This window comes from Miniopterus natalensis, chromosome 16, assembly GCF_054644295.1.
Source record: "Miniopterus natalensis isolate mMinNat1 chromosome 16, mMinNat1.hap1, whole genome shotgun sequence".
Taxonomy (NCBI): domain Eukaryota; kingdom Metazoa; phylum Chordata; class Mammalia; order Chiroptera; family Miniopteridae; genus Miniopterus; species Miniopterus natalensis.
This window is the reverse complement of record NC_142096.1, coordinates 15,293,599-15,415,494: the sequence shown is the minus strand read 5'-3', so window position 1 is coordinate 15,415,494 and position 121,896 is coordinate 15,293,599. Positions and strand designations below refer to the sequence as shown.

At 40.8% G+C, this 121,896-nt stretch overlaps 2 protein-coding genes across 4 annotated transcripts in view; one reads left to right on the top strand and one right to left on the bottom strand.

Moving 5' to 3' along the window:
- Positions 1–1,715: 1,715 nt before the first annotated feature.
- Positions 1,716–73,022, top strand: ENPP2 (ectonucleotide pyrophosphatase/phosphodiesterase 2). 3 transcript variants are annotated; one of them, XM_016207765.2, is made up of 26 exons: positions 1,716–1,820; positions 2,040–2,142; positions 11,022–11,177; positions 14,927–15,052; positions 17,474–17,534; positions 19,325–19,422; positions 19,612–19,691; positions 20,437–20,556; positions 27,359–27,414; positions 32,512–32,577; positions 33,266–33,338; positions 37,775–37,930; positions 39,944–40,052; positions 42,886–43,011; positions 46,212–46,243; positions 46,937–47,064; positions 48,557–48,644; positions 48,791–48,878; positions 49,938–50,122; positions 52,860–52,911; positions 60,113–60,249; positions 61,463–61,598; positions 62,272–62,349; positions 65,125–65,257; positions 67,492–67,648; positions 72,422–73,022. In XM_016207765.2, the coding sequence occupies exons 1-26, from the start codon at positions 1,788–1,790 to the stop codon at positions 72,590–72,592; spliced, it is 2,748 nt and encodes a 915-aa protein (XP_016063251.1). In that variant the 5' UTR covers positions 1,716–1,787; the 3' UTR covers positions 72,593–73,022. The 3 variants fall into 3 exon arrangements, with proteins under 3 accessions (XP_016063251.1, XP_016063250.1, XP_016063249.1); XM_016207764.2 differs by lacking the exon at positions 37,775–37,930 and having other exon boundaries at positions 49,938–50,110; XM_016207763.2 differs by lacking the exon at positions 37,775–37,930.
- A 48,525-nt stretch (positions 73,023–121,547) lies between these two features.
- CCN3 (cellular communication network factor 3) overlaps positions 121,548–121,896 on the bottom strand; it is a 7,784-nt gene continuing 7,435 nt past the window's right edge. Inside the window, exon 5 of the mRNA XM_087825163.1 lies at positions 121,548–121,896. This exon is cut by the window's right edge and continues 1,161 nt beyond it. The gene's annotated coding sequence lies outside the window, so the exon portion shown is untranslated.

Sequence of the window (121,896 nt, the reverse complement as noted above, 5' to 3'; positions counted from 1 at the left end):
TTCTGAGTCTAATTTTATTTTCAAGGGGAGCCTTCATTATCCTCAAACTGAGTTTCCACAATCAAATGTCAGACAGAATCTGAAGTTGTCAGACTCCTGCAAGGGCTGGGGAGACTGGAGAGAGACAGAGGCAGGTTTTTAAGAACCTTGGTAACACCCTGGCATCGATGCCATCACAAGACTGCCTCGATATTTCCCTTTTTGGTTTATAGCGTGTCTCTGTAAAAACAAGCCTGCATCTTGAAATGGAATATAAATGGGAGGAAAAACCTTACACGGGGTTAACGTTTTTTCATAAGTCTTGCTGAATGCCCAACTCCAAATCATTTCAGTATGGCACACAGACGAAAGCAAGAGATTTCTACAGAAAAATTCATGAGCCTGCCATCTCGCTAGAGCGCACAACCAAAGGGATTTTAAAAAGGCAACTTAAAGTTTGCCAGTGTTTTCTTTTGCTCAATGAGCTGTTACTAAATCCTAGAATATATAAAGTAGCTCGGGCCTACTGTGCAACCCACTATAATAAACAAGTTCTTGCTCTTGTGCTCTGCTGTTTTATTTGAGCAGAGCCACTGCTCCGTTGCATGGGGAGTGGTGTATTTGTTTATATACATGCATGTGCTCTGTGCAAGGATGATGGTTGCCTGGCCTGGCGAGAGAAATCCGAGGGCAAGCTTTCTCCCCTCATCTGAACCCTAAAAGCATACGAAATTTAAATAACTTTCCGATTTAGAGGCCTTGATTTCTTTTAGACATCTGCTGGTTGCCAAATAGCTTAGTAAAGAAACGTTAAGTAAAGGCTCACAATAGCCTCAAAGGACACAGGTTTTTTTGGGGGGGGAAGGGGCCTGGATGATAATTTAACCGGGAAATAAACAGAAAAATAGTTCTTCAAAGCTAAATTCTTGCACCATTGAGATTTCCTTCCCAAATTCAATCATTAATAAAGCTTCCCTATCTCTCCCCCCAAAGAAAAAAACCACCAAGCTGACAGTTTTTTCGGGAAGAAGAGGCAGAAACTGAAAATATTCTCTCCCTCCTGGCAGGGCAGAGGACCTTCTGCTGCTTAGCTGGCATTCCCAGGGCTGTGATAAAAGTTACTTCTCTAAACTCTCACAACAAGGGGGGAAATAATGCTGCCTCTTGTGTTAGTTACAATCTTGGGAGATTTCGTTGTGAGAAATGCTTGAGGAGTCAGGAGTAGCTGCGAATGTGGCAATAGGAACAGGTCGTTTAAACAGCCAGAAAAATAAATACACGAGAAAGACAGGGGAAGCTATTAGGTTTATAAATTATAAAACTGTCCTTGTTTGTTTGTTTTTTTTAAAAAATATAATGCCTCGAGGTTGAAGAGCCTTGAATGACTACATTGTAAACCTTCGAAGCTTGAAGTTCTGTTTCACTTTTATCGGCTAAAACACACTTGGCTTCTTTTTGAAAAAGCATGTTTTTGTGAGGGAAGGAAAATGAACATGAGCTGTTATTGGCCCCAGCAACACAAGAAAGCCTCATGTTAGCAGAGGAAACCACATGAAAGCCTGTGTGTCAGGGGAGGACCGATAAGGGGGTGGAGAAAAGGAGGGTGATGTTTCCAGCCTCTTCGGCTCAGCGCTGCGATTTGTGAACAAACTGTGATGAAATCCAGCTCTGGGCAAATCAGAGCAGCCTGTCAACCTCCCAGGTGGGATTACTTGTAGTTAATAGACTGAGCTCAGAGCCCCAAAAAGCAGTGCATTCAGTGTGGGCAAAGAGAGCACACTGCAGAAGGCTTTCTAGAACCCTCTGCCATGGCAGGGAGCTGCGTGCCCCGCGCCCGTCAGGTAGGAGGAAGGTGGCATGACTGGGGACAGGCTTGGTCTTCAGAATCGGCTCCGGATTTTGTTTTTCTTTGTGTCCTGAGAGATGAAGACAGCACTTTCTGGTGCATTTTGGAAGTCGTGGGGTTGGTGGTGACGTTGAAGTCATCTGGATTGCCTTCCTATAATTCGATTTAGTCCTGTCTAGCTGTGTTTGACAACTGGGTCTCTTTATTTCCTTAGGTGATATCCCTGTTCACTTTTGCTATTGGAGCCAATATCTGCTTGGGATTCACAGCAGACCGAGTTAAGAGGGCAGAAGGGTGGGATGAAGGCCCTCCTACAGGTAAGTGTAGCAACTTTTTGCATTTTCAATCTTATCGATAGAAAAGCTCAGTAAGTCATCTTTAAATAATTTTGCAGTAGAACTAATTCAGCCCTTGATTTTTCCAGAATAAAACCAGCTCTGTGTATCATTCAGGTGAGAGAACATGGTTTTAATTACAGAACATTTATGGTGGCTTCATATAACTAGCTGTTTAATTCTTTCTACACTGAAATTCATAAATGTTAAGAGAAAACTAAAACTCTTGCTAATAGGCAAGGCAGAAATAGAAGTGGTGGGAGCGGGTGCCGGCTTAATGTTGGGGATACACGACTCTGGTTTGTTGTCCTGTGGTATTGGATATCGTGTACATCTCCAGAAAGTTCTGACCTGGGGAAAAAGACGAAAGGGAGTAAAAAAGGCAGTGAGCTGACTTTAAGAAAATTCAGAAATTTAGGACTATGAGATGAAGATTGAGCTAAAATAGGAAAAAGGTAAAAGAAAGGAGGTGCTTAAAATTTGAATTCATTGTTTTCCCTTTTGGCATAAAGAAAGGTAAGTTTTAGCAGCGTGCCTTGACTTAACTAATAGGACCGAAGTGAAAGAGTTTCCTTTTACAATACACTGCGCCCGAAGCAGCGTGGGGATTCTTATAAAGGAGCTCCTTGTGCGCACCGAGGGGGCTTAACTGACCAGGTCTTAAGTAATGAGTTGGTTAATTTCCTGGAAATTGGAGCTGCTGATGGTTTTATAAATAAAAATTACATATTAAGTAATGGGTACTCTAGGGGGCAATATTTTCTTGACTTTCCCTGACATCTCAGCATGTTTGCCTGCCTTCCTGTGCATTTTGTATTTCTCTGTATTCCTTGACCTGGCTACTGTAAAAGACCATCACCTGTCTCTCTTTAGCCAGCATGAGCTTGTCGTAGCCAAGTTATGATGCATATATTGTTGGAATACTAACTCCTCCTCACGTCTAGTAAGTTACTTTTGTGCGTTTGGCCAGAAGTATATGAGAAGTAGTTTAGTGAGTCGAAGTGGGATGTAGTTGGGGTGAACAGTGAGAAAAAAAATCATAAAAATTGCACCCCCGGGGAACCAAATGGACACAATGAGTTGTCTTCTGTTGGGGTGGGGGAGGGGAGTGGATCACTGGGCTGGAGAATCCCGTTTTTATTGGTAACAAATGCTCTCTTCAAAGACCTCTTTCTCTTGTTCCAGACAAGTATAACTCTCAACACCGACTGTAACTGCCCAGACTGGAAGGGGGATCCAGCCGATCCTTTGTATGGTCATGTGGGCAAGCTAGCAGCTGGGCAGCCCACTGCTGGTTCTTTCCAATGCACCCTCAAGGGAACTTTCTGCTGTTTTGTAGTAATACATCACTTTGGCTAAAACTGATATTAAAAGCTGTTTCCTTAATGAATGTGTAAAATCCAGCTGCTCGTTATTTTTGGAAAACAGTCATGAAAATTCTGGACTTGGCACCCTGAATTCATATAACTTGCTGTGTGGTCTTGGGCAAGTCACTTGTGAAATCTGTTTCCTTAGCTTTACAATGAGGAGCAGGTCTAGATGGTTTCTAAATTTTCTACTAGGTTAAAACAAAAGTCCATGGTTCTATGTATTCTGTTTCATTGCCTCTGAATGTATGTGCTCTCTACTGGAGAACTTGAAAAGTGTAGATGACATTTATTAATCCTTGAACATACTTTGTGAATAACAAGTTATTTCCATACATTATAAGCAACAGCTATAAGAACTAATGAAGTAATGCTACTTCTGGGAAAATAACACAATCTATATTATAATAAATAAATCTAAGTGATCTTAAAAGTATACTACAAAATATTTGCTTCTTGAATTATTTGGTTAAATCATCTGTTATTTTAAGCCTCTATGTATCTTCTAAAATAATTTATTAGTGAAAAGTCTATCTATAGGAAGTTTAGTTTTGGGATATAATGCCATTTACATCTGAGCTTTAGGATTTTGGTATGCTGGCACACTTTTTTATTTTTTATTTTTCTATTGATGTAACTTGCCTGCCGTTCAGGCAAGACCAGAGATGTACTTTGGAAATTGAGTGAAAGCATAGTGCAGAAACTTTAAGCATTTTAATCCTATTAAATGTACTCTGTGTCTAGAAAGGGCCTCCCTCAAATAACACATGTGGCTGGTTATTCTGTCAGCAAAGATTTCACATCAGAAAACACTGTGTGAACTTTTATATACACATTAGAACAGGATACTGGAAAGAAAGGCAGCCATGCCTGTGTTCAGCAACATTTTTATGTTCAGACAAATCCTGGGAAGCTCAGTGCTTCTAGATTGTTTCTCAAAATAGAAGGAACACAAAGGATATTAACATATGGGCAGCTTCAGACGGATCAGGGCAAGATCTCCCATTCAGAAGCATGAAGTCTCTTGCTTGGCAAATGTAGTTCCTCAGAGTTCTCAGCGATGGCCGAGAACATTCTACACACATACAGCCCCTCGCTGCTGTACTATGGACTGAGCTGTTAGTTTCAAGGCTGTTGCAGTGCAAACAAACTGTTATAATTAATTAACTAGCACATTTGTTAGCTGGATTTATTGTTAGGACCTAGTGATCTATTGGAAGCAATGGTGGAATAAGGTGTTTTCTACCAGATCATAAAAGATCTATAGATTTATTAGACGATGTGAAATGAGCAGAGCTAGTTATAATTCTATTGGGTAAATATAATGGGCAATCAGGTAAATGAGATGGCTGAGATAAATTTAAATAAATTTACATTTAAAGAAAATGTAAGTAATAAGTGCAATTGAGTTTGACATATTTGTCCCACACCTACATCTGATGCAGCCAGATTGATTCCCCTTTAAGACTAGGAGAATTTACGCGTATACAGGGGTGTGTGCACTCATGTGCATGTGCATACATGTGTGTTTATGGTGTTGTGGAGTCTATTTTATCAAAGTTTGTGATAGATACTCTTTCAGTCTCCAGGTGAAAATGGGATATCCTCTGAAATATAAGCAACTTAATACTTGAAAGACAAAGGGAAATTTGTAAGCTTGTGACTAGCTGGCTAATAAACTTGAAAGCTCAGTTCAATTTATTATTATTTTAGTGGCTTGAAAGTTTCAGAGTATGTGAGTGTGAGTGAAATTCACAGGTGTAAATGCGAAATGAATTTCTCTGACAGCTTTATGATAAAGCTTTTCTTTGTGAATCATAGAGAAACCAGAGAATAATAAGAGGAATGAGATGGTTCATGTTCATTTGATAACTTTAAGAATCTCATTTTACTATGAAAATGAAAAGCTATTTGAAAGATGGGCCAGGTGCATATGGGAAACTGCAAAGCTGACAGATCCATCAGTCCTGCTCTGCAAGGAAAAACGATCTCATGATGTCATGGGGCTTTATGTTAATTAAACCTAGTGTAGAAATCAGGGTGTTCAGTCAATGGGCTGAAATGACCTGAATTCAAATCTAAGGAGGGCACAGATTTTTTTCAGTTCTTTGTTACAGGGAGCTTTGGTGCAGTGATTTTTCATTTATCTTAAAACTGCCTGGCCAGGCGTGGCTCAGCGGTTGAGCATCGACCTAGGATCCAGGTGATCAGGGTTCGATTCCCGGTCAGGGCACATGCCCGGGTTGCGGGCTCAATCCCCAGTCGGGGGCGTGCAGGAGGCAGCCGATCAATGACTCTCTTCATTGATGTTTCTGTCTCTCTCTCTCCCTCTCCTTTCCTCTCTCTGAGATCAATAAAGATATATTAAAAAACAAACAAACAAAACTGTACAGAATTCTCTATCTTGTTTGCATAAACAGAAATTTCAGTCTTCAATCAAGTTCAATATAGAACCTTAAATCAACACAAAAGCAACAATTCTTTTAAAATTATGTCTTAAAAAGAACATCTAGAATAATTTGAAGCCTATGTATAAAATTGGAAAAACCCTTTGTTAATGAAAACAGTACCATAGTTATTATATTCAGATGATCTAAAATGTTAGCAGGCCTTTGCTAGTTTAAATTCGGCCTCGAGATCGGATTTTCCAACCAGAAAAATGGGGATAATGTTGCCCCTCTATCAGAAAAGATTTTTTTGAAAACAAAATACCATATTAATGCTGATGACAGTATACAAGGTGTTAAGTATATGATGATATGTTTAATTTGTCTCCAATTATGTGTGAAGGCCAGTGTTAAATTTTTATCGTATTGATTTGACAAGGCCTGTGATTTAAGAAGATAGTGTTTCACAGTCTTGCAGCAGATTTGCAGATCATTAAGAATCACGCTACCAGCTACCATCACAAATGTGATCTGAGTGGTTAGAAGTTAGATTCATGTTGTTAATTTTTAAAATTGAATTGATAGAAATCTGTTTTGTCGCAGTTTATGAGGCCTTTCTACATGAGGACATTGTATTTATCAATATATTGAAAGTACAGGTGTTTGAAAACTTCCCAGGTCGACCTAATTATTTAAAAAATTGTCTATGAAATCTGGCCCAGCTGCCTGTGAAGAGGGGAAAACAGTGGTGCTGGCAGGAATGAGTATCTATAGAAAGTGGTGCATTTAGGAGCAGGCCTATCTGTGGGTGCTGCTTACTAAGGTAGGAAGGAAAAAACATCAAGAGTAAATGACAACTTCAATACAAGAAAGTGTGGCCAGGAAGAATGCGTGACTTACTCCAGGAGAGGCACAAGACTGTTAAATCCCGGAGCTGGGTAGCATCCTGAATGTCATCCAAGTTCTCTGCCTCCTCTCTCTGCCTTTAATACCTCAGACAGGGTTGGCGGACACAGGGAAACCCATTCTGCTTCAATGCTCTTTAAAATGAGCCAGCATGACACCGTCTGTAACCCATTTCAAAGCTTATTTGCTCTCGCTTTCAGGAAACACTCCAGCTGAGATCCATGGAAAATGGGAGGAATAGATAGGCTCCTGAACACAGGACCAGACAAAACTTAGAAGGAAGAATCATCCAGCTTTGGGCTGAGCTGTTTTCAAACTTAAATAAATATTGCCTCTCTCATTGGCCCTCATCCAAATCTGAAAATATCTGTTTTGCAGGGAGATTTGGAGGGAAATGTGGTTGGGAGTCCAGGATAAAGTAATGTTTAGGTCACAACTCTTGTCATGAATTAGGTTCTTTCCAATGGTCTAATTAAATTATCAATAGTATTTTTTCCTATATAGATAGCACTGGAATTCTACAGCACCACCTCTGTATGTGCACTGTAAGATGGAGCGTTTTAGATACTTAAGTAAAAATGTTATTTAACTAACAAAAAAGAATTTCATGTGGTTCTAACAGAATTATGAATTTGAAGGAAATAAATCCTGTTTCACCTTGGTGATTTTCAAAATCATGCTACTGTGAAAAATAAGGAAGGCAGAACATTGTTTTTATTCATAACATATATGTACATACAGGCAGGTTTGAAAATTTGAAGTCCCTATTTAAAAAAAAAAAGTGTCACTATAGACCTGTCACCTTTATGTTTGAAGACTCTGGAACTGACTTGTATCTTTGAAGTAGAGTAACGTCATTTAAATATGTCATTTAGGAGACGGCAGTAGACTTTCAGTCTCATAAATGTATTGACAAATGCCTCATACAAAATCCCAAACCTCTGTCATGCCTATCACACCATCTGACTTGACCCTTTTGAGGATTTTTTATTTTAGGGCTTTTTGTTGTTGTTGTTTTCTTTAAGTTATTTGTTAGTTCTGAGCTTTTATGGGCATCTCAGTAATAATCTAAGATGACTTCAAGTTTATCGATCCTTCAGTTTTCCTCACACTTTTCAATATATTATGGAACCAAAGTGCTCATGTCAATATTCTCTTGATTTTAGGTTAGATAAAAGACTGCTTTACAGATTTTAGAATTCGGATTTGTAATAAGGTAGGGGATCTTTCCATATTTGGCCACTGAATCAGGTACAAGAAGAAAAGTCCTAAAACCTGTCGTTAGCCTGGAGTGGGGAGGACATGGGACCTGGGCACGGCATGAGAAGGTCAGACCATGCGGGATGACTTACAGAACTACAAAGAACCTAGGGGCTGGAGCTTGTTATGAAAAGATGCAGGCACAAGGTAGGCCCTGGAAAGGTAAAGTTCATATTGTTCTACTCTAGCACTTTATTTTATTAAAAAAGGTGCAGCCATTCAAATTCTTGGGGTTATTAGGTTCAAAGTACTACATGGCTCAATTCATCTTCCCACTTCTCTTCCTGCCTTTGTCACCTGAATCTGCGTCAGCCACAAATGAATTTTTGACATCAGTGTCCCTAATCCACACACACCCAGGCATTTACTCTGATCCGAAAGCTGTTGGTAACCCAGTCTAGGGTATAATACTTTTTGGGAGCTAGATCTTGGCATTATGAGTGTAAGGACAACTCTTTCTTAACAAAGCTGTCTTCAGCTTAAGGGTTGGTAAGGAGGATTGTGATTGGTAGGAGCCAGCTATTGAGTGAGATTCAATGATTTTCAAAAACAAAGTACGGGATAAATTTAGAGAGTGATTAAGAAAATAGAAAAAGGCACATTGATAGAATGAAGAAAGGTTAAAAACTGGCTAAAAACTCATTAGGTAGTTTGGAAGTAAAGAGATAGTGAAAAGATTAGGTGAGGGAAAAGCAAAGGACATGGATAGAGGAAAATTTCAAACGCATGCTGGGACACCATACAGAAGAGGGGACAGGACAAGTAAACAACAGGAACCTGTATTTTGAGATCTCTTCTCATGATCTCAGCTATAAGCATAGCGAGGCATGTTTATGTGTGTGGCTCAGGGGGATGAATGCCGCTCAGAATTTATTTGACGGCTGTTGGAGTGATTCTGTCTAAGCAGAACCCTTAAAAATAGATAATTCATCATAAGCATTTTCCTTATCTTTATTTTTTCTATAAGACTCCCTCTATTTTTCCTTTTTTCACATCTCACCGCCCCCCCCCCCCACTAGTTTCTTATGGTCTAGCATGCCCTGTTGATAGATTGGCCAAAGTCAATAGAAGAATGTGGTTTATGAACCAGAGGGAAGGCATCGCTTTGGAAACCGGGCATTATTTCCTAAACTGAACTGGCCTGGTTTGTATGTATTTCAACATCCCAGAGTCAACCATGCAAAAGCGTTTCACATCTCACGGTCTAGTGAATCTGTTTGCTTTAGTTGAACTGATCTGATGCCATAAAGGCTCAAATGGGTGATCCTGACTTCAAAGAGGACAGAGGAGTAAGGGATGGACAGGATGTTCAGATAAATGGCTTCGATGAACCTGGAAATGTCATTTAGCATCTGTTCTCCCCTGTGCCTCTGTGTTTTCTTGACTTTAAAAGTAATGCATACTGATTATAAAAAAATAAAAAATAATTATAGACATGTAAATAAGGAAATAAAATTACAAATGGTGTGACACAAATAATATTAGGATATTTATATGTAATATATATTATACAATAAATATTTTATATACATATATACACAGGCATACATGAGAGACAGAAGTCAATAAACAAATAAAAAGACATATGTAAAATGTCCTAGAAGTTTCAAACTAGAGAAAAGTAAAAAGTCTCTTTGCCTCCCTCTTTCTCAGTCATTTTCCCCAAGTGTAATTTCCATAAAGATTTTATTATAGAAAACAGAAAGTTAATTATACCTGCACTTCAAAAAAGTTATGCACATCTACAGTTTTTCTCAGTGCCTCTGCCCCCCTCTCCCTCTCCCTCTCATCTCTAGCTCTTGCTCTGTTTTTATTTTTATCTTTTTCCTCATTGGTCTTTTTATCTCTGTTATATATACTACTTAATGTTATAACACTGTTCTGTACTTTGATCTTAAAAAAACCCCACTTGTTCAGATATTCTGTAGAGCTTTCCATATTAGCCTACACAGATCTGCTCATTCTTTGAAGGGCTGGGCAATATTCCATTTGTGGCTAGAGTGATTCTTTCTTGTAAATACATTGAATCGTTGGGTTTCTTTAGGAAGAACTGATATTTTTATAGTGTGGATATTTTTACCTCTAAGATGGTGTGTCTTTCCATTTAATTAAGTGTTTTAAAAGATCTTTGTGTAGAATTTTGCTGTGTTCTTCATGTAGGTTCTACGCAGGTCCTCTTACATTTTATCTTTCAGGTACTATGATAAATGGAACTTCCCCTTAATTTTTGAACTTACATTGCCTGTATATTACAAACAAGTGGAATTTTTATCTCAGTTCTTTCCCCCCACAATTTTTAGTTGATTCTTGAGATTTCTAGCTATACAACGATCATATGAAAATAATGAATGAGAATTTATTTTTGACAAGCTGAGATAGTGGAATTTGTGTTTGTGCAACTCTAGTTACAGGTATAGATTGTGTGGCTGGAAGAGATCTTAAAATCTCTATTCCAATGCCGTATGGTCAGACTGTTCTCAGAACATTTAGGTCCAATTTTCCTTACAAAAAATGCTATGGATTTTCAAATAAGGAATGAACTCTTGTCTCTCAGTTCATAGATCGAAGTTCCCGTCTGTCCTGACATCGTTAGCATCCACAGAGACACTAACCCTCACAGATCTGTAGTCATAATACTTGTAAAAAGTAATAAACCCAATAGCCAACACTTGTTCTATATGTCTGACCACCTGCTAAGTGCTTTGCGTGGATTGTTTCATTTAATTCTCATTATAACTTTGAGTTACTTGTATTAATCACCTCACTTTACAGATGGAGAAACTGGCACAAGAAAGTCCCACAACCCGCTGAGGGGCCAGAGCCAGGCTGCAGAGCCAGAGCCTGACTGCATCGCGGCACAGCGCCGCTCCCCGGGGCCACCCCTCCACGGTGACCTGACCCACTTCCCCGTCCCATTGCCTTTGTCTCCTGTGTCTTGCAGTGTTATCAGACTCCCCCTGGACCAACACCTCCGGCTCCTGTAAGGGCAGATGCTTTGAACTTCAAGAAGTCGGACCTCCCGACTGTCGGTGTGACAACCTGTGTAAGAGCTACAGCAGCTGCTGCCACGACTTCGATGAGCTCTGCTTGAAGACAGGTACGCCGCTTTGGAGCCCCCGAGCCTCCGGCGGCGGTTCACCCCCCGCTGCTGTGCACCCTGGCAGGGCCACCCTGCTTTGCCAAACCAAGTCGTACGCTTTAGTTTTGTTTCTTGAATGATGGTCAGCTGTGTGATGAATACACCCAGCATGACGGTTGTTTCCATACGAGAAGGTTCTTTGCAGCTGCAGTCATTTCCTGGTTTGGGAAATATCTGTGGCCAGGCTATTTTCTTTTTCTTTTAAAAAAAACCTTCATCATTTCCATCTCTTGCTGTCAATTCCCTCATTCACTGCATGGGCACATGGGCTGAAATTGTGTATGTTCATAAAGTGCTGGGTTTTTCATCTGTATCTGTCTGTCTGTCTTGCACAGTTTCTAGCAGTTGTTTATTTCATCATATGATATAGTGACTATTGGTCTACGCTGATTTTATTCCCTGTTCTCTGCTGCAAGTGAAAATTGCTCTGGAATTCTACTTGGGGTCCCATACCCAAGGTAGCTGTAAAATCTCTTTGTGACATATTTCTTCTATACTAGAACAGTCAGTAGAATATACAGGCTTCTGAAGCACCTTTGGAGACTTTTGCCATCCCACCTGCTCTGTTTCTAAAGCCTGGTACTTCACGTAGGACTTCCATGATCCCTTGTTGGCTTGCCCACCTTGCCTCCGGGCAGCGTCACAGTCAAACCCTCTGAGAAAGATGACACTCGACCCTGTGCTTCAGGCCACTGGATGCAGAGATCCACAGCTCCATGTTCAAGTTATTACTTGCTTTTGAACTTTTATGATGAGCTGATTCTTTAAAAAACTTAACTTCTATTATCATTGATTTTGCTCTGATCTTTCTAATGATGTCATTAGAAACAGAGACATTAGCCTTCTCTACCAAGGAAATTGCCCTTAATTTATATGAAAACTGACATCAACTCCTTTACTAGTTCTGACTTGTTTGTTTCCCCCCAAATAAGAGAAGTTTTATTAGGTTGTTTTTTGCATAATACATTTTCCAAACATTTGGTCATTTTTTGGGAGGTGGGCAGTTACTTTCCTTTGGAACTCCTCCCAGTTTCCTTGGTTGTGAGTCTGCAAACTTAAATGCTGAGAACCTTGTAAACTGAATGTATGGATGGAACAGATGTTCCAGCAGAGTCCTTTGGCTCTAAAACATGTTTTCAAGCCAGCAGCCTGTGTTTGCTTGGCAGCAAGAAACTAACTAACATTTTATGTTTCCTTTCAACCTTGAGTATCTTGTCCCCGACATGTCATCTCAGCCCTCTGGATTCCTGAGCTCAGAGCTCCTTGCAAAATTTAATGGATCTCCCAACTCTAGCTTAGCTTTCTCTGAATGTAGCTCATGCCTTTCTTTCCAGGTTTAATAAATATGGACTACAATAACATTTTTAGAGTCATTTTTTCCCTCTGCACAAAGATAACATATGCCAAATGTGGAAGAGTCAAATATCAAATAATCCCAGAAAGCTAAAGAAAACAGTCTTTGAGGCTTTGCTTGGCTGACACAAGCTCTCTCTGGAGATAAGCGCAATCAATGTTTCAGTGTAAATTCTGACTTTTTTGTGTGTGTGCTTAGAATGTGCACGTGTATGTATATTTATACGAGTGTGTATATATCTGCCTTGTGATATATTTTTACGCACATCACCCTTTGAATGTCTACATCGTAAGTAGTCCATTGAAGAGATACAAGCTACTTCATTGAGTAACTGATCAGCATTTATATTTTCCCCCATTTTTGCTATTATTAATGTATCAATGAGCATTACTCATGCATAATCATATTTTTGTCTATTTTCCTTAAGATAAATTCCCATGAGTGGGATTTGGGAATTAAAATGTATATGCATTTAAAAAAATTAAATATATATTACAAAATTTCACTCTCAAAGTTTGTATTTCTCTTCAAGGACACAAGAGCCTTTCACTACTCTCTTTTCAGCAATTCTCATTTTTACAATTGATGTTCTCATTTCTAAAGTCTTTTTTTCAGATCTGATAGGTAAACTTTATCACCCAATAAGGTTAAATGCTTTTTATGTCTATTCCCATGTTTGCTTTGAAAATTATGCGGCTGATTGACTCATACCTTGCATTAGAGTTTACTCTGAACCTGAAGTTTTAGAAATGTCATTATTACATGAAGTCAGTAGTTCCTAATAAATCTAACTTGTTAACAGTGATGCTCTTCTGTAAGCAAATGGATTTCCTATGGAATTTGGGGAGGAATAAAAGTATGTTGGAGGGTAGAATTATCCTGGAATTGGGGGGAAAACCCTCATGATCTCTATCAGTCTGAGCAACCTTGGAAAATGGCTAGTCCTTGGGAATAGAAGGTCTGGATAAAGGAATTCCAAGCTCTTAATATACTTGGGAAAAGAAGGCAGTGGAGATAGGGGATGGAATCAGAGAATGGAGTCAGGATGCAAAGGTAACTCTGAAATAATGGGAATTAAACAGTAGTGGCATCATTTTCTAGAATGGCCGCTAATATCACTTTACCTATTTATTCACTTAACAGTGGTGTTGCTTAGTAGAATATTAATAAGGAGCAGCATTGCTTTCTAAAATCATTGCCTTCCACTTAGGGCACACTTTAGGAGATGAAGACGTGAAGTGTCCTATAGCTCAGAGAAGGCTGCCTTGACCATTCCACCTCAAGTAGCAGCCCCACCCTCTCCCCACCCGTGACTGTCAGTGCCACCCTGTTATTTCCTTCACAGTGCTCAGCACCAGCTGAAGTTATCTTTTTTACTGGTTTACTTGCTTATGGTCTGTCTGTCTGTCCCAATTGGCACGTAAGCCCCACACAGACAGAATCATGTCTTTTTTGTTCTTCACACCTCGATCGTGGAAAACAGTAGAAAGATTTATTGAAGAAATGAATTAACTCTGAAGCTGCTCAATATGGCAATCCTGAATTCAAAGAGTCACATTGTATTTTCGTGGTAATTTTCCATGAGACGTAATAAATGTTCATGGAATACGGAGCGTGTGCCAGGCACAGGCTCAGGCACTGAAGATAGAATGGTGACAGGGGGTGTGCGTTTTCCTGCACTGGGAACTTAACAGTCTAATGGGCAAAAAAGCCAAACATAAAATAAAACACCCACTTTGAAATGAAAACATTCCTTTTCTGCAAATATCCTTGGGGGAGAGCTGAGCCTTGAGCTGTCAATCAAGTACGCTGCGACAGAAACCTGTAACCAGTCTCCTGGCCTCTTGAATGTAGGGACTCAACCTCTCTTATTGTAGGGACGGCTCTATTTTGGTCAGTGATTGGAACCATGAGTGTTTTTAACATCCCTCTTAATCTTTGTCTCTTTTTAGGACTTTAATCTCCAGTGTGTCTTGTAGTAGGCAGAGGCCATATAGTTACACTATCACTTGTATTTAAATCAAGCTGATTAAAGTTAAGTAGAGCTACTTCGGAATTACAAACCTCAGGTGCCGTGCATTTTATTGGGCCTTTTGGAACAGTTCTCAGTCCCTAAGGGTTCCATTTCTCCCAAATCGTGTTTGGCTTTGTACTCTGATTTAAAAGTCAGGCCTCCATTCTATTTGTAAGTTCTCCAGATATCATCTGGGCCTCAGGCCAACTCTAATTTCACAAGCAGATGAAATGATGTGGGATTTTCAGCTCTTTTCGTTGGCAACCCTTGGAAGCAATTGTGGCCTCTTTCATTTGGTTTGCGTGGAGCAGCGAAAGTGTTTTCTTGTGCCGATTGCAGCTGGCGGCTGGGAGTGTACCAAGGACAGATGCGGAGAAGTAAGAAATGAAGACCATGCTTGTCACTGCTCGGAGGACTGCTTGGCCAGGGGGGACTGCTGTACCAACTACCAAGTGGTTTGCAAAGGTACATGTTTCCTTGGCTTGGCTTGAGCTTTAAAAGAATAAAACCTGGAGATGCTCCAAGCCATCCTGGCTCTTGGGTGTATAATGCCTTGGATGTGGGCTCAGGCCCGGGGGTGCGGTGGGGGAGGAAGTGAGATGTGCCTTTACATTGCGCATGCTTCCCTGCATTTCACTGATCTGAAATAACAAGGAAATTACCCCAAATTTTGTACTTAGATAGAACCATGGCAATCAAGAGATTTCTACAGTTCCTGTCTTGGGCTTAGGTCTGGTTCCCTAGAAGCAGAGCCTGAGAAAGGAATTCCATGCATGGATTTTACTGAGGGAAAACTGCAGAAAAGCAGTGTGAGAGACCAAGGGGAGCGGGGGCAGGGGAGGCGAGCAAGGGTGCGGCCTCAGGTCAAGTTTCACCTTGGGCTGCTCTACTGCAGGCTCTGGAGAGGAAATCCGTGTTCTTACGGAGGCCAGGGGTCTCCACAGTTGGACAGTTGTAAGGCAAGACACTAGCAGCGGCCCGAGGAGGGGTAACTAGCTGGTAAAGAAGGTCAGGGCACCAGCAGCTCCTGCATGCATGTGCGCTGACTTTGGATGCTTGATTGTAGGATAGGATGGTTTTGTTCCAATAACAAATACTAGTCAGTGGACTACCAAAAATAGAAAAGATGCAGTTTCTGTCTTCAAGGAGTTTCAGTTGCCATGGCACCCACTTATAGAAGTTCCTGGAAGGATCCAAGAATCTTTATGTAAAGTTTGCAAGTCATTTTTTTAAAAAATATATATTTTTATTGATTTCAGAGAGAGAGGAAGAGAGGGAGAGAAGATAGAAACATCAATGATGAGAGTCATTGATTAGCTGCCTCCTGCATGCTCCCTACTGGGGCATTGAGCCCGCAACCCGGGCATGTGCTCTGACCGAGAATCGAACCTCAATTCTCCTGGATTCTAGGTCGACGCTCAACCACTGAGCCACACTGGCCGGGTGCAGGTCATTTTTTAGTGTCCACCTTAAGTCCTTCCTCCTAGCTATGGTGTGGAGCATGCAAAAAGAGTGCCGTTAAGCGTAGGGAATAACATATAGTCAATAACACTGTAATAATTATATGGTGTCAGATGGGTACTGGAATTATCGGGGTGATCAGTTCATAAATTCTATAAATGTCTGATCACTATGGTGTACACCTGAAACAAATATAATATCGTATGTCAACCATAATTGAAAATTTAAAAATTAAAAAAATAAAAGTTTAAAAAAAAATTTGGGGGAAAGAGCAAATTGGTCCTGAATCACCTGTGGTACTCGGTTGTGGCAAGAGGGTCTGACATGGATCTTAGGTTTGGCGAATTCCCCTCTCCCAACAGTCATTGTAACTGCTGACAAAGCACAGCTGCGAGAACTTGTGCCCTCTTCCCTTTATTTCCCCGTGTAGGAAATGTACCAATAAACCACAAAGGCTAGTAGACGAGACAATAAAGAAAAAGTCCTAGGTGTCACTGGCCATTGAATCACTAAACACTGGCTTTTGCTGGTTTACAATTCTAGTTTCAGTCCTTTTGTGAGGCCCAAGTGTGCACCCTGGGTTATTGCATGCAGGGTGAAGCTTCCCCATTTTAAGGAGCATGGCACTTACTCACCCCATTGTTAGTAGTTACAGTCTTGTTGACCAGGGAGATTTCTAATGCTATTTACATGGGAGCAATTTCTCCAAAGTCTTAGTCGCAAATTTTACTTACGTGTAAGGCTCGTGATTTTTGTTTGTTTTACCCTAATTTAAGGTAAATTATTTTGATAATTTTTATTTTCTCTAAAGGAAACCACATTTTTAAATCAGAGTTCTTTCTCTTCTCTGTTCCTAGAGGATGTAGGTTTGTGCTCTCAGGTCTTGGTGGAAAATAAAATAAAAGTGAAAGATAGCATTGGTCTTTACTCCTAAATTCAAGGCCTGTACACAGATTTATTGGCAAGTAATCTATTGCAGTCTTGCAGCTGTCATCCCTGCATATTCTAAGCCCTTTCCCACAACCCAAGGGAAGTTGTGCCAGGCTTTCTACATCTTTGAGATGTTTGGTGGCAGAGAAAAGAATATTCCATCTAATGACTAAATAGTTTGTTTCTGGAGGGAAACAAACATGAAATTTTATTCACTGATGCCACTGGTGTTTATATCTAAAAACCATTTAGACTCCGGAGGTTCACATAAACACCACTTGGCATTATTAAATCTTAGCTCTCCCATCGTGTATGGTTGGTTGTACATTAGGAAGCCAAACCAGACACTAGACTTTATTTCTGAATTTCTTTTTAGATGATGTCCCCTAAGCAACAAGTGTCAACCAGGACACAGGTCCTGGAATTGTACTCTTCAAGGCTCTGGATGGCATTTATAATTTGATTCACCAACAAATTTACCCATTTTCCTTATAGGAGAGTCACATTGGGTAGATGATGACTGTGAGGAAATAAAGACGCCAGAATGCCCTGCAGGGTAAGTGTATTTTATGAGTAGTATGAAATTTTATGTATTAATTGATGAAACATCACAGGATATAGATGGGCAAGTAGTTAAAAAGGGTATAAAATGGAAATCCACTTATTCAGGCAAGTTTATGAGTAATGTCAAAAGCTAGAATGTGCATCTTAAAGTAGTGAAATTAAAAAAAAAAATTCCTAACACTTCTGCACATAGCAGAGACTAAATAGTCTCTATTCCCCACTTTAGCTGGAGATTTTACAAACTGCATCTAAATATCACTGAAGAAGGAAAAAAATTTTTGGCAGTGACTTGTGTTTTCCGTGATTTCCCCCCCTAAAGTGCTGCTTTTGCCTCTTTTTTTGGGGGGCGGGGAAGGGAGATTCTAGAACTTCTCCAAAATATCATCCTAGATGGTAACTCCTACAAGAAACTGCAGAAACTTGACCAGTCACCGCAGCAGTGACACCCTACAGCTCAAGTGAGACCAGCATCAGGCACTTACTACACCTTTCAGGAAACTGTTGAAAATTCACGGACCCTCAAAATGCCTGGCAGAAAATAAATTTTCAACAAATGTGTTTTCATTAATGTATTTGTTGGAGTGTGGTTTTTGTTTTAAGCATAGCTTGGGACACCACATCCAAGTTTTAGATATTGTCCTGATTCTGGTCTCTGTAATGGGTCACCTGGACTTCTTTGAACTTTTAGAATGGGATGGCACTGGTTTCTGACTGTTTAATATGTGTTTGGTTATTTTTGAGGAATAAACAACAACAGTCTTAAGTGGTAGAAGCCTTGTTAAGTGTTAATAGTAATGTTAATAATGAACTCTTATATAGTATTGCTCTAAATGCTTTATATGTGACTCATTTAAAATATATCTTATTTATTATGTGGCTTCAAACAAACTCAAGCTTATACTTGCTGAATTATCCTTAAATTATCACAAACAGTTTGGTACATAGTTTAGTAATCTCAAGTATGATTAAATAACTGTATAATTAGAATATAACAAAAAGCCTATTTCATAAGACCTTGCCCTAGTTAGATGGATAGTCTAGTCCTTTACTGATTAACTTTTAGAGATCTTCAATAATTTTAATTATTTTTGCAATTATTTTATAGTTAAACCTAAAATAATTTTTTATTAGTGCTTAGTTCCTTCCTCCCTTCCTCCCTTCCTCCCTTCCTCCCTTCCTCCCTTCCTCCCTTCCTTCATTCGTATATGTGATAAATATTTATTGAAGCCCTACTATGGGTCCAGAAAATAGAAAGATAACTAAGACACAAACAGTGCTTTGAAACTGGCGAAGAAGGTAAACATGTTAGCAGATCATTACACTATAACATAATATATGTAAGTGGTAAAAGAGGTGTGAATTAATGTCTTAAAGGAACTCACAAATGTGAGCAACTAATACTATAGAAGAGGAAACCTTGAGCTGGCTTTTGAAGAGTGAATAGAAGTTTTCCAGGTGGCAAATGACAGAATACATATTCTAGGCAAATACAACAGCTTTTTACATTGTGAAAAAGCTTGTTTGCCATGTGAGAGGCAGGCATGTGAGAGGAAGTACATGAGGGGAAATCAGTCCCTTCCCTGGCTATTTTATGACTTTGGCCATTTAAGTCTGGATTTCAGGCGCCACAAACGCTGCGTGGCTGGAAGCCCGGGCGTGCACAGGCATCCTCACTTGAGGTTTCATCTTGGAAATCCTTGGTCCCAGTTACTGAGAATGACTCCGCATAATGGAAACTCTGTGGCAATCGTTTCACTAAAGCTTAACGCGTTACCGTTCAAGGTTTGTTCGCCCCCCGTTGGTCATCTTCTCGGTGGACGGTTTCCGTGCGTCATACATGAAGAAAGGCAGCAAGGTCATGCCTAACATTGAAAAACTAAGTAAGTCATTTTCATACTGTGTTCTCATCTGCATGCTCAGCTATGAGCTCTGAGATCTAGGGACACATGGCTTGAAATGTATTTTGTTATTTGAAATATAAAAGCGAAGGTTCACGCGTTCCTCTGATGGTTTGTAAAATGGGTGACCCTTGTCGGTTCTCTTGTTCTGATCTGAACTTCTGTTCCCAGGGTCCTGCGGCACACATTCGCCCTACATGAGGCCTGTGTACCCGACCAAAACATTCCCTAACTTATACACTTTGGCCACTGTAAGTATCTTTTCAAATGATATAGATTCAAAGGGCTGATTTCATCCTGAAGTGACTTAAAGGGAGATTTTAAAAACAGGTTCCTTAGTGTTCAGAGAAAATCTTTCTGTTTTCTATCTTACCTGCCTCAGGGGTTCACAGTAAATGCCTTTTACAACGTTGTAGGTAACTCAGCGTCAATGCACCTTTAAAACAAACTGTTTTTCAAGTACAGTTCTGTCTGAACACACACATTAAACCTCTGAATTTTCAAATAGAAATGTTGACTTCAGGGCGGCTATGTTTTAATTTTCAGATACTTCCAATTCTACCTTGCTTCTTTAAAAACGCCTTTAATTTACTTAATTATTATTATTATTATTTTGGTTTGGGGTAGAAATAGAACTTAGAAAAAGGAAAAATGTACTTAGAAATAGAAACCTTCTTGGTGGTACATAAGTAAATTTCAATTAAAGGTTAATTTGCTATAATTAAAGTTGTTGTCATCTTTTTAAATTTCAACAGTTAAAAAGACTCACATATTAAATTTTTTTATAATAATGTCAGCTTTCTCAGATGGCTTAAAACCAGTCCATAGATAATATTTATGCTTGCTCAGATACATATACAGATTACATTTATCTTATATAATTTTGGAAATTAATTATTGCTCTAAAACCTTCTATGATAAGAAAATTTATAATAGAACTAATGTGGATGGATTATTATAGTGTTATTTTAGTGATAAATTTCCTTTTACTCAAAGGGGCTATATCCAGAATCACATGGAATTGTTGGCAATTCAATGTATGATCCTGTATTCGATGCCACTTTCCATCTTCGGGGGCGAGAGAAATTTAATCACCGATGGTGGGGAGGTCAACCGGTAAGTTTTGCATCTTTTTGTGTATGTCTGTGCATTGAAACATTTCATCCTAAAACTGTTTACCTGCAAAAGAGGTGCATGTAATTTTCCTATACTTAGCAGTGTTTCCTTTGTTATTGTTTATATACATATGTGGATATATGTGTGCCCATTATATACAGGGTGGAGCAAAAGCAGGTTTACAGTTGTGAGTACTCGTAACACAATTTATTCTTGTATTATTATTTATTATTCTTATTTTCCATACAAACAGCTGTAAACCTACTTTTGTCCCACCCTGTATATATGTGAATATGACATGTATGTGTATCTGTATATGTACATATAAAATATGTGTGTATATATATGCATGTGCGTCTATAATGTATAGGTATATATGTTTATGTGAGGTTATGATTATAAAAGTGTGAGATGATAAGTTTCTTCATTAGGGTGATACTGGTGGAAATGCTGACAAAGGGATGAATTTCAGAAACATTTTGAAGAAGGAATAGGTAGATCTTATTGATTTACTAGATTTTGGGGTATAATAAAAAAGAAGTGAATGACTATAACTACCCCAAAATTTTGGCCCAGGTGACATATGAGCAAAAATAGGGAAACTTGCTGAAAAAAGGGAACTCAGTGGAACCCACAGGACCTTCATTAATTCTTTTGTTTAACCCATTTTTTTCCAAAGTCTTGGAAGTTTCATATAATATGTGGAATCTTACGTTGATTCTGGACCAGTAAATTAATACTTGAAAGAAATCACCCTGTTTACTTCAGATTAGATGGTTGGGCAGAAAGTAAAACGGGGTGTAGGTGGCTTTCCACTAACATTTTTCCTGTGACTGTGTGTATGGTTAGGGGACTTGCTTTGGTCAGACATGAGCAAAGCAGCAACCTAGGGCCCTCTGTGCAATCGCCGTGGCAGGAAGAGTGGGCAGAGCCTGCACACATCTGTGCGTGTACCATCCCAAAATGATCTCATGCCTGGAAATGTTTGCTGCTATCTGTGGGCAAAATAGAGAATATAAAGTAGGGAAAAAAATGGCATTGCTCTATGAGAAAAGGTCATTTGTGAAAAAAATATTCAGATTGCATAATAAACCAGCATACAAGGTTAAATATGGACTTTTCATTTAAAACCCCACATTGGAAAACTTCTTGTATGTTTGTAGAAGAGTTTCTCTATGGTAGAGGTCCTGATCCTGCTGTCTGTTCAGGCCGGGCTCCCAGGAGTCTGTGATGACCTAGGTTGTGAGCACCGTGAAATTTGTTTACAGGGCGGATTTCACAAACAGAGTCTATGGTAGAAGCACAGTGTATGTGTAAATAAAATGATTGAAATTAGAACTCCATCAAGCTGTTGCCAGTTGGTCTTTTATAATAATTCTGTCCTGGAAGCAGACTTGCCTGGAACCACAGAAGATAAAGAGATAAACAGTAATTTTATCAAATTGGATCACCTTACACCGACTGTTGACGTTAGGTTTCCTCTGGGTTGGCATGACTCAGAAGATGAGTCCACACATTCATTACCTTCTGCAGAAGCAGAGCACAGGGATCCCTGTTAACCGGCCCAATGAAGTGAAGTCTCTGTTTCCACTCTGTTTGCCTGTTTCCTTAATGACTCCCAAAGTTGACACATTTGACCAAGTTTAGTACTTTCCTAGTGCTCAACGGGACTGGTGGCAAAACGGATTTGTGCTTCTGTCTATCTTCTTGAACAGGACGCCTTCCATAAGAATGCCAAGGAACATAGGAGCTATAATTTAAAAACATATTTTATTGAAATTTGGCATATAGGAAAAACATATGGACAGAAACTATAAGAAACAACAGGATGAGAGTATGAGATACTATAAATAGGATAAGAAAAGTTATGCCTTCATAAATATTTCTTAAACATTCATATCATCCTATCAGAGGCTTGTACAGTTCACAAATTCATTGGTGGAAAAATAATTGGAGTAAAGAAAATGTTTATAAAAATATTTATAAAAAATAAAAATCTCAGCCCGGCCGGGCGTGGCTCAGTGGTTAAGCGTCGACCTAGGATCCAGGTGATCGCGGTTCGATTCCCGGTCAGGGCACATGCCCAGGTTGCGGGCTGCAGCCGATCAGTGACTCTCTCATCATTGATGTTTCTGTCTCTCTCTCTCCCTCTCCTTTCCTCTCTCTGAAATCAATAAAAGATATATTTAAAAAAAAAAAATCTCAGATAATTAAGTTAAACTCAAATTATTTTTACTGAGTGATTAAACCATGAAAGACATTTGGCTAAATAATATAGGGGTCAGATTAAATGGTGACTAAGAACCACTCTTACCCTAGTTTAAAAATCTAATAGATGGGATGAGGCGCCTGTACAGTGTCCACCTGAAAATTTGAATCTCACCATTAAGCTCCCCAAAACAATTTCTATAATTTAATTTTATCTTTTTTTTTTTTTTTTAAATCCTGGTACAGCCACTTCAGCAAAGTTGAGTATGCTTTTGAGTTGTCAATCTTTAGGATGTGCTTTTAAAAGTTGGCCTTCATTGTATGATCTTACATTTCTCATACATGTTTTACTGGAATTCCTTTTGTTGTTGCTGTTTTGAGATTGTATTTACTTTTTTCTCATTACAAATGTTTGATACTCTTAAGGGAGTTTTTAAAATGTGTTTGTTTCTTTGAAAAAATCTCTCTGCTTTAACCCTGCAATTTCTCACACTAAGATATCTCAGTGGGGCAGCTCCCTGTTCAGCTTAAACCTCGACTCAGCAAGGTAGCGAATGAGCAAGACTCCCAGGGGCCCGCTACCTGTGGGGACCTGAGAAACAAGTCTAACACCCACCAGGTGCACAGTCCCCTAAACCCCAGCTTCCCGAGCAAGGCATTTCTAAGAGGAGCCGATACAGTCTCATCACTTCTCCATTTGCTGGGCCTGTTATTTTCTGCCAGATGCAATGAGCTGGTCCCGAGGCTATCCTCTCGAGTTACTGTAGTATAAAAATGAAAGAAAGATGGGGTGTTCAAGAAAGAGCCAGCAAAGAAAAGAATGACATTGGCTTAGGAGTGAACTTCCAGGCCCAAGGGATTGGCTTGTTGGAAAGTGCGAGTCACCTGCGCACCTCCTTTTGTTGATTTTGTTATCCTGCCAGTGGGAGGCTTTGATTTCTTGTTAGGAAAATTTTTATCTTTCTCTTGTGACTATATCTTAACATGCTTAGGATGGACTCTGCACACCTGACCCCTTTGCTACAGACTCTAATTTACCTTTCAAATTTCAGTTGAAACATCTGTCCCCAAGTAGCCCCTACTAAGCTCTCCCAGCCCTGGCTAAGGTCAGGGGCCCTCCTTTGAGTTCTCATATTATTTCATCACAAACCTGACCGTATCATTTTGAAATAACTCACATGTCTGCTTTACACTGTGGGCCCCGTGGGGGTAGGGCCTTGATTTATTTATTTCATTATTCTCGTGACCTAACCCACAGCCTGGCGCGAGCAGGTGTCCCACTCCTGCGTTTCGGCTTGAAGTGTTCCGCACCCCCACTGAGGCCTGTTTGCCTGTACTTCCTTCCTGTTACTGGTCACTCACCTTCTGACCACCTGGGAAGAGTCACGCTGGTCCACAGTTTCTTCTGCTGGGTCATCCAACAACCCTCACAGGCTTACTTTGTTCTGACCCTCAAAAGCCATTGACTGATGTACTCTGGCTGGTACTAGGGCCCCACCCATCCCTCAGGCCTCCCGGAATTCTCTTTATCCCAGCTCTTCGCCTTCAAATGCAAAGGAATCGTTTCTCTGCAAAGAGCTGCTAGAAAGACTACAACAGTGATTCATGTTTTTGAGAAATGTTTTCTGTTTATTTTCTTTTTCAAGACTTCTCCCCTTCTCACACAGCTGCATCCTTTACTTAATATGAGCACGTGGTTGATTGCACGTTTAAATCCTTCTGGTTGCAGTGGGAAAGCTGTTTTCTTCTTCTTGATAACAGATCAAGAAGGTACAATATTATTCCCATTTGTCCCCTTTTCAGACTATGACATCTAGGACACAAATGTTGAAAACTGTGCCTCTAGATTAAGTAGGGAAATGGAAGAAATAAACCCAGTGTCTCCTCAGCTTATTTTTTTTTTTCAGCTGTGTGGTTTTACCAATCACTGAGGAAATTTATATTACATTCAAATTCAGAGAAATCATAATTCCATTTCTCTGAATTAACAAGGAACTAGGAACCTCTCTCTCTCTCTCTCTCTCTCTCTCTCTCTCTCTCTCTCTTTCTCTTTTATAGCCCCAGAGGCTCTTCACTTTTCTGCTTTTGCACCAATGGTTTAGTGCCTTTTTTCCTCTGCAATTACTAGATTTAACTTCTGAAATATAATAAATACATATGAGTTGCAAAGGAACTTTTACAGCTGCTTATGATCTGATTTAACTTAACTCTCTTTATGCTTCAGTCTAGTACCATTTGCTGAACCTTGACAGGTCGGCTTCATTACTGCTAGAATCCTTTTTGAGATTTTTAAATGTGTTTTTAAAATTTCAAGTATTCTCTCTTATTTGTTCTCTTTTTGCACTCTTCTGACCATGCTCCCCATTTCCTTTTAGAAAATAAGGTCAATGTGACTTACCAAGAAGCAGGGAGAAATTTTTTGCTTCTTTTTATTTTTAGAAGAGATAAAAATTTTGAACTTTTACATTGCCTTCATTGCTCACATTGCTCTTTATACAACTGGCTAATTTTTTTCTGATTTCAAAGATGTTAACTGTCACTGTAAAAACTTGGGGAAGTAGAGGAAAATATAAAGAAAGAACGATCCTGATTTTGCCATTGGGATACTTTTAGCACCCACTTCTGTCTTCTCTCCCAATGCTCTCTCCTTACACCCCCACAAAGCCCGCTTCTGGTGATCTTTTCCCTTGAGTGCTACTGAGCTAAAAGTTATTTATAGGGCTTCCTGTTGCCCAGATAGTGCCAACATCAGCATGAGTTCCACAATACAACGTTTAAAAGTGTAGGATCATCATTAGAAAACCCCAGGTCAATCTTACATTTCATATCTGCCAAATATTGCCTAGTACAACTTTCTTGGAAATAGCAAGCCACTCAATTTTTGAGGAAGTTGTGTGGATATGAACACTCTAACCCTGAAATTAAAATAAATATGAAACTAGATCACTTAACATGAGAAACTGGTCTTTCTAGGACCTAGTGTGGTTTTGAGGCACCTGGGGCTGGGTGGGTGTCCAGCACTTAGTTTAAGTGCATCTGCTCGCTAGTGGAGGTGCTGGAATATGAACGAATGAACTCCGGGGCGCAATTTGGATCCTGGTTGAGCTGGGGGACCCAGGCATGCCAGAGTTTGTACATAGGTTGAAATATACTCTGGACCAAACCCTGGAACGCTGCTTGGAGCAACCTGAGATCCTTCTCTCTCTGATCCATCCCAGTGGGAAGCCACCTGTGCCATGCTGATGACATCTAAGATCCGAGAGGGTGCATATGCTCTCCTGCCCCATCCCTCACTTGCCAGCTGCAACAGCTGCAATTCGGGGGGCTGGGGATTTTCAGTCCCCCCCAAGGAACTGGGAATCTTTGCAATATTCTCCCAGGCCAGGTGTCTCAGACCCTTCTGAAACCATGGCCAACCTCCTCCATGCCTTACGCCTCCCAGTTACCGCTTTGATCACAGAAAACAAAAGTTTTCACTGGAGCCAGTAAGACACTTCCAAAGGCTGGATGAAATGAAACCAGAAAAGGGAGTGGCTGCAATTCCTAAACCATTTTTGCTTTGGTCTTATAACAAGCCACACTTCTCCTTACTGTTTGTCTCCTAAAGTAAGTGGGTTTCTTTTCACAGACTGCTCTTCAGTGGGACACTGGCCATCCTAAGCTGTTTTTAATGTTACTAGAATAACTGGATTATATTTCTGTCCATTATTGCATAATAATTAAGATTAAAATTGATCAAGTGTTTACCAAATACTAAGACACTGCTTGGAGGACTTTAAATATAATAAGTCCTTAAAGCCTTGAATAATCCTATGTGCTAAGGAATACTATCAATATTTTAAAGGAAACTGAAGCACAGGAAGCTTAAGTAACTTGCTGGAGGACCACAGGGCTGACTGGTAAATGACAGAGACAAGCTTAAAATCCAGCTATCTAGTTGCAGAGTCAGGTTCTTAACTGCCCTATCTTCTGCCTCTCAACCGCATGTCCTGGAAAGATTTTAGAAACCTTAATGAAATGCTTGGTTCACCTAACTTATTCCAAGAACTTATTCCTAAAATTCCATTTACTAACAGGCTAAAAGAGATTCAAGGGAAAGTCCAGAATTAAAAAAAAAATGACACCTTTTTCTTCCTTTTCACTCACCTAGTTTAAAACAAAACAAGACAAAGCTAGGTTTCAAGATCCTGACATCTGTGTGCCAAATTGGGATTCTCCTCTGTAGGCTTCCAATAGTAAAGGAAACATATGGTCCACTCCAGGGTCCTTTGATGATCAGAATTCTGCCTAATCTGTGATGTTCAAAACAATGATCCGAAAAGAAAGGTACAGAAGAGACTTTTGAGATGAAATAAGAATTTCAAAAAAATGCCACTAGAATCATAGCAGAGCTTTTGAAAGCTTTTGTAGCAAACATATCAAATAACATTTATGGAAATAATGATTCTGACTTCCAGATGTGAAAAAATAAAAGGTTGCAAATAATGTGAAATTTATGGTGTGGGTAAAGTATCAGATAGCTGATCTAATGTATTTTAAAACTTTTTGACCAAAACTCAGAACATGTGATAATCCTCTTATTTTTCCTTATTAGCTATGGATTACAGCCACCAAGCAAGGGGTGAAAGCTGGGACATTCTTCTGGTCTGTGTAAGTGACGTTTCTTTTGTCAATGTTTGTAAAATGACAGCGATGATTCAGTTCATGAAACATTGATTCAATTTTATTTCATTTCAGTGAAATGTCAAAGTACCTGAACTTATGAATAGTTTCTGATTCAAAATAACCTTCCAGTTATTTTTCCCAGAGACCCTCTCTCCCCGTCTCCCTTCTTCTTCTATCTCTCTTACCCCATCTTCTCTTAATCGAATGTGAGGAAGATTTTCTCTCCCTCTTCACGCCATTCTTTAGCTTCCTCTGGCCCCTTTTGTAGGTTTTTGGTCACTTGCCACCCAGGGAATGTATATTTCTCTAGGACTGTTTATTGCCGTGGTTTGTATTATCATTTTCTATAAATATATAATACCCTACTATGTTTATTTTGGCTCACTTTAAAAAGCTAGTATGGGCTCAGGCTGATGTAGTGGTCTAGAGAGTGGATATTCCAGACAGAACAAGGGGAAGCCTCTATTTTCCCCAGATTTCCCTAATTAGGAAAATAGGACCACATCTCCCCCCCCACAAACAGAGGTGATGGAGAGATTAGTAGTTAATGTTCATAAAATGGAAGAAACTTACCTAATAAATGTGTCAACATGATTATTTTTAAGGCCCTTGGTAAGAAAAGAAATCTGTTTCAACTCTCATGGGGATTTTGTCCCCCCTGAGATGTTCTTTCCATTTTTTTTTAAACCACCTAAAGCTGTTTTTATGTTTGCCTCATACTCCTTAACAAAAATCTGACTATTCTATAATAGCAGTGTGCTGACAGCAATCACAGGCTTCAGTTAATCCAGAGCGGTACTGACTATACTCTCCAAACTCAGGGAGAAAAGTGGCTTTTTCAGATTCGAACGGCTAAGTCGAAATTGGGCTTGGTGATTTGAAGCGAAGACAGAGTACCCCTTCAAAAGTCTCGTTTCCCTTCTTTTTAAAAGGGGTTTTCTGAGTTGAGAAATACACGTGGGCACGTCAGACAGGACACGGCTTAGCGTAAACGGCATGTTGACTTACCAGTTTAATCCTATGCGTTTCTCTTTTTTTTTTGACCCTTGACTGTCATAGATGCTTACAGCAGTGATTTCTTCTGTTGGACAACATATTTGCCTGCCAAATGGAGAGGAGCCAACAACATAATTAATACTTAGTCCCACCCTTACCCCCGAAACTGCTGCAGAGCTTCATTGAAAAGGCCCAGTGTTCTGGTCCTGAATGGCCATTTTCTCCACCCATTTCCAACCACTTACAAGAAGGTGGCTTTTGAGCGCTCCAAAGATGTCTGTCATTTTGCTTGGCTTCTCAGGCCATTCTTCTTGTATCCCCATATCTTGGAAGTGACTTGGATTCAGTTTTTCTTTCTTTTTAAAAAATCTTTTTGTAACTTAATAAGAACATGGTCGTACTTCCAATTATTTAATGGAATATGTGCCAAGTAAATCTATGCATAGTACATTTGGGGGGAAAATTTAATTTAAAACCAGATTCAAACCATAGACTTGGAAGGCCATCTTTTTAACATGGTTTTGTACTGCAACCTGAATAATTCTTGCTTTTTAAGTGATAATATTTCATTTCAAAATCATCCTCAGCTGATACTGTTACATTTTTTTTAATGTCAATTCCTGTCCAAGGTCAGTAATTCTTTTTATATATGACTGTTTAGAGTGATTCTAGTCACAGCTCTGCCACTTAATAGATTGGTGACCTTGGACAAGTGATTTAATCTCTCAATGGGAATGGTAGTGCCTTCCTCATAGGGTATGGTGAAAGCAGAGTGGGTTAACTTACTTAAAGTGCTTAGTAGGATGTTTGGCACATAGAGAACAACCAATAAATGCAATTTTTCTTATTCACATTATCTCTTTTAACATTGACCAGACAATGGCTATGTATGTCTTAAGGTAATTTGTTTTCCTTTATCACTAAATACCTCATCTAGTCCTTCATTTTGCATTCCTCTTTTTCTTTTTTTTTTTACCATGTCTAATGTATGAGGTCTCATGACAAATTCTATATCAATCAGTGATGGTCGAGATGACAACATGAACCCCATTTTCATTTCTGTGTGGACATACCCATTCTTCCTTTGTCGGATATGTTTGTGTTGACTCTGAATTGTATTTTAAACACTAATGGGTGAGGGGCATGTTGTTTTGGTCTGTGGTTATTTCACAAAGATAATCTAGAATTCCTAGGATATTTAGAGAGCACTTTGTCCAATGCCTCATTTTTTCAAGATTGGAGCACTAAGGGTTAGAGAGGTAAAATGTTGTGCCCAAGGTCACACTTAGGATGGACACTCAGGCCTCCAATGTTGTACTCTTACCCCCCCCCCCCACACACACACACACACTCAGTCCCACCCAGAAAATGATAGTGACCTGTTTATCTTTCCAAGCAGAGAGTGGTAACTCCCTTGTAATAGTGTTTTGGTAGGAGTATATTGTATCTTTAATTTTATTCCTACAAATGCCTTGAACATAATAAGCTTTTAACAAATATTTCATGAATGAATGTATCATCTCTTGGGACCTGTGAATCCAGTACATAATTGTAAAATTGAACATTTTTCTATGCTCTTTCTACGTGCCAGGCACTAGTCTATGGGCTTTATATATATTATGTCTTTTGTCCTTACAACAATCTTATGAGATAGGTAATATTATTGTCATCATTTTATAGAAGCACAGAAGGGTTAGGTAATTTGTCGAAGTCTCATCACCAACACATGTGGAGTCAGGCAGTATTCAAACCCAGACACTCTGGTCTCTGAGCTGGTTCTTTTACTCTCTGCCCCTACTGGCCAAGCACCCCATCCAATGAAAACTTTAAAGGGTGAGAGCATTCTGAACTTGACACAAATTCTAACAGCTTGTATTTTTCTGTTAGCATCAAATGAGTTCATCAGAGTCCAGTTTTGTGACTTAACACCGATTACATAAAATAAAGCAGCTTGTAGGTAGGTAGTGAAGTAAGATAAAATGAAAAGGCATTCACTTTTTTTTTTTTTGAGTTAGGAAAGAATTCAAAATATGTAATTATTTTGTTCAGATACAGGGGATTTCTAAGGCTGAAGAATTAAATATCTTAAGCGATTAACCTGACGTTGCTATGCCTATTTCTAATTCAATCATAGAATGTCATAAACAGGGTCACATTTATTTAACAGCATTGGCATTTGTTTAAATTAGGACTCATTTTATGGTAAACATGATTTTCTGGGTAGGACGGTGTTAGACAGGGAGAGACGCAGAGGAGTGACAAATGCCTGGTCTATCAGAGAAGGCTGGATGGAGCTGGTGGGGGTGGAGACGGGGGAGGCTGCTTGATTAGAGATCCTGCCAAATCCAGCCTCTTGCCATGGCTCTGAAAATTTGTCTTCTCCGTGCTCTCTCTTGCTCACACCCACAGAGTAAATGTTTAAATGGCTCACCCAACATTCCATGATACATTTTTAAGAGTTTTTAAGAGCAGCTTTAGATTCACAGCAAAATTGAGCAGTAGGTACAGAGATTTCCTATATACCCTCTGCCCCCACGGACGCAGAGCCTTCCCCATGATCAGCATCCTTCACCAGAGCAGCACATTTATCACTAGTGATGAATCTGCACGGACGCATCGCTGTCGCCCAGAGGCTGTAATTCACACTAGGGTCACTCTTGGCTACAGTGACTTTTACTAACCACAGTTAAACTTGGGCTTTAGCTTGAATTCATCATGAACATGCTCTAAGGCCTAGCGCTGGATGGAGGAGCAGGAAGGCATGTTGTGCTCCTTGTTAGGAAAGAGGAAGCAGATTTCCCTATAAATAAAGACATCACTCAGCTGGTGAGCATCTTAAGGAAACCCAGCCAAGGATACAGTGCTGTCCTGTTAGCCAAGAGCTCTTAAAGTGAGTGCCAGATTTAGGGTAATTATATTTCAACAGAGAGTGAGACTTAAACACAAAAGTCATTGTGGATGAAGATTATACCCTTTTTGTCAGTTTCATAATTACATGTGCCCATTCCTGATAGATTTTTATAGAGCTAGAGGAGAATTTCAAGAATGCCTTTCTAAACCCCTTATTTATAGAGGAGGGACTTAAAGTTTCAGATTAAATCTTGTTTCTAAAGGCATCTATCTGTTTAGAGATAGAACGATAACTGACTCTGATCATTAATAAAAATAAGCTTTTTTTTTTTTTAGCACTTACTATGGGCTAGAAACTGTACATGCCCTTTGCCTGTCTTGTCTCATTGCATTTTCACAGCCAGCTAGTGTGGTGCATTTTGTTATTTTCTTTATTTTACTGAAAAGTAAACCGAAGCCAAAGAGGTCCAAGAGGCCTAGCAGTCAAGAAAGGTCACACTACCTTCAAGAGGCAGATTGGACCCGGCCAGGCAGCTCAGTTAGTTAGAGCCTCCTCCCGATACCCCAAGGCTGTGGGTTCAATGCCCTGTCAGGGCACATAGAAGAATCAGCCAATGAGTGCGTAAATGAGTGGAATAACAAATTGATGTTTCTCTCTCTAAAATCAATCGGGGGGAAAAAAGAGGCAGTTCGAGGATGTATATCCTGGTCCCTCTGTGGCCACAGCTAACAGCGTTACTCATTAAATGGCAATGATTCTGAGCCCCGGGTCCTTTCTGATCAGAAAGGCAGGCTTCTCATTTGACTGTGAGTCAGTTCCCAGCCTCCTCCTCTGTGGCTGAGCGATGTGCTATGTCGCAAATGGAAATGGAAGCTCAAACCCTGATTTGAACGAGGCCCTTTTATGACAACGAAGGGAAAGCAGATGGTGGTAATTAGAGAGCCCTTGGCTTGGGTGCAAGAGCAAGTGCTCAGCAGGCTTGAGTCTGTGGACATGCAACCTCCCATCGTGCTTCGCTTGTTAGTACCCCACAAAATTCCCATGTGCTTCGCTTATTACTGTACAAAACTCCCATCATGCTTTGCTGATTACCCTACAAAAGTCCCATCAATCTTCGCTGGTTACCCTACAAAACTCCCATCATGCTTTGCTTGTCAGTACCCTACAAAACTCCCATGTGCTTTGCTTATTACTGTAAAAAACTTCCATCATGCTTTGCTTGTCTCACCCTCCAGGGTCATCCCTCATGAGCGGAGGATATTAACCATCCTGCAGTGGCTCACCCTGCCAGACAACGAAAGGTATTTGTTTCCCTCTCCCTGACTTTTCCTCCTTTCTTCAGTATATTTTAATCTTAGGTTAGAACTGGGTAAAGAACTAAATAGGCTGTGAAACAGCATAGCCCAGGTTCGGTATTATTAAGTTTTGTGGTTCTTAGCTTTAAGCCTTACTTCCCTAAGAAAGATACCATAGGCGTAGGCCCTTGGGGAGCATTTAATTACAGGGATTACTACAGAGTTAATCCTGGCCACTGCCGCAGATCTTAAGGGAGTTCCTTGGATAAATGAACCACAGCATCGCAGGGATTGGGGAAGCATTAAGACTGGCTTTTCGCTTTAATGGAGCTGTTCTTTCAGGCTGCGGATTGCATGGCCCATGTGAATTGTCACTGGGCTGTATTATCTTGAGGATCAAAGGCCTGAGTGTGTGTTCAGATTTTCCTTTGTGACTTTTGATTCCTGGAGGTGGTACCAGGCAGTTACCACAGTGAGGGTGGTGTCGGGAGTGGTGGATGTGGAAGCAATAGAAAACAAAACAAAACAAAATAAAACAAAAAAACAAGAATGTGATGTTTTCCATGGTAAGACTAATAGTGGTTGGGAGATTAATTAACTTGATATGAGAATATTTTTTTAATGTGTAGGAATATTGGGTATTCTTTGTTATGTGTGTTTGGGAGAGATTCTGAAGCTTCCTGTTTTCCCCTAGGCCTTCGGTCTATGCCTTCTATTCTGAGCAACCTGATTTCTCTGGACACAAATATGGCCCTTTTGGCCCTGAGGTTAGTAGCTTATCACCTACCCGAGGAGAAACTGCATTCCTAGGCTACCTGATCTATTGACCTTACTTCATGATTTGTACAAAGTTTCTCTGGGTGTACATATCTGAAAGGTTTATTCATAGTCAAAGATTTACAAGACTAAAAACATTTTTAAAAATCTGCAACTTGTTTCTCTTGCAGGGATTTCATTTAAGATTGATCTGATATTCAAATATATTTTCAACTTGGAGTTGATGGGAGGGGTATAGTCCAGCCTTGCAAGCATCAGTTAAAGGGGACAGGATGGAGAAGGGCTGGCATTTTCCATCACTGCGACAGGAATGAAAAGGAATCGGGAGATTATAAAGCATTGCAACTGACTTCCAGCTCCCTTAAAATGATTATGCAGTTCAGACAGGATAGGTCAGCTAAGTAGCTCTACTAGCCTTAGCAGGTACAACAGCTGGGCATATGTAATAGCTTTGGACACTTTTTATTGATAAATTTTCACATCAGCATATACCTGTGAAACCATCACCACAGTCGAGAGTATGAACCTCCAAAAGTGAAAGAAATTCTTAATTGAGAGAAATACTGTTGAATGAATCTAGTTAGCAGAGCAATGCGACACCCTTTATCAAACACTAAGGAATCTTAGTAGCAGACATTCCATTTGTAAGGTAGTAGCCAGTATAACTTCAAATTCAGGAGGGGAAAGGGATGGTGATGCTTTATTACACTCCTCTTTCATCTAGAGATGGAAATCTGCCAACATTTCAGCATAGATCATTTAAAAATACCATGACATTTGCAAATCTAAACCTCTTAATATTTTCAATATTTCCCACTACTCATTCTTACTAGGGTGGTGAGATCTACACCAACATAATAAAACCTGATTCTGGGTGAGAAATAATTCCACAAACTTTGTTGATGGAAATTGCCTTCAATTCCCTGTTAGGCCATGACAACACTGTGCTCAGCATAAGGATGAATAGGATGACTATAACACGGGTAATATTTGGTTTAAGTATTTCTGAGCAAAATGCAGCATGTTTAAGCAAAGACAGTAAATACCAAGGAGCCACAAGTATTTCTGAATGTTTTCATATTAATTCAGTGGTGATGTTTTGAAGCACTGGAAACAAATGGCTATTTAAAACCATTCTTAGTTTGCCTTAAATCACTGAAGTCATATAAGTCTGATGCTCTTTTTCTGATGCCTTTGATGTTCAACCAGTGTTGCATGATTATGAAACACAAATGATAAAACGAGATAAACATCTGCATGTATGAAACACAAATCTTATTCCTGCCAGAGCAAGCCTGGCCGTTTTATCTTTAGGATGACTTTCTTTGAGATTAAAGTGAACAAAAGGAACCACATTTTATTAAAATGTTAAAAACACACAACAGCCTCTAAGCAGTTCCATGTGCCCCACTTAAAGGTTTGACTTTAAATAGATAATAATATCCCCTAAAAGACCCTGTGGCATAAGCAGAATAGGGATTTGGGAGCGACTTGGTATAGCCATACTTTTAAAAGAGGAGGCTGATACTTAAAGAGGCTTGGGGCTGCTCAAGTTGTACAAATGATAAGTGAACTAAGAGATAGAACCTCAGAACCTCTGACTGCCAGGCCAGAGTTCTTCCTGTGAAACCCTTTAACCCTCCCTCCTTCAGTCCAGGAGATAAGCAGAGTGGTCAGTTAATAACTATGTTCAAATTATACAGGGCATTTTATGTCAGAAGTTGGCTTTTTACAGTAAGCTCTTGTAATCCTCATTTCCTTAAAAGTTGTTTGGCCTAGTAATAAACATTCTTTATCAATGGATCTCTCTGGTTTTCTAATATGTGTAGTTCAGTTATGGGTACTTACTTGGGAGTGTATGTCTGTGTGTTTTAATTAAGAAATAAACTAAAAGTTTTTTTAAGTACTGAGCAACAATAAATGAAACATAATATAGGATGCTTTAATTTGCTGTAATGAAGGCTCTATGCTCAGTTTGCTCATAAATATACAAACAGAGGTTTTTCTTGTGCTATTTTTTGAATTAAGAGTTGGAAGTATTCAGGCATGCTATGTTCTTTTTAGTATTAATGCTTCTTGTAACTAGGATATTCTCATGTATCTACTGGGTAAAACAGTCTGGATTAGATATTTTGGAATATATCTTTAATTATGATAACCTGGTAGCCTGGTCACTTTCTTCTCCTAATACAAAGGATATTTTCAGATGTCACTATTTTTTATTTGGTTCTAGGAATCTTATTTTTACTGAAAGAAAACAAAACAGTTTATGCTTTTAAAACACAAAACCAAAGCAGACCAGCTAAACCTCTCTTCTGTTGTAGACTAATCGGCTTATATACCTATCATCCATCATACACATTTATAGTGCACGTAAAGATTATACTAGCTGAAATATTATTTTAAAAATCAGTTACATGCTATATTTTCCATCAGTGAGAAACTATCTTGCATCTGAAATTTCACTGAAATGATTCCATCTAGCAAAATGTTGTGTGCTACAACAAGTTGAAGTTTGTACTTTCTTGCTTAATTGAGTATACTTTTTTTCAGGACAATTCTCAAAGGCTATGCAATTAGATGACCAAACATTGGGCTGATAGTTTCGAGAAATGGTGTATTGCTCCTGGTTTCATAGTGTAATGGTGAATGTTCAGAGACATGCTTGCTTTTGATTATTGGCGCAATCTTCTTCCCTTTGACCTCTGTGCTTTCTTTCTCTGTGACCCCTCGATCGGCTGCTCTTCTTGGCCTAGAGGCAGAGCTTTGGCTGGCTAGTGACTACCTTCCGAGGGCAGAGTATCCTGAAAAGCAGGGAAATTTGCCCCTCTCCCTCCCATCCTCTTAATAACCTCAGGCTAAGTCTTCCAAAGTCAGACTAAAGTGTGGCTGGTCAGTGAAAACTTAGCTTTTGTCTACCTCTAACACAGAAGAAGGAAAGGCGTGCAATGTAATTGCTGGATGAGAGCTCATTCTGACTAAATCCTGCCCCGCTGCTCCTCTAACCTGCTGCGATCGGAGGGCCGGCCTTCGGCCTTCGGAATGTTGAGTCCCTTGGAAATGGCCTGGTGTCTCATGGGCAGACTTGAGCTCTAGATGAATGTACTCGGGGACCAGGAGATGGGAAACCCTCTTTCCTTTTGCTTGTCTTCTCGTGGAGAATTGCCTAAAACTAGAAGCATTTTTTAAAAACACCCAACCCAACCAGAACCTGTGGGGCTGTGTCTTTCAATCGCTATGCCGGAGAGAGAGGATGAGACAGAAATGGAAGTGCCTTTGCAGTCGCTTGCTCTGGAAACAGTGACATCGCATGGCAGATGGCCTCCTCTGCGGATACACTAACATTGTTCCTCCTTCTGCCCCTTCTTGCATCTGAATGATTCTCCGGATAGTCCCACCGAGAGAAAGCAGCTAGGTAGACAGCAGAGCTTGCTGCTTTAATTCACCTTTGCACCATCAGCAAATCAGGGGCCTGGTTTTCTCCAGCATTTAAAAAATCCCAAAAGGTTATCTTCTTGACTCAGTTTATGTGTTGGCCTTAATTGCGCTCTAGATTTTCAAAACAAGATGCACAGCACTGCCACTCCCCCTGAAACAGGGTTTCTGATAGCAGGAGTGTCAGTAGACTCTTTCTTGATATGTGTACTAAGATGAAGAGATATTGATAACTTTGTACATTTTATCTAGTTATACAAGAGACTTTTTAAAAAGACAGCTGTATTTATGGTTCTCTCCTGGCTTAGAGTTTCTCTGTATTGGAAACCTAAAGGATCAGAGACAAGTTCTCTCTCCTGCTCAAAGTCCTGATTCAGGGAAGTACATTCATGACCAAGGAGCACTGCTTATTATTTATGTTTTAGTCCATCCTTGGTTTTAAATTTTTTTCTGTTTCTTGCCAATACAGGTGACAGTTGCTTTAATATAGTTGGTGGTATGAACAGATAGCTATCAGATTCTGAATTGGAACCACCTACATGAATCCTGCTGTCACCTTGAAATGACCATGTGGCTAATATTCTATTTAGTTTTCAGCTAGTACTTTTTAAATGGAGAGCTCTTCATAACCAAGAACCAGTTCTCTCCCCAATGCAGGAGTTTTGAAATGCAGAATTCTATGTCACCTTCAGGTGTATCTACACCTGTCAGTAGGCTCCTCAGCCTTAAGAAATCTATGTGACTAGATTCTCTTAAATTATATTCTTGTTCTCAGTGAGGAAGCTGTGATAGCAGCTTCAAGGTCCATTTAAAGGGCTTCTCTCTGTAGAGGTCCCTGAATAATCCCTCATACCAACTTTTTCTCACTTAAGGAGCCTTAGTTTTTCTAACTAAGACTCTGCTGACCCCAGATGGCAAAGTGTGAGCTTTATTATCTGACCCAGAGGGACAGACGACTTCTGAGTCCAGACATCTCTATCCGCCAGTACAGGAGAGTAGTTATGGCTCACCTCTTACTCCGGCTAAGAGACCTAAGAGGAAGGTTATCCCTAAGAGGAGACAGGAAAGACCAGTTGCTCCTCCAAAGAAAAGAAGAAGAAAATTACATAGGATGGATCATTATGCCGTGGAAACGCGTCAGGACAAAGTAAGTTTATCTATTGTTCCAAAGCTTTGTGGCGGGCAGGTCTGAGTTGGAGGTTTGCTTCAGTGCCTTGGCTTGAAACTCAACTAAATACATGTCAGAAAAACTCTGCTGCCCCATCCTTGGCTTTGAGTCCAGAAGAATCTGGTACTGCTGAGGTTAACACCGATGTGAAGACCTCCTGAACTTTCAGCGAGGCAGGAAAAAAGAGCCTTCTACTTTCTTTAGAGTTAGTTGCCCTAAAACGAGTATTCATATTGAGGCTTGAGTGAATGTTAAGAAGGCTACTGGCTTTGTTTCCACTTATTCACAGAATTTGTTACAGTGGTTTGTTTGTAGCCTTTGGTTCTTGAAAACAACCTAGCAAGGTAGCTGGGAGAATCCTCAAAGATAATGTAGATTAGAGCTCAGTAGAAAATTGGCTCAGATTTGTGGTCTGTATTGTCAGAATTCTGAAAAGGCCTTAGGTTGCAGATAAGGGAGTAGCTGAGACAGAAAGAAAGAGGAAGTCATGGATAGATAGAATTGTGTGTCACTTAGAGACCATGAGTAATGTCTAGTCTTCAGTATATTTGTATGAACCTACAGGCTAATATTCTCAAAACCTTCAGATACCTCCAAGGCACGATCTCATTTATGATGGTCTGAGCTGATCACTAAGAAGTAGCTTCAAGATTTTACCTAAGTTGTCTTGTTTAGTAAAGGAAAATAAGTCATTGCCAAGGGTTGATATATGTTGGGTATTTAGTATTTCTGTGTCTAGGCAAAGGTCTTTAAGGAGAGCGTAGTTTCTCAGAGGCAAATATCACTCAGCCCCCATCGGTTAGTCCTTTCAGATTATGCTTCATGTGTCATTCTGAAATTTTCACTTGTGACTTCCTCCTTGGGAAAGAATTTGAAATACTGACTCCCTTCATGAAGAAAAACAAGTTTACAACTGATTTTACTGATGATATGATATGAGAGAAGGTCTTGAGTCATCTGAGAAGATGCTAACGGAAGATAATACTGTGTGTCTGAATGAAAAACGATATGCAGATCCCTTCTGTTCTTATCTAAGTCATCTTGGGTGTATGTGTGTAACTGTCATTAAATAGTAAAATTCATCTGAAGTACTGTCAAGTCTTTGTCTGATATTATGGTTCTTGAAAATCTTTCCATTGCAGAGATGAAAGGAAGGGGAGGTCCCTAGTATGTGGGAGCATTCATGCTGTTAGATGCTTCCATCTGAAGCAAGAAAATAAGAGATAGATTATGTTTCTTAGGCTTTGGAAATGTTCTTCAGAGAACTAAGTTTTTTTGTGCTTTTCTGTTAGGCTAAATAAGAAATCTTCTAGAACAAGATCAGTGATCCACTTCTGTTTTCTAAGACTCTTGTAGGTTCTTAATTTACTCAAAATCAGCTTAAAAGGGCTAAATAGATATGCAGAAGAGGTTCTTCTATTAAGCATCTATTATTCTCAGAAATTGACAGTCATTTGGAACATTAGGTGGATTGCACTGTGTTAATGATATTCTAATTTAGCATCCAGTGCAGGTTACCTTTAACCTCAGAATTGCTTTTCATTCACTTAGCCTCCATTTCTTGCTGTGGTTCAAAGCCTAAATCTTCTTGCTGTGGTTCAGTGCCTAATGCGACTTCACCTAGGGTACACGAGACTTAAACAGTCATCTGACTTTCTGCTCGCTCTCAAAATTCTTGGATTTAAAGAACATTGTTACATTTTAGAAAGGCCATCATCCCTAAAAAAAGAATTTCCCTTAATATTTCTTATATTTTGTACATCAAAGTATCTTGAAGGGATTGGATAAAGAGAGATTTTATACTTCTGAAAGAATACAAATAAAGTACGTAGACCAGATTTCCATCAAGAATGGCAGGCAAATCTCCCTAGACAAAGCTCTGCCTCTGGGCCCGAAGTTTTCTTTCCAGAATGTTCTAGGAGTAGAAGATCTATGAGAAACTGAAAGGAAAAAAAAAAATACTTGCAGGGACTAATTTCCCCCCTTTTCCAGATGACAAATCCTCTGAGGGAAATTGACAAAACAGTGGGACAATTAATGGACGGACTGAAACAACTGAAGCTGCATCGCTGTGTGAATGTCATCTTTGTTGGAGACCATGGTAAAACTCTTTCTTCTTTACTAATAGGTTAGATGCACAGATGATGTTTCTGATGGTGCTGGGGAAAGGAAGGAACCCTTTTCCTCAGAATCCCAGGTCACGTTCTTCACCTCTTTCCCCATTTCATCAGGGTGGGGAATGATATCAAGCCATGACTCAAACTAGGAGATGACCTGAGGTGACCCCAAGTTCATTTTGATCAAAACCAGGGACTTCCTGTATCTTTCTATTCTCTTTAGGAAAATTTGTTCTACAGAAACCCTTCTCTTATTAAAATGTTGCAGACGATTTGCTTGTTATATTAATATCTTCCTCCATGAATGTGACATATTGGCTGATAATACCCTGTCCCTGATAGCCACATCCACGAAAGGAGCCCATAGGGTTTAGGAGGCTAAAAAATAAATCCAAACATGATAAGGAGGCAGAGATTCTCGTCAAAGTGGCGTAGAAGTAAGATTATTTCCTTGCATCCACTGAGGGAATTCAAGACAAAACCCAGAGAACCCTGCTTTAGTAGAGAAGACAGTTGAAAGAGAGGAAGAAGTCATTTTTCTAAATCACTGTGTAAAGTAGAAAAATTCAATACCCCTTTTTTGAGGTGATCAAAAATGTCATAAATATTATATGATTATAGGAGTGGCTGGAGGGGGGTCATCAGAGAGCCTTCTTATTCACAAGTGCTCAGGCTGGGTTCAGGAGAGTAGCTCCTGCCTTCCAGGACTCTCACCTTGAAACAGTGACCCTTTAATAGGCTACACCTTTCTGGAAGAGGAACATTGGTTGACCCTTTGGTAGTTCTGTTAAGAATGAATGACAGGCAAATTTCCCTAGTCAAAGCTCTGCTCTGGGCCTGAAACTTTCTTTCCAGAATGTTCCAGATGATCTATGAGAAGGTTAAAAAAAAAAAATCAAAAATCTGTGGGACTGACTTGCTCTTTTGCAGGGGCTAAATGTGACCCTCTGCAAAATCATGCTCCACAAGTTTGATTTTTGTGGAGAGCCTCAAGTAGGACAGAGACTTTGGAGCATGGGACACATCTGATTCAACTGAAGTTGCCCGAGGTGTCAAGAGCATTTGGTTACATGTTGGAGCCAGATGTCTAAGAAGTAGATGGGTCCCAATGAGTAATGGTTCCCAATGGAACATTGTAAAGGCCCTGGATAGATTAAACCTTGTCTTGCCAGTGTGTAGGCTCCTGAGATGAGTAGATTGCTTTGGTTTTGGGAAGCCGCAGCATCTTACTTAAAAGGTAGTGTTCACTAGCGTTTCAGAGCCTGGGCTTTGGAATGAGTTTCACTGGTGTTCAACTTGCACTGAACCACTTAAGAGCTATTTTACTTAAACGATATGTGACTTCTCTCCAAGCCTCAGCCTCCTCATCTGTAGAATGGGAGCAGGAACACCACTTACATGGAATTAGTCTGGAGGGTGAAGGGTGATGATGTTACAGAAGCACTTTACATATGGTCTTCAAAAGCAAGAGAGATGGTTCACTATTATGGTGGCGTAGGTGACTTCCTAGAAATGTAACAAATGGAAGACCCATCCAGTCTTCCATTAGTATGTATTTGTAGACTTCCCCTTCTTGGGTTAACATTGTACTAGAACGTAGTAGCTGTTGATTGTTTTAATTTTTCTTCCTCAAAGTTGAAATGTTAAAAAAGCAAGATATAGAACCCTTGTGCTATATTGGGACATATTTTTCTCTCTCTTCATTTCAATTTGTTTATAAAACAAAAGGGTCTGGATCTGGGATGCCAGAAGGTGATAATTTGAATTTTACTAGGATCTGGGATGCCAGAAGGTGATAATTTGAATTTTACTAGATCCAGGCTACCCTAAGTTATAATTTTTTATTATAAAAACCTTAGGACATTCTTTATAGAATCACTTATTTTCTCCTCTTAGAGAACATGCATCTATTGGATTGTGCAAAACAATATATTAAACTTTTGAAGTTCCATGTCATCTCATAAATTCTGAAATGACACTAAAGATCTCTACCAGCTTCCATGGTCTATGACTCTAAGACTTGGGTTTATTTTTGTTTTTATTTATCTATTTTAAACATAGATCAAGAAATTTTCCTTGTCATGGCAGGAAACAAATCTTGGGTCCGGAGAGATATTTGTTGGTTAAAAAAATTCCCTACCTAGATCCTTCTTGTCTTCTAGTTGCTAGCTTTCAGTTTTGACTGATTACATTGTTTACAACTTGTGTTCAGTGTTATTTTGTTTTTCAGTGTTATTTTGTTCTTCAGTTTGGGTGGTCATCAGGGCTACATTTTTCTTTCTCATCTCTTGTTGCCAGTATTGTTTTGTCAGTAACATCCAAGGCCACCAGTGGAGACAGAGTGAGGACTGGTGATTATGTACTCAAGCCAGGAGATATATTAGAGAGAGAGGGTTGCAAAATGACATTTTGTAAAAGAGACTTGGAACCATATATTCCAGTTATTTACTCCACCCACAGCTGGGGGGAGAAAAAGAATAAGATCTTTTTCATAAGGACTGTGTAAATAGATTTTTTAAAAAAAGATTATGGTTACTTCCTTTGTCTTGCTGTTCTTGCTGAATGATTTAAAATGGTAATTGAGATGATGCATTTTTAACTATCTATCGCTGCAACGTAGTATTAAATCAAAGTCTGGTGCAAAGGTTATATAAAGAAGTATAAAAAAAATGTAAAGTCAATTAAGAAATTTCAGAAGAGAGAGATCCTTGCATGAAGCTGTTAAAAACTAAAGAGATGCCTGGATGTTATCTTTAGTGGCTGTGTTAAGATTTTAATTTTAAGATGGTCTGAAAGTCCTTTTTCCCCTCCCCATAGGAATGGAAGATGTCACATGCGACAGAACTGAGTTCTTGAGCAATTACCTGACTAATGTGGATGATATTACTTTGGTGCCTGGAACTCTAGGAAGAATTCGATCCAAACTTAGCAATAATGCTAAATGTAAGTCAATTCTTAAAATACTAAGTTATTAGAGTGGTAATATTGTAGACTAGGTAAGGGCTTGTTCTCTGAAGTTCATCGGAATACTTGGGAAAAGTCCTAGCTCTGTAACTTCTTGAATAAGTCATTTAAAATCTAAGCCTCAGTTTTGCATCTGAAAAATGGGAATGATAACAGCTACCGCCTGGGGCACTGTGAAAATGAATCTACGTGTATTGCTTCGAGTGGTTCCTGGCACATGAGAGCACTGTATAAATATTTGCTCTTGTTTTTATCATGTAGAAATACACTTCATTTGAGGAATGTGCATAAACCATAAACTTCTTTTTACAAGAAAACGTTTCAATAAGAGGTTCAGGCTCGCTCTTTAGCTGAAGCTGAGCCCATGACAGGATTAGGAGAACCACACTCAGACCCTGAACATTCCTACAAGTCCAGTTGAAGGGGACTCTTCATCTTAATAAAAGCGATTGACCAAACCCAAGAGGAGAAACTATTATGCCCTTGGGAAGTGCTAGCTGCTTTGAAAGATTTGAAATAAACAGGAATAATCTTATCACTTATGTTCTGCACATTCAAGTTCTGAGATACCACAGATAAGAACTTTAATTTATGGACTAAGATGTTTTAGGTGCTGCCCATCTAGCTGTCGAGAAGTCCAAAATTTTATTGGAGACATGCTGCGTTTGGGGGGAAAATGCTATTAGAGCTTTTAGCCTTGGGGTTTAGAAACCATTGGCACCAAGCGTAAAGCTTTGGAAAATTAAGTTTTTCCCAAACTACGATCTTGAGTCAACACAAACGGGAACTGTTCCAAGGTCAGCTCCAGGCAGTCTTGTGAAATCAACAAAACATCAGTGTTCCTGCCTCCCCTTTTTAATGTCCTTTCTGTCCTCCGTTTCCCCCTTCTCTGCTCCCTGGACATGGGCAGGCCCGCTCCAGAGACAGGGTACAAGTCACTGGGGTACCCCTTGAGTTAGCATTTGCATTTTAGCACTTATGCACGGAAGCTTTTATGTCTTTTGAAAGGTATCTCGGACCTCAGTAAATATAAAGGAGAGGTTGTTTTGTACATGTGATTTCATTTTATGAGAGACATTAGAGTGGTGGTTAAGAGCACAGACAAATGGTGACAGGATGTCTGGGCTCCAAGGCCTGCTGTGCCAGGTGCTCCCTGTGACCTCAGGAGGGCTGCTTAAACCCTCTCTGCCTCAGTTTCCGCATCTGTAAGGATTGTTGGGAAGAGTAAAGGAAAGATTACGTATCGCTTAGGCTGGTGTTTGGCATGTCTCGGCGGCATCACTCTTTAGCTAAGTTTATGCACCAGCTTATTTAATCCTCCCCATAGCCCTGTGCGGTAAGTATTATTTGTCTCCTTTTACACACAGTAGAAATCAAGGCTCAGAGAGAGGTGAAGAAACAGGCTCAGAGCATGGCAGCTAGTAGATGGCAGAGCTAAGATTTAAACCCAGATTCTCCGGTTCTTAACCCCTCCCCTGTGCCCGGGGCCTCTTCTGCTCACACGCGGGAGAGCTGTTAGCGCGGGAGGGCCAGCCACTTCGGAACTGAGGGATCGGCGTCCCAAGCATGGCCTCGGGCCTCTGTTACTTCCATGCTTCGTTATCGAAGAACAGGAACTTCCTCGGGTCCTGCTGAGGACCGTGGTTCATGAGGCCACAGAGTTCAGAGGTTCGGAGCCTGGCTTGCTCGGCCAGCGCCAGGGCCGGGCGTGTAAGCCCCTGCGCCTTCTCAGTGCCGCGGGCTGAGTGCGGATTCCGGCACGTACCTGCAGGGTTGCTATGAACCGCCAGAGAGAAAGTCCTGCAAAGTCTTACAGACAGAGTGCACGTGCCCTGGGCACAATCTGGGTTAACCGTTACTTCTACCGTCACTACAGGCACGTGCTGCTTAGCAACAGGGATATGTCCTGAGAAAGCCACTGTTAGGCGATTTTGTCGTTTGCAGCCACCGTGGACTGCGCTTACACGGACCTAGATGGGACAGCCTGCTGCACTCCTGGGCACGGGGTAGACCACCATCGTAATGCGGTCCATCGTTGACTGCAACATTGTTAGACGGATGTCACTGTACTTATTTGCTTTCCATGAAAATATGCAAGTAAAGTTTAACCCAATCTATGTAGAATGGAATCCACATTTAAAAGCTTTGGATTTCATAGCTTTAGAACTAAGATTCTGAAAATTGTCTTTGAATTATATGTGTTTATACCAAAAGGCAGACTTATTCATGCATTTTCAACAAATGTTTATTTATAGTTATTAATAAATGTTTACTGAGTGCCTATTATGCACAGACCCTCGGGAAGTGGCAGGAAAGGACACAGACATGACCTGTTCCAGTGATGTTTATGTCCCAGGGAGGGCTGCGTCGTGACAGTTGGTATCTCTCCTGAACTCCGCTTCCCTTTTCTGCTGATTCTATAATAACACACTAAGGCAAATTTTTTGAAAACAAAACAAAGTCCAACCAACCTACAATCTCCTCTTTCTCCCCACCCCCTCCAAAAGGGGACCTTCAGATAATATAATCTTGTCCACAGTTTATACACAGCCATCATTTACATAGTTTTGCTTTTAGCTAGTTCAGGGTATTGACTAAAATATCCTTTGTTTGCTGGTAGTGAAAATAAAGGAGGTGCATCCATGTGTGTGTCTGTGGAGACATGATATTACTGAGGAGACAAAACTCCCTTTAGAAAGCAGAACTCAGTGCGCTAGACATTCATCTTGAAGGGGATGATAACTTGTTTCAAAGATCTGCAGATAAATAGGAAGTCACATTAAAAGCCCCAAAATGCCCAGTTTAGTTCCTGATGTTAAATTACAAATAAACTAAGTCCAGGCTCCAGAGGGACCATTTTGGACCATTTGGGGGGAACTTAAAGAAGCAATTCAGTCAGCCTTATCTCGGTGCTCTGGAAGGAGGAATTCCCTCCCAGAAGCGAGACCCAGACCCAGCAGGGAAATTCACTGTACGAATTGTGCCACTTATTTAACTGCTTTTCACTTACTGAACTATTAAAATACCTGCACATAATTTAAATACATTTTAAACAAAACGCTAAAGTGATGGCCCTTCTGGGGGTGTGGGGGAGGAGAATTGAGTCTCTTGATGCCAAAGTGATTTCTCTCATTGATGGTTGTCATCTCTTTTGAAATGTTTCTCCTCTCTTTGAACAGATGACCCTAAAGCCATTATTGCTAATCTCACGGTGAGTACTGCAAGTCACCAGGCCTCTGACCTTGGAGCAGCTTCCACATGCTCATCTCCTGTGCTCGCCTGCCCTGTGGGGCGGGAGGAACCTTTTCCCCATTGCCCTGCATCCTGTGTATTTGTTCTCCTTAGAGCTTTCAAAACTTCTGGCCTGTAGATAGCTGCAGGCTCCCTAATGGTCTTGGCAATGATACAAGCTGACGATATTTGATCTTTCCATTAGTACTGAAAAGTATTCGTTCAAGATTAAACAAATCCTTACTCTCTCTGAACCAGATCTGCCCACCACCGGTCCCCCCACTCCCCCACCCAGGACAGAGACCTTAAAAGCACATGAGGATGTAGTCACACGGCCGGACATGGGTCTTCCTCCCTTTCCTTCCTGCCTCCTGCCCCTTGATCGAAGCTGTTGGGAAAGGCCTTGGGGCTTGAATTGCTCTTAGTGAACCAGGAATGTATCTTAAAAATTCCTCACTCCCCTCTGATAACCTTCCATCTCCAAAGTTATCTACTCCTCTTCGAGCCTATTTGTTTTCAGTTTATATTATTTGATAGGGGGTAACAAATTCCATTTATTCGCTAACCACCTTTTCTTTGGCTTAAAACTTCCTTCAATTATCTAGAGAGAGACTATCTAAGTCTTTTTCTTGAACACACTCCATCTAAAGACCAATTTTCATTTACATTTCAGTGTAAAAAACCCGATCAGCACTTTAAGCCGTACATGAAGCAGCACCTCCCCAAGCGTTTGCATTATGCCAACAACAGAAGAATTGAGGACATCCATTTATTGGTGGACCGCAGGTGGCATGTTGCAAGGTAACCTGGGGTTGGCTGGCCCAGTTTCTGATCTTCATCACCAGCTCTTTGGCAACTGGAGTGCCTATAAGGTCCTCGGCCATCATAAGACAAAATCTCAGTTGGAAATCTAACCCTTTCCAAAGCTTTGCTATGCTAGGCAAACACTGCTGAGACAATACATTTCTATTTTCTGGGTCTCGGCATCTCGGTGCCTCTCTCTTTTTCAGTTTTTGAATTTACATTCTAGCCTCTATTCTTTTTAAAAAATATATCTTTATTGCCCAGCCGGGCATGGCTCAACGGTTGAGCGTTGACCTAGGATCCAGGCAATCAGGGTTCGATTCCCGGTCAGGGCACATGCCCGGATTGCAGGCTGCAGCCGATCAATGACTCTCTTGTCGTTGATGTTTCTATCTCTTTCTCTCCCTCTCCTTTCCTCTCTCTGATATATCTTTATTGATTTCAGAGAGCGGAAAGGAGAGGGAGAGAGAGATAGAAACATCAATGATGAGTCATTGATCAGCTGCCTCCTGCAAGCCCCCCACTGGGCATGTGCCCTGACCAGGAATCGAACCACTATCTCCTGGATCCTAAGCCAGCGCTCAATGGCTGAGCCATTGTCGCATGCACCAAAGGGTTGGTTGCTGGTTCCATTCCCTGTCAGGGCACGTATCTTAGTTGCGGGTACCATCCCTGATAGGGGGCTGGCAGTAGACTCCCGATTAATGTTTCACTCTCACATCAATGTTTTTCTCTCTCTCCCTCTCCCTTCCTCTGTCTCTAAAAAAATCAATAAAAATATTTTTTAAAAATGAAAGTATTTTGGAGAAGCGCTACATGACACTTAAGCAAAAGGTGTCTTCTTGTCACAAAGAAGGTCAAATGATTTTGATGTATAGAGAGTGATGTTTCCATTTTCCATTTCTATATTGAGATAATCTAGGAAAGGCTGGGCTTTTGTTAGATATGTCACTATTTTAAGTTTACCACTGTTATACTCTTTAGTTGTATTGTATCATAGATAAAGTTGTATGCAAACATTTTTATAGAAACAGATCTTCATTCATTGATTAAACATCACCTATTTAAAAAGTGCCTACCGTGTGTTTGGCATTGAGCCTAGAGAAGGGTATAGAGAAGTGAGCTGGCAAACATGGCCCTGGAGTGGAAAATCTTGCTCCCCCTGAGCTGAAGCACATAGTCAGGCAGAACGTTGCCCGTGACAGGTACTTTGCTCCGTCCAAGCACAAGGTACAAGGAGAGCACCACAACTTCTGTTCAGAGGTCCCCGTTTGTCCCGGGCTGACTGTCAAAGGAAAGGCACCCAGGAGAAACATCATCCTCATGAACAGCATCCTCATTTCATCACCACAGGAATGATGCAATTAAAATAGAGATGAATATGCTTGTAAAAATCTCTTCTCAGAGATTCTTTGAGCATGGAACTTGTTTTTTTATCAGAGTGATTTCATGTGAAATCCTGACTGATTATACAATTGTCTTGATGTAGGAAACCTTTGGATGTTTATAAGAAACCATCGGGAAAATGTTTTTTCCAGGGAGACCATGGATTTGATAACAAGGTCAACAGCATGCAGGTATGAGTGCAGAACTGGGAATTGAAAATGCGTTTTAGTGGTTCTCAGGAGGGATGGGGAATGGAGGCGCGAGTGAAGGTGCACGGTATTCATAAGTCCTGGATATTAGCAATGTCTAATTGCTCTTCTTTTCTTATCTTTGGAAGACTGTTTTTGTAGGTTATGGCCCAACATTTAAGTACAAGACTAAAGTGCCTCCATTTGAAAACATTGAACTTTACAATGTTATGTGTGGTAAGTCACTTACTATTAATCAAAACCAATGACACGATCTTGAGTTAACATATGAACTTCCTCAATGTCAGAGAAAGAAATGAGGTGTCTTTTTTCTGGGACCGCCTCGCCCCCCTGCAAAATTAATATTGTAACTTGCCCATTGGTTCGAAGGACAGAGTGCCATTCCCTACTATGGCTCCTTTGTCGCCCTCTGCCAGGTGACTAATGAGGGGTTTCCGTCATGTTGCTGTTGGCAGCCTTTGGCTGATCCAACATAGCATTACAGTCTGACACGGCCGGTCAGAGACCTGGTGGAGCAAGAGCTCCGCACAGAGCTTTCTCCCGCCTCCATCTATCGTATTGCAGCTCAGTTAAAATTTTGCCAGCTTGCATCCTGGCCAGCTATTTATGTGCTCCTAATTATTTTTCTTCCTTGAACTTCTAGTTGCTGCATGAGGACAACTTTTCCTATTTAGTAAGGGAGTGTCAGTCTGGTGGTTAAAGGGGGAGTCTGAAAGTCGGGTCTCCTGGGTTCTTTTCCCATCTTGGCTGCTGGCTCTCCCCTGCCCTGCCTCTCTGCTTAGGCAAGTCACTGTGTGCCCGCTTGGCAACCATTCCCTTGCAATGAAATCAGCCTGTTCATTTCACAGTGGCACTTCAAGGCGTAGGGCCAAAGCCCTCTCTTGTCCCCGTACTTCTGCGGAGTGCATGAGAGGGCAGGCCAGAGGTTAGGTATTGATTATAAGACTCATTTCAAAATTTGGGTTGCAAAGTTTCACAGAGATGCAGAAAGGCATGACACTGATAGTCTTTGGGTTCCTTCACTTTTCTTTTTGAGAATGCCTGTCTATGACCAAGCAATGAAGATGCTGTTTCAGAAAGCTGTGGCAAGACCTGTCGGGCTAGAATGGTTCAGGGAGTAAGAATGGAGTGTCTATTGTCTAAATTTGGTTTTTTCCAATTCTGACTTGTGTTCAGGGTTTTCGGACCGTTGGAAGGGGAATGGTTTTGGCTCCCGCCATATCTCATCAAAAAATATTTACATAGCACGTGGCTTCTTTTCTTTCTTCTCATCAGATCTCCTGGGATTGAAGCCGGCTCCTAACAATGGGACCCATGGAAGTCTGAATCATCTCCTGCGCACTAACACCTTCAGGCCGACCATTCCAGAGGAAGTCGCCAGGCCCAGCTACCCAGGGATTATGTACCTTCAGTCTGATTTTGACCTGGGCTGCACCTGTGATGATAAGGTAGAGCCAAAGGTAGCAGTACTCTTTATGTTTATCATGGAGAGAGGAGGCGGTTGGGCATACGGCAGTGCTGTCCACTAGAACTTTCTGTGATATGTAAATGACACACATCTGTGCTGTCCATAATGGGAGCCACTGGCCAGATGTGGCTTTTGAGCACTTAGAACTAAATTTTTAATTTAATTTAATTATTTATGTTGAAAGAGCCATGCTTGGCTTGTGGCCACCATATTGGACCGTATTTCTATACCAGCATATGTATAAAAAGCAAAGGGCAAAAAGTAGAATTTATGAGGCTATTTTGTGGGTTCAGAATACCCAACCAAAGACTTTTTCTTTTTTTCAACCTGGATCATGTGTCTATCAGTCATGTCCCAATAGGAAACAGATGGCCCATGCAGAAGAGGTTTGAAAGAGAGTTTACGGGGATTGTTTCTATCATGTTTAATGAGAGGAATATTAATAAAGGTTGAGTAGGGTAGAGGGATGTCTTTGGGGGATAGTGAAGCACCCTGGGGCTAACAGGGGACCAGCCCTAGGCCTGAACAATTAAGCAGGGGAGCAGTCACGAGAACATGGAGAGAGAGCTATGTAGGGCGGAACTATGGAATTAGGTTGATAGGTGCAGCCAACACACTATAACCTTGCAGGGAGCAGGCTGGGGGAATTAATAGCCCCCGTTGTCTTTCCTTTAATCACCTGCTGGTGCCTCCTATTGGTGAAGCCCAGCTAAAAGCCAGAGAGCAAGCTTTCTCTTTTGATGCTATTCTGAGACATCAGTTTCTCAGGGCACAGAGCAGAGAAGGGAAGGGTACAACATGGATGGGGTGGGGTGGGGGTGCAAATAGAGCCTACCCAGCACATTGTGTTTGGACAGTTTTGAATACCAAAGTACTAGTGTTAAGCAATAGTTTGCTGAAATTTATATAGATCGAAGGCCTTTATAGTTGCCAATCAGTGCTTCTGACAGCAAGAAACTACGGTGTTACCACACTGAGTTCATGTGATTCCAACACAAAGCAAAGAAATGTTAGTTTTGCATGTGTGGTTTTATTATGGATAAACCTGTGATCTTTCTGTTATACATCGAAGAAATGTAAAATAGTTCTTCTAGGTATCCCATCCCATCCCTTGCCATTTGCCACCTTCCAGAATTCCTACGGGCTTGGGAGCCCCAGCTTGGGATCTCACCCCTGGAGGAATTAATCCAATTTTCCCTTCATCCCTCACCTTACTTTTGCTCCTGATAAGAACCAATGAGGATAATTGCTCTCAGACCTCAGCTGGAGAAGCTGCATTGCCAAAATCAACAGGAAGTGGTTTCTGGAGTCCAAATATAAGTTTGGAGGAATCTATTAGTTGTATCTTGCTCTCCGAATTACCTTTCTTTTAGAGAATAAGAAATATTTTGGATATGTTATTTTAAGCTATATCGGAGGCGTAAAGGATCGTCTTTATTTTGTCTATGGATTTCCTCCAAAGACTACCTTCTTTTTCATAAAAAACAACAGACATATTGGAAAGGCATAGAGATTAATAAAATGACTACCTCAATACACACATCATGAGAAAGAAAGTATTACAGATTCAGTGGAAGCTCCATGTGTACCCTCCTTCCCCCAATCTCACTTCCTTCCTATTCCAAAGGTAACTAGTATCCTAAATATAGTGTATAATTTTATGAAAGTCTCTATACTTTTACTCTAACACATGTATCTCTTAACGGATATATTAATTAATCTTTAGTATAGTTCCCTAAAATAACCTATAGTATAGTTTTGCATATTATAATTTTTATGTAAGTGCTATTAAACTATATGTGTCCTGAAATTATTTTGTTTATCATGTTTTTTGAGATTTATGAATGTTAATACATAAGTTTTAGCTCATTCACTTTTACTTTTATTATTATTTTAAAAATATTTTTATTGATTTTGAGAGAGAGAGGAAGGGGGAGAGAGAGAGAAACATGGATGTGAGAGAGAAACACCAATCGGCTGCCTCCTGCATAACTCCCACTGGGGATCAAGCCCACAACCCAGGCATGTGCCCTGACTGGGAATCTAACTGGCAACCTTTCTATGAACTGAGCCACATCGGCTAGGGCTCACTTTTACTTTTAATAGTTAATATTTAATTGAAAAAATATGTCATAATGATTTTGTTCGTTTTCCTATTTGAGAACATTTGGTAATTTCCAATGATTAGCTCCTCCAACAATGTTGCAATAGACATGATTGCAAATGTCTTCTTGTACACATATGCTAGATAGTCTCAGATATATAGTGAAGGGTAGAGTTGCTGAGCCATTACTTTTCAGAACTGCTGAGTCATTACCTTTTCAGCGATGGAAAAAGCAATTTCATAAATTAGCTCAGGAATCACTTTAATGTACCTAGGGATTCATCTGAAACATTAAGGTACCTTTTGAATTAATTTACATATCTGTGCCCAAATACTCATCACTACCGGCATGGGAGGTTGGTACCTCGATTATGCGGTTTAGGAAAAGGAAAATCAAAGTCATGGAGAGATTAAAGAAGGTGCCATGACCATAGAACTATTAGAAAGGGGATGTCAATTTGAGAGAAAATTGTAATTCCTCTACTGAGTTTATAATACTGATGGCATTTAGGATCTTGTTTTGAATTCAGCAGGCTACTAAGTAAAGACAAGGTTACAGGAAAGGAAGAATATTTCTGATTTGCATTTTTCTTCTCTTTTCTCTTTCTGGTTTTCACACACGAAGAACAAACTGGAAGAGCTCAACAAACGCCTTCATGTAAAAGGATCCACGGAAGGTAAGGGGTTGATGGAAAAAGCAATCAGATAAGCTTTGTTTTTCAGTTTTCGAAAATTGAAGAGACTTATTTATTTCATAGTGTAAGCACGATATATTTTAAAATTCAAATTTGGATGGCAAAATGACTTCCATATCCATCTGGCAAAGGGTATTGGTTTAGTCTATGTACACAGATGCCAGCTGGGTAATTGAAAAATTCCATTAGATTTTTTCTTCTTCTTCAGTAACTTTTAAGCCCTTTAATAAGCAAACATACAATTGTGTAGCTGATGGGTCATAAGTTAAGGCGCTGATGGGAACTTCTATGAAGGGACTGAAAGTCACAATTACAAATGACAGCCGCTGGCACCTGTGCTGTAGCTCACACGGAGGGGCAAGTGTGGGTGTTGCGGCGGGGAGAGGGACAGGAGGGGCCGAGTCAGGGCTCCCTTTTCATGCGAGGATCATCTGGAGCCTCAGCTTATCCTCCTGTTACGTACAGTGATAACATGCATGTATTAGTCAATTCTTGCAAGCTTGTGAGAAAACAATAATCTCAGTGATTTATACCCAGAAAGCTGCATTTCTCGCTCACATGCCAGTATGCTGACTGCGGGCTCCGCGTGCTCTGCCTCGTGTGTGCTCGTGGTTCTGGGCCCCTGGCTGGCACATGCCCTTTTCATGGCAGAGGGAAGGGGGTACGGCGGGACCATGTAATGGGTCTCAGGCTTCTGCTTTTATGAGGTGTTTGTTAGCTTCACAGTTAGTTCACTGATGAAAGCAGGGTACATGAAGAAGCACGTTCTTTTGATGGGGACCTTGTCCTGTAAGTCACGTGGCAATGGGTGGAAGCAATAATTAAGGACAATAACGCGTCTACCCCACAAGCTCTTTCATCTGGTTTTGAAATTCCAGGAAATTAGAAGAAACCAGAAGAGGAGGGACATGCTCCTATGCAGTTTATTGCAGTGGATGGGAGAGTATCTTGTATCAGCGAGGGAATGACTAAAAGTCTATAAAAAGGAAACAGAACCCGAGCACAGCAGCCCCGAGTCGCGCAGTAAAGATGCACACAGTCAGTTTCTCCTGAGAGCAGTGCTTAGGTTATTAGCTGACATGTGGTTCCGTTTATCACATGTGCTGCTTCCAATCTGATTAAGTAAAGGTTAAGGAAACCAATAGAAGATTTTATTTAGTTATTTTCCCTCTTTATAAAGATCTTCATCTTATTTCCTCTTTCCTTTCTGCATCACCATAGCCCCCCTTCTTCTTTGATCATAGAACCCACAGACTCTTTGACATATAATTGGACGAACACAGCTTTGAAGATAGGGCTTGGTTGGTGGAAGGGACGCAGATCCTTCACACACTCTAGAAGGGATTTGAAATGTTTATCATCTAACCTCTCGTGGACTGCAGTGGCATTATAATTAGAAATATTGGGATGCGGCCAGGGTCCAGGCGAAGCTCATGATTTGTGCTTTTCAAATATACCGTCACCAAGGCGGAGAAATAATGCTGAGATGTTTCTCTTCTAAAATCACTAATGAAACGGAGTTAGGATAACTTTAAATTGACTCCCATGTGTTTGCTGACTCAAGCTCTGGCTCTTCCTGACACTAAAACATTTCCATCTGGGAGAAAAAAAAATCTGCATTTAGTTTGTTGGTGGCAGTGTGCTCATGTGACAAAACCAGTCCCATAGTTCAGCATAAACAGTAGCCTCAAACTTCTGAGCATGAAAACAAGAGACATGTCTTCTAGGTGAGTCATTGCCTTTCAGAGCTGGAGGACTATCCTTAGTGACCTCACCTGTCCACCGCTCTGCTCAGAGGTGAGCCTAAGTGTCTTAATTCAAGACGATTTTCCATCACTGAAGCCTCACATGTACATACTTTCATGGAAATGGGCCCTCATGGGCATTTGTTAAGTTCTCACCCTGGGCTGGGAACTGATTCCTCTGAAAAGTCTGGTTCTGTCAGCTGTGTCTCCAATAGTTTCCTAGGAATGACTTCCTATTGGTGCCAGGAAATATCAGGGGAGGATCCTGGTGGCACATCTCCTTTGTCTGTTCACAGTCCATTGGGATAGCCTTTAATGATACAAGAGAGACCTTAAAACTATTACATGCAATAAAAATAATTATATTTCCTTGTCTTACTATGTACAAAGCATTTCCTTGTTTAGTGTGTGGAATGCTTATAAGCCTCGGGAGTCTCTCTCCTGTCTCTTTCTGTCTCTCTGTCTCTCCGTCTTTGTCTGCCTCCTTAAGGATGCTACCTCCATCATTTCTTCAGCTGCAAAGTGACATTTTTATGATCAGAGTCCTTTCAGATCTTCATGGTGTTTCCTGGGTCCTAAATCTAGTCTCCCACCTGGAGTATTCAATATCTGCTTCCTGGAGTAGAACCTCATGAATTCAAGCCAGTGTGTGTGTGAGTGCACACGTGCGTGTTAGGAGTAATTGCTTCCCCCTTCTGTATATCTCTGAATATATATTGAAACTTTTAGGCATTTTTCAGACCTTGAGTTCTATACAAATGTAAAGTTTTATTATTTTTACTCCTAGTTTTTTTTAAACACACCTGTAGGTAGCTGATTTTTTTTTTTTTTTTCCCAGAATAAACTACATGCTATGCATGTTCCTTTTGTAACATTCATATGTGGCTATTTTAATGCCATATGCTGCCATAAAAACACTCATACATCTATACAAAACACACGTGTAAAAGCTGTACATAACAGTAATGAAACAACCCAGGAACTGTGTTTGAGGTAACAGAAGAAAATTGTAGTAAATTAACCCTAGGCAATATTTTGCCCTACGTATTTCGCTATAGATATTTAAACTGGTATAGAATCAAGTCCTTTACTAAAAATGAAGAGGAAGAATACATAATCTTCAAAAACAGTGGTCCAAAGGGCTTGCTAAAGCGGTAATATTCCTAGGTATGTGGTGAATTCTGGATCTTAATTGCATGACTTGCTGTTTCTGAATCACATGTACTTAATGTCTTGGCAAACTTACTTTGCAACGAAAACTCACTTCTTTGAGACATTGACTCAGCGGATGAATGGACAACACCCCAGTGAACTGTGAGACCCTGGGAGGTTAAGTTATGGAATCACAGAGCTATTAGGAGCTGAGATGAGTTTTAACCCTTGGTCTATTGACACTAAAGGCCCTGTACTGTCTTGTGAAAAATCTTTCTTATTCTGAGGGTTGGACAGAGACTGTGGCAAAAGAGCGTCTCCATGCAGATAAGAGTTTGGAAGTGGTTTCTGAACTCCTAGATGCTGTGATACACTTTGCTGGCCTCAGTAAGGTCTCAGAGGGCATGACTCAGGCACAGCGTGTGCTCAGGCGCAGCCCACCCTTCATTGCAGCTTGCCCTCCACTAGGATAAGCCAGCAGTCCCTATCCATTTGAGACGGCTCAAATGCCAGCGAGAAGAGTAATGGGCCAGGAGGGTGGAGACCGAGACTCTGGGTGCTGCTGTGGAGCCGAATTACCTTCCGCAAATCATGAATCTCCAGGGCTTTCTCAGTAAAGTGGAGATATTCATCTGCTTAGTCTATCTCTTGGGGTTATATTTGGCAGGTCATATTAGAAATCTAATTCTTTATAGTCATAAAGAACAGTAGTTTCAAAGGCTAAAACAAGCCTTCAACAAGTATTTACCAAGGAGATATTTATCCAACAAGTATTTACCAAGAAGTATGTGCTTGATATTATAGGGGGTGGAGAGGCAATGAACAAACAAAAAAACAAACAAAAAAAATTCTTGTTCTTATGAGATTTAGCCAGTTGATGAATTACCATGTAGTGTTTTAAAGGCTGAGGTAAGAAAGAAAGGGCACAAGTAGATGCATTGACTCTAATCCCAGGGGAGGCTGACCTGGTAGGAAGTGATAGGAGGCACTTGTAAGGCGAAGGAGGTAGGAAAAAGGAAGATTCTGGGCAGAGATTTTGTGGTAAAACGTAAAAGTACATTATTGTGGGAAGGAATGTTTGAAAAAAACAAAAAGGAAAGATTTTCATGTGCCTCTCAAATCAGCCAGCTAATCTGTGGGACTGAAGCAGGACGCTGAGGAGGGAGAAGACACACAAAGTCTAGATGGCCAAGTTTTGGAAGACAAGGAAATGACTCGGGGCAAGTCTGCACCACTTAAAAAGACTTGACTTACAGCATTTGCCAAGTGTGGTATCTGAGGGAGAATCTTGGCATGTACCCAAAATGCCAGAGACTGTTGTAAACAGGGAACTGGGGTGTGGCCTGAAGGCTCTGCCTGGAATTCCGTGGAGTAGGGACCTAACGGGAAGATACGGACTGCGCTAGATCCATGTCAAGAAGTCACGACAAACATGTTTCCAAAGCAGAGGCTCTCAGGCTTGTCTCCAGGTGGCTGGTCTCAAGGGGAAGAGTTTATGTGTCCATAGACTGAGATTCAGGCATGCTCTCTATGGGTCAAGTTAGGGACGTTAGCTAAACAGAAAGGCAATGGGTGGCTTGCCCAAGATGTCACAAAGAGCAGCAGAGTCAGGCTGTGACCAAGAGTCTGTGCTTCTTTGATACTCTGATAAACTGGAAAAGGAAAGTCTAAATTTTGATTCTGGATTTTAAAGTTCATGTTTCTTACTGTAAAGATTATTTTACCTCTTTCTTAGCTGAAACAATTTTGCTTCAGGAAGACTCAAGTAAATTCTTTGGGTCCGTTGGGGACCTTGGTTGGATTTTAGAAAACTGTTGAAACCACTACATTGTTTTTTCTTCCTGTCATATTTGCCCAGTAAACAATTGAGAAAAAATTAGTCCCTATGATATATCTGTGCTTCAGCTGTGTGCCGAACACTGCAGTTATGCATAGCTTGGAAGTGCACATTTCTGAAGAAAATTAAGTCTTTACATGCAGAGCAGAAGAGATGGAGAAGCTTAACTGGGGAAACCTTTCAGGAGAAAGTGGATCTTAAGATGCCTCTTCCCCTTCTATCCCCTCTCACCCTCTCTTCCTCATGTCTCTTCCACGAGGGCTGAACTACGTGACCATATTATTTGTCATCCACTTTTGTGTATGAAAAGAGGCACTATTAACAATTATGCCAGGGCAATAGGCATAGACCGGGATGTGAGGTCAACCTGGCTTAGCTTCCTATGGTTCTGAGGACCATACTGATGTCACCTGACCCCCACCCCTGGCATTCGTCACGCTCTGCATTCCCATTACACTCTAGATATCTCTGATATAGTGTGCCATGTTGGTCTCTCCCCTCGAACTGAGAGCTATTTGAGGGTAAGAGTTCTATCATAATTATCTTTGCCTCGTGTATCTATTCTATAGCCCAAGGCCTGGCAGAAAGAAGGTACTCAGTAAATGTTTGATGAGGGGGAATACATTAATGAAAAAGTTGAAGGTAGATAGGTGGTGGGATTGGTGGAGAAATTATTCCTGGTAGAGAGAAAGGGAATCACATGTATAAAAGCATAGTTTTTATAACAATCATGAGTTCCTAACAGTCATGAGCTGAGTGTTGCAGATACTTCAGCCTTCATGGAGTGGAGTGTCATGTTGAGAGATGGCAATAGAGGAGGACTGGCGGGGGAGCTAGAATGGGTGGAGCCTATAGATTGTCCAGGACGGTTGGTTGGTGGCTGCTCTGAGGAGAGGTGTTGCAGGGAAAGACGGGGCTGCTGCCTTCCCTTAATGGGATAGACTGGACGCAACGTTTGCATTTGAACTGGAAAGAATGTGTTTGGTAAGCATTAACATTTGAATGCCAAAAAGAGAATAGCTTCTCAAAGAATTTTGATACTTCTGCTTCCAGCTGAAACCAGGAAGTTCAGAGGCAACAAAAAGGAAAACACTAATGGAAATTTTGAACCTAGAAAAGGTTTGGTTTGAGTTTTGGAGGAAAGTCTGACTTGGTTTACTGCCCCCAAGTACTACTGTTATGATTTGCTGGCTTTTTGTTTGTTTTCATTATATTTCATTTATATAATATTATCATATTATGTTCTAATTCTTAGGGGTGGGCCCCCAAATTTGGCAGCTTACCCAAGGCTTCTCCATTTACTGCAGTGCTGGACCCAGACTCCCCAGAACAGGCTTGTGCTGTAACAGTGTGGGTCGCTTTGCCTCAAATCAGCAGTTCTACTTGGGGAGGGTCTTGCAAAGTATTCTATGAAGAGTTTCCTCTGTTACTTGCATAGACTGGTAATGCTTTAATTAAAGCAGCATGTATAAATAATTTAATAAGTGACTGCCAGAACTGATTTTCTCTAATAAAAATAATCATAATTTTTTTTGATGATCACTTAGGGAATTGTGAGTTGCCTAAAACTCAATACCTCAATCTTTAAATATTTTGGTCTGTAAGACCCCAATTTCCAAGAATCTATGGGAGTTCTGACTTCAGCCTATCCAAACCGGGCAGATCAAGCTCCAGGCAGTTATTATGGGTGTGGAGTGAAAGTCTGCACACGAAACTGCTATCTCTTCTTCCTAAAACAGTAAGATTTCAGACCCTATTTTTTTCCTAAGACAAGAACTTTCTCTTGGAGGTCTGAATCTACATGCTGGGGTCTTATTTGAGTTCTTTAGTAACTGATGACCTCCCCTTTTCTGTATTTAAAGGATGCTTTTGAATGCCCACTTATTTTATCTATACATGTTTCTTTAATTTCTTACCTAAAGAGTTTTGTTCCATGTGACGAAGCTGCTTACTTTAAATGCTCATTACTACTCATTGTTTATGCTGAAATAATGCATATTTGAGTTGCTGTTTGCAGCTAATGATTAAAGGGTGCCTTCCTCTTAATTAAATCATTGGTTAATTTGATGAGCCTTTTCAGGGGTCAAATGAATTAATTCCACAAAAATCAATCCTATTGACTGCTCATTCAGCTGAATCATTGCAAAATTTGCTAACCATGTTTCCTTCCTATACAGATTAAAATCCTTTGCAACTGAAAAAAAGGCATTAAAGTAAATATGGTATTTGCATTATAGTTTTGGTAACTGTAAGCCTTGGCCCATGCTTAGGTGATCAGATAAACCACAAAAGCGTTAGGAAAATACTTGATTAAATTAAGGAGAAGGAGCTCTACGTTATTAATTGTAAGCTAGCAAATTTTGGACAACTGAAGTCTCTTCCAATATTTCTTTAACATTTGATGTGGTCTAATTTGTGTCTAACACAGTTTATTTTTATTTTTTCCTAGAGAGACACCTCCTCTATGGACGCCCTGCAGTGCTTTATCGGACTAGATATGATATCTTGTATCATACAGATTTTGAAAGTGGTTATAGTGAGATATTCCAAATGCCACTCTGGACGTCATACACTGTTTCCAAACAGGTCGTTGAGAAAATTGGGTTTTATACAATTCTTCATGTGATTTCATTCCTTGCATTCAGATAATAATTACTTGTTTAACAGAATTTTGTCTTAGAAAAGATTTTCACTTTTTTCTGATAAAAAGAAAATCCTGTGTTGGATCCATTGCAAGATATTTTGAACTAGACTTTATGCAATGTTCTAATAACTCCATGGTAATATGTTAAATATCAAAGGGGACATACTAATTCTTTAAGTTCCTTTTACTCTGCTTGTCATTGCCCAGTAGTTACAGAAGTCACCAAGGTTTGTTTGTTTTCATAGACTTTATTTCTTAGCGCAGTTTAGGCTTATAGCAAAACAGGGTGGGAAAGACACAGAGTTCCCATATACCCACCCCCACCACACACAGCCTCCCACTATCAGCATCTTATTTGTTTTTTAATAAAAGTCTTATATTGAAGTTTCAGTTTTGATGAAGGTAAGCTGATATCAGGAATTAGAAAGATTTATTTGGCAGCTGAGAATATGTTTTTAATTTCTGAATACAACTGAGTACTCCCACTACCCCAAACACAGCTTCTTGTTAATTTGTACTGTGTGCATGTGTGTTGCTCTGACACATACATTATGTATATGCAATCTTTCTTTTCACAAAGTCTATATTATTTTTCAGAGTGTTATTATTTTTTAAAAATATGTTTTCATTGATTTGAGAGGGAGAGAAAAGGAGAGTGAGAGAGGGATAGAAACATCAATGATGAGAGAGCCATTGATCGGCTGCCTCCTGCACAACCCCTACTGGGGACGGAGCCTGCAACCTGGGCATGTGCCCTGACCAGGAATCGAACTGTGACAGCCTGGTTCATAGGTCAACGCTCAACCACTGAGCCACGCTGGCTGGGCCGGAGTGTTATTTTTTAAGTGTCTTCTGTGGAACCCTATTTATTATTTCAACAGTGGGATTCCTGCTGGATATATTGTTTAACTTAAGACTTTATCAAGAGAATTCTGCTGCTAAAAAGATAAGAGTTTGAAAATTACTGGCTTCCTGTGTTTAAAACTGAAGTCTTTTTTATTTTTTAAGGAGTCAGAGTACCAGAATAGGAGCTATGACAAAAGCTAGAGGGGTGTTAATGCTGATTGTAACCGAACAGCCTGGTGTCAGTATGTCACTGCCGGTCTGATGTGCCTTTGCGATGTCATCACTGAACACCTCTGACTCGCCCTGCAGGCTGAGGTCTCCAGCATCCCTGAGCACCTGACCAACTGTGTCCGGCCTGATGTTCGTGTTTCTCCGAGTTTCAGTCAGAGCTGTTTGGCCTACAAAAATGATAAACAGATGTCTTATGGATTTCTCTTCCCTCCTTGTAAGTTATAGAGTATCAGGATCTGACCACTCTAGAGGGGTGTTATTTTGTGGAGTCTGGAGTGTGCGACTTGGTATTTTAAGACTTCAGTGGTTTTCAGGCTTTCTTCAGGAGAGCAGCTCCAGAGACTGAAGGGGTGAACTTGTATGGGATCCTTCCAGACTGGCCAGAAAAGAGGCCAGCTTTCACAAATCCTAATCTCCAGGGAAATTCTAAAGTGCAAGGAAATATTCTGTGTGCCTCTTCATATCACTAAATGAGAATCTGAAAGTGAAATAGTAAATCAGTAAGATATTATTTATAAAATACTATAGAGGTGATCTCTTTAGACTACATAAGGCCTTTTGATGATCTTTCATTGGCTTGATGACATTTTTCTAAAGTCCAAATTACACTAGTGAAATCAAGGACTTCTTTCCACAATATTTAGTAGACCCAAGACTAGGTGGGAAGAAAAAGCATTGTAAACATTTTTTGAGAGAATATTAAGCAAGTGAAGGAAAGAGATTGAGTGAGAGGGGAAGTAGGAAATTCTATATTAAGGAAGGACTGAGTAGGAATAAAAGAGTAGACTCATTCACTTCAGGCAGTTTAGATTATTTCAGAAGACTGATTTTTTTTATTGATAGAGGTTTTGGTAAATAATGGACACTTTTGTTTTTCTAATGTTTAGATCTGAGCTCCTCACCAGAAGCCAAATATGATACATTCCTTGTGACCAACATGGTTCCAATGTATCCTGCTTTCAAACGTAAGTCCAATATTTACCTAGTAAATTATTATTTATGAAAAAGTATTTCCAAGTTTACCACTTAACTTTCCTACCTCTATATTACCTTTTGTGTTTAGCCTTTGTAATATTTGAAGACCTTTCATGTAAATTCTCTACCTTTAATCCAAAATATGAATCTGTAACAGAGGTGGGCAGATTCTTTATCCATTGTTAATAATTAAGAAATTGAGTCACAAAAAGTGACCCAGATCACAATGGTAAAAACTGAACCAAACCAAGTTTGTGTTTTCCGTTTGATCTGGTGTACTTTCTACTTCAGCACTCATTATATGTCTGGTTAAAAATGACTTCTCTGTAATTTAGAGGCCACTTGACATTCAACATCATCTACATCTATTTGTTGAATGTTCCAGTAAAAACTACTAGTACTCCTCTCCTTCAGGATGATGGTGATGATGTATTCTAAATATTGACCCTGAAACATAGTAAGAGCTTAGTTGTCTTCTTAATCATCAGAGTATTGAATTCAGATGTTTTTAGAGCTCTGCAAATTATCTGAGTTTCTCTGGACACTCATTATTTCTTTGCACATGGCATATATATTTGTAGGTGATAGTGATGCTATGACTGATATAAAAATTAAAGTATGCTCTTAGAAGGTTTCCTGGTTTCTTCTCCAGCCCATCTGAGAGGTGTTTCAGAAACCCACTTCGATACATGGTCATAGTATTCCACGAAATGCAGCTTCCTTTAATTTCCACAAATCAATGTTTCCTGGAGTTCTTTATTCCTCCTGATGCCTTTTGACCTAGCAGGGATGAAGGAAACGCTCGGTGCCACCCGGGGCTGGCATGGCCGAGGGCCTTTCGCAGAGGGCTCACTGCTCTTCGCTGGGGCATGGCTCTCCCACATGCCACACTTCCTCGGGTTTGGCCTTTTGACTGTCCACATTGTTATTTCTTTCCCTCTTTGCCTCTCCAGTTTTTATGCTTAAGTTAACACTTGAACTTCTCTCCCACTGTCCTCCTTTCTTTATTGCAAATAATTATCTGTAGTATTTTGGCTCTGGGGGCCCCCTTCTCACTCCAAGTAGAGTATCCGAAGGTATCAGAAGCCACAGGATAAATGGCCTCGGACTTTTGAATGGGGGAGGTAAGAAGTGGTGACAGTCTGCACCTCACCACCCGCACATGGACTAGAGCTTAGGAAGGTGACTCTGACTTTGGAACCAATGCATCGTTTGCCTTTCCTGTTTTCTCCTGTTTTTTTTTTTTCTTTTTTGCCTTTCTTATTTTTTATTTGGCTCCTTTCCTGCCCCTCAGATTGGTGGTAATGTGAAATGGAGCTAGAGAGGGCAATTCTGTCCTGTGCAGAGGGTGACACTGAAACCCAGAAATGAGTAGCGAAGAAAAAACCTGACTCGCATGGATCAGGGAATGAGTTTTCCAGGCAAAAGGAAGAACAAAGGCAAAAGTGTAGTTGGAAACAAGTTGGCAAGGTTGGGGACTGGAAGAAGCCAGGTCCCTGAGGGGAGAGGGGTAGGAAGCAAAGCCATGGAAGTGGGTGGGGTCTAGAGTGGAGAGTTGGGATTTTCTTCTAATTACATACAGTGGTAAATCATCTGGAGTGCTAGGAATGGGTGTTGGGGGGGAGTGTGCTACAGCCTGATTTATGGTGTCAAAGAATCTACCTATGTAGAGAACGGGCTGCAGGGAAGTGAGAGTTTCTTACGGAGAGCCCAGGAAGTAGTCTTTTGTAGTAGTTTATTGCAGAGGGGACAGTAACTTAGACCGGGGTGCATGGGGTGAAAATGGTGAGAAGTGGTCAGCCTGGACGACTGGGATGTATTTTGGAGGTGGTACTGACAGGACTTGTTCACACGCGTATGAAGTAAGGAGAGAAGCCAGGGATGACTCTGAGGATTTTGATCTGAACATCTGGGTGAGTGGGAGTGCCATTAACTATGATGGAGAAGCCAAGAATTGGAGCAAGATTGGGAAGGAAAATCAAGAATTCTGTTTGGATAAATTTTTGCTCTAGATTTTTTTTTTTTTTTGATCTTCACCCGAGGATATTTTTTCCATTACTTTTCAGAGAGAGTGGAAGGGGGGAGAGAGGGGGAGAGAGAGAGAGATGTGAGAGAGACACATCGATTGGTTGCCTCCCACATGCTCCCTGCCTGGGGCCAGGGATAGAACCTGCAACCAAAGTACTCGTGCCCTTGACTGGAATCAAATCTGGGACCCTTAAGTCCGTGGGCTGATACTCTAACCACTGAGCCAAACTGGCTAGGTCTTGCTCTAGATATTCAATTGGACCAAGAGATGGGTGGTTGGATAGCATATCTGGAGCTCTGTCAGGGCTAGAGACATAAACTGAGAACTAGCATATCTATGGGATCATGAAGGAATAGAAGGTAGATTAAAGCCTTTTTTCAGTTTTTCACAAATATTGTACTTCCACTTTTGTACATACTGTTCTCCCTGCCTGGAATGTTCTTTCTCCACCTCTTTGCTTACGAAATACCCACTTGTCCTTCAGATCTCAACTCAGTAACCACTTCATCTGCAAATCCTTCCCTGAATTATTGGGCTAGGGCAAATTCCCCTACCAGTGTTTCCGTATCTTTCTCTCTGTTGGTCCATAAATGACACACACAGCTAATGCTTTAGGATGGATTCTTCTCAGGAATTACAATAGCTCTAATGTCTCTTAGCTAATAGAATGCACTCGAGAAAATTTAGCCAAAGCAAGGAGTTTTATTCATGAAGATTTGATTTTGTCTTTGCACAGGAGTCTGGAATTATTTCCAAAGGGTATTGGTGAAGAAATATGCTTCAGAAAGGAATGGAGTTAATGTGATAAGTGGACCCATTTTTGACTATGACTACGATGGCTTACATGACACACAGGACAAAATCAAACAGTAAGCTTTTCATTTCCACTCAGTCTGTGACTTTTAAATTCCAGTATCTCACTCAAGACTATTTTCCAAAGATTCATGTACTGGAGAAGAGCTAATACACCTTAAATCATTTGCTTTTTGAATCTCTTTGTGATTTCTTCAGTTCTTTTGGACCTTTGATTAAGTGTGGCATTAGTGGTTGGAATGGAATGGGGTTTTGTGGTAAATAAACGTGCTTTTCCATTCTAGGAAAGGAAATGTATCAAAGGGTTTAAAAATTTTTTTTGCCATTTATTCTTCAACAACTCTTTTGTGGGAAGATGATAATTTTCACATATCTTTATTATTTGGGGGACTTTTAGAATCCCTTAGATTTTCTGAGTTAGTACATCTCAGCAGGAAATTGCATATAGACTTTCATTGAATATAGTTTCTATCCTCTGTGGTGTTATTGGGGATGTAATAAGATAAGAATACTCTGGTCACCAAGAACTTATAGTCTGGTGGAGAAGATACAAATACAACAAATTCATATGTCATCATTTAATTTTATATATACATGGAACAATCAAAGCAGCACAAAATATAAGAAGGTTTAATTGTGATTTACAGATAATTAGTGAAAATGCTATTTTCTCATACAGATAACTAATAAAGTGGAAATTATCCTACTCCCTTTCCAGTCATTCATAAGAGAAATTTCATCATAGCTGTACATTTATTTTGTTGCTGATCATTGTTATAGTTTTTAGCTAAAATTATGTTATCAGCTCAATCATAATTTCAATATTTTGAAAATGATTACAATTAAGATAATAGAACACCAGGTAAGATTATGATTTCTCTACTTCGTTCTATTAGAAAATATTTTTTATACCTCCAGGCTTATCACTAACACTCAGTCCTTGATATTTCCTTTAGTAAGTGAGTTCTCTGCACCCAGTTCAGGATCTTACTGTGGCTTGAAAAGGCTATTATTCCCCTGGCTTCAGTGTCTCCTCTCTCTGACACATTTTGTACAACTATGAAAGTTATCTCACTGAAATGTGGATTTTATAATGACATTCCCTAGCACAGAAACCCTCAAGGAAGTGTTACTGCCTAAACAATAATGCCCAAATGTAACCAAACGCAGGTCTGGCTGCCTGTCACAAGGAAAGCTAAAATCATGATACAGGCGCTGGTGGAAAGGAAAGTGGTTTATTCAAGAGCTGACAACCTGAGAAGATGCAGTACTCTCATCCTAAAGCCCATCTTAATATCTCAGTTCAGGCAGGGATTTTTATCAAGAGGGAAAGAGAAAGCAGAACAAATAAATAGGGGTAAAGGGGCTGAAAGTTCATAAGCCAGCACAGTCTGTTCCAATGATTATCACGAAACTGGTCATGTGGAGGTCTGGTTTTTATGGTTGAGAGTCAGCAAGTCTGCCGAAGTCAGAACGTCCAGTTGCTGGAATCAGCCTCCTTCCCTGAAGATAATTCAAAAGGCTGTTAATGATTTATGGCAGCCATGACTAACTGGGCCTTTGTTTGTTGTTGTTGTTGTTTTGGTTTTCTTAACCCTCACCTGAGAATATTTTTTCCATTGCTTTTTCAGAGAGAGTGAAAGGGAGAGAGAGAGAGAAAAACATCGATGTGAAAGAGACACATTGATTGGTTGCCTCCTGCATGCCCCCGGTATGGCCAGGGATCAAGCCTGCCCCCAAGGTATGTGCCCTTGGCCAGAATCAAACCCAGGACCCTCAGTCCAAGGGCCAATGCTCTAACCACTCAACAAAACCGGCTAGGGCTGGGACTTTGTTTTAAGGCATACACCCTCTTCCCTGATTTAGGGAGAAGCATTGCTCCTTATATGATATTTAATCAAGAAGGTTATTTTGTTGGTTAGTATAAGATTTTATGTCTCTTTTATAACAAACTCCACAACTTGTCACTTGGAACCCTCCATAATTTGGAATATATTGTCTCTTCCAGCCGTACATTTCTGCTACATTGTTCTATTCATGTCCAGCATCCAAGTCTTGATTCAAGCTGTTTTCTTTTCCTGGAATATCTTTTTTACTTTGCCAGATTGAGAGAGAGGGGGAGTCCAGGCAGCAAAACATTATGTTCAGAGATAAAGAAGTGGGGTGGTTCTTAGAAGAGAAAAATAATTCAATTGAGTGGGAAATATTTTTAGTGGCCTAGGTGATATTCACTGGTCACCACCTAAAAAGGAAAGCTACTGCATCGGTTGTAATTATCGCCCTGTTTCAGGTATGTGGAAGGCAGTTCCATTCCCGTTCCGACTCACTACTACAGCATCCTCACCAGCTGCCTAGATTTCACTCAGCCGGCAGACAAATGTGATGGCCCCCTCTCCGTCTCCTCCTTCATCCTTCCTCACAGACCTGACAACGATGAGAGCTGCAATGTGAGTTCAGAGAGAGCCCTTTAGGATGTGGTTACATAACTCATCTTTACTTCTCAATCTGTATCCCCACTGTTGAACCAGAACACACTTATTGTAGAACATTTGGACTATGCAGCCAAGTGGAAAGAAGAAAGGACCCAAGCAAACTTCTCTTAACACTTGGGAGCTGTGTGTTCTAATGGCTTTTTATTTTTCAGTGTAAGAGTGTGGGTGAATGCGTGTGTATGCATTTAACATAGTTCTATTCATGTGTTCTAGTTTGACAAATGATGAAAGTGCTCAGAGTTTTGAGTTTTGCAAAAGACACAGATTTCATAAAAAGAAAGAGGGAAGTAGCAAAATTTTGATAGTTACTGAAACTAGGTAAGAGTTCATGGGAACTCATCATATTAGTCTCTCTACTTTTATGGATGTTTGAAAATTTCCATAGTAAAAGCATTTCTAAAAGACACACACAGGGGAATATATTCTTTACAAATCAGGATTCACTTGCTATGAATTTATTAGGGGGCCACCCATTCTCAAATAACACAGATGGCTCTTGATTCTCTTAATCCTATGTGGAGGCAGGATGAAAACTCCCCAGGCAGGTAGACAGGAGCCATGCTATATTCCCCTGGCCCTGAAATAATTCCACACTCAGGGACAAGTCACAGTTATTCCAGGCCTCACCAATCAAGTGTAAAGTGTCTGTGCTCCAAGGCTGATTTTAGAAGTAATGGTCCTTGTGCTTTTGTTTCGTGTAATATAAGGAGCAGGGATGAAATCTACTGAAGAAGATTTTTAGTCAACAAGCGTGACTCAGATGCCTAACTTGTGTAAGGTACTCTGGGAGAAACAGTAGCGTGTTAAACATAATCACCACTCTGGTCAGTCTTCAGTGGGGGAGAGCAAATGAAGCAGGTACAGACATTGCTACACTGCAAGGCAAAGTGCCAGAGAATAGCATCAGCAGAGATGATCAGCTTCATGGCCAACGTGGCTTTTGGACAATGGTTTCAATTAGGAGACTGAGGCTATGAACATCCAAAAAAAAATAAGGGATAGGAAAAGAGAGCAAGTTGAAATACGGCCCAGAAAGCTAATTAAGTTTGGTCAGAATACTGCGAATGAGAGTAATAGTGGGGAAAAAGGTGTTTTTTGTTTTTTTTTTAAATTTTTCAATTACAGTCGACAATATTACAGCTTGGTTTATTATGTTATTATATTTTATTTTATATTATTACTTAGTTTATTTAATTATCATAGTTTCAGGTATACGACATAGTGATTAGACATTTATATAACTTTTGAAGTGATCACCCTGGTAAATCCAGTACCCACCCAACACCATACCTAGTTGTTGCAATGTTATGGACTCTATTCCCTGTACTGTACTTTACATCTTCATGACTTTTTATAAACAGCAGTTTGGATAAGGTTTTAAGACTTGCTTGAAATCAAATTTAAGATAAAAGAAGTAATAATAATAGTCATAGTAGGAGCAGTAGGAGCTGTTACCATTTATTGAGTACATGTGACCATCCAAGTACTGTGCAGGTCCTTTACATAAAGTATTTCTAATTATCTAATTACCCTATGAGGCAGAGTATATGCTCTCCCCCACCCCCTTTTATTATCTATTGAGAAACATATAGGTAATAAAGGAAAAGTATGTTAGATGGTTACCTGGTTAGTTAGTAGGAGAGCAGAACTTTAGATTCAAGGCCTCTGACGCCCAAAACCCCCCCTCTTTCAAATTTATCAGATTTCTGTAGTGGAACCTTGGAAACTTAGGAATTTGTCTTACTACAGAGGCATTAAAAAGCCATGAAAAAATGTTTAAACATAAAAGCAACATTGTAGGCTCTGCTTCAGGGAGATACATTTGAATTAAAGGGAGTCAAGCATGGCGCTCAATGGCCTTTGGCAAGATTCATTTCATGGGATTGAGGTAACAACTTGAACTGGGGTTGTGGTCTTGGAAATTGAAAAAGAAGGGTGGAAGGCAGCAATATTGCACTGGAAGGATCATTAAGATCTTAGAAATAATTGGATGGGAGGTGGAAAAGCAAGAGAACTGTAAGAGAGACGAGTTGTGATCAACATATTGGCTTAACCTTCTCAATTTTGATTGTTTATAACCACAAGAGTAGCTAATAGGGCACCAGAAGAGTGTAATTCCTCTGTATAACATGATATACTTTCTTTGAACTGCAGATTTACTAAAAATCTGTTGTGGGGAGGTAAAATTTTTGCAAACAATCAAGCACATGTTATGGAGTGAAATTCAAAATTGTCATACATTTTTAAGATAAAGTGGAAACTACAGAGAACATTTCAGACTCATAATAGGCCGTTTAGGGTATTAGGTTCCTAGGGAATACATTTCAAGTTCCTCTGTCATTAGGGGAATTTAGTGATGAGAGAATTTGAAAATGTTATTCTAAATTCAGGTCAAAGCAGTTCTTTAGTCACTGAAAATGTTTCATCTGACAAATGAAATCCACTAATGTTCTCATAGGCCTTCCTCTCCTTGGTTCCTGACTCTGCATAAGGCTTAGAGGTATTTCTTGTAGAGTTCATGGGCAGCAAGCTTCTTATTGAAGGATCCCTATCCACAAAGAAACCTGTTCATGCTTTGATGTTCACCTTAAAACTGCCAGGGCTTGAATTCAAAGTCAATTGGGATAAAATCAGAGAAAGCAGGCAGGAGAAAAGTAAAATTTCATAGTAATACAGACAATAAGCAAGTTCACAGATTGTGCTTTTGGTTACATTAATGTTCTACGTTATTTATTCTTAAAGTTTTCCTTTCCTTCTTTCCTCTCTCGGTGCACGTGAACTTTTATTTGAATTTTATTAGTTTTGCATTTCACACTAGAGTCTCCCTTAGCAAATGCTTCTGTCGATTGCCTGCTAACATCAGGTAGGAGACATTTTTTTTCATGCGTAGCATAGCTAGTCTTTCCTAATGATTCATGGGAGGCTAGATTTTAGCATGTGAGAACCAAAGAGAGTGTCCCTCAAATGAGTTTGGCAAATCACTTCCCAAGGAAAGAAACGGCAAAAGACAGATTTCCTCCTGAATTCTTATGATCCCAGCTGGCCACTATTTAAATTAGGAAAAACCTTTTCACCCCTTGTCCACAGATTCAAATGACTGCATTTACAAAGAAAAAAGTAGACTTACTGACCATTGAAAATCAAATAAATGAGTTAAATATGAAAATTCTCCCAAAATATAGCTTCATGCTTACTCTGCTTTCTCTGAGGGGGTCCTGCAGGCTTTGGAGACCTCCTACTTCGTTAATTATATGGTCACACCGAGGACTGGTCAGTACCGTTGTGGGTAGAGTTATATTTAGGTCTTTCCTGTGAATCTCAGAGATCTTGGTTAGCTTGGGTTAGGAGGGTGGGGCATGGAGGGTTAAAATCTTTACTTCTCCAGTCTGCAAAGCAATTTCTTCCTGTTTCTTCCTTTTGCCCGGGATGGCCGGGCATCAGTTTCCTGAACCAACACCCTCGTGGTACATATTTAGCACTGGCACAAGCTGCTGTAGCTCCCTGTCCAGGTCTCTGTGGGTTGGAGCTTTCCGAGAAAACCCATTGCAGGTTCTTGGGACCGGTTCACTGAGACCACTAGTGGTAAAAGCATTGGGCGAGGGCAGGTCCGAACATTCTCAGCCCTGGGACACACAGCCACCCTTTAGCTTATAGAAAGACTCTCGGAGCCATTGCAGTTCCTGGGGCATTTGGGAATGAAATTATTTGCAAAGGTCCTCCTGGTTCATGCCTACTGGTGAAGGGAGGCATTTCTCCATAATTCTCAGAGCTCTCAGATTTCATTCTTGCTCTCAACTTCCCTCAAAAGTGAAAGAAGCTATTTTTAAAATGTAAAGGACTGCTTCTCCTGAATTGCTTTTGGTGTCAACTTAGACATGAAATAAATGGGTTGGTGTGGGACATCTGACTGTCCTTCTGGAATGTGTGCTGGTGAGGCAGTTGTTGGCAAGTAGCTAAGACAGAAAGAGATTTTCTTTCTTTTTTCCATAATGTTGTTTTCCCACTCTCCCCCCCGCCCTCCCCCCCTTGCTCCCTACCTCCCAGGGAGCTGCAGAGGCAAGCATTATTATCTTTGTGAACCAAGAGAGAAACTGAGCCTACAGAGGTCAACTAGCTTGACCAATGTCTCATAGCCCAGAAGTGGTACAGCCACAATTCCAAGCCAGGTCTCCTGGGCCTCAGGTGTATATACTGAGCTGCATCAAGTCAAACTCATTATTGAAATATCAATTCATTGCAATCCAGTAGCTGATGGAGCTGATGTAGCAGGTTCTTCCGAGAGACTAGAAATGCATACACATAATTTTGTGCATTGGGCACAAACTCTCTACTTTCCTGGGGAGGAAAAAGAACATTCCAGTCACTTGTGCTCTGTGCTCAACACTGTAATTTGACAGCAGGGGAAAGAAACAAATTACTGAATTCTCTAAAACCTTTGGTTTCCCTAATTTTGATTTATGTTCTGAGAACCTAATGAGTCAAATGCCCTTTCACACCATGTCTCATTTATTTAGGACAGCTAATTGCTGTTGAGAATGTTTACAGCTAAGGGCTGGTATTTGCGGTGCCTTAAGGACAGGAATGTGGGGGGGACCAGGATGGGATGACACACATCGGCTCTGGGTGCAGGAGTGCATAGAGGTCATTCGTGGACTCGGACCAGACTGAGCATTTCGAGAACCTCCTCTGGAAGATTCTGACTCTGATCATATTCTGTTTCCATTGCAGAGCTCAGAGGATGAGTCGAGATGGGTGGAAGAACTCATCAAGATGCACACGGCTCGGGTGCGGGACATTGAACATCTCACCAGTCTGGATTTCTTCCGAAAGACCAGCCGCAGCTATTCAGAAATTCTGGCACTAAAGACATACTTGCATACATATGAGAGCGAGATTTAACTTTCTGATCACCTGCAGTACCGTCTTATCAACTGGTGTATATTTTTATATTGTTTTTGTATTTATTAATTTGAAACCAGGACATTAAAAAAATGTTAGTATTTTAATCCTGTACCAAATCTTACATATTACGCCTGAATGACTCCACTGTTTTTCTCTAATGCTTGACTTAGTTAGTCTTGTGTGCTGCGTAGAGCTTGTAAGAAATACTGCAGCTTGCGTTTTTAGTGGAAGGTTCTAAATGGTGCTGCAAATTTGATATTTGCATTGAGGAAATATTAATTTTCCAATGCACAGTTGCCACATTTAGTCCTGTACTGTACTGAAATACTGATTTTGTAAAGTTGCATTTATTTACAGTTAATTATGACAGACATATTTAAGCCTTATAAACCAATCTTAAATATAATAAATCACACATTCAGTTTTTTCCCTGCTTTTATTCGGCCTTTATTCTGCTTATGAATTGGAGTGTTTGCTTCGGGAGTATTTATACATGAAGGGTATACATTTCCTGTATTGGGTGGGCCCTCTTCCTAGTTGAAAGTAGTTCACACAGTCAAGGGGGCACACTCAGTGTTCAGTTACAGTGGCCTGGATGAGATAGGTTAGTACATATCTATGGGAAAGCAGAAAAAATCCGTAATGCCCTTTCTCACTTGTCTCTTTTTAAAATATTTTGAAGTTTGGAAGAATAGGTTCTTCTGATCATGTTGGTTCAAAGCTCTATTAGACTCACCTGAGACTGTATTAAGCATATATTCTGTATAAGGTATCAACTTAAGAACTATGGATGAAATAAAGAGAATTAAGATGGTGGGATGAAATAGAGACATAAAAGTATAATTAACCAATCAAGGTAAATACTAATAAGTGCTAAGTAAAAACTTCTAATAATAATATACAATGACAGAAGGGTCTGAATGGTAGGTGGGGTGATTTTAGATGGACACAGTTATGGCTTTAAATAATAATGAATCACAGAGTAAGGAAATCACTCAAACATTTTCAGTCCTTCTGACTGTGTCATGAGGAAAGATTCACCTCTGTGTTGTCATATCTACAACCGTTGCTAATCCCCCACTTTAAAAAAACAGCCAAACAGCATATTGTTATATTTACCTTGTGTTAATTTTTATGGTTTCCTCTTTTATGATCAGTGAAATGGGATTTAAATTTCTATAAACTTTAAAAAAATTTAAGAAGGAAGACATTGTGTCAAATAAAAATACATTACAACAAAAGTAGAACAGATGGGAAATGAGAGAAATCATGAAAGTGGTAAGAGAAAAACTGACGTTTGGGAGACAGCTGCAGAAATGCGTTGAGAGGAGAGAACATGATAATACTAGTGATAGCTATGTTTATGGAGAAGCCACCATGTCCCAGGCATGTCTCTGGCACTTCATATCCCTTGTCTCTAAACACTGACAGGTGAGAAGCTCAGGGAAGATTTTGTGTAAAAGGTTGAAGAACAAAGATGGGATTGGAAAAGAATGCTTGAATTAGACTCAGGTTTGGGGTAGGGTAAAAGCTTGGTTGACAGGAATTGGAATATGATTCACTCATTTATTATTCAATAATGATTTGTTGAGCATCTACTATGCACCATTACCTACACTTGCCATTGGGGATAAAATCGTAAATAAGATAAACATGGTTCCTGCTGTTGTAGAGCTTACACTTTAAGGGGAGACAGAGACCTCTTCAAAAATCTCCATGGTTTAGCTGTGACACGTGCTTTGAAAGAATTAAACAGACACCGGTGGAAAGAGAAGATCTCTGTAGATGACGTTACAGCCAAGACTTGGAGAATAAGAAGAGCTGGCCTCAAGAGGAGTAGGGTTGAGAAGGAAGAGCATGGCCAAGGATAGGGCTTGGAGGAGCCTTGGGATGTGTGACGGCGTGAAGGCAAACAGGTCCGCCTGAACACAGAGGCAACGCTGGTAGGGGCCAGGTCAGAAGACCCCTCTAGGCCCCATTGCAGCATTTGAATTCCATTTGAGTGCAGTGGAAAAGAACTGAGAATTCTCAAGAAAGGTGTGACAAGATTTAAATTTCAGTACGTTGACTTCGATATGCAATAATTGCATAGTACGATCTAAATATAATTCCACATAACATACATTTGATAAGAGAGGGTCCACCCATTAGATGCTGTCGTTCTGTTTCCTGACAGTAGCATTACAAGGGAGAAGATTCAATTCTATTTTTCTTAATAGTTGCAAGCTCCTTGCTTAGCTATATTTCTATATCACCTCAGATTGAACTCTTTGCAAAATAGGTTACACCCAAGGTTTTTGGGGAGAGCAGTTGCAAATTTAGTTGAGTACTGCTGCTCTATTTTTATCTTTAGGTCAAGTCTTTCTTTCTCATAAATAAACTCCATATCCAGAGAGACCATCAACCACTGTGTATTTCAGGTGAGTGGCTTTGCAGATAAACACATGTCATTAATTGTGGGGTTATTTATGAAAGTCTCTGAATGGACAGGGACTCTATTAAAATAAGGTCTGGAAAACTATTTTAAGTTGGGGTGTTGTTGTTTTTTAATATGGAGACCTTGGTCCATTCATGCTTTCATTGAGCAAGTTGCCAACTCTTGCTAGCATGGTGGTCCTGCTCTAGTGGATGGATTCAGAAACCACCTTTCTAAAATGAGCTCATTGTAAATACTGTAAACCAAGAAAATAGCCACATCGTTTCCCAAGGTCAAAAACATTCTGAATTGTTTTTAGGAGAGTTGGCTTTAAAAAAAAAATAAAAAAATCTCTGAACAAAAGTAATGTTTGGTGCCATTTGGGTTTGCATAACTCCCCAAGAGCCACAGCCCCCAGATTCCAGTTCCCGTTATTTCTTGTGGTGGCTGGGAAGGCTGGGGTGGGGAATGGAGTCCGGATGAGTCCTCCTGCTTGCATTGGTCTTCCTTCATCTGTCTCTCACTATCTCTTTGCTGAGTCAGGACCAGGCTGCCTCGTGGGTGGGAAGTGGTAAAGGCAACCGGAATTCTCCCATGGCTTTGAGCAGAGGGACTGTGTGGGGCAGCGATTAAGATGAAGATGTTTGAGTTTGCAGGCTGGGTAAATACAGCCCTGTTGGAGGCCCAACCAAGAGTGGCAGTATTTCCTGTTTGACTGCATTTCTTTTTGGGGGGGGGGAGGCTGCATTTCTAGGAAGCTCTGTGGACCATAAAAACAGAATTAACTGGGTATCCCATCACCAAAAGGATTTATTGGGGGCCAAGGGTGATTGCAATCCCTTGTGTGTAGGCATGTGCCCATTGCCCTGGACAGAGATGGAGGAGATACTTTTCAAAGGGAAGAAGAAGTTAAGGGGAAGAGCTGTTACTACCAAAGAGCTCTGCTGCAAAACGTAGAGTGCTTCAGATAGGGCTCTCTTCATGACATAGTGTGAGATCTCCTCCCATAACCTCTAGCTCCCCCCACAGTCCCTCCTGACTGGCTATGTCCAGGTTAAAGTCTAGGTCATAATTTATCAGTGTACGACTTTGACCCCGCTTGGCAGGGATGCCCAGCTTCGGTTGAAAAGTCGAAGTGGATATGATGCCCCTGCCATAGAAAACTTTGCACTCTGACTATTTGGAAGAGGCAAAGTCCAGCCCCTGTGTGAGCTCTGAGTACTGTTCCTTCAGGTGTTCTTGGCCTGCCTTTAGGTGGTTTTCTCACCCAGAGCCTCCGGTGCTGCTGGTTAGTGTTCCATGGAGCACTTGAGACCCACCGCAGCATCCTGGAAGAGGAAGACCACCAGCGTTTTAGGACAGAAGGAGACAGGCCATATTAGGCAACGGCTAAAAGCCAGAGGTTTGTAGTTACATTACCTTGGGCAACTTAAACTCTAAGTCTAAATTCCCTCACCTGTAAATAATAATACCCGCTTCTCAGAGTCAGCATAAGCATCATGGCAGGAGGCCTCGCTGAAACATAAGTTGGGAAAATTTCCCCTCCATCTTTATCTCCACTTCCCACCAAAGAAAAGCATGTTCCTTTAAGGTGTTTTCTTGGCTTTGGGGCATTTTGCAGAGTGTGGGTAGGGAGCGGAAGCAGTTTGAAATGAATGGATTTCCAGTCTTTTGGGAGAACCTAAACGCACTGAAGAGGTGAAAAGAAACGGCCATTAGGGTGCCGAGAGAGGGACCTTCCCTGGGCCTCATAATCTTTCTTGGTCTGCGTCTAAGCCTATAGGGTGCCAAGGAGAGCCTGTGGGTCGGAGCAGGTGGTTACACTCCAGGCTGTGCTGTGCTATCCTTGTCGGGAGGTGGGACCTTAGGCCACAGCTTGGAAACAGGAGACTGGCAAACCTCAAGGGACCTGGAGCCATTCACAGTGATGACATGCATGCCTGTTACACTTCTCCCATCATTTTTCATTTACCGGATTCTGGTGTGACCCTAGGGAAAGATGGGTGCCTTCAAATTAAGGAGCTAATGTAATTACCTCTTGGGATAAGCTGGATACAGGCCACAGATGGCTTTGTTGTGCCCACATGATATTTTAAAAATAAATTAGATGCCAAAATTTGCAAATCAACAAGTTTCACATGAAAGTCCATGAAGACTGAGTTAAAACATCATGTAAGCCATGGAAGCTGGAAGCTTAGCTTAAAAATACAGTTAGTTGTAGGGAAATAAAGTTTTATTTCTTGTCCAGTGAGATACATACCAGCTACATTTGGAAAATGCTTAGCACCGTGCTTGGTACAAGCCAAGTGTTCAAGAAATACTAGTTAAATGAAATCAAGCCAGGAAAAAAGAAAAAACAATGGAAGGAGCAGGCCTAGAGTTAAGAGAGAACCTGGAAAGGAGAAAGTATTGTGAAACCCAAGGATAAAGACACTTTCCAAACAGAGGAAGTGGTCAGTGATGTCAAACGCCAGAGGGAAGTCAGATGGGAATTTGGAAGCATCCATTGAATTTTGCAAGAAGGTGGTCATCGCTGACCTTCCTGGAAGCACACTTAATGAAGCGGTCTGAGAGGCAGCCAAACTGCACTGGACGGAGGAGAGAATGGGCGACCACGCTGGAGGCAGGGATGGAGGCCGCCCTTTGAAGAAACAGGAACCAGCAGAAAAAGACAAAAATTGCAGGATGGGAGGAAAAGGGAGGGAGGATTTCAGTCTATTTAGGATAAAGAAAAGCTTTTTCGTAGGCTGTCAAGAAGAACTGATGACCCCAGAAAGGCACTAACAGGTAAAGCAATTGAATTGTAAACAAATGCAAAACTGAAAGAATCGATGAATACAGAGTCAGCTGTAATAGATGTGCCTCCAAATTAAGGCGCTAATATAATTACCTCTTGGGATAAGCTGGATACAGGCCACAGATGGCTTTGCGGTGCCCACATGATATTTTAAAAATAAATTAGATGCCAAAATTTGCAAATCAACAAGTTTCACATGAAAATCCAGATTTTTAGCCTCTCCTAAAACATAAAAATAACTTTTTACTTTGTCATTGTTTGTAGGCTGTTGTTCCTATCGACAATCAGTTAGCTGCCCTTAGGGCATGCATTCTCTAGACTATGGATTGGTAAATCTTTGCTGTAAAAGGCTTTGCCATACAGTCTTTACTCAAGTCTGTCCTTGTAGCACAAAAGCAACCATAGACACTACTGTAAATAAGTGCACTTTGCTTTGTTCCAATAAACTTTATCTGTGGACACTGAAATTTGAGTTTTATATAATTTTCATGCTTCAAGAAATATTGTTCTTTAGATTTTCCCCCTAACCATTAAAAAATTTAACTATTCTTAGCTTGTTGGTCAGGCTGAAACAGGCGGCTGGCTGAGCCCTTAGACCATGCATGGTTTGTGACTGCTGCTCTCGGTCGACACCTGTCCCATTCTTTCCACTTTAGGTGGAGTATAAGTTGCCATTTGTTTAAAATGGTGTTTGTGCTTTTGTTTTCCTCCACTTACCCTAATACGTTAATCTGCTTTGTCTGCCTTCAGGCATTTGATTTTGACCCCCAGGTAGGACGACCAGATGTCTTGGACTGAAGACTTGCAGGATAGTCTTGGGCAAACCATGACCAGCTGGTCATGATAACCATATGTTTTTATTATTTCACATTTCTATTTGTACTTTACTATCAAAGAGCATTGCCATGTTAATGAACTAATTTAATAATCTTTAATACTCTTTCATCTCTTTCCTTTCTTAGGGCTCTTTTTTGCCAACTCTGTAATATCTCAAGTCAGTGTTATACTTTAATGTATTTATCTCCCCCCTGTCAAAAGTGGGGGATCTTGTCTTGTTCATCATTATTTTCAGAGAACTTGCCTAGTGCCTCACGCAGACTTGAATGTCATAATGTGATAGATGAGTGGCTGGTGAGCCTTACTCTCCATGCTCTGACAGTCCCATGCACACTGGGACAAACTGGTCACCTGAAAGCCCATAAGTGAAGTAGAGCAATGGGCCCGTTTTATAAATGAGGGAGCTGAAGTTTAGAGAGGTTAAGTAACTTGCCCAAGAACATGTGCCTGTGGCAGAGCTGGGATCCAAAGCCACATCTGCTCAAGGTCGGATCCAGAGTTCTCAGCCAGGACCCACTGCTCTTTCTTCTCTCCTCCAGCTATACCGGGTGTGGGGAGTTCAGCTGTCAGTTCCCCTTAGGAAGATGCTTGGGCAGCTTCATAGCAGCTAACCTGGCAACTGGTCCTGTCTTAGCCCCTGAACTTCCTCAGTTACAAGGATAAACTCGAGCTTCCTGACCCTGTGCAGGGCCAGGGCGAGACCTTGCTCTTTTCGTTTTTGAAAACCCACCAACTAGCTCGTTCAGTTGAATTAGGTGAGAAAGGGGCATAGCTCCAGAGGCCTCCACTGTTCAGCTGTCGGCTCCTCACTTGTAGAGGCTGGGGGAGAAGGGGAAGGCAAAGGAGAGAGAGTGTGGTTTGATTACAGTATAATTTTCCTCCCTCTGGGAGCATTTCAAGTGTATTTTACAAATGTCAGGGAACCAATGACTCATCAAATAGTCGAGTGTTGGTTTTGGAAAGGGGAGAGGAAGTCACTGCTTTGGAGCTCAGTGATGGATTTGCACTAAGGTAAGATCTCATCGCACCAGTGGGACTGAAATGTTGGCAGTAATCCCTTGCTCTTTTTTGAGCCTGGGAGAGGTGCCATGTCCCCCAGATCCCAGGAGTGGGGTGACGCACTTGCAGTTAGAAACCATTTAGACTGAGCCTTCCAAAGGCAACACTTCCTGCCTCTCCAAGGACCAAGGAGCTATGACTGTGAAGTGAAACCTCAGTTTTCTTAGGACAGAGAGGAGACAATGCTTGCCTTCTGTCCCACAGTGTTGGCAAAGGGGAGGTGAGCAGAGCATGTGTCTTTTGGCTCGTCTGGGCAAATGTGAGCTGTACAAGAAAAGCAGCTGTGAAAGAGAATATTGCCAGGTTTTTCTACCCTAGGCCCTTATCTCTGTTCTACTTGTTGAATTTGGGGAGGGAGACAGCACTGCTGCAGAAGCAGGAGAGAGGGCACAAGCAGAGACAGGGAGAAACAATAATGGATGGAGTTATTCAGCATGAATCACAGTTCCACTTATTCATGCTAACTCCTATTTCCTACATGTTACAAGTCGCAAGTATGGCTAATGAAATGGGTGTGTTGACCCCTGGCCAGTGTGGCTCAGTGGGTTGGGCATTGTCCTGTGCACCAAAGGGTTGCCGGTTCAGTTCCCAGTAGGGGCACATGCTTGGGTTGCAGGCTCAGTCCCCCGTGGGGTGTGTGTGAGAGACAGCCGATAGATGTTCCCCTCTCACTTTGATGTTCTCCCTCCCTCTCCCTTCCCCTTTCTCTACAAATCAATAAAAATATTTTAAATAATTCAGTAATATATATATATATAAATTGGATGTGTTGAGGTAAAGATAACACATTGATATTGAAACACCTATGACTCACTTTTTTTCTTTCCTTTCAGACTTGAACAAAGGCCATAATTTTCTGACCACTTCTGCATCCTTCAGAAAGTTTAGACCTCTCCTGTTCAGTCTTTTTTTTTGTGGTCGTTATTTCTTTTTGAAAATAATGATGAGGCGTATGAAGATGCTTGTGCATGTTTGGTGGGTGATGGGGTTTTGGAATAAAGTCCTGCGGTCATTGGGCCTGTGGAACCTCTTTTTAGTAAGTCTGGGTGGTAGAAATTACAGAAAGGGAGAGAGGCAGAACCTCAATGGTTGGCAGCCAGTGTTGGAGGCTCCCTTTAACATGTGGCTTATAATGCTTTCAACAATAAAATGAAAAAATTTTAAAGTACATAAATTATTCAGGAGTACAAGGAACTTGATTGGAGGGGGGCAGAAATAGATTTAAGAAGGTAAATTTGATTATATATATATTTTACTGTCTAATTAGGAAAGAATATTTGATGGATGAAACAAGACAGTTGGACATGTACTTTATATAACTAAGAGAAACAAAAATGGATTTGAGACATGTGTGAATAATACATATGAAATTTACTTGAAATAATTACAGTAAAAGGTGATGGAGGGCCAAAGTTGGGCAGTAAAAGTAGTTCAGAAAAGGGACTTGGTGAGGAGAACCATTATGGGGTTAGAAATGGCGTGTTAGGCTGGTAAATGATTGGACTGCGAAATCATTTATTCCACAAATATTTTAAATGCTTATTTTGTGCCAGATTCTATGCAGAGTTTTGGGGTACAGAGATAAAAAGACTCAATCATTGATTCCATGGAAATCTGTATGTTAATAATTGCAATAAATGCAACATAAATATTAGAATGGCATATATTCAAGGAGCATAAAGTTAAATCATAAGGAAGAAACTTTTAAGTCCTCTTGGGTGAGTAAGCATCACAGAAGAGGTATTTGAACTGAGGCTGAAATAATGAACTAATGATTGGGCTGAAAGCAAAGTATTCAATGCCAGGACCCATGTCTTACTCATTTCTAGAGCCCATTATGGTGTCCAGCGAAGTAGAAAGGCCATTAAATGTTGGGGTCTAACAGGAGGTGGCTACAAAGGGAGGTAGAAGCTGATGAAGAAAGTAAGGAGAGGAAGGAAATGATGACAATTCAGAGGTTGAACTTAAAGATTGCTTTGGTATCTTCCACATCCGGAATGGTGCCCTGCTAGCTTGAAAGAACTGATCCTGCCTTTGAAGTTTGCTAGCCTGCAATTAGGAAAGTTTAGCCATCAGGAGACTCTGACTCAATAAGCAGAATTAGAAATTTCTATTCTAATTACTTTCAGAAACTTAAAAGATTTTATTGTATTTTGGTCTAAGGGACAGGCCACAGATTTAAAGGAGTCTCCATATTTTCTGGACTCTTTTTGTTCATCTTTATTTGCAAAAGATACTTACTTGTAAACTGAGTTCTCAGGCAATCCAATTATGCTTCTCTGTGACACATGCTCTCATTTCACCTTGGCAGATTGGTTTCATTAGAAATAACCCACCGTGGGGGTAATGGTAACATAATACTGCTTCTAAACTAGGCACAGTTTGATGAAAGATTTGGATGTACTTGGTGGATTGCCATTCCAGTTTCAGGCATTTGCTGGCATTCCCTGAGCGTCTGCCAAGAGCAGGGGATGACAGCTAAATGGGCTTTTCATGCTCTGAATGTGTCAGTGGAGGTTTAGCCTGTGACTGTCTTTAAAAGCCTTGGGGGACTGGTGATCGAAAGTCCTGAACTCCTCTGAGAAATGTTATTTCAAGTGAGTCCTTGCCAATTCCAAATTTACCAGTTAAAATGTAAAGATGAATTAGGTGACCTCTCACATTTATTCGTTGTTAATCCAATTTGCAATGCAATGGTACACTCATTGTCCCAGGCTGTAGTCAGCAATGGCCTTGCTTTGTCCATTTTATGGGTTTTACAGAGGAGGACTGGGTTTAAAGAGAGCAACTTGTTTGTCCTTATTTGCACAGGTAATTAAATGTTTATGAGGTCTGGGAATCAACTTGGTCTACTCATTCCCAGTCTAGCGCTTATTATACTTAATCATGAGGTCTTACTTGGTCCAGTTTTAAAATATACTCATTGAATGAATGACAAGTCAGTCTTTGACGTAGGTAAAGTCCATCCCACAGATTTAGGCAGGCGAGCATAATGAAGATAGAAAAGGTGCTAAAGGCAATGGCTTTGCTCTTCAAGGCTTGAACTTCGGTGCATCTTCCTGTCAGCACAACGGTGAGCTTACTGACCCACCAGCCCAAATGTGTGTCACCTCATTACACATATACCAAGAATCTCCCCCCAAGACGTATGCTGAGGGCTCTGTAAAGAATAGGGTGTTTAAAGAAAGTTTAACAAAAAAACTTATTTACAATATTGTATCCAATTGGATAGACCCAACCTGAAGATGGAAGGTTAAGGCCACCTGATTGATTTAGTAATTGAAAGATCACCCCTCTGGGGTAAAGAGCAAGATGGGAAAGAAAGGCATAGGGACCAGAATGGCAAATGGAAACCATCCATCACAGGGCAGCTATTTCTAATGACACTAGATAATTTTAAAGTGATTGAACAATTTAAATTCCTACATTCTTGGCTCAAGAAACAGCCTGAAAGAGAGGTATTTTCTATAACTATGGAAAAAGAATATCTTATCTCTTGGAGGCTTAGGGCCAGGATAGCCAAAAACCAAACAAATAGTGGTTCCTTGCTTTGACCAATTACAATATCAGTGCAATTCAAAGTCTCATCAGACTTCTTCTGAAGTTGGGGCAGAGAAATGGGATAGGACCCTATGGATTAGAATGGAAATATGTGGGGGAATTTAGTGTCTAAACTCATAACCCTTGTGACCATCCATGGCTACCTGAAACAGCTTCTTTCTTTCCAACCTGGCTGGAAGGCCCTGTAACTAATTTCTTAACTCTTACAGAGGAAGCCAGTTCTCCCTTTGTTCTCTCTCCACCAACTTCATTGAATCTTGGTTTATAAGTAAATTTTGATTCTAGAAGACCTAGTATGGGACATTTAAAAAATTAAATTTGAGAGAAGGAATCTTATACTTCAAAAGTATTGTGAGGCTTTAATTTGTGTGGACAAATATCTAAGATATGTGTGCAAGAATGAATTCTGAGGGGGATAGATTAAGAATAGGAGAAGTTAATTTTATTTCAGGCTGAATATATTGATATTGGTCCATTTTCTGGTTATTGTGGGTTTAATGTACAAGACTGGACAGCTGGGAGTGGCTCCAATCATTTGTTCACTTGGTTGACTGAAATCTGGACCTACATGAAAAAGATGCCAGTTTCACCGTACGGATGGAATCCAAAGAATTTCAGAGATAGGCAGGTTGAAATGGATTAATTATGTTTGATGCTTCCACTCATTTCCTCACCATGGTCTTCTAAAGGCCGACATTGCAACTTGACTCTTTCCTTTATCTACTGTGTTTCCTTCCCCACTTTTCCATGGGTGTTGATCCCGAGAGTTTTCCTAAATAAATATCCTGAAATCTAAATTCCATCTCAGAACCTGACCTGTGGCACCAGTTATAGACTCATCTTAGTTATAAAAATGAGGACTTTAGCCTCAACCCATATTTCTTTCTTGGTGTGTGTGGTGTGCATGTGTGTATGCTTTTCTTCCTTTTCTGCTCTCTTGCTCTATCCCATTTTTAGATGTAGGTAGATATCATGTATTGTTAGGGGCTGACTTTAGTCTAGTCAAAGGGGCAGACTATCAGGAAGGAGAAAGGACATCATCCCAAGATCCTGGACGTGCAGCTGGCTACGGTACTAAATGAAGCATTGTTTTGCCTCCCCTCAGGAGATGAGAAGAGGTTAGCTGTCCTGGGGATAGTTTCATTGTGTTAGACAAGAACAATGTTTTTGGAAATGTTAAGAAGGGGAGAAGGGTCTGGGAAGATGTCAGCCAGAGCGCAGGACTATGAAGGACATTAGTCATTTTGGATGCTCAGAATCTGAAAATGTTCTTTGTATCTTGGGGAAAGTCCTAAGAGAGGTGGGGGATTATTATCTCTACAGGACTGAAAGGAGTGGGCCATTCTCCCCTTAACCCTGCTACCTATTAACTGGGGCAGTGTCGTGTGACCCATGTGCAGCCAATCAGATTCTCTAGCGTCAAACTCTGGCTGTCGAGGGGGTAAGGCAAGTAGCACAGTCAGTTAAAAATTATTCCTGGAGCCTGTGGCAGACTCATGAGTCCAATGTCAAGAATTTGGTGGCTGAGGAACATTCTATGGAGATTGGTGGCATTCTAGGCAGTCCATCGCTGGACAGACCGTGGCTGGGTTTCCCTTAGTTTCAGCCACACCTGGTAAAGTATTTAAAATCTGTGCGGTCAATTCCTTTTCTGCTTAAGTTAATTGGAGTCTGTCTCTGGGTTCTAAGAGTACAGATATCTAATGGGCCAAGGAATTCAGGCATGTGAACTTCAGGGCAAAACAGTGCAAGGCAGATGGAGGTAGAGGGAAATGAGCTCCCCTACACTACTGAAACTCTTGTGTGAAATAACTTACCTGTTCTTTGCCCTAAGATGTTTGGGTCTTTGCAGTGAGGAAAATGACTATAGTGGTCACGGAGTCATAATATAAGCAACGAATATAAACAAGAAGGACCTGCTGTTCTTCCGTAGCCCTGACTTTGTTCCCAGTAGTCTTTACTCTGTTCATCTATGACACCAGCATATTTTATGTTGGCAGGAATACCTCCTGAATACCCCCACTGTTAAAAATGAACAGAAGCCCATTTTATTTATAAGTGATTACCAATGAATCGAGGAAGAGCTGTGTCATAGGCTTGGACTGACCGCTGAGTAAGGGGCGCAGGGCCATCTTGAAGACCCTCCCTTTCCAGTTCTGCAGCAGCTATAAAACTGGCAGAAACAAAGAAGTGCGTTGGATGCCCCAGTCAGGAACTTTAGAGCTGACTTTCTGCCCATCAGAGCAATCCCTTAATTCATTCACTTAGATGCATCCTCGAAGCTATATGCTAGACGTGAACACCACAGCAATGGCAAGAAAAGAGGTTACTGGGCAAACCCTGTCAGTCTGCCATGGCAACTCAAGCTGTTACACACTTCTTTTTAACCCTTATGACATTCTCATTGCAACGAGTAAGTACTAAATCTCCTCTTATTTAAGTGGCTGATGTTGGAGAGTGTTATATTTGTTCAGGTAACCCCATAAAAGGAGAAAGTTAAGTAGGTTAATCCCTTAGGAGCCAGGAAGGGGTTGAGAAAGGAAGTCTGAGCTCTAAAGACCGCCTTGGGGACCAAGAATGAACAGAGCAGAGCTTCCCCTGAATCTGAAGTGGGGACACTGTTAGCAAAATACCAGTGTTTCCTTTTGCTACAGACTGAATGTTTGTGCCCACCAAATTTACATGCCGAAGCCCTAATTCCCAATGTGATGGTATTTGGAGGTGGGACACTTGGGTGGTAATTAGGTCATGAGGGTGGAGCCCTTATGAATGAGATTAGTGCCCTTTTAAGAAGAGGCGTGAGAGAACTCGCTCTCTCTCAGCTATGCGAGGACATAGCCAGAAGACAGTCAACTGCAAACCAGGAAAAGTGCTTTCACTAGGAACCAAATTAGCCAGCACCTTGATCTTGGACTTTCTACCGTCTAGAACTGTATGAAATAAATGTTTGTTGATGAAGCCACCCAGTTTATGGTATTCTGGTATAGTAGCCTGAGACGACTGAGTCAACTCCTAACAAGGTAACAGGTATCTCTTGGTAAGGTGGGAAATCATTTATTCAAGGAACATAATTATAATAATGGCTTGAGTATCATATACTACTGCACCAGGAATTGAGAAAACATGTAGAGTCTTAAGAGAGTTTTAGACAGAACCTCCGTCAAGTTACTAGTTCAAATTTATCGAGCACCTGCGACATGCCAGCCGCTGTGCTTGGTACTGCGCATCTATTTTCCCATTTCCCTCTCTCAGCCATGCTCTAAGGTCAGTTCCGTTGCATCCATTTTACAGATGAGGCTCAGAAAAGAAAAAAATCCCTTCTTAAAATCTCTTGTTCTGTGTGACAGGATAGAGACAGACCCAGTTCTGTCTGATACTGAGTCCAGGCTGTTCTCACTAGAGATGGAACGAGGCACCCATAAAGCATCTGCCCACAAGATAGGCGTTTGGCTGCTCAGGGCTCATGCCTGCCCTTCTGAGGTTAACAACAACCAGTGTGTGTGTGTGTGTGTGTGTGTGTGCGTGTGTGTGTGTGTGCGTGTGTGTGTTTACCACATGTCCGTGGGTACCACTGGCAGATTCAGAACCCCAGGCTGCCCTGAAATTTGATCCGACCCAGTGGGATCTTTCATATTCCTCTGTTTCTTGGCCTCAAGGATGACAGAAAGCACAGCATCAATCCAGTTTACCCTGGAATGAGTTCTAAAGGAAAGCACACTATTTTACATGCACGGGGAAGAGAAGAGAAGGGAGTGGGGTTTGAAACAAATGTCATTTGTGAGAGTGCTTTGTTTTGAGAGGGCCTTTGTCACGTGGGACTTTAAAGGAACCCGAGCAACCAAACCACGGAAATCAAGGGTGGTTTTAAAGACATACGGTTTGAATCACCCCTGTTCCATAGAATAACAGAAATAGGAGATGGAAATGACCTGCTGGGCCAGCTTGCCCTCTGGAGTCGGTGCGGATGGGTCCCTGTAGCCCAGGCTGCCTTCGTCCTTGCAGGTCTGATAAGCTGAGCACTGGGGGACTCCTCATCTCCCTCCTTCATGAGTCAGCCACCTAACAGTTCTTTCTGCTTGGAAATTTTCCCGACCCCAAGCCAAAGTTTTCTTTTGCTTCATTTTATCTCATTATTTGGCCTTTATACTCTTGGGCCTCTGAGTCATCATTTCTCTCTCTCTCTTTAATTTATTTATTTGAAAGAGAGAGAGAGGAAGGGAGAGGGAGACATTGATTTGTTGTTCTACTTACTCATGTATTCATTGATTGATTCTTGAATGTGCCCTGACCAGGGATCAAACCACAACCGTGACACTCCAAACAACCTTGGCTCTCGGCCAGGGCTGAATCATCCTTTGTCTCTCCCAACTGGTCTCTCTTCCCAAAGGCCGGCCATCTGAAGGAGCTCCCCCAGTGCCCTCGCTCCTCTGAATCCTCAGCAGCACTCCGTCTTCTCCAGGACAAAACCCAGACACCGGCTCACAAGAGTGGGTTGGGGGGGGATGGTGTACTTAACCCAGTTTCCCCCAGGTCTTCTCCTCATAACTAGTGTTCCTTAAAAGTTGCTATTAATATCTCCTAAGTGACGGGGAAGAATGAGCACGTATCTCAGAGGGATTCCCAGGTAGCCCAAAGTGGCTTGAAATTTCTTTGATGTCACCAAGTTTGCCTTAAGCATTCATATCTTAAAAGCATCTGTTTGTTTTAATCAGAAAATACTTTTAATACTAACCAATTAAAATATTCAACCCTCCAACCTCCCGCACTCTGCAACACCAGCCCTAACAAATCCTCGAGTAACATTGTCATTGTAGGAATGTGCTCTGTTCTAAGTCTATGATCCAAATACCCCCAAACATATTATAATGAGAATATAAATTCCAGTCTGAGGAATATCACTCCGAGAAGTCAAGTGCTTAGTGGAGTAGGCTGAGAAACGAAGATTTTAGAATGAAATAAGGGGTGAGAGAGACTGTAAGTCATAGAAAATGGCTATGTTCTAGTTTCTGATAGACTAGAGTTTGAATCCTGAGTCTGTGAGAGTCGGGACAAGTTATTTAAGGTCTATGATCTTCACCACTAGGGGAAATGAGGGCAGCAGGCTTCTTTGTGAGGTTTTAAGGAGAGAATATTGGTGAAAAATCTCAGCACCGTTTATTATAGTTGGCAGTAAATGAAGGTTACTTGACTTTCCTTTATTTGGGAGGAGGGGGTTCTAGAGGAGAACAAGAAAATGAGAAGAAAACTTCAGGCCTCTTTCTGGGTCATTTATCTTCCTGGGGTTGCCCTCTCCAGCCCCACTCATGTGCTAGAAAGGACAGCTTTCACCTCACTCTGAGCCCCTGCTCAGTGCCCGAGTCAGCTCTGGCCCAAAAGGGCCGTACTTCAAGGCTCCTCCCGTCATCACTGGAAAGAAGCTGGAATCAGTCTTGTTGCCAACATTGCGCGGGGGGCGGGCCGTGGGCATCGGCCCTCTCTCTGCGCTTCCTATCCCCCCAATGTCCATCTTCAGACTGGAACTAGGCCTTGGTTTCCTGCGTGCATTTCTCTTACTTGGCTGAGAGGGGAGCCTTCTGTCCACACCACATCTATCCAGCTGGGCCCGGCATCTGCATAACTCTCATTAACCGCTTCTCACCAGCGCAGAGCCCAAGTGATGGTCCAGTCTTTAGTGTTATTTGTCTGTTTTGTTTTATCAGTCCATTTCCTGCACCCCCTTCATATGCTTGTGGTCCCTCATATCTGCATGACTCTAATGGCCAGGTCTTTGTTAGATAGATAGATGAGAGATAGATAGATAGATAGATAGATAGATAGATAGATAGATAGATAGATAGACAGATGATAGATAGATGATAGATAGATAGATGATAGATAGATAGATGATAGATAGATAGATAGATAGATAGATAGATAGATAGATAGATAGATAGATAGATAGAGATAGATATAGAGATATTTTAAATCAGTTCAATGTGTGAACCCCTTCTGACATTTGAGGGTACTCCTTTTCAGGAATTGAGGTGGCAGCAGGTCCTCACCTCCTGCTAAAGATGCCTGAAGACCAGCTGCTTCCTCACCCTTGGCCCCGGCAGCTAGAATGCGGGACACTGACTACACATAGCCAAACATGCTTCTGCCTGGGTCTCTGAACTTGGGGCTAGTGATGCTGAGTAGCAGGAAACAGGTAAGAATTCTTTCTAGAATTCTCTCTAGGTAGATTGTGGCACCCATTGTGTACTGGCCTCAGAAGAGGCACCCAATCCAGGCTGCTCCTGCGGCAGGACCTTGGTTGAGATTCTGGACACCCACCCTCTCTTTGCTACTCCTGCTCATTTGGGGGCTTGTTTCTTGGGCCTTCCCGTTAATTTCCTGAGCTTCTCCATGCCCTTCCGTAAATCCTTTTATGCTTTAGGTAACTGGAGTTTGTTTCAGTTGTTTGCATTTTAGAACCCTAACTCAACAAATCCTTTAATCCAGGCTGACCAACCTGAATCGTAATGCTGCCACCTGCTGGATTGTTTCATATCTGTACCTCGGCAAGACCATGCCCTCCAGGGAGCAGAAACTATTGTTCTTCGAGGTGACACTGTATGTGTCCCCCAAACCTCCCATCAATGAAAGACTTTTTCTCCAGATGCTGGGAGAGCTGTTGGGAGATGGGCTTCAGCTGTCATCTCCTTCAGTGACTGTCTCATCAGCAGGACGCCAGGTATGGGAGGATAGGTCAGATTCTAGCTTATGCCACTTTTCAGTAAGACCTGCCCTGTTTACCAAACCTGAAATGTATTTCCTTTCTGTGATGGCTCTTGGAAGAGAATGGCTCCCTGGGCCCACTGTCTAGCTGGCTAGCATCTTCCAGAAGGACTCCTGAAATAGAAGCCGATCTTCATGCAAAGGGTACATCCAATTCATAGGTCTTAGGGACGACATTTGTCATGGGAATCCAAGTGTCAAATAAGTTAAGAAAAAGCAAAACCAATTTATACAGGGCATAGATGTGCCACTTCTACTGATTCAAATTTGAGAATTTTACCCAAGTTCTACAGGGGCAAAAATGCCACAATAAAGCTATTTCTTTAAAATAGAGGAAGGATAGAAGAGTGAGTCGTTCTTGAGAGAAGAACCAAGTTGCACCCTGATAGTGATCTGGCCCCAAGGCCAATTCATTTCTCTCCAGAGCCTGGTCTGAGCCACAGAGCCCTCATGCTGGGACGCCAGTTGTGACTACGCTATACTTTTCATTTGGAAACAAACCTTCCTTTCCAGTCTTCCAGGCCTCTCTGTCTAACCATGTTCTTGGCACATTATTTGATCATAGCTCAGAGATCTTAACCTGCCTGAAAAATACTGTGGATGGATTTTCCAGGAATGCTAACCTAGACTTGAAAACAATGTTTGATCTTAAGTAGCAGTTTCTTTCCTTTTTGCCCACTGTTATGCACAAAATATACCCCAATACCCTGCTGAATGCATGAGTGGGGGTGGGGGGGGTGTTTAGGGATTGGAAAAGCAATTTCAACTTATTGATGGGGAAGGGAAATGTCTGAAAGGTTTTGCCTTGGTCTGATTGCTCACAGATGTGATAGGCAAACTCATTATTGATAATGTGGAAAAACTGGCAAAGTATTAGGCAAGAAAATTCAATAGTATAGACTTCTTATGAGGCAGTCTGAATAATAGTTCTTAAACATCTGTGCTCCCTGCTTCTTTGCTCAGCATCTGAAAATCACCCTTAACAGATTTTTAACCATTTCAGTGGAGCTGCCTAGGTTTTTATTATGGTTCCTGCTTCCCCTAGATTTTTTCATACTTTGTATTATTTGTTTAAGGGAGAGGGAGAAAGAGAGAGAGAAAGAGAAACATGTATTTGCTGCCTCCTGCAGGCCCTCTACTGGAGATCGAGCCCACAAGCATGTGTCCTGACCAGGGAATTGAACCTGTGACCCCTCTGCATTGCATGACACTCAACCACACTGGCCAGGGCTGCTTCCCCTACAATTTTTTTAAAAAAATCCTCACCTAAGATATCTTTTCTGTTGCTTTTCAGAGAGAGTGGAAGGGAAAGAGAGAGAGAAACATCGATGTGAGAGAGACACATTGATTGGTTGACCCCTGTACATGCCCTGACCGGGGCTGGGGATCGAGCTGGTAACCAAGGTATGTGCCCTTGGCCAACGCTGTAACCACTGAGCCACACTGGCTAGGGCTTCCCCTACATTTTTATAACTTAAATCTCTTGAATGCTCACTACCTGATAGGCAATGTGCTAAGTGATTTATGGAGATCATTTTGCCAAAGCCTGAGAAGTGAGTATTGATTATGATCTCCATGTTGCAGGAGGATGCTGAAGGATATGTGGGTTAAGAAACTTGCCCAGTGTTCCAGAACTAGTAAGAAGCAAAGGGTGTATTCAAACCCAGGGGTGTCTGACTCCAGAGACTGCACTTATCACCATGAAAACAAACTGTCTCCAGCTAGAAGCTGCTGGATTGCCAAGGAGAACTTTCCAAACTGTGTGCAGGCTCCAGCCCTCCTGCCTTGGCCTCCCTGCCTTTGGGGAGAGCTTGGTCAGTGGCTGTGTGCTTTTCAGAACAAACGTGGGTGAAACTTAATGAACTGGGGAGCCAAAGAGAAGATGACTTTAACAAACACAGACCTACCCTCCTTCAGAATGGTGTTGCTGGCTAAAGGCCGTTACGTTTATTAGCAGTGGAGACAAGGATCTGCTCTGCTGAAGAGTTTATGACATTCAAAGAACTGTGTCTGTGGCCTTTCCTACTTCAGAGAAAAGCAGATGCCAGGCAACAGGATTTGAGTGATAAAATAGAAAATCTGACCTGGATAGAGTGCATCCCAGCTAGTGTACTGCCCCCTGTGGTGTCATCACCAAGGAAAAGCATCGTGGTCTTTCGATGGCCCAGGTTTGGTTCTTTGCTTCACCTGAGTGGGGCACTTTCATTGAGGCGCTTTAGAAAATGCCAGAGTTTTCTCAGTAAGAGAACATGTAGAGGTAAGGCAAAGAGTGAAACGCGAAAGAAAATATCACTGAAGCTAGGCCAACCTACATATTAAAGAGCTGAGGGAGAAACACATGAAGGAGGGGGAAAAAAATCTAGGAGAGAGAGAGAGAGACATATTTTGGAACAACTATAAGATGGGAGAAAAGAAAGGGGATTTTAAAAAGTTTTGCCTTGCATTATTGACTAAATTTCTCTAAGAGATGAAAGTAATATATTGAAATATTTTAGGAATTAATTTTATAATTGAACTCTTTCTTTGCCACGTTTAGTTGAGCCTGGACCATATTAAACCTTGAGATTTATTCAGGATTCAGAGATTCTATTGAACATTACTTCAAACTGATCCATTGAGGATCAAATATTAATTATAATCATCTCCCAATTTGCATATGCAAACTGTGGATTGTAGCTATTAACTAACTTGCCCATGTCACAATATCAGTAAGTGATAGACTCAGGGGTTGACTCTATAGGCTCTGAGTTGTCTGCTATCTAGGAATGGAACAGCTTCAAATGAAAACTTATTTCAAGGAATAATAGCCTTGTATGTGAGTGACTACCGTGGAGTAGCAAGTAGTTCACTGAAGTTAGAGAAAATGGATAAATGTCAAGCTTGCCGATGTCTAGGTGGTGATATCTTGGCAGATAAGGGGTAACAACGAAATGATGAGCCCGACTTACAGAACATGTATCCACTTCTCGTAACATGATCATCACTTACTCAAATAAATATTGATTCCTTAATAAAAATGAGATGAAATCCTCGGGTCCTATCAATGGCCCAAAAGAAAGAGAATAATTTACCGAAGGTGGGATTGTTAGGCAACGATGGGAGAAGAGCAGCGGGATTGTTTTCCAATCCATGAAATAAGAGGGTGAGTGGGAGGTAAGTGGGAGAAACTACCATTTATTGTTTTTAATAGTGCGGAGCTTGAGATAATTTCTCTGAATCTTCTAAACTTTCTGTAATGATATTATATTATTTTTTGACATTGAAAACTATCTTTAAAATGAAAGCTATCACATGGGTTCCAGAAGTTAAGTCTTAATTCATTATTTACTAAGTGTATGACCCTTGGCAGGTTACCCAGTTGTTGGCAGTCTGGGATTCTTGACCTGTAAAATAAGACAAAATAGTGTCACCCTCATAAGGTCATTATGAGGCATTATTTATTATCTTACTTAGATAATAGTCATGTAAAGGACTTTGTAAACTGAAAACCATTCTATGAATGCTACTTTTACTGAAAATAAAAGACATTTTATGTACCTACAGCATTGTAAATATTTTTCATATTTCATAATTTCATAGTCATTCTGTCTATTGCATAATGTCCTACAAGTCGATGTGCCGTAAGTCCTGTAGGATCTGGAGGTAAGTGATTTGACTTATGTCACCCAGGCAGTGCTGGCACCCAGATATGAACACTCTTCTCTTTGACTTCAAAGCTTGTCATTAATGCAATGCTGCGTAGAAATGGAAATAACTTTGCTGCAATTATCCAAAGTCTCTGAAAGGTAATTATGCAAGGGTAAGGCATAACCCTAACACTGTCAATATTCCCAGAAGGGAAAGAAAGAAAATGTGTGTTTGTGTGTGTGTGTGTTGGGTGTGGGAAATAATAAAAAGGCTAAAAATAAGTTCTGCCTGGCCCGGCTGACCAAAGAAAAGTGGGCAAGGAGCAGTCCTCATTTTGGAATCAAGGCTTCATTGCAGTTGTAACTCAATGTTTAGGGAGCCTCCCCTTAGACAAATACGGGGAGGTGCTGGCTTATTAATGCCGGGGCTGGTCAGGGAACCACGTGCTCATCGGCTGTATGGTCAGTGATGTGGAACACCTTTGAAATAACGTGGGTTCCCTCTAAACTGTTATTCTGTTATTTTCAGGAGGTCTTTCCTCCGCTCTGGGAAGCCACAGCCTGAGTAGTATTCTTCAATAATACAGACTAACTTGGCAGTGGAATTAGACAGGCCACAGTTCCAGGTTCAATATGAAACAGCTACTGAAAACGTCAGCTCTTTGAGGAAGCCGATCCTCAAACTTGGTCTGTTTTCCAAAGAGAAAGAGAAACGTCATCTCTTGGGAATGAGGAACGGTCTATATATTTCACTTCTCCAGATGGTGTTCAGAAGCTCTGGGCCAACCCATCATTCACCAAATATCCAATGTTCAGGGAGCAGGGTGCCCAGAGCCACAGCAGCAGGAATGCATTAACTTGCCACCTTTCTTCTTTACGGTTCTCTAAAATGTCCCCAGCTCCACCCTCGTTCCCACTTGGCCACCCTATACAGAGGCCCAGGCCCAGTCTCCTTGGTCTCTTTCATGGAGTGGTGGTTGAGCTGATTAACAGCATTTGTTTAGTGAGTACCCATCAAATGCAGAGTGCTCTGTTGGGCTCACCATGGCAAGCAGGAGAAAACAAAGCGAGGTTATTAAGCTGCACTAAGGATAGAAAAATAAATAAAATTCCACCCCCTGTTCTTAAGAAGCACACAATCTGTTGGGGAGATTACAAAGTCAAATGCCTACACGGGGACGAGGCAGGTAGGGTCAGTGCGGGAAGGAGGTCATGTGGGGACTGCGGTATTTGGAGAGCAATTCCTCCATGTAAAGGGGCATCCACAACTCAACTCCAGAAAGTTCCTGCTATTCAAGAGTTTGAGACAGTTTTTTCTTATGTTTCAAGGGATAGTATAAATCCAGAATTTAAAAATAAATATTTTTATTGATTTTAGAAGGGAGAGGGAGAGAGAGAAATATCACTGTGAGGGAGAAACAGCAATTGACTAGCTCCTGCATGCACCCTGACTGGGGATTGATCTCACAACCTGGGCATGTGCCCTGACTGGAAATCGGACCAGTGACCTTTGGGTGCATGGAGTGACATTCAACCAACTGAGCCACACAGGCCAAGGCCTTTTTTTTTTTTTTTAAAATTAAGGAAATTCTTCAGATTTTTAACTTACGATGTTGACAACTACCTTGAAGTATCATTTTAAAGCACTGTTTTGGTAAAAATAAAAGACATATAAAAGTTGGAATACAGTCTGTGCAAAACCATTTTGTGACCTTCAAGGAGAGACAGACAAGAACAAATATTGAAAAGCATTTTGACAGGTGTTATGATAGAGGAGGTCTGGGTGCTGGGCGAGCAGAGGCGAGGCTCTCGTGCAGATAAGGAAACTCAGAGGAGGCTTTCTGACCCGTGTGTGAGCCGTGTCTGCACAGCACTGGCTGGTCAGAGGGAGGTGTAGTGGAGTATGAGTTCTTGGCTAAGGAGACTGCGTGCCCGAAGGCAGGGACTTGTGTGAAACAGGATTTGCTGGGGTAACTGGATGTGATTTAGGGGAACTGAAGCACTGTATACAAGTAGGGCATCTTGAGGAACGAAACTTGAAAATTAAATTGATGCCAGATCACAAAGGGCTTTGAATATCCTGTTAAGGATGTTGAATTTCATCTTTCAGCTGTTGGGCTGTTTTTGAGCAGGCTTAAGCCGAGGATTTGCATGGTCAGATTTGAGGCTTAGAGAGACCATGCTGATGGAAAAAGGCCAAAACCTGGGCAAGGTTGGTGTTTGTTTAGAGGCTCTTTCAGTGATTTGAGAGAGAGACAATGAGTATTTGAATTATACCAGCAGCAACAGAAGTATAGAAGACAGGCTCAAGCAATATTTAGGAGGTACCCTCAATGGGACTTGAAGAGAAGGTTGAGGGAGAGTGATGAGTGATGGTGAGTCCAGGTTTCTGACTTGGGAGGCTGAGCCAATGGTGCCCCCAAAAGTGAAAGGGTTCAGGAAGAACAGATTTTGTGTTTGAAGCTAGACGTTCAGGTTTGGACATGATGAATTTGAGATGGACAGCAGGTTTGCTCACTGACAGCTTCATCTACAGAACTGAGTTTCAGGAGTAAGATGTAGATCTCCAGGAATGAGAGTTAGATTTGGGTTCCTTGGCTGCATTTGTTATTAGAGACAGAGGAGTGAGTGCATGTTATCACCCAGAGGATAGAGGATTAAACCCTGGTGAGATTGAACCCAACCAGGGATGGGAGGTAAAAATGAAGGCAACTAAAAAGGAGCAGCCATAGAGGTAGCAGGAAAGCCAGGAGGGAGTGATGCTCTGCTGACCAATTGCAGAGAGACTCAGGAAGAAGGAAGTGGTATACAGAGCCAAACGCTGTGAAAAGGCTAATATGTAGAGATTGATAAATATTTGTCTATTGGATTTAGCAACAGGATGGTCATAGTTGATCTTGGCAAGGGCACCTTTAGGAACGGGGGGGGGAGGGGGGAAAGCTGGCTGAACATTGAGAAATGTGCATGGAGGTGAGAAAGTGGAAACAGTGAGTATTGAATACCCTTTTTAGAGTAGTTTGGCTGTGAAGGGGATGAGAGATAAAAGGTAATAATAAAAGGGCCACAGTGGCAAAAAGAAGGAATTCTGAACCTGAAAGAAGCTTACAAATACTTAGGTTTTGACACAAAAAGCTGTTATGAATGGGGTGACTCAGCTGCTAAAGAGAGGATGACTGTAGAGTGAGTGGCCCAAGATGGGCGACCAGATGGTCCTGTAGCTTGTTTCATTCACAGTCTGTTGTCCTTCTAGAGCTTTGGTCATCTTGCTCCTGCTTCTTGCCCTCTTTGGTTCTTTTGAATGTTTGCTGGCATTTTTAGACACTTTCTCTGTTTGTGGTGCTGTCTAGGAGTGGCTTATAAGGACTAGAGGCAGGCAGAGACTCTTATATTTCCATACATAGGACTGCTACTTATGAACCAAGAACAAACAGGACCTATGTAACATGGATTTTTACACCTTTTATAAAAGAATACTAAGAATATTTTTATTTTCCCAGAATCCAATAAATGCAGTGGGAAGCTTGGTCCAAGGCCACTGACAACCTGCCAAAAGCAGCAGTAAATGTACCCTTGGTTGCCATTATTATTTTAATTAAATTGCAAATTGAAATGCAAATTTTGCATACCATTTTTCTAAGTGACCAGGGTTTCCTAAAGGAAGGAGAAAGTGGAGAAGTTCAAGACTTGGTCAGGGATTGAGAGCTGATTCTCCAACTTCCATCATGGTTTTTTATAGCTGGCATTCACACAGCCCAGGAGCTCTGAGTTGGTTTTATGCTAAGATGTTTCAATTGCCACCAATGCCCAAACTTCCTCACTCCCACCCCCACCCATACCCACAGCCTGACTCAGGCTGGATGCTGAAGTCTTAATGAAGCTTTTATCAAAGTGTGGCCCCCGAAGGCCAAGCAAGATGAAAGGGCATCATCCATGCTGAGACGTAGAGTGTGTAAAGTGTTGGAGGCTGGTGGATCAAGGAGGGTCACCATGAATGGGGCAGAGTAAGGAGAGCATCCCAAGGAAGGGTAGCCTACTAGAACTTGGGGTAAGAAGGGCACCCCACTTGGATGAGGGCAGCCTGGTGTGGGAAATCAGACCCAAATGGGATGAGGAAGGTGTCTGCATGGGGTGTGGCCTGTGTGAAGTGTCAGTGCTTGAGAGGGTGGGAGGGCATCTATATGGGGACTAGGGAAGGTGCTTGCTGTTGGTCACACCTGGGAACAGGTTATTGGCCAGAATAGGTGTGGCCACTCCAAGGGCACAAAATTTGGGATATTAATCCCCTAAACTAAGGAACTTGCTCTTTTGTGCTCTTGGGCTCTCTTGGCCCACTTGGTTGCTCTTGGCTCTCTTGGGACCCTTGTTGCAGCGGGCACACCCTCTTGGCGCCTCTACATTAGCCACATGGCCCACTGCCATGTGGACCCCACACACAATGGGCTAATGGACTGCAACTAGCCTGATGCAACATGGAACAGAAGCTGGACACTGGCTTTGCTTCTAGCTCTACTGAAACCCCAACCACACTTTTATAACTGGACTAAGGGAAATGGGATTCTGGAAACCCAGGGATGTAATTCCATGCAGATAAAAATCACTCATCCTCCTGTACAAGTCTCGGATGTCATAAGGACTCCACCCCCACCACTCAGTGGGGAAAAAGACACCTCGATTTCCCCGGTAACAGTCCTGGACTAACTCCTTGACCCTGTCCCAAGGCCCCTTTTCTCTGACTTCCCAGTGAACGAAAGCAGCCCAGCCTCAGCTCATTTCCCCACCTAGTCTGTCCTGTTGCTGCTTCCATCCTAGGCCCTTCCCTGTCTCACTGTCCCCAGCTTTAATACACGTCCTCTCAAAGTCACCTGGGCTTGTGAACTCTTTCCTGCATGAAGTCAAGGGCCTGCACACCGCCGGCTGGCCCTAGGCAGACCCCGCTCAGGGCCAGGTTCCCGTTTCGGTAACAACCTTATGACATAAATATGCTCATGTTTTTCAGATGAGGACACTAAATCATAGACGGTTTAAATAAGCTACCCAAGAATGCATTTTCCAGATTTCTGGGCCCTCCGACAGCTGAACCCAGGCTTTCTCTCCACGTCAGATTAATCTCTTCCCCATTCTTCTGCAACGCTAATGGCCCGAGTAAAATTTTTCTAAGTCAACTTTTTCCACTTCTCTCCATTTTTCCCCTCAGCTAGATATTTCCTGTCAATGGCTTACTGGACTTGGCAGCTCCCCTGGGACACTTGTTTGGGGCTGGATGTGGGGGTGATGGCGACACCGGGGTGTGCTTGGATTAACTCTTTGGATGTACTGCCCAGTCTCATTTCAGGGCAGCTTAACAGGTTCTTTGGATAACAGAGCAGAATTTGGCCTCCGGTGCTTCCAAGCAAAGGAAGGAAATGGCATGAACTTCAAAGTGAGTTCTGCATCGTGCTGGTGCCACGAGTACTGGCCATTTATTGGTGTTTTAATAGTTATTAATTCATCTCAAATATACATGGAGGCCAGAACTAGCTGGAGGTGCAGGAACAGCCCGCTTTCACCCGTATTTCCTGGAAACTTAGAACATTTCCCAGGCTTAGTGTTCAGAAGTTTAGGGTCAATCTGGAGGTTATGATTATTTTCAAAGCTTGAAACAGACCCGAGCCTGTTCTTGGGTCTTTTCCTTGATCAAGTTAGTGTTATTTTATTTATGTCCCACATATTTTATAAATAAATTTTTTTCATGTTTCCACTCTATAGTCTTTTTAAAAGGAACTTTATTGAGCTATAATTTAAATACAATGAGTACACCTTTAAAAGTGCAGTTCGATGAGATTTTACAAATGTAAACACCCATGTAACTGCCACCCCAGTTAAGGTAAGGGATATTTCCAGTAGCCCAGAAAGTTCCCTCATATGCTTTTGTAGCCATTCTTTCCCTGTCCAGGAGCACTCGCTGATAAGACTTCTATCACCACTACTTTTGCCTGTTCTCAAAGTTTATATAAGTAGAATTATACAGTATGTACTCTTAGATCTAGCTTCCTTCTCTTAACATAACTTTTTGGAGATTCATCCATGTTTTTTCATCTCTCAGTAGTGGAAAGTCATGCCATGTTCTTTTAAATTTCTTTGTATATGGTCTTCCTAAATTGATTTTTTTCCTTCCCTAAGCCTGGCTAAGTCTAATGGTTTCAACTCAGCTATTTCTAAATTCCTTCTTTGCTGTCTGATTTGCATATATATTCTTCTGTTATGTTATATTCTTCTGTTATGTTACCTTTTTAAAATGTAGGAAGTTATTTATCTTTTTTAAAATCTTAGGTTATAAACAGACAAAAGGTAGATATCTATACCTCTGACTTTTCCTGTACTTTATACTTCAGTACAGAAGCCCAACTTCTCATGTGTTGGTTGAAAATTTTCTATCTTCTGTATTTTCTATCAAAGTGGTTCACACATATTTGGAGATTTGGAGATGATGTTTGTTTAATGAATAACTTGCTCAAGTTAGAGGGGAAAATGGGGAGTTAAGTTTTCTTTGCAAATATTCCAAATATGAATATTTGTAGAAAGGTTTCTGAGTGGTTATGCAGATGGAGATAAGGGGTAGGAAGTTAACATGCTATTTATTTATTTATTTTTTTTTGGGTAAAATCCTAAACAGCTATACAAATGTGGGACATAAAAGAGCTTGATTTCAAAACTGGCTTTTGCCCTGAAGTAAATCACTTGAAATTTTACACAGTAGATGTAACTATAATGCACCCTAGTGGCCATTTTCTGCCAGAGCAAAGAACAGAATTGAGGTGGTGTTCTACCAATACATGGGCTAACATTCTGAAATGTAAAGACTATAATATTTTTTAAAGTTTTTAAAAAAATTATTTCTTTAGAAAGAGAGAGGTAGGGAAAGGGGGGGAGGTTTATCTAAGTGAGAAACATCAATGTGATGTGAGAGAGAAACATTGATTGGTTTCCTCCCAAATGTGCCCCGAATGGGGATTGAACCCTCAACGTGGGTATGTGCCTTGACCGGGAATCAAACCCACCATTCTTTGGTGTACAGGACGATGCTCCAACCAACTGAGCCACATCAGCCAGGGCAGACTATAATATTTTTAAAGTTTAAATTGCCTACTCAGAAATCCAAGGAAGTTTCTTTTTCCCAAGACAATATTTTAATCACTCATAAAAGAACATAAGATTGGCTGAAGAAATAAAACCCATCCCCTTTTAAAAACATTTATGCACACAAAAATCTTTTTTTCCCCTGCCAATATATTGACATCACTGTCTGACAGTCATAAAGTTGACTTACTCATGAGCCCTGCTCCCAAAGAGCTCCCAATATTATGGGGATACAGACGTATAAACAACTGTTACTCACTTGGATAAAGTCAGTAATATGAATCTGTAAAATCCAAAGGGAGGAGGGATGGTAGGGAGGTGAGAGGTATAAAGAGGAAATAATTTTTGATTTATGTTTTGAGGGGAGGATAAGCATCTTTTAGGTAGGGTTGTAGGAGAAGGCAACTCCAGGTAGATGAAGGGCATGGTCCCAAAGCTTGGAGGAATGAATGGTCTACTCAGGTCCTTCCTGGTAGAGGCTTGAGCATAGGCTACCTATGGGGTTTGGCAGAAAAAATTGGAAGGAGATGAGTGCAAGAGTCAGATGATGCAACGACATGGGTGTAATATAAAGAAGAAAGTTGGGTTTGTGTGTTGGGAATAGGTGATCCACATTGTAGTCTGGAGAGTAATTAGATTTTGGTCTTAGCAAGAGATCTTCGGTATTTATTAGTGCAGGCGGGGCTGGAAGAGACATTAGGAGTACAAGTCGATTGCAATAATCCAGGAAAGAAATGACGAGGTGCCTATCCAGAATTTGCAGTAGAGACGGAGAGCAGGAAAGACGCCAGAGCCTGGTACACTTGAACAGACTTGGTGACCAACTGGATGTAGGAGGTGAGGAGAATGGGAGGGTGAAAAATATCACCTGCCTGCCTGGGTGAAATTCCGTTATCAAGAGAAGAAATATAAGGGGATGAGCAAACCGAGGCAGGGGCTGATGATAATGAGTTTATTTGGGGGTAAGTTCAGTCTGAGACATCTACAACACATTGAGAGAGATTTTACTAGGCATTTGGAAATATAAGTCTGGAGCGCAAAAGAGAAGGTCTAGAGTAGTTCTACATATGTGGGAGGCTTTCCGTCTTTTTGAGAATGGTTGATTTCATGATTCATATTGAATGAATGGAAAAGAATGGAAGTAATAGTTTGTGACTTCAGAGGCTAGATTATCAAAGGCACTGTGGATTCTGGCTTGCTTCCTCTCTTGGATCACTTGTTCTAGGGAAACCCAATTGTCATGTTATGAGGATACTCACTTAAAAGAGATTCACATGGCATAGAAGTAAGTCCTCTGGCCATCAGATAGCAAGGAACTGAGGCTTTTGCTAACAGTCAGGTTGGTGAGACTGAAGAGTATTTTTTCAGCCCAACTGAACCTTGAGATGACTGGGGCCCTGTCCAACATCTTGTCTACAAACTCATGAAGTATCCTGAGATAGAAACCCTAGCTGAGCTGCCCCTGAATTCCTGATCCACAGAAACTATACAATAAGAGATATATATTACTTTAAGCCATGAGGTTTGGAGATGATGTTGTGATAACTAACACATAAGACCATATGCCAGCACAAGGCTAGGAAGCTGCTTCTCCGCTACAGCTCTATTACTGCGGAGAGGAGATCAGCAGGTAGCAAGTTTGGTTATCTTCTCCACCAGATGCTAATGAATTTGGGTTTTGTTAAAAATACAATGGTCAGCTGCTGAATGGACTCTTCACATGCTCTGCTGTGAAAACAATAAAGCAGGGTTAGGAAGGAAATGAGAAGATTAATTTAAAAGCTTTTCAGGTAGTTCAGGCAAGAATCAGGGTGGAGGCAATGGGGAGTCAAATATGTGACCACTCGAGCTATACTTTGGAAGTGGTAAAGATAAGAGAACTAAAGAAAGAAGTAAACATTTTCACCATTCCCCAAAAAGTGTTTAGGCAAAGAGAAGGGGCCAAAGTATGAAGCCAAACAAGACAATGACCTTCTGAAGCCAGTGTGTGAAATGGTTTGAAATGACTGGAAAGGACACTGGCTCAGGGTAACTCTTAAATCTGCCTGTAGACCTCTGTGATTGTTTTTTTCTTTCCTAATCTTCACCAGAGGGTATTTTTTCCATTGCTTTTCAGAGAGAGTGGAAGAGAGAGAGACAGAGAGGAACATCAATGTGAGAGAAACACATCGACGACTGGCCGCCTCCTGCATGCGCCCTGACGGGGCCGAGCCTGCAACCGAGTTGCATGCCCTTGGCTAGAAGGGAACCTGGGACCCATCAGTCCGTGGGCTGATGCTCTAACCACTGAGAAAACCAGCCAGGGCTGTGATTGTTTTTGATCTGGTTCTTGAGTGGATATGCTGGCTGTATTTAAAGCAACCAAATGCCCCAGATGTAATGCAAATTTGCATCTCCAGAGCCAAACTAAGGTGTGGAACCTAGGTGAGGGTGAAAACTGCTATATTTTGTTCCAGGTTCCTACATTATATATATTATCTCATATAATTCTAATAGCAACCACACGAGAGAGGTCTATTAGGATTCTTATAGGAAAGTAAACAGGCTCAGAGGAAATAAAGGACTTGACCAAATCACGAAAATTGTAAGTAGAAGCGTAGGATTTGAACCCAGGTATGTCTGACACCAAAGTCCTTACTCTTAACCACTGAGCTCAACTACTATATGCAGCAAGTGCTCAATTTTTGAATGAATGAATGAATAAATGAATGATGGGATTTCAATTTTGGCCTTTCCCCCCACCTCTGCTCAGAGCCCAGCACCTCTCTGACACTTCAGACTTGGCCAGCTTTGGGAGCTTCCAGAGACACCTCTCTTGGATTAATACTGGCATTCTCAGCATGGGTTGTTGACAATGGTGATGCAAAACCGATCTCAAGCAATTTTATGGACAATTATTGACTTAGGGAAATCAGGACCAGAGAGAAAGAATATAGAGGATTTTAAAATGGTGTCAATAGCTAGCAGGGTAATGTGAAGATATGTGAATGTTTATTTTGGACAATTCTAAAAATGCTTGAGGGAATGATGGGGGTCGGCATTGAGGGGTCTGCAGAAATAGTTAGAGGTTAAGAACAGAAACTTTGATTACAGACATAAAGTTCAGTTCATTTGTATTTGTAGACAAGAAGGATCTGGTGACTTTGAGTTTACAGCAGTGCTGGATTTAGGGAGTAATATGTACAGAACTGATAAGCCATCGATCCGAATAAACCTGAGTAGACTTGAATATAGAAGCTTAGAATGGAAAGGGCTCTTAGAGGTCATGTACATTAGCCCTTTGGCTAAGTGGGAACACTTTTTTTAGTAGAAATGACAGTCATTTCCCTCAGAATAATTAAGAAATTATATTCTATATTTACTTCAAAATTCAGCTTTCTACAAAATGCAAATGTTTTATGAACATCTCTCACACATTTCTCTGACATTACTGGAATTTGAAGTCACAGACAGCATATAGAGAGTGGTCTAATATTTTGGAAGCATAATACTGATAATGATAATAACCAGTTACTGTAATAACTATTACAACAATTTCATAATTCGACTATGAAGTAATCATCATTTGATGTTTACATCATAACTAATCAAATAGTTTTCAATAAGGTCTTTTGAATTCGAAAGATTGCTTAACTCTATAGAATTAAAACTCTTTCCAATTCAGAAGACTTTATTGAAAATAGAATTAGATATTTGTACATACACTATCTCATTCACTGATGAGATGGGTATCACGATCCACAGTTTGGGGGTGAGGACTATTCATACCCTCAGAGAGGTTAATGAGCTTGTTCAAAGGCACACAGATGATAAATGGAAAAGCCAGGACTAGAACCTGTGGCTCATTTAACTTGTCTTCTCAACATTCATTCCACCTTTATTTAATATGACTTCAGTTTCAGGTCTTACTTGGGAAATCAGTGCTTTTACACAAGTAGGCCATGAGTTGCCTTCAGTTGGGTCAACCACACCTTCAATGCCAACTGATTATGCCCCATCCAATCGAACCAGCCTTAGAAGATACTGTATCACCCTAGCTAGCTCTCCCACTGTCCATCCAGCTCCTCTTCTTTCTCCTTCCTCGCTCTCATCAGGGTAAGAAATTTTAAGCGATGATAGGAAGAATTCCATGAGTTCCCACCACACCATCTAACCATCTGTCTGAATCTGTACACATGTTCTCTGCCTCGCCTCTCATTATATTGGATAAAATATCTATATCTATATGCATACCTAAGGCCAGTTTTTTCTGTTTGTGCTTTAGATCCCAGGCTCCAATTCTCTCCACCCCCTGATTCTGGCAGTTTCCCTCCCTCTTTCCTGGGGTGAGGAATGTCAGGTCCAAGCCCACAAAATCATTTGGTTTGGCCCTGCCAAGGCAACCACAGGTGGGACTTGAAATTCAATAAATCTAGGAGCTTTTTTCATAGCTAATTTTTAGGTTGATAATTTTGTATGGCCCGTGAATGATGTTATAAATATCCAAATGGCCCTTGGCAGAAAAAGGTTCCCCACCTCCAGTACATAAAAATTCTATAATGCCCTTTACATTAAAAACAAAACAAAAAACCTCCTTAAACTTAGATCATTCTCTTTACTTCCTTTTATTGTAAAGTCCTTGAAATGTTATCTGGAATCACTATCTGTAATTTATCTCCACCCAATCTCTACTGAACGCAGTCTGTTCAGGCATTCACCCCATCACACCCATGAAACCGCTGCTCTCAGTATTTCCATGACTAGGGTGACAGCACATCTCAGTTTGTACCGACAGTCGTGTTTTCCAGGACTAATTTTTCCCTCTGTTGATTTGGCTGATAAGTTATATGTTCGCCCTACTCATGACCTTCTCATTGATAAATCCAGCAGTTCTCGGTGCTCATTACACTTAAGCTACTAGCATTTAGCACATCTTATCACATCTGCCTTTTTTTTTTTCATTTATTTTCCAGAACTTCACTTTCTGGCACACCTTTTATCTTTCTAGCAGCTTCTCAGTCTCTTTAACCAGTTCCCGTCATCTCCCTGATTAGTGAGGTTTGCCATGCACTAGGGCTCACCCGTTTGAACGCTCGTGTCCTCTACGCCATCTGTACTCTTTTCTTGCCTTTTCCTAGCACTGGTGGTGACCAGAAATTCTTAGCATTCCTTAGCTTACAGCTGCATCATTTCAATCTATTTTTCTGTCATAACTTGGGGTTCTTCCAGTGTGTCTCTGTCTTCACATGGCATTTCCTCTTCTTATAAGGACACCAGTCATATTGGATTAGGGCCCAGACTAACGGCCACGTCCTCATTTGACTATACCTGCAAGGACTCTATCTCCAAATAAGATTACATTCACAGGTACCGAGGTTTAGGACTTCAACATATTTTTCTAGGGGACACAATTCAACCTGTAACCTTGACTCAGTATTTCTTGTCCTGAGTCTCCCATTGAAATTTTCATATAGCACTATCATTTGGCTTATAGGACATTTTATTTATATAGTATATGTCTGACTGTAAATGTAAGTTCCACAATGACAGGGATTTTTCTTGTCTCGTACCTTGCTGTTACCCCAGTATTTTGAACAGTGCCGGAAACATAGTACAAAGAATAAATAGTTATCGTAAAACTGTCATTGACTAAATGTTGATGTTGTTTCTTTTTACATTGATTCTTCCAAGTGTCTTGAAATGTAGGGGAGTTGAAGGGGCACCTGCACTGTAGACTGAAAAGAGCAGCTAGAGTCAATTTCCTCTGGCAGGGGTGGGCAAATATCTGGTGTGTGGCCTGTTTTTGTGAAAACAATTCTATTGTAATGCAGCTGTACTCACTTGTTTACACGTAGTCTAATGCTGCTTTTGTGCTGTAATGACAGGGTTGACTATTTGCATCAGAGACCATATGGCCCACAAAGCCTAACATATTTACTGTTTGGTAAATTTACAGAATGTTGGCTTGTTTGGCAGAAAAAGTAAGTGTTCTAACCCCATTTTCCTCTGCTTTCATAGTTTAACTGTGGGGATTGTGGATCATGAAAAGAGGATCAGATTTAAAATTAAACATTTCTCAAGTGAAAATAAAGTGAAGCAAGAGGTGGTTTTTAGAAAATCAGTTAATTTACACCACTGGGTGTCTCTCTTCCCCAGACTTTGCAAGTAGACGCTAACCAGACACCAGCCAAACTGGGACTGTGACATACCAGACAAATATTGACAGTTGCTAAGGCAACTGGGATCAAGTATTGGCCAAAGGATAATATAGGCGCCAATTGTGCATGCCATGTTTCTCACATAGGAGACAGACAGAGAGAAAATGAATGAAAAATATATTTCAAGCTCTCTCTTCAACTGTGGCTTAAGAACAACTTGCAGCTAAAGTTTATCATAACTCCTCTACTTTTTTTCTTTCTGGAAATTAATACTTTGGGGACTTGGGGATCCTTAAGTCCGTTAACATATGTCACAAGGGGAAAATCTGTTTGGGCATCAATTCTTTTCTTCCAGTTATCCCTGGAATTTGCTGTTCCAAATTGCATTAGGGGCCAACTGTAAGGCCACATGTATTTTTTGGCTTGCCTGGTCTTGCCACAAAAGTGGTTTCTGCAACACCTCCTTCCAGAGATTTCTTATTAGCCAACATTGGGATAATTAGCCTGCTTTTTTCTTTGCCTCCTGTAACACGGTATGAGGGAGTTTTTAATCTGTGTTTAGACTTCAGCTTTGCCATTGATTCAACTTGGGCTTTTGCCATTACGTTAGTGCAACACTTAATAGTGACATTGTTGATATTTTGGGCTGGGCCATTCTTTCTTGTGGGGCTGTCTTGTGCATTGAAGGATGTTTAAAAGCATCCCCAGCCTCTACTCACTAGATCTAGTAGCAGCACTTCCCCCACACCCCCTTCCAGTTTTTAGGATCAAAATGTCTTCAGATATTACCATATGTTCCCTGGGGAGCAAATTATCCCCAGCTGAAAACAGTTTGCTAGTAAATCCTAAACCTTATCTTCCTCAGATTATTCTTAAAGAATCTTTGAGTAGAGCTGGAGTTTCAAAACACCCATGGGAGAAATGGTGGAAATCATAGATAGTCCAAACTGTGAAGTAGAACCTCTGTTTTTCACAAAATTAAGAAATTTAGAAAAGAAAATGTTGATAATAAGCCCAGGAAGATCAGTCAACCAATAGGAACTGCCTTCATTCAGTGAGATGCAAGATAAGATCCTGTAGGACCAGGGGAAATTTTGAGGTCCCTTTCCATGGAATATTTTGGAGTCCTGATATTTTGATCTCTTGGATAGTGACAAGCCATTCAGAAAGATCTCTGAACATGCCCCCCTGCTGTGCTGTCCCAAAGCCTTTCCAATGACTGAGTTTGGCTCTCTGAGTTTGGAGCAGCTGGGACTGATTATGGCATGGCATCTAGGAAACTTCTACATCTGACATTTGTCTTCGAGAAAACCATCAGCCTGTCCACAGTCCTTGTGAACTGCCTAGTCTTTGAGTCCCTCCGTGAAGGCTGAGTAATCCCATTTTCCCCACTGGACAGGAGGGGCTGGCTGAGGTCATTATGACGATTCATAAGCAACATGTTGGGCTGTAACTCCCAAAAGAGCTTGAAATATTGATTTTATGCATGTCATGCTAAAGATCGAGCAGTTGTAATCCTGTTTTGTATATTACTTCTTGAGGATTTAAAACAAGATGGCTTTGCCACCAGCATAGCTGACATATTCTAATTAATCTTTATGAAAAGAGTTTGACATGTTTAAATGAGCTCATCCAAATAGCATCAGTTATCCGTCTCTGATATGGAAGATAAATTGGAATGGAGCACGGTTTAGAAAAAACAGAAGTCTCACCCTCCTCATTTCTTCATTTTTCTTGGGTAGATTTGTCATCTGAAAAATGGATTATAATTTATAAAGTCTAGAATAGTGTGTTGTATAACATACTTTCCATGCCTTGCAATACAGAGAAATGGGCAAACTCCCAGTCTATCATGATGGGGTGATGTCCATTTAATGAAGATTGTCTTCTCCAAGATCTCTAAATGGATACTGCTTGAGAACTTTCTAGAAAAGGCTGAAGGCTACAAAACCAGCAAGATGCTTTACTATTTCTTTGGAAAAGTTAGACGAAGGCTTACATAGTTTATGGGGAACATGACTGATGGTTCAAATAAGCATATTATGACTTATTTCTTTTGAGCTTAGAGATTGCATATTTTTCTCCCAAATGTCAGAATAATTAACTAAAATGTGAGAATTCTAAAACTCTAAGGGATCTGAACAAGTAAAATGGGCAGGGAAATCAGTACCTCAGTGGGTAGTTATAAGCATTGAATGAGGTAATACGTGTAAAGATATTTGTTGTGGAAATCAACCTAATTAGAGCTGGAGCTACCCCATTAAGATGGCAGAGTATAGGGTGTCCCCCAAAAATGTATACACATTTTAACAGCTGATAACTCCCTTAATTTTCACTCTTTTTCAGGTTTAACTGATTTGAAATAATGGGTGAACTCAGATTAAGCTTTGAACAAAGAAAATTTATTCTAAAGTGCCACTAGCCTTTTTTTTACGGGGATACATAAAAGATAAAGTTTACAATACAAAACCGGCAACAGTCAACAAATTGAGGGCTCACAAATACCGAGTGAAATGATTGTTGATATTTGCAATTCCATTGCTTCATGTTATCAGCAGTGCCTGGACCAGAACGGTCCTCAGTTTGAAAACAGGCATTGACAAAAAAATTATTCATTTCTGTAGGTTCTTTTAAATTTTGAAAATGAACTGTATGTTAATAAACAATGACTTTATCATCATTCGAAGTGTGTATATATTTTTTGGGGACACTCTGTATAAACCAGACCTGAGAAAGAGTCAAAAGCTCCTCCCTCAATAATTCCAGGGTCATTGTTTCCACACAGGGCGAGGTCAAAATCATGCTGAAAGGAGACGTATCATTTTTCATGATATCAGAATAGACTGTGGTTTTTGGTTTTGGTTTCTTTTGTTTTTATGGAAAAGAAATCAATCCTTGCCCTGAGGTACCCACCCTTCTTAGGTAAACATGAGGATATCAGCTGAACCTCTTGATGACAGGAGATGAAACTCAGAACATTCCTCTTCTGCCTCATCCTTGGGACTCCGATCCAGCCCTGTCCTCAGAAGTAAAACAGGACTGAGCTGAGCAGAGCCTCCATTAACCTAAGGCTAAGGCCACACACTCTTGAATTTATAAAAGTCAAGTGGAGATGGAGGGTCTTTATTAGGGAAGGAGCAGAGTCATCTGAGAGACTAGATTAGACATTAGGGTAGAAAACTTAAAGGACAGTTATGTGAAAAAAAATAAGGAATGTTAGGGAAATATAGAGAATTCATTTGGAGCACCCTTCCTCCGGGATTACTTTTGCTAGTGAGATATAAAAGAATGTGTAAAATGGACAAAGTGAACCTCTCTTCCTATTACCCTGCACTGCTGCTTGGAGACTTCCCTTACCTGTCCCTTTATTCACTCCCATCATAGCCCAGTGGATATTTGGCATGAGAAAGGAAGGTAAAGTGGTTCTCAGGGAAGAGAAGGTATTAGCTTCTCAGTCATCTTGTGAACTCTTGTGGTAATATAGTTGAGAGAGCAAATATTCCCTCGCTCCACTGTAAATTACCAAACGAAGCTGTTACAAGTATTGGGATTATGGCCCAGGTCAGGGCCCCAGCATCTGGTAAAAGCAGCAGAGATGTTCCTCCGAGGCAGGAGAGAAAATAAAATCGAGGTCTTTGAGTACCTTCTATAGGTTAGCAACATATATCTTCTGTGATCGAAAAGGAAGATCTTGCTGTATTTGACCTTCTTAAGAGCTCAGTAAATGTTAGGATAATTAATGTTCATATAATGATATGCCATGTCTTCACAGAATTACGTTTGGAGACTCCAAAATCATGAGGTGAGGGAAAACTTACACATGCTGGTTGTCCTGTTCAGTTGAATCAGGATAGAGAGAGGCATTGTCCATGGAACACTTTGCCTTATACCACCATGAAGAATACTTGTAATAGGAGTTACACTCTAAAACATTTGGTAGGATTTCTACAAAGCACAAAAACATATCTAAAACCAACATAATTGTCTTGTCCGCCAGTGGTCATTTGTTTTCTAGCTCAGTGACTCATGTTACTTGAACATATTTGCATATGGTCAAAAATTTAACAAACCCAGCTATAATATGTCCTTCTCTGTTTGCAGCAGTTAGGATTTAAGCTTTATAGGAAGAATGCCTACAAGATGACAAACACTGACTTTCCTTGCTTATTGCTCCATTAATTATCCAAAGGGTTGGGACTGAAATGCCAAATGGGCTTTTTCAAATATCAAGCATCTGGATGATGAAAAATTAGAATTTATACTCTACTGTTTTGGAGTTGTGTCAATAGCTAATGACCCCTAATAATTATTTATTCCAAATGGGAATTTAGAAATTAAAAATTACTTTTAATACATTTCCCCTCAGAGTTGAAGAGAGTACTACCTTCCTTAAGCCACTGTGGCCTTAACCTTGATCAAAATTGGGGATCTGGTGTCAAAGAAGGGCCTCTATTATACAATGGTGTTAGAGTCATTTGTTGTTCAGGAGAGGACAAAGGGAATTAAAACAATCAATTGAAATTGTGCTGGTTTTATGTCTAACAGCAAGTAAACTCCAGTTCTATACCTTGATGGACAAGTTGGGAGATAGTGGGCCAACCTAGCTGGCTAGGCTCAAAAACACGGAGAGGGCAACTTTAGAGAGAGCATGGTTAGAAGACATACATCAGAAACTGGGCCAGGTTACAGTTTAGGAACATTAATCAATAGAAACAACTCAAACTGAGTCATGGAACTAAAAGGAGGGTTACTGAGGACCAGGAAAGGGAACTTGAAGCAATACATGTAGGCAGGTGTGAACTCGGGACAAATTTCTGAGGTAATCACTAATGGAAGTTTCCAGACTTTTAGCATCCATTTTTCAAAGGTAAAATTGTTTTCTTTAAAAGATTGGGAAGGATAGTCATAAACTGCCAGTTCTCATTTTTTGTTCATCTATTTGTCAGTTAATTCCTTTATCAACCCATCTAATCTCTATCTAATGATTCTTCCATCATTTTATCAATGTATCCTTTTATTCTTTTATCCAACATTTATTAAGTACCCATTTTGTGCAGAATTATTGTTTGACATTTTGTGGAGGAGTGAAGAAAGCTAAACACAGCCCATAACGTATTATCCATGACCTATCATAAGTGGCTATAATAATTTCAGATTGAGAATCAAGCTGCTCAATGGACTCTGTTATCGATGAATAGGCTCTTTCTTTGCAGTCCCTATCTGGAGATTTCTCCTAAGTTTGCTTTCCACCTCCTAAGTTTAACAATGATGTCAAAGATGGTTTTCTAAACTTGTAATGGTATTTTGATGGGTTAGCCTAAAAGAGATCACACAGAACAAAGGTTACAACTCAGTGTGATCTCAGTGGACCAATGCATTGAAGAGTGCCTGCACTCTCGTGGACAAAAAGGAGCTACATACTAAACCGACAAGCTCAGAGGAGTGCGGCATGGCGCGTCTTACACACTCGGAGAGTGAATGCAACCACATAGGATGGTCTGAACATAAAAATCCCCGGCTAAAGGAGACCATGGCAGGTAGCCACATCCTAGGCCTGTAGCTTACTTGACAAAGGTCAGTCTTTAACTCAAGGGGGCCTGTCTATTTTCTTTTTGCATTTAAGATAACATACCTTTGAAATGTCAGGGTAATCTCCTTTTCCAGGCCCCTCAGGGCACAATCTCCCACCAGAGCACAGAACCCCTCAGTTACCTTGTTCTCTGTATCCTTTCTCTATGTGCTGTAAATGTTAATTATTAACTATCTTGTACCCACCAATGTAAAAAAAGTATGTGTCTCTTTTAGTTTTTATCCAAACTTAGAAATTTCCCCATTTTGCTTTCTCCCACCCAATTTGTCCACCACTGATGGATTTCATGTAATCCTTTTGTCTCCTCCTTTGCTTCTAATGTATAAAATAAGCTGCAGAACTGCCATTCTTCGGAGTATTTTCCCAGTTTGTTGAGAGTTTGCTTCCCAGCATTTGTTGTCAGTTTGGCTCAAATAAACTCATAAAAATTCTCTACAGGTTTGGATGTTTCTTAAGTCAATACTGTCCAAAGATCTTCAGTAGAAAAGAAAGCAAGATTTTGATAATTTGGAGAAAGAGAAAAGAAGGCAAACATGAAAGCTTGGAAACAAAGCAACACTCTTTTAATATTGCTCTAGGTGGTTCCTCATGAGTTGTGATCTATCAGCTGTCCTTTAAAACCCAGTCATGTAACCAGCAGGGGAATCTGAAAGAGCCAAGAACATGTAAAAGGCTTTTATTCTGGAGAAGACACAGATCTCCAGTAATTTAAAATTTGGCCAAGTGCCTATAAAAGCTCTAGATACCTAACAATAGCACAGTTACCTCTGGGCTTACTGCCCATGTGCAAAATGCTACATATACCTAGCCAGCCAAGGTGGGATGAGGGCTGTTACAAAAGTCAGGGAGTCGGCTGTAACTATATTTTTCAGAGTGAGACTCTAAAATTCAGGGAACACCCAAGTCAAATAATGCCTCCCGCCCGAATACAATAAAATACCTTCTCTGGACATTTTCAAAGCTATTTATCAGAGAAGGGAAGGTCACAGGACTAAAAGAGTAGTAGAAAATCAGTGAAGAAAAAAAGGTGTATGCAACTTATGAGATTTGAGGGTCTTATAAATCCGCAGTTAACGTATAGAGAATTGAAGAAATGTGTATATCATACAAAGTTTTGGGAGAAAAAGATGCCCACTAAAAGACAGGGCTTTGTGTTGTTAAGGAGGGTCATAGAAAATAGTTCAGTGGTACCTTGGTTTTCGAATGTAACCCATTCCGGGAGACTGCTCGAGTTCTGAAACGTTTGAAAACTGAGGGGTCAACAGCCGACAGCTAGGCCTCAGGTGTGGCATGTTCGACTTCCGAGGCATGTTCGAAAACCGAAACATTTCCTTCCCGGTTCACAGTGTTCGTAAACCAAAATGTTTGTCAGCGGAGATGTTCAAAAACAGAGGTACCACTGTACTTGTACTTTATCTTTGTGCCGAGTTTGAGCAATCTGTGCTGCACTAACCTTCTCAGTGTGACAATGAAGTTCACTTCTTTTGTTAAAGAATCTATCCAAGCCCTGGCCAAGTAGCCTAAATGGTTAGAGCATTGTCCCGATACACCACGGTTGTGGGTTCAATCCCCCGTCAGGGTACAGACAAGAATCAGCTAATGAACGCAGAAATAATTGGAACAACAAATTGATGCATCTCTCTCTCTTCCTTCTTTTTTCTAAAAACCAACGAATAATAAATTTTTAATTACGAATATGTTCACCATGACTAGTGTGGTTCAGTTGATTGGAGCGTCACCCCATATATCAAGTGGCGGGTTCAGTTCTTGGTCAGGGCACATACCCAGGTTGTGGGTTCAGTCCCCCCCGGGTGCATATGGGGAGAGGCAACCAATCAATATTTCTCTCACATAGATGTTTCTTTCTCTTTCTCCCTCCCTCTCTCTAAGATCAATTTTTTAAAAAAGAATATGTTTAACATTGTAAGAATTCATCTGTGATGATCAACCTAATATAACAAGAGGTATATGGCCAGACTTTAGATAATCCCAAGATTTGCTTGACTAGAAGTATTAACTCATTAATACATTTCCTTGGATATATAGTACAGGTTGATTTAAAAAATGTCAGGGAGTCTCTACCAAATGGATGAGTTGTTTTTAACATATTGAATGGGTATTAACTAGTTAGTAACTTGGGTTAAAAACAAGTTGTTTCAGTGAAATGATCCATTTCAAAAAGTGAGCTGACCAATTCAATGAAACTGCCTACAAAAGTTTGTTTTTATAGATGCACCTTGATATCTTAATTGAGCAACCTGACAAAGCAAGTGGTCTTGAAATAAATAAATAAATAAATAAATAAATAAATAAATAAATAAATAATAAATAACAAAAGAAATTCATTGATTGATGGGATAAAATTTTAATAGCTGGTTTTGGTTTCCTGGGTGATTTTTTCATATCTCTATCAGTATGGGGGATGCTGTATACATGCAGTTTTAATTAATACTTGTGTTGCTTCTTTCATCACCGCACTGCATAGAGAGACCAGAATAACTCTGAAGACCACGGCGGTTATTTTCTAATCCAAAACCCAGAAGTGCTTCTATCACAATGAGTCAGCCTTTGGAATGCTCATTGTAATAAAGAGAAAAAGAAGAGAAAGGGCACTACAAGGTCTTGGGGGTTAATGGTAGGTCAAACTGCAAGGAGTGTGGCCTCTACAGCCAGCCACCACTGGGTTTGAATCCTTACCAGTCTCATCCATAAAACAAAGCAATAATACTTATCTGGTAGGGCTGTCGTGAGGAAAAATAAGGCTATATATTTATAAGTGCATGGCACGTAGTAGGTACTCTATAAGTGTCAATATGAAGTGGTTGAATTTAACATCTTCATTTTGTGGGCATTAAAGTCCAGAAGCCAAACAACTAGAATATGGCTTAGTGTTCTGACTCCAAATGCAGTGTTTTCTTATATGTTTGGCTACTAAGTTTTTGCTTTGGTTGAAGAGACTGGGTAAAGAGGATTGGGTAAACTTAGTGGACAGTATTTTGTGGTGGACCTTGAATGATAGACAAGATTTCAAAAGGTGAAGCGAATGGAAGAAGGACATTTCAGGTAGGTAATATAGCAACAAGTAGGGCATGGACATAATAGAACTTGAGCCCTCCTGGCAGACGGAAAAAGATCACACCATGATCCCTCTGAATAAGCCATTAAACATAGGCTTGGGGGCCAGATAATTCTCTTAATGAATGAAGACTTACGGAGAGACCTCTGAAACCCCTGCCTCCCTGTGTACTTCTGAAATCTTCTAGGTATGTGTTTAATAGGCGCGAGAGACTCCCCTTCCCATGGTTGCTGCAGAGGGACCTCTGTAAGTAGCTGACCTTCAGATGAAAAATTGGCTTCTATAGACAGTAAGACAGAGGGATTAAGTGTACAAATTCTGGATTCAGAATGTGATGACTCTGATCCAGGCTTTTCCATGTAATAGATTTATGAACCTGTGCAAGCTGTTTATCTCCCCAGAGCTTTGTCTTCCTCTTCGGTAATTCTGAGATGTAATAGTAGCCATCTCTTAGGGTTTTTATAAGGACCGAAGTAAATGAGATAATCTATGTAAAGCACTTTGCATATTCCCTGGTGCCTAATGAGCTTAAAGATTTGTTCTTTTCTATATTTTATGTATTCTAAAATAAACATTTAAAGACATCTTTGCATTTATGAAAGTGAGGTGAGTCTTACAACTGATGGTATGTCCTAGGTAAATTGGCAGAATTTTTATGTCTTTTTGATACATAAATTAACAGTACATCTTACAATCAGTGAGACCTAAAATGAGATAAAATTTGGAATTATTTCTGTTATTATTGCTCATTTGACTATGTGAAGTATGCAAGGAGATTCAAGAGGCTGCAGTGTAAATGCTAAATAGCATTCAGGAGCATCAACTTTTCTTGAAATTTGGGTGGAAAAAATTGAATGAATTAGCAAATTAGGAATTTTTAATGTTATTTTTGTATTAAAAGAAAAATGGATAACTTCAAGATTTACCTGAAAAAAATTGTTTTAATCCTCACATGAGGATATTTTTTCCCATTGCTTTTCAGAGAGCATGGAAGGGAGAGAGAGAGAAACATTGATGTGAGAGAGACACATCAACTGGTTGCTTCCAGCACATGTCCTGACCAGGGCCGGGGATCTAGCTTACCACCAAGGCATGTGCCCTTGGCTGGAATTGAACCCAGTACCCTCTAGTCTGAGGGCCTACACTCTAACCAGTGAGCCTAACCAGCTAGGGCTACCTGAATTTTTAAGAGAAAATTGTGGCACGTCACGGAAATGCTGGGTTTCTGCTCTAGGTGTTCATTATGCTCAGCTGCTTGGAGTAATGCGATAGAAAATTTTGAGAAGCTCTGTGGAAAGCAGTGGCAAGAAAACCAGACAAAGTCCCTGCCCTCATGGAGCTTAGAGTCTAGCAGGAGACAGACATGAAAACAAATAGCAGAGGGAGGGAGTTTTAGATGCTCTGATAGTAATTGTTACAAGGAGCAGTTGGGCACAAAAGAAGAGTGGCCAGTTCTGTTGCGGGCAAAAGGGTGCCAGTCAAGAAATCTTAGAGAAGGTGAACTTAAAGGAGACTCTTGAATAAAGACATGGAGTTTGGAGACATGACAGAGTACACTCAACAGAATCCTCGTAGCTTTCATCTTTTTTCCTGGGGGCTGCCGAACTTTCAGAGGAACTAGAACTTGAATTTACTGGGATCTCCTCTGCCAAGGTCCTCCAAGGATCTTGTGGGTGGCCTTGCTTTAGCAGGACAAATCTGGGTCATCTTGGAGCATTTGACCTTTCTTTAACCCGCATGGAGAACTGTGTAACCTCTCGCAGACCTCAGAATCTATGCTACAAGCAGAGCCTGCTTCTTGGATTTTGCTAATAAAATATAAGTCCAGGCAACATCCTCTTCTTGGATCATAAAATACTTATCTCCAGGCTCCTTTCGATAAAACCAGTGGGCCATTCATTCTGTGAAACTCTGCCATTTGCATGGAACTGTATATTTTTCTGTAGAGCAGCCTGGGCCGAAACTCAGACCTTCACTTTCCTGTCCTAAGGGGAAAGACTCACTCCTTTAGGAAGGATGGCACAACACCGCCGTCCTTACCCGTTGCAATTCCAGGTTATCCCCCACCAGCCGGCTTAGCGTAACAGTGATTCACAGCCCTCAGCTGCACGGTCGCAGGGAATTCTTCACTACTGAGTTCGGAGAGTGCCAGCAGCGCTGCTGAAGTGGTGATTGAATGCGCTGATCCCTCCGCGGTCCAGGCAGCATAGCATTGCCCCTGAGGCCCCCGTGGTGTGGTTCAGACGAGTACATTTCCAACAACAATGAATCGTCAGGCCAAGTTCAGCAGCACACAGCCAAGAGGATGTGCTGGGCTGACGATTTGACTTATGACACTGAGCACGCTGGAGTGAAACCAGCTCGGGAGCATGGCGGTATGTACCTGCGGACGAGGAAACCGGGAGAAACCGAATGCTGCCCAGAAATCTCCACCAAAAGCTTTATGGATCATCTCATCAAGCACAGATAAGAACGTGACGTATTATTTCCTTGCATGACAGATGTCCTTGCCACATTGTTGAACTGAATCCTTGTCTGGTGAAAGAAAAGAAAAATCCCCAAATAATTTTCAATGAAGTGTGCCTTATCACTAAATCGCAATTAAGTGCTTTCAGGATTTCACATTCACAGAATGATCTCAGCAACCTCACAGCTTTGCAATGCTGCTTCTAAAAGAGAACATTTATAGTTTGGGAAAATAGCACAAAAATGAAAACTGTTGGAATTGTTTTGGTTGCTGAAAATACACTTGGCCTCAGCGCTGTGGCACTGTGAAAGGGAAAGAGCCTGGCTCTGAGCTCAGGCAGACCCTGGGTTTGAATCCCAGCTCCTTCATTTACTGTGCCCTTAATAGGTCATTAGAGTTTTTGTGCCTCTTTGCCTTTTCCTGTAAAAATGAGGTCAATGGTGTCTGCCTCTGAGCATGACATGCATAGGATAAGGGGCACTGCTTGGCCCTACTGGATTCTTATTATATCAACAGCTGTCATTTGTAGGCCTACTATGTGCCTGGCATAGTCAAGCGCTTATGAATGCATATTATTTTACAACAATATGTGCTTGATTCTTAAAGTGACCAACTTACCCTGGTTGCCTGGTACTATCCTGATTTTACAACTGAAATTCCTGAGTCCCAGGGACATTCTCCATCTAGGACGAACTAGGGCAGTTGGCTGCTCTTTCAATATCATGGTCTCATCTTACAGGTATGGAAACCGGGGCTCAGAGGGTATGTGCAGATTGCCCAGTATCTCACAGTTGGGAAAGAATAGGCCCAGTATTCAAACCCAGGCTTGAAAAGCTCTTTCTGTAGCTCTAAGCTCTATTCAGTATATGTTGCTGTCCTTCCTGTATTACTAGGATGTTCTGGGTTTAGCAAGTATTTGTAGAACAGATCACATTTTTTCAACTGTCTTTAATTATAATTTTAGGAATGCGTATGTGTGTGTGTGTGTGTGTTAAAGAGCGGGGATTGCTCTACAAGTGATAGTGATAATGAAAATCATAGCGATAATGCTAATGAAAATGAGTTTAAAAGCCTAACATTTATTTCAAAGAATGTTCTATGTTTTGTCAATGCAGTCTATTCATTCTTCCCCTTATTCATGTAGTCATCCGTTCAACAGGTATATAGTAAGGTCCTACTGTGTGTCAGGTACTCGGACAAATACAAAGAATGCCAAAATGTTGGTCTCAAGATGCTTAGTGCACTGGGATTTAAAGAATCAGCTGTAGCCCTGGCAGGTGTGGCTCAGTTTGTTGGGTACCGTCCAGGCCCCAAGAGGTTGTGGGTTCGATTTCCGTCAGGGCACATGCCTAGATTTTGGGTTTGATCCCCGGTGGGGGCGGGCAGGAGTCAGCAGATCGATGTTTTGCTCTCACAGCGATGTTTCTCCCTCTCCCTTCCTCTGTCTCTAAAACTCAATAAAAAATCCTAAAAAAATAAGAATCAATTGTAAAATAGTGTGAGGAGTATGATATAGAATATGATATGGAAGCAAGCCCTACATGTTCGAGCCCCCTCCCAGCGCCCCTCCCATATGGCTTCAGCACACAGATCTTTATTTAATGAAGCTCCGAGCTTATACCTGACACTGTTTTCTTTCACTAACTGCTGTTGCCTCCTGGAAGAGTCTTTCTCCTAATGGTGGTCCTTCAGATCCAAGATGAAATGTTACATCTTCAGAAAGAACCTCCTGGACCACCTTGAGCTAAATTAGTTACCCAGAAATTCTCTATTAGATCACCCTGTTTTAATGATCTTCCTAGAGTTTATTTATCGCTATTTGATACTTGTTTGATTTTTTTTGTTTACTGCTTTTTGCCTGCCTTTGCCAACAGAGTGTAAATTCCAAGAAGTGGTGACATTTATTTTACTGTTTATTTTTTTGTGTGGCTACATTCTCAGGACCTAAAACAAGACACGCAAGAGCTGTCAGCAAGCATTTTTTGAATGAACAAAATGGAATGAATTAATAAGTGTTTTGGATGCTGGAAGGAGCAGCCAGTTCAGCATGAGTGGGTAGAAGAGTGAGGAGAACTGTGCTTGAAAAGATATGTGAATTCAGCCTTACTTTTTTTTCCTGGTTATAAAGGTAGTATGTTCTCAGTTTTAAAGTTAATAAAAGAAAAAAAAATCACAAAAAAATAAAAAAATAAGAGCAACTTGACATAATCACAAATAATATTTTGTTGCAGTTCTCTCTTCATTCATGTTCATAGATACCTTTGAACAAAACAAAATCGATCTTTTCACAGTTCTTACCTTTTTGAGGGTACTTTCTGACATTTTCATTTTAAGGTGTTTCTTTCTTTATCATAATAGATGTACTGGAATTTATCTAGCCGATCTATATTGCTGGCCCTTTGGGGGTTTCCATTGTGCCGTTGCTGACAATGTTGAACAGCCTTGCAGAGACATAATCTTTGCATGAATCCATGCGGTAGCTTGATGAAGCCAAAGTAATTTGATCTGGGTTCTAGATCCACCAGTTTTTTTTAACCATGCAGTACACGTGAGCCCCCCTTGATAACTTCCTTTGAAGTCCAATTAGCTTTCCAATCTATCTTAAAGGGCAAATAGGAACTAGCTAAACAGATGTGCAGGAAGGAAGCTGAGACAGGGGAAGTGAAGTTGGGAAGAGGGAGCTTTTTTAAAATTATGGAGGAATAAGTATATATTCACAGCATCAGCCATAAACTGTAAACCATAAAGCTTATATTAACTCTGACTCTCACACTGCCCCAATGGCAGCCCTGCTCACCTCGCTGCTCTGCATCGCCACTGGAAACATGCTTTTTTGGCCACACAGCAAGATCAGACTGATCAAAATAATGTTGGTGGTTAAGCTGGGTAATTAGGAGAATGGAGAGCCCTTTAACTGAGTGAAAGAAGCCAGAGGGGTGAGATTTGATTGGCCCAACAAGAAGTTCTATTTTTAAAAATATATATATTTTAAATTATTGAATTTAGTGAGAGAGAAAGGGAAAGGGAGAAAGAGGGAGAAACATCAGTAAGAGGATAACATTGATCAGCTGCCTCCTACATGCCCCCTACTGGGGATCGAGCCTGCAACCCAGGCATGTGCCCTGACAGGGAACTGAGCCCGCGACCTTTCAGTACACGGAGTGACGGAGTGACGGCTCAACCGAGCCACACCCACCAGGGCAAGAAGTTCAATTTCTAATATGTAGAAGTGTCTAGAAGATTGTCCAGAAAAAAATGTCAGGGCTTGCGTTGTTGGTTTGTGTAAACATTGTGGAGAACATTTGAAGCCTTGGCAGTAGAAAACACCTAACTCAGGAAGAGGTACCCTTCTTTTCCTTCATGGTAAGAAGTTGTAACTTCATCTAAATATATCCACTTTGCTTTCAGTGGTTACTATGCTTAGTGTCTGATTTAATTTGTACATTTTAATTTTATTTATACTTATGTTTCCAATAAACAACTTAAAAGCACAAAGTAATAGCGAAGTCACACATTGATAAGATCATGTTTATTTAGTGCTGACAAGTAAAAAGAATATTTTAAAAATGTATAATTTATATTTATATAAATACTTTAAGGGAGAAAAGTTGAACACATCTGGTGACATTAGGAGAATGCATACATTTAACTTTGCAGCCTATCTTATAGCCTGACAAATTAGATACAAGTATGTATACACACATATCTTGTTTGTGAGTTTGCATAATTAGGGCCCAAGGATAAGTTATGGACAGGTCTATAATAAATTCTAAACTCCCGTAAAATTTGTTACTATACCTTCCCACTTATGTTGGCTTTGTTCTTCTGTTTTAAAATTTCACTACAAACACATTTGAGTCATC

Bases quoted from the DNA above. Each gene is read 5' to 3' on its own strand.
- ENPP2 (XM_016207765.2), top strand. From the start codon at position 1,788: ATGGCAGGGAGCTGCGTGCCCCGCGCCCGTCAG. The intron at 32,578-33,265 runs GTATTTGTTTCC...GTTTTCCCCTAG, and splicing joins ACCCTGCCAGACAACGAAAG to GCCTTCGGTCTATGCCTTCT. The intron at 62,350-65,124 runs GTAAGTCCAATA...GTCTTTGCACAG, and splicing joins AATGTATCCTGCTTTCAAAC to GAGTCTGGAATTATTTCCAA.